The 141319-nt window shown below is 50.2% G+C and overlaps 2 protein-coding genes across 6 annotated transcripts in view; both read left to right on the top strand.

Annotated features, from left to right (window-relative positions):
• The first annotated feature begins 20191 nt into the window (after positions 1 to 20191).
• IGSF9B (immunoglobulin superfamily member 9B) lies at positions 20192 to 126798 on the top strand. 5 transcript variants are annotated; one of them, XR_010593022.1, is made up of 21 exons: positions 20192 to 20502; positions 47692 to 47889; positions 51089 to 51235; positions 58915 to 59066; positions 62449 to 62566; positions 66513 to 66654; positions 67006 to 67151; positions 72383 to 72525; positions 79691 to 79831; positions 81178 to 81294; positions 84158 to 84308; positions 85836 to 85959; positions 97162 to 97337; positions 98780 to 99006; positions 99360 to 99444; positions 101137 to 101298; positions 102610 to 102655; positions 104847 to 106484; positions 108175 to 108220; positions 117415 to 117536; positions 118365 to 118379. XR_010593022.1 is itself a non-coding variant. In XM_005309982.4 (20 exons), the coding sequence occupies exons 1-20, from the start codon at positions 20424 to 20426 to the stop codon at positions 118586 to 118588; spliced, it is 4326 nt and encodes a 1441-aa protein (XP_005310039.2). In that variant the 5' UTR covers positions 20192 to 20423; the 3' UTR covers positions 118589 to 126798. The 5 variants fall into 5 exon arrangements, 4 of the variants coding, with proteins under 4 accessions (XP_005310039.2, XP_008162792.2, XP_042707866.2 ...); XM_005309982.4 differs by lacking the exon at positions 108175 to 108220 and having other exon boundaries at positions 85836 to 85947; positions 118365 to 126798; XM_008164570.4 differs by lacking the exon at positions 108175 to 108220 and having other exon boundaries at positions 118365 to 126798.
• A 14074-nt stretch (positions 126799 to 140872) lies between these two features.
• The window catches only part of SPATA19 (spermatogenesis associated 19), a 4973-nt gene continuing 4526 nt past the window's right edge, over positions 140873 to 141319 (top strand). Inside the window, exons 1-2 of the mRNA XM_042851998.2 lie at positions 140873 to 140950; positions 141061 to 141117. Of these exons, the coding sequence (XP_042707932.2) occupies positions 140873 to 140950; positions 141061 to 141117 (135 nt within the window). The remainder of the gene's footprint in view (positions 140951 to 141060; positions 141118 to 141319) is intronic.

Genomic DNA, 141319 nt, shown 5'->3' with positions numbered 1-141319 from the left:
GGTCTGAAGAGGATTAGAGACATGCAGAGAGTGCTGATTGCTCACTGGGTTAGAGCTGTCACCAGGTTCGGGTTTTAGAGAGATTTTTTCCCCCCCATATGGGCAGGGACTGGGGGCTTTATGCAGCTTCTGGAGCACTGGATGGGGAATTGGCTAGGTGGGGATATCCCAAAGGATCAATACCAATCCATCCCCTTTTCTACACGTCTGACCCACAGAATTCCAGCCTGGCAAGGAGAAACTGCAGCTATTGCAATGTTCTTCCTCCTTCTCCCAAGCCAAAAAATACCAGGAAGGGTGGGTGGTTGTATGTTTCCTTTTGTGGGCTGGAGGAGAACCATAGAACTGATTAGTAGGGTGTCTCCTGCAGCCCCTGAGCTGGAGATGCAGCCAAAGCCTGGCGTGCCTGAGCTCTGAGTGCAAGGAGTGCTCTGGAACGACAGCCCACTCAGTCCTTGACCTCGCCTATCCTAGTGAATGTCTGGGCTCTGTCCACCTGGGCTGAGACCCACCCAACTCATCTCACCCCCAGAGCCAGGTCCTTTGTTTGGGCGATGTTCACCAAGAAATCTGTTGCTTGGAGGCATTTGCAGGGTGAATTTGCCAACCTTTATTTCTCTTTATATTAAGAGCATCAGGTCCCAGCCCAAGGGGGGCGGAGCAGGGCACAGAGTGAGGGGGCAGCCATGGAAAAACAAGAGACTGGAACATGAAAGAAAAATCTTTGGGCGGTGAGAGAGCTGGCCCTACCTTCACAAGGCCCTTCGCTTCCTACCCTCCCCCATGCACCTGTCTTGCAGCATCTGGCAGGCGATGGATAAGCAAAGGTTCATGTTCCGCTATGCACGTGTAGACCAGGGGAGGGGTGCTCTGGGACTCTGAGCCTGGCTATTTTCCCCCTCCTTCCTCTGTTTTTCATTTGACTTTCTTCCTGAGTCACCGAGCCCGTCTGGTCTGAAGACAAGGCCACACCCGCTACAGGAGGGCTTCCCAGCAGGCCAGACAAAACCACTCCCATGCCCGACACGGACTAGCTGTGCCAGCAGACGTGCCAGGACCGGACAGCTCCCAACAGCCCTTGGGGCTTCAGGTGCGTCCCCTGCAATATAAAACAGGGGCTCTCAACCTTTCCAGATGACTGGACCCCTTTCAGGAGTCTGATTTGTCTTGTGTACCCCCAAGGTTCACCTCACTTAAAAACAAGTTGCTTATAAAAGCAGACACAGAAATACAGAAGTGTCACAACACACTATTACTGAAAAATTGTTGGCTTTCTCATCTTTACCCTATAATTACAAAATCAATCAATTGGAATATAAATATTGTTCTAACATTTCGGTGTATAGTATACAGAGCAGTATAAAGTCATTCTGCATGAAATTGTAGTTTGTACTGACATTGCTAGAGCTTTTTATGTAGCTTTTTATGTAAAACTAGGCAAATATCTACCCCCTGGAAGACCTCTGCGTACCCCAGGGGTACACGTACCCAGTGGCGCTGGAGCAGTTTTCAGAGTGGGGGGCTGAGCTGCACCCCCCTTACCTCTGTCCGTGCCCCTCACTGCCCCCTAGAGCTGGGGCCAGGAGCAGGGCCGTGGCTCCGGAAGGGAGGAACGCTGACGGGGTAAGGTGGCTGAGCCCAGAGTCCCCGGGCGTGGGGCTGGCAGCCGAGTCCCTGCACAAAACCTGGTGGTGCTGCAGCACCTCCCACACCCCTAGTTCGGTGCCTATGCATGTACCCCTCGCTGAGAACCACTGATACAGAAGAGTGAATGTCTGCCAGAGGCCAGGTCCTGCCTGGTTTCCCAGCCAGAGGGAAAGGCGAGATGCACACTCCCAGGCAGAAGCAGTCTGGCTCCATGCTCTTTGTTCCAGTATCACCGTCCTTGCCCATGCTGGGATGCCTCTGTGCAGGTACTAAGGTGAGGGAGATCTGCAGGGGTCACGTGTCTCTCTCTCTCTGCCCTGCAGCAGAATCTCTGTCGGACTCCAGGGCTTTTCATCTCCCCACGAGGACACGTGCTTGTCCTGCTGCTGAGACCTGCAGAGGGAACAAACCCCTTGCTTGTTCCTACCAATCCAAGGAACAGGCTGAGTGACGTAGAGTAGGCCTGCCCCATCCCCTTCCCGCTCACTCCGTCTGCAGAAGCCAGCCTGGCTGAATCTATCCAGAACCGCTTGCTTCAGTCCCCTTCCCCACCAGCTGCATTGCTCTGGCATGAGGGGTTTCTGCTTCGGTTCACTTCCTCCTGGATCCTCTCTGCCAAGAGTCCCAGCCTGCCCATGGTTCTTGTGTCCCAGAAATGCATCCTGGCTGAGTGATGGTGGGTACATGGCCCGGCTGCTTGAGAAGTGCGACCACGGGACAATCCCGAAGTGGGAGGGGTGGATAAAGGCCAGCGTCACAGAATCCCTGTGCATGATTTATGGATTTGTTTTTATCATTATTGCTGCTATTAGCTAGATATGATTCCCCCTGGCGCCACCTGCTGGCCACTGACCTTTGGTGCCGGCAAAGTGCTACACGAGTCCCTGGTGAAAACGGGTGGAAGTTCATAGACTACACAGCCAGAGTGACTTTGGGTCAAGGTGCTGGGTGAAAGTTTGGCATTAAGAAAACCAAGATCTTGAAGGAACATTGGGTATCTGTTGAGTCCCTTAGCAGTATAGCAATCCTGGAAGATTGGGCTGTGTCTAATCTTCCATCTAGACCCCCTAAACATACACACAGTCTACGCTCTTTCTATCTGCACATTTTGATGTCGACTATAATAGAGGGTTTTTTAAAATTTTGTCTAAAAAAAAATGACTCCGCTAATTAGAGAGATGAGACATCTTTTGGAGATGCTGTGTGGCAGATAGATTTGGGGTTGGAAGACAAACCTGTGGCCAATGACACTTTAAAACATGGATTTTTAGAGAGAAGAAAATGTGATTCAGTGGCTGGTGCACGTAACTGCTGCTGGGAGTTCTATTTCCCACTCTGCCACAGATTCGCTGGGGAATACTTCACTCTGTGCCTCAGTTTCCCCATATGTGAAATGGGAATAAGCATAGGGTTAGGATTCAATGTTTGCAAAAAATTTTGAAGCTGATCAGGGCTGAGCATTATTTCATTTGTAGGGGGGAAAGATGAATATCATCTAAACACTCTCCATTTAGAGAAGATTAGAAAAATCAACTGGTTTTTCTGTCTTCCATGAGCAGATTTTTTTTTTTCTCTTGGGAGCTCTGTTAGCTGATTCAATTTGATTCTAGTTCTTGTATTGCCCCACTTGTTGTGGCATCTGAGCATCAGCTACGATCAAGAATAGACTGTCACTTGAGGTTTCCTCTCCATTCACCCCCCCCTCCCCCAAAGAGGGAGATGTTTGTATGTGATTTTTCTTTTCCTCTTTTTGGTGTAAGTCTATCTTCTCTCTATCGTGGCAAATAGGCTGAGGCTCGTGTAGTGCAGACAGCTTGGGCATGCTGTGTGCTCAGAGTAATCCCGTTACAGGTGGATTTCCCGATCGTCAGACAATCATTTAAAAGGGGGAAGATATTGTAATGGAACATTGCAGTGGGGAGCTGGTTGGCATGTCTTGGTATTGCATCACAGAGGACAGGGCTGGGGTTGAGCAGAGAAGGGACAGTGGGCAAGTGAGGGTCTTTCAAGAGCCCTTTTCTTTAAAAGAAAGAAATGGTGAGGGAGGGTGCAGGATGCTGGTGAAAGGCCCTTAGAGACGGATGTCCTGTTTGCCTACAGCCTAGATGCAGTGCGGGGAAGGGGCGCACAGCGAGCTGTCCCGCCAACGGGCCTCAGCCCTGTCCTAGGTGATCAATTCCAGCAGTAACAAGGGAGATCAGTCTCTATGGCCCAGGCACAGCTTGGCATCTCTACCGCAGCGGCCACGGAGTTAGTGCCCATTGCACTGGGGATTTGTGAAACTTCGTACCATGAGACTGAGACCCAGCAAACTCAGCCCACCCAGCCTCGCAGCAGCCATGCAGGAGACCCAGCAAACTCAGCCCACCCAGCCTCGCAGCAGCCATGCAGGAGACCCAGCAAACTCAGCCCACCCAGCCTCGCAGCAGCCATGCAGGAGACCCAGCAAACTCAGCCCACCCAGCAGCCACGTCGGGCTGTTTTCATGTGCTGACTTGAGTGCAATCTGCAGGCATGGCCCAGATGGGGAGAGGGCCATCATAGCACCCAGTGTGGATAGGGAGAGGCAGGAATATGTGCCCCTGGGCCCTCATCAGCGGCTGTCCCTGAACACCTTAACAAAGGCTGCTTTGAGCTTCCCGAAGTCTCTTGGCCAGTCTCCAGAGAGCCCTTCTGTGCGGCAGCATGACTTCTTTCCCAGCTCTAGCAGAGCAAAGAACTGGGTTGTTGGTTTGGTAGCTGACCCCAACATCCCCCAGTAAAATCTGGGTCCCCTTGAACCAAAACACGGCGTTTGGGGAGTTTCTTACCAAAATGACACAAATCCAGCAATGGTGTTTGGGTTGAAATGAGCGTCTCTCTGCATTGATCCCAGCCCCTCCCTGGGGAATGCGTCTTGAACCATCCCTGTCCCCTGAGTAACCTTGGGTGCTGGCCAGAAAAGGGGGTGGGGGGACTGTTCCCAGCCAGACCCATCCCCCGCTCTGCCAGCTCCCTCCCCTAGTTCCGCTGCCACAGGCCGGCCTTGCTGCACCTCAGTGTCTTGCTCTCTGAAGCTCCTGGCCGGGACCCCAGAAATCGCTTCGTCATGGGCAGTGTCTGGCCCAGACCTCGCGTGGCCATCTCTGGCGCAGGCCAAATGGGATACCTCGTTTGCGGGGCATTGGTACCAGCAGCCCCAAACAGCTTGTCCCTGCTTGCCTGCCCTGTCTCTTCCTCTCGTGGTGGGAGGAAACCCTTCTCTCAGCTCCCCCATGGGCAGAGGGCACCTCTGGTTCCCAAACATGCCCTGGAATCTGCAGGGACGCTCGGTGCAAAGGTCTCGGGGTGAGGTGGAGAGACGGTGGCACACGCTGCATAGCAGAGTGGGTGCAGGTTGGGCTGCCCACTTGGCTAACTGTCAGGAGGGAGCCAATGGGGAACAGCTACCCCCTTCCAGGGGGTTTATCATTAGCCCCATTTAACAGAGGGGGAGAGTGACCTGCAGGTTGGGAAGTTACTTGCCCAAGGTCGCAGAGCCAGGAGTAGGGCCCAGAAGTCCTGGCTCCCAGCCCCTTCCCCTGCACTAACCACTAGCCTTCCCTTCCTTTGTATGTGCTTTATAGTCCCTGGAAAGGCCTAACGGCCGCCAAAGGAAGGAAAGATGAAGGAAGAGTGAGGCAAAAATGTGGCTGCATTGATCCAGAGCCTGCTGTTTGTCCCATTCCCCAGACCAGGGTGATTCTATCTGTCTGGCTTCCGTCCCCCTGGACTCGTTGTCTGCCCCATTTCCTGCCCTGTGGGAGGTGCCCTGAGAGGCTGGGGAGCCCCTTGAATAACGATCAGTTTGGCTGCCTACTTGTCTTTCAACGACACCCTTGTGCTCCTTGTCTGCAGGATGGAGCTGGAGATGCCAAGCGGAGGGTGAACTGGAGGCCAAGCACAGGCCATAAATAACCCCTTCTACAGCCAGCCCATCTCCAGTCATGGAGCCCTGGCCTTGTGCATGGGCTGCTCCCAGCTCTATCACACTCGGAGGGGTCTGGATGGAGACGCATGCACTCTCTCCTTGCTTGCTTGCTTGCCAGGTTCTCTCCATTCCCTCACCTCGCTTCCCCTACCTTCTCCTTGTTTCTCTCTTCCTCTCCCTCTCCCTCCATCTCTTCCTCAGTTTTTCCCATATCTTCTGCCGCTTCACACTTCCCCTGGGCTTCTCCTTCTCACTCTCCATCCTTCTCAGTCTCTCTCCCCTGTCTCTTTTACCTTTCCCTCCCCACCCCTTTCTCTTCACTCCATTCACCTGCCCAACCCACGTGTCTTGTTCCTTTAAACCCTTTGATGGCTTCCTCCCTGATGTCATTGGGAATGCAAGAGACGGGGTAGGCTTGGTTAGATACACCAGCTCTCACTTCCCCACGGGAACGCCTGGGACACCAGCCCCACTAGACAGGCTCTTTGAGCAATGCTCTGCGTCTCTCCTCCCTGCAGCTGGGGCATCGGCATCAGCTGGAGAGCACATGAGGTCCTTAGGCTGTTTCCCTGCAGTCTGTCTATTGGCCTGAGAGTGACACAGCAGTGGGAGCTGTGCCTTTGCTTCCTCCGAGCTGAACTCTCTTTGATGAAGCCGCCTGGCCCCGCGGAAGTGGCATTGGATCTGGGAGAGACAGCTGTCAAGAGGATCTGCGTCGGGTGCTGTCCGTTCCTCCAGCCCATGCGGCATGAAGGCCCGGGAGGGAAGCAGCCGTGTTTACAGCTCAGCAGGGCTGCTTTGGTCAGCAAAGGAGAGAAATGATTGCAGAGTGAATCTCGGCCTGTTTTCCCTGAGTTTGATGTGGCGGGAAGTGGAGAATCAGCCCAGGAGAGATCAAGGAGCCAGCCTCCAGGAAAGTGGGCATGAATGAAAGGAAGAGAAGTTGGCTCATGGCCTTTCGCTCCCCAGGATTTATCTGCTCAAGATGCAGGTGAAAGGTCTACCCGTGAGTGGGATTGGGGCGAGTCCATTTGACTCTCGTTTGCGGGGCTGGGGCTGCCGGGTTAAAAATAGCCATGCAGACATTCGGGTTCGGGCTGGGGCTTGGGCTCCGAGACTCTGCAGGCCAAGCCCAAGTCAGCCAACCTGGGCCAGCTGCGGATCTTCCATTGCAGTGTAGACATTCCCTAGAGGCCCCACTCACGCTTGGGATGATGCTTCCTGCACCTTTGGCCCGATACGCCTGCTTTGTCTCTCTCCAAGCATGGTGACTTGCAAAGAGTCAGAATTCTGTGTCTGGGTCTGCTTGCCTCTCACACTGCCATACCTGGCCTGCCCTTACACAGCTCTGAGGGACCGGAGAGAATTGCCTGAGGGAGTGGAGAGGGTTAATTCAGTCCCTCCCCTGCCTCTTGTTGTTAGATGGAATAAATGGGCCCAGAGAGTCAAACGTGTTACAGTACCTACCTGACCCTGTCACACTCCAGCATGAAACAGTTTTAAACCAGGTTCAGGGCTTGGTAGAGAGACCTGAGCCTGCTCCGTCCCATGGCAAACACACCACTAACAATCCTTTTAACCTTTTATTAAAGCTACTGAAAAGAAGTGAAAGTAGCTAAAACATTTGAAATGTAAATCAGTAAAGAAGCCTTTCCTTTTAACAATTCCCCTTTAGCCGGAGCGAGCTTTTTAGAAGGGAGAATCCCCTTGTTTCTTAGCTGGTATCAAAGATGATGGTAACTGTCTGGGGGACAGCGACATTGTGACTTGAAATGGGCTGGAGCTATTACTGCCGCTGTTCAAATCTGATCCCGTTTCCTAGCAGGCAAAGCCAGACAAATGCAGGCAAAAGCGGGAGAGAAACAAACAGCAGAGAAAGAAAATGCAGGTTCTGCCTCTGAGGTTGCCTTTGACTTGTAACCTCACTGTTGAAAAACACAGGCCCAGCACATGGTCTTGTCTGCCGTGCTGAGACCTGGCCCATTTGTACTAGCATAGGCTGTTTGGGGCACTGCATTTAGCGGCTTACAGCAGCGTTGAGAAATACACATTCTTGGCCAGCTAAGCCAGACTTGTTAGGCAAAAGGGGAGAGGTAGGAAAGAGAAGACATAGAAGGAAAAGGACACACTGGGCAGGTGTGTGTGGGCAGGGCCGGCTCCAGGGTTTTGGCCGCCCCAAGCAAAAAACAAAAAAAGTCGTGATCGCCATCTGCGGCCGCAATTCAGCGGGAGGTCCTTCACTCCCAGGCGGACTGAGGGACCATCCGCCGAATTGCCGCCGAATACCTGGACGTACCGCCCCTCTCCGGAGCAGCCGCCCCAAGCACCTGCTTTAGAAGCTGGTGGCTGGAGCCGGCCCTGTGTGTGAGGAAGTGACAGTCTCACATCCCCTGTGGTGGTTGGGATTAGCTGGAGGCAGTAGAGGTGGCGATGACATCTGGCTCCCTCCCTCTGGTCTGGTCAGGACCTCTCTCTGGGTTAGGATGAAGGTTTAGGGTCCCAGGAGGCAGTGGGGGTGGCAGTTGTGACGCTGAAGCTTGTTCCTTCCACTTCCTCTAGTCAGCCAGTGTAGCAGAAGCCGCTGTCTGTTGATCCATATTTTTCCTCCCAAAATCTTATTTTTAAGAAACCCAAAAGGGAGTGATGGGAAGAAAAGGCTCCTCCTCTTGTTGTTTTGTCTACCAATTAGGCTTAATTTCTGAGACACCAATTTTGGTTCATTGATTTTCAGGCTTATTCTGTTCTTGTTTACCAGGCATGATCTTAGCACAGTCCTTGAATCAGTGAGCTTTTTCGTTTGGACTAATTCAGTCTCTGTCTCTCTTTTGCACGTTATCCCACCAACACTTGTAGGTTATAGTGACGTCTTAGGAACATACACTCGTGCTCACAATCAAGGTATGTTTGTAGGTTCAATTATCATAAGACTCCTCAGCTGGACCCCGCTGCTCCCAGCTTTGTCCACCGTGACTGTACAGTTCACACCCTCCGAGATCAGCTCTGCTCAGCCCCTGGCTTTCATTTCCTGTCAGAGGTGGGTGCACTCGCAACCTCCGTGGGTGGTCACTTCTTCAGTTGGCCTTTTCCTTGTTCAGATGACAGTGAAGAGCTAGCTAGGTAATCTAGCCTCAAATTATCAGTCAGAACTAATCTATATAGGAGAGGGTCTCACTCACTTTCCTCTGCTCTGCTACCTACTGGGCATTGAACCCAGACTTCTTGGTCACGGTCTGGGGGTTCTGCCAATTGAGGACTGAACCCACGGTCCTAGTTACTGTTCGGAGGTTCTGCCAACTGGAGATGGAACCTTCAGGAGCTGTGGGCCGTGGTGCAGGAATGTTTTGTTTTCCAGGTGTTTCTTGGTCTCTCCTGCTCTAGCGGCTGGAATTACAGAGCCCACATGAGTTGGGGAGCAAGACTCGCCATGCGTGTATCCTGCACATCACTGTGGCCCGGAGCCCTGGTGATTCATAGGCAGCAGCTCCAAAAGACAGTAGGGGTCTCTCCCTCTGGGCTCATCTGTTAGAAGCATGTCTCAGCTGGAAGCCTGACAGTCACAGCAGGGCTGGTCTCTTCACCCGTGGGCGCTGTGCATCCCTGTGAGGATGGGCCATGCAGGGAGCAGTCAAAGGGGGGAGGACTCTTGGTGCTAGAGGTCTCGTGATTCAGGAACAGCAGTAGTTTGTGTTAAGGGATCAGGAACGGAAGTGGGGTCTAGAGATTAGAATGGGGAACTGGCTCTGAGGCCTGCTCCCTGTTCAGCCGCCGACTCCCTGGATGACTTGGACAAGTCACTTGCTCTCGCAGTCGCTGGACAAGGTTTTCTAAAATGCTCTAGGGCCAGGTTTTCAAGTGCTCAACCCCCCAAATTGGGGCCAGATTCTCCAAACAGCTCAGCTCCCATTATGCTGAGCACTAGGGGAAATCTGGCCATCTTATTTTGGTGCCTAAATGGGATCAGAGCACTTCTGAAAATCTGCACCTTGGTGCCTCAGATTCCCCACGTGGAAAACAAATGGAAATAATGCTACTTACCTGACAGCCAGGGCTGTTGTGAGGCCTAATTCATACGTCTTTAAAAACGTCTTTGAGATCCTCCGATGAGAAGTGCTGGAGATGCGCAAAGTATCTTTGTCGTCGTCATCATGAATGAAGTCAACGCAGTCTCCGTGCGGTCTGGAAGCCGTCGAAGAGCGCTGTACTCACCCTCTGGCTCTCCTGTTTGATTACATATCGTCCCAGCGCATCATTATGTAGGTGGCAAATGTAGCTGTGCTGGGATTGCTGCATGAGCCCATGATCTAGATAATATTACACCACAGTTACATCCGAGACAGAAAGCAGTTACAGTGCAATTAATGTCACTGAACAGAACATGCTTCAGCTCCACCCCTCTGGTTTTCAATGGAGCCCCTGGGTTTACTCATCCAATCAGAGATGCTGTACGCGTGGGTTAGAAACGTCCCGGCATGACTGTGCTGTGCTGTTGCAAGCTGTAGAGGAAGGGGAGTAGCTTTGGGGCCAGATCCTCGGCTGCTGTAGGTGTAGCCATGTTGTGCCCGATTCTCCCCGGCCCTCCTCCTTGTGTAATCATTTCACACCAGTGCGGATTGGCATGGTAGAGCGTTAAACTCACTTAGCTGTCTGCCCCACTGCAACCCAGGATGGAGGGTAACGGAGAAAGTGGCCCGCCGACTTCAACAGAGCGACTCCCATTTACACCCATTGCCGTGCAGAGAATGTAGGACCCACGTGAGCCACAGAATCTCTCACCTCCCCATTTCCTTTTACAAAAACCCATCTGCTCTGAGGTTGAGCTCTGTGCTGCTTTTCTGAAAGGGACATCGAGTGGATACAAATCAGGGCACCTGATTCTCCACCCTGTGAGCCCAGGGCCAACAAGGAGTCACTTCCGTGAAGAAAGACGAGCTAGAGCAGTGCAAACCACTCTAAGTGACAGGAGAGTCGGGCTCTGTATGGGATATCTTGTTCAGCATCTTTCCCTGTGTTGCTGATAATACCCTATGGGGCAAATTCTAGCTGCCCTGAATGTATATGCTGTGTGGGCCAGGGGGAGAGCCAGACGCAGGGCCTAACATCCTAGTGCACTTGTGCACAATGCAGCTGATGGCATGGACTGAATGCAAGTGGGGCGGCTGCTGCGCCTTCCCAAGCATGCACTGAGGGTATCGGCTAGTGGTGGGAGTGCAGCGCTGTGGGGAAGCGCATGTTCTCCCTTTGCTACTGGTGCAGCAAGTGCCAATGCTCTATGTGCTGTCCCCAGTGCCCTATACAGACACGGTCCTCCTTTGCCACTACTGCAGGGCTCCCCGGCTCAGCCTTTCCCTGCCCCTGATGTCAGAGCTGTGCCTCAGCCCTAAGTTATTAACATGGCAAGGACATTAAAGCTGAATTCCCCTTTCCCTGTGGAGGCTGTTTGTTTTCTTTCCAGCCCTTCCCTTAGCTCAGTTAGGGAGCAATTCATTCCTGGCCTGCACGGGGGTGAATCTCAGCCCAGTGATGCTAAACCAGTCGGCTTCACTTCCTGGCAAGGCTGTTGGGGTTTGAGCTTCCTTCACAGTGGAAGGAAGGTTAACGACTCTTTTGATTTTTAAATTTATTTTTGTTTTTTTACAGATGCAGGGGAAAAAACAGCCAAAAGGAACCGAGATTACAGGAGAGTTTATATATAAAAAAAAAAAAAAAGACTTTGATTGAGTAAAGGGCCTGAGGCTGTTTTCTAACTGTGGCTGAAACTGAACGAAGCGCTTAAGCGTGGTTACCCGCGTCAAGGAGCGTTAAGCATATGCGTAAAGTCAAACACCCGCTCAAGTGCTTTGCTCGATCGGGGCCAGTCTCCTAGGCCCCGATCCTGCATTGGGCCCTTGTCCCAGCATAGACCCCACAGATGCCAATGGGTCTCGGGAGGGGGTGGGGGACTTGCATGGGGCAGTGAAGGCAAGTCCGGGGTTAGACCCGGGGAAAGATCCAACGGGCAGCGATTTATTTTTTTCAGGGATTTATTTATTTTCTGTAATGTTCTGATATTTTCTCTGACGATGAGAGGTTTGGGTGACCTCACTAAAGAACTAGAACTGTAAGGTCTGACCCTCCCAGTCGTCTCCATGGGTAATGCAGCCTGTGACCCAGGTGCCAGCTGAGTGGGAAAATTTGGGGCCTGATCTTCACCTTCAGTTTCTTTTGAAGTCAGTGGGGCTGAGCACCCCACAGTCAGGGCTCAGCACCCAGCAGGAACAAACCCATTTTTGTATGGCTTCAATGGGCTTTGGGTCAGGCCTGTGGTATTTTATGCACAATGGGCTGGATCCTGCACCCACTGCAGTTAGCGGGAGTTTTTTGCTATTGACTTCAATGCAGCGAGATCAGGTTAAAGGAGTCCAACCTTGCACCCTTTACTCACCTGAGGAGGAGTCCCACTGAAGTGAATGTGACTGCTCATGTGAGGAAGGATTTATCCTAATGGGACCTTTTTTGCGTGAGTAAATATCACACACGTGACCAAAGCTTGCAGGATCGGGCCCAATGACTGCTTGAATCCTGCTTTTCCTCCTCCCTGAAGTGTTAGGAATTTGCCTCCACTCCACCAGAAGGCATTTTCTCCACTTCACTCGGGCCAGGTGGAAATGCAGAGGAGAGGGGAGACTAAGAGATGGTTTTGTTACAAAATTGACAAGATAAGACTGGGGTTTATATTACCAAAGCTGAATCCTTAGATGAGGTTATGAAGACATGACACACGATTCCTACAGTCTGATACGGTGACTGTTTTACAAGTCAGTCTACTGGTGGGATTGATGACTAACACCATACGTTGGAAACTGGCTGATGAGAGGGAGAGTTGCAAATCTGATTCAATTGACCCTCCCTGCATGAATTACCACGTCTCTCTTTAAATACCACAGGTGGATTGTTCCGAGACTTGGTGCCAGAGGAGGAGAGGAACGTCAGACGAGTCGCCTGTATGAGCCAGCTGCTACTATGAGCCAGGAACGAACAGCTGATCACCCAGGGAAAGCGAAAGGAGAAATGCGCCTAATAGAAAAGGCCCAGCGCAAGCCACATGCAAACTTGAGCCCGTTTGACCGTTTGTCCTTCGAAAGCTCAGTCAAGGGGCTGTTTTGTTTTTCAGATCACAGCTCTGCAGTATTCACAGCGACACTTAGGGCTGGCTCAGCATTTCCATTGTAAGCTCTTGTTTTCAGGGGGCTTGCGTATGCTAGGGGGGAAAAAAAGCACCCAGCCCTGACCCCATTGCTCTCAGGGATACAGCATGGATGGGGAGGCCCCCCTCTCCCTGCTCTGAGAACTGGGCTGTGGGCAGGACAGCTGTGAGATGATCACATCTGATGCATGGGATAGGGAACCCCCTGAAATGTGGGATGCTATGGGACGCTGTGCCCCTCCCCCAAACATGGGACTCAGATTCCTGACATGTAGGATCCAGGTCTCCTTGTGGATCAAGCCCTAAGACATTCACGTCCTGAACTTGCAAACACTTACACATGGGTAATTTTATGCAAATACAGTGAAATCTCCGCGTTGGCACAGGGCCAGCACATTAAGCCCCCGTTGAAGGCTTAAGTGACATACAGGCCTCACGCAGGCCCTCTGTGCAGGGGGGGATTTCACCCATTGAGTTGTCCCACTAGTTCTGTGCCTAAGGTGCTAGCAGGATCAGGCCCTCAGCTTGTTCTTTTGTGATGGAGGCCTGGGGTCCTGCCGGTCCACCATTACCAGGAGATTGGCCCATGCAAGGCCCAGCATGCCTCTTCCACAGCCCCACCAAAGCAGGTGATTGGGGGGACTCCAGATGGAACCCATGAATGAATGGGATCGCACGACTGCCTCTGCGGATTGCATGAGGCAGAGCTCTGAGCGCCCTCTGGAAGAAGTCAGGTGTGGTGGGGGTTTTAGACAGACAGCCCTCAGGAGCAGGCTTGTGTTGAGCGGAACTTTGTTAATCAACCAAACCCCAGAAGGGAAAATATAATTTGGAAGCCCTAGGTTGGCCAGACCAATGATGGGGAAGGGAGTAAGCTGACCCCGTTGCATCTCTCTCCGCGTGTGAGAGGCCAGAATCCGAGCCCAGGTTTTTTCTAAGGATCCCGGCCAGTCCTCTGCTCTGTGGAATGCAGAGAGGCAGCTTATCAGCTGGCGTGAATCAGTGCAGCTCTATTGATGCACATGCAGCTACGTGCGTTTGCACCGCTGAGTCGGCTGCTGAATCTATTCTAAGTGTTTTGGTTGTAATCTTAAAAAAAGTGAGGATTTTTTTTTATAGTCCTTGTTATTTAAAGATGGTTTAAATTTAACAGTGGCCAGTAGTCAACTGACTCATCCATAATTAGCATGACATGGTGGTGGTGTATTTTTGGTCGTGGGATAGAAGCAGCAGGGAAAGGCCACGTTATTGAAGTTTCAATCCTGATGTTTGGTAACTTTTTCTTTTCTCCCAATGACTTTGAATATACGGATTTTACGGCTCCTCGGCGGCAGCCGGCGCAACAGATTAGTGGGTAGTGGTTCCAAAGGAGATGGGCTCCACAGGTCAGCGAGGGGAAAAAGGGGTGGGGGAGAGAGAAAGAGAGAGAGATGAGGGCTGGGGGATGTCCTCATTTTGCTGCTGAAAATTCAGTTCTTTAAAAAGTGCCTCGATGGAGATTTACACCCTGGAGTTGCCCCAGCTCGCTGGGCAGGGACATCTCTAGCTTCAGGAATGAGTGCGTGTCCCCCATCAAAGCCATGATACCTTTGTCCCAAGTGGTCATCTGTCTCCAGAGGGGATGGGGTCTAAGGTTCTATCTTGTGGGACCAGCTGATGGGGCTGCCTTGCAGGGGGTGGAGTTAAAGGACGTGGCATGGGTGTGTTTTGGCAGTCTTGGCATGGTGGCTGCCATGGCGTGAGGTTTGTGGGGGTGGCAGGTAGGGGGTCGCAGGGCTAGTGTCCTAGACTACTTGTTCTTGTGATGGGATGGACACGGACACACACACACACACACACTCTCTGTGCCATATGTGAGCTTTGATCAAAGTTAGGGGCTAAGCCAGAGGCTTAGCTAAGCACCAAAGCCCCCCAGCTGGCTTTAGTGACACTATCACAGGCTTCAGTAATAACTGGAATCAGGTCTGCGACCCAACCTGCCACGTGCCTGGAAATTCAGAGTTGTGCCTGAAACTCCATTTGCAAGGGGTAGGATTCAACCCTATGCTGAGGATCTGCACGAGGCACCACTGTATGGTCTTTGTCAAAAGAGCATTTTAGGGTGCGTTTGTACAACGCCTAGCATGATAGAGGTCCTGGTCTGTGGTAATATAAATAATGGATGCACCACTGAAGCCCTAGGAAATAGAAATCAGGTCTCTTGGTTCCTAGTCTGAGCCCTATGGGATGTAATTAGTGCAAAAGCCTCAAACTGGCCTTCTGGACAGGCAAGAACACCCCCCCCCCCCAACCCCAGTGAAGTAAGTTTGTGCCATCCTGAGGTGCTGAACACTTGTCTCCCATTGACTCCAGTGACAGCTGCAAGTGCTGCTCAGCTGGTCTCTGGAACGTGCGTGGGAATTACTTCCGGTCCAGTTAACTACTGGACTGGCTCTTCGACCTAGACCTGGGGCTCAGGGCCATCACGCCTTTCTTGTGTGGCTAAATGGGAGGGGTCTCCTGGCTCGATCCCAGCAGGTTGTGCAGGAGCTCTGAGGGGTCCTGGTATAGTCAAGATTGAGACCCACTTACCTAGAGAATGCCATGTGCCCTATTGTCCTCATTTGATCCTAGCTTGATCCCAAAACCAGACCAAGTGAAGGGACTCTCCTATCTCTATTTAAATAAATGCAGCTACAAATAGAGATGAAGTGTGAAAACAGCAGGGAAAGAATCTCATATAATTAACAAATTAGACTGGAAAAACAAGGGTGTGAACCGACCCCCGTTCTCCAAACTGACGAACATATTTTCAGTCTCTCGATGAATGATGATGGCTCCTTCTTTCTGCTGTTCGGCTCTGAAAGCCATGTACCAGGAGCAAGGTTGGTCTGGCTCCATCTATCACAGGCTAATTATACTTCTGATGCCTCCCAGCTCTGGCTGCGTTAGTATATGTGTAATTGGTGTTTTTATTTTTCTTAGAATGGGGGTAAAATCCCAGCTAAAAACACCAGGAGTAGCTGTGTCTGGACAGGAAGAATTTTTTCATTGCTTAAATCTGGAACCTACTATGTTGACTCTAACACAGGGGTCGGCAACCTTTCAGAAGTGGTGTGCCGAGTCTTCATTTATTCACTCTGATTTAAGGTTTCGCGTGCCAGTCATACATTCTAATGTTTTTAGAAGGTCTCTATAAGTCTATACTATAGAACTAAACTATTGTTGTATGTAAAGTAAATAAGGTTTTTAAAATGTTTAAGATGCTTCATTTAAAATTAAATTAAAATGCAGAGCCCCCTGGACCGGTGGCCAGGACCCGGACAGTGCAAGTGCCACTGAAAATCAGCTCCCATGCCGCCTTTGGCACGCGTGCCATAGGTTGCCTAGCCCTGCTCTAACAACTTGTGTAAGTATAAATAAAGCACCAAAGCTCCTCTTCTCCCTGCTCTTCAAAACTTCTCCCTTCCTGCTCTTTGCTGTTGGTTTTCCCTTTAGAAGTGTATCTTTTAACTCTGTAGCAGGACTGGCTACAGTTGGTTCAAAAGATGCTCGATAAGATAGTTATGTCCTATCTGCTATTGTAATGTGTGGTCCTGTCCAGTGTTCCGTGTATGTAACTGAAAACCCATGTGCATTCTGGGCTCTGCTCTGGTGGCTAGAGGGATAATGGGGGATGTAGGTATTAAGCCTTAGGAAAATGAGGCTCTTGGCTTACAAAGTGCAGAGCATTCATGTTGCTGAGTGACTATCACTTGCACTTCTTGAAAATCAGGATCATGGTTGCTGGGGGCACTGTGCCCACCCAGGGCAATTACTGCCCCTGTAAAGCAGTCGTACCAGCCACTCCTGTCCCCACAGCCACTGAGCTGACGTTAACAGAGGTGGGAGTTGGGGAAAAGACATCTGGCTGAGGGAGAGTCATGGGAGGCCTGATCCAAAGCCCGTTGAAGTCGCTGCAGAGAGTTCCATTTATCTCACTGGGTTTTGGATCAGCCCCTGATACCAGAGGCGAGCGGATCTGCAAGCTTTCACTTCCTACCTCAGGATTAAGAGCTGAGTCAGAATTTTAAAAGGTCTCGGGTTTTGCTAGCAAAGCAAACTGCTTCGAGCTTGGGCTCGGGTTGGTGGGAACCGCTGCAAGGTCTCTGCCTCGGAGTCCCTCTCCCCATAACTGTCTTCATCAGCCCATCTAAAAGCCTGATGCTTAATGAGCATAATTAAGGAAGCTACCGAAACAGGGTGTGTGTGCGTGTGTGTTTTTTTTTTTTTTTTTTACTCCCCAGTCTTGCCCTATCCCCTGTGGCTCTCAAAACTGCAATAACAATCTGCTTTAAGGAACTTTTCTGTCTATCTCCAGGGCCCACAAGAGGGAAGAAAATTAAGCTGAAAGGAAGAACATCAGTAATGCAAAACCACATCCCCAAGTAACACACAACCAACATGGCCATTGCAAACACAGCTTGGGTGGGAAGCCAGGTCTCGGGTCAATTTGTAGGTATATTCACAAAGTCACATGCTTCTCCCAATCCATGCCTGGGCTCCCCACTCCCAGCCATGGCCCAGATCCTCTGTCTCCTCACAGCTCTCTGCTCCCAAGACCCTCAAACTGCCTCCTAGCTGGGGTTGTCATCTTGCCAGGAAGCTGAGTGGCCTGCTTAGCCCTGTGATGTGTTTCAGGAGAGGTGAGTCTCTTCAGGAGGGTACAGGGGGCAAGTCTATCTCCCCCATGGGGCATCTTAAGGGAAAAGGGGGGGGGGGGCGCGGCTTTTCTCCTGTCTCAAAAAGTCCCTCTCATCTACCCATTAAGATCCCCTCCTCCATCCACCACCTCCTCTGCTGCTCCCTTTATGTCCAGTTAGTGATTTACTGGTATTATGGTAGTGCTTGGAGGGCCCTACAGTGCTAGGTGCTGTACATCTCAATAGTGAGAGATGGTTCCTGCCTGGCAGATCCTACAATCTAAACAGACAGGGCAGACGAAGGTTAGGAGAAAGAAAGGATGGCTGTCTCCCTTTTCTAGATAGGCTTGTGAGGGAGAGAGAAGGGTCAGATTTTTCCAAAGGTCTCAGCTCCCTTCTGTGCGTCCAAGTGAGTGGTCAGTTGTTCCCAAGAGCTCAGCGCATTGGGTGCTATGGAGCCCCCATGGGAGCTGCTGCGTGCTGAGCACTCCTTTAAACCTGGCTGTGATGCACCCAAGGTCAAGCAGGGAGTCTGTGGCAGAGGTAGAAACTGAAGCCCTGGGTCTCAGTCCAGTACCTTAGCTACAAGACCGTCCTCCCTCTTGAATCTGACTGTCCTCTCCTCCCCCAGCCCGGTCTTAGTTTCTTCTCCAGAGGTATTTCTGCCTCTTCTCTAGCTACCCCTGAGGTGACAAATACCCCCACCATGTCTCTACTGCACAACATCTCCTCAGTTACTACAGCCCATGTATTACGAGCAGGGAGGCCTTTAATAGTAGGTAGCTCTCTCCAGATCTGGCTGCTCTAGAAGCTGGATCCTACCAGCCAGGGAGGAGGTCCCTCAATATTTCCCTATGGGTCTGAGAGGGATGGGGGTGGGATGGGTCTCCTCCCACTCTCAAGAGAGCAGATGGGATGCAGGCTCCTTGGTTACGCCATAGAGGGGTGTGTGTGTGAGAATGTTAGTCAACTATGCCCCCTCGTCTATCTGTAAGAGCACAGGAGAGGGGACCATCTCCAGATGACATGGAGAAAGCTGGGGGCTGATGAGGGAGGAGGAGTGTGGGGCATGTGGCTTTGTGGTCAGGTTGTCGTCTCTGTTCTCCAGGCCTGGGCCTGATGTGGGGTGGGCAGTCAAGCTGAGATCCACCTGTTCCATTGGCTCCTTGGGCAGGGCGGTTTTGTTATGGGGAGACATTTCCCTTGGGGAGTGATTGGGTCTATGGGAAAAGGTTTTTAGAATGAGTGCAGATTCCCGGAGGGAGGGATTACACCGAGGGTGGGGTTGTGGGCTGGGGGACATAGGGGCCCTTGGTGGGAAGAGGAAGGAGAGGGGCTGGCTGGTTGCTGAGAGGGGGTGGCCACATATCCCTCTTTGAAGGCAGATAAGGAGAGGGAGAGGCAAAGAAGAGAACACCGAGTGGTGATACACAAAGCAGAGGGCACAGAGGACAGGGCACCACCTCTTTGTGCAGAGTGGGGGAGGCAGATGGTGAGGGACGCAGAGAGGAGTGCAGGGCTGGGTGTGGCACAGTGGGAAGTGGGCACTGGGTGGGGGTGGCACAGTGGGGTGGGGGTGGAGGGGAGTAGGTGGCACGGGGGGAATGGGTGGCACAGTGGGAAGAGGGTACTGGGGGCACAGTGTGGCCAAAGGGGAGAGGGTGGCATGATGGGATATTGGGGTAGGGGTGGTATAGGGGATGGGGGTAGTACAGAGGGAGTGCAGGGGAGAGGGTGGGATGTGGTACCGGGGTGGTGGTGGCAGTACACGGGGATGGGGGGTGGCACAGTGAGGGAGCAGGGGAGAGGGTAGCACGGGGAGGGGGGTAGGAACTGTGGGGGTACATGGGAGAGGGTGGCCCTGGGTTGGGGGTGGCACAGGGGGATGGGGTGACAGTGGGGGTGCAGGGAAGAAGGTGGCAGAGGGGGATGGAGTACCAGGGATGGGGAACACGGGAATGTGGTACTGGGGTGGCACAGGGGTATGGGGGGGGGAACAAAGGGATGGGGGGTTCAGGGGAGAGAGGGAAACAAGGGGATGGGGTACCAGGGATGGAGGGGGAAATAGGCTGGGGTACTGGGGTGGCTGCAGGGGAGAGGGTGGCAGGCGGATGGGGTACTGGGGTGGCACAGGAGAATGGGGGTGTCAGTGGGGGTGCAGGGGAGAGGGTGGCATGGGGATGGGGTACCAAGGATGTAGGGAGGAACAAAGGGATGGGGGGTTCAGGGGAGAGAGGGGAACAAGGGGATGGGGTACCAGGGATGGAGGGGGAAATAGGCTGGAGTACCGGGGTGGCACAGGGGGATGGGGGGTGACAGTGTTGCAGGGGAGAGGGTGGCCCAAGGAGGAGCGGTGCAGGCTGGGGGTGGCCTTTCCCCGCCCAGGACTATCAGCAAGCGGGGGAGAAGCGGGCGAAGTTGCCGGGCCCGTGAGGGCCCTGGCCGCCCCTCTGCAGCCCGGGAGCCCCCGCCTGTCCTGCCGGCCCTTGCCATGCAGTGTGAGCAGGCGGGGGGGAAGAGGCGATCCCGACGCCTTCTCCCTGGCAATGCGCATGATTCTGCGGCTCTGTGCACTGCGCGCTCCAACCCACCTTGAAACGGGGCCTGCCTCCCTCCCTCTGCCCACCGCCCCGGCACTGGCAGCGCCCCAAGCCAATCAACGCCCACTCTCTTTCCCTCCGGCCAATAGACGCCAGGCGGGGGCGGACCAGAGGAGCTAAAGAGCCCAGGCTAGGCTACGCCCTGAGACTTTGGGTGAGCTGTGCCCTAGCTACTAGTGCAGGTGCTTGGTGCATGTCAGGAGAGAGGGAGAGGGGGCTGCAATAGGAAAGGAGGGATGGGGAGAGTGGAGGGAAGGCAGCAAGATCCAGGGATGAGGGCATGAAAAGGGCACCAGGAGGATCCTTTGCACCAGCCAGGGGCTCTGCAATGAATGGTCTCCAGCAAGAAGGGCACTTTTGAGATAGGATGATGCTCCTTATTGATGGTCGGTAGTACTATGATTTGGTATGTGGCCACTTTGATAGCAAGTGTAATCACCACCAGAGGACTTGCAGCTCAAGGTGAGTTGAAGTGCAGCATCTCGCTGCTGTTTCCCCCCGTCTCCCAGTCCTTCTGCCTCTAGCAAATAGCTTTTCGATCTGCCTGCCCCCCTGCCTCTTTATTTTATCTTTATTTTTTGCCAGCCTCCCCTGAGTTGCAAGCATCTGAGCCTTTCTGTTGTTGTTGCAAGTTTCACTCCGGGAAGGAGGAACTGTCAGGGGGATTGTATAAACTTGCAAATCTAAAGCAGCTGATTTGGGTGCCGGGAAGCTAGTTGTGAGAGTATTTCAAGAGTCTGCCTGCAGGGAAACCTTTTGGTCTGACCAGTAGAAGATGCTTACAAGAAAGAGCAGGCTAGAGAGAGAGAATTTTTCTTTCTCATACTTTTCTGAAGCATCAGAAGAAGCATGAGTTGGTATTTTATTTGTAGCCTGTCTATTATATTCTTTGCTTCAGCTTTTAAGAGCGGTGGTTTCTTTCTTTCGTTTTTTCTCCCCCCCCCCCCCCCGCCCCCGTTTTTTAAGGTGTGGGGAAAGCTTTCAGAGTCTGTAGAGAAATTCCAGGTAGACAAATGTAGAGTTGGCCAATACATTTTATTTTTGATTAAAACGTTTATTGTATTAGCCAACAATTTTTTTTAAAGTGAGCACTCAATGTTGCTATTTTAACAATGCTACTAGAGAGCCATTGAGGGGCTGTTCACTTTTTTTTATCCTGAAGAAAAATATCAAAAGGGGGGGAACCCAATTTAGCAGAGAAGGAATTTGTTTCTGCTGGTCACCAGTTAACAGCTCACCTTTTGTGTTAGAAAGATGTGACTTTAGAGACCTCTTTTGAAGCCCTAGAATTAATAGGGGGAAAAACCCTGGGTCCTTTTCCATGTATTTTTTTTTAACTTAAAGCTGAGCAAACTTAATTATGTGGCAAATGCCAGGTAGGAAACATTTTTTTTCCAATCTGTTGTGGACTTGTAGGTGCTTGTGATCAAATGACAGGTGCAAACTTCTAACAGGAGGTGTTGAAATCGATGCAGTGCGCTTGTTTGGGAGGCAGTGGAGAGGTGGGGGGAATGTGAAATCTTATTCAGAGATGTGACTTCAGAGCAAACGTCCTTGCCTTGAGCAACGCGCTGGTAAAATGGGCTGGCCGTACTGCTATACGGCTACCGGTTACAGCATGAGATGCGACTCGTTTCATGTGCATTGCTTATGTATGATGGTTAAGTACTTTAAATGATTCCTAATAGTGCCTGGCAAAACAGGGTTTTTTATTCCTTTTAAGGAATCGGCAGAAAAAGAGCTAGAAGCGCCTCAAGCATCTTATGAAAATGCTAATCATGTTAAAATGACCTCCCTGAGGGCAGTCAACCAAAACTCATGAAGTTTATGAAACATTAGCTTGCACACAGCACTGTGCATTGTGTTCTTGGGTTTGGAGTCATTTGAATGCTGCAAAAATACTCTCCGGGGCTTTGGAATTTTCTCTTTCAAGAAGTGAACCAGATGAGCCGTGGCTGGGAAGGCGAGGAGGCTGTGAGTGACTGATCCCTGTGTGAGGGAAGGAGAGGAAGCCAGGATATCTCTCGCCCACGCCGACAGGAGGCACGCTTCCTATAGGTTTTTCTTCAGCTACTTTTCACTGGGCCAAAGTGGCCTCCCCAGACCTGCCACTCAAGGGGGATGGAGCAGGATGAAGTTTCTCCTGGTTAAAAGCCCTTCCCTGCTTTAGTGAAGGTACAGTAGGATGTGGTCAATGCAAAGTGTGTCTAGTATTGTTTTTAGAGAGCGTATCTCATCCCCTCTTTTTCTCTAGGCATAGGGGTTTTGGAGCAATGTCAGCCCTGCCCCGCTGGTCGTTAATGGCATTTCTCCAGTGGCTTTCATGCTTGGATCCCCAGGAGCATCACACTTACTCAATAAGCCTCAAACGCTCCCTTTGTGAGGTGGGTGGTATCCTCTCCATTTTACAGATCAGTAAACTGAGATGGAGATTTGCTCAAGGTCACTAAGGCAGAGCTGGGAATAGAACCCAGGAGTCCTGATTTCCCATCTCCTGCTTCAGCCACTTGATAGCATTCCTTCTCATCAGTGGCATTGCCTCATTCATCTGGCTGTCACCAGCAAACCCCTTCAACTTCAATGTGGATCCACAGAGGTGTTTCTTTAGCCAGCTGACCCTATTACGCCTTCCAGCCAGTGGTGACCAACAGGTTATATAGCTGAAGAGGTCAGATGACTACTTCAGTTCCAGCAAATGCCTTAATCAAGGGAGCCCGATGGAAAATTAAATTTCGACTTCTTGGCGAGAACTTAATGCTTGGAAGTGAGATTGGCATCTCCACGAATGAATCATAGCAGTCCAGTGGGCTACTGAAAGAACATCTATAGCAGCCCTTTTTCACCAGCCCTCCATATAATTGTCCAATTGCCTGTATGCTTATTGGATAGAAAGGACATTTATCAAGAGTGGTAATTGACCAGGTGTCCCCTCTCAACTGCCTGAGCCCAAGGCTGTAGCCCTGCAGGTAGACAGTGGTTGCCATTCAAAGTGACCCTTTCCTGATAGCCACCACCATTATTTCTTCTTCGCAGTATAGGGGAAAGCTGGCATCTCAGTCCCATATTACTGTTTATTCTGGGTACTGTGGTAGTGCCTAGGAGCCCCAGTCAAGGATGGTGCTAGGTGCTGCACAAAAACTGAACAAAAAGACCAGACACTACCTGCTCCAAGGAGCTTACAATCTAAGACACAAACCGGTGGAGACAGGCAGACAGATGGGTGCACAAGGAAGAATGGTAGCCTCTGTTAGGCCGATGTACTCTGAGGCCAAATACTGTAATGGCCCTCAGATACGGGCCCCCTGATAGGCAACTCCACTCTCCAAGTTCTCCATCGTTGCAGGGTCTGTTGCGCCCTACCCTGATGGCAGGTATATGCTGAGTTAGGGATGTGATGTGATGTCCTCCGCCGTGGTGACTCCCTGTAAGTTGCTGCTTCTCCCTTGCTGCTGATGGGCTACGCTTGGCATCTGTAGCTGGTTCAAAGAGTTGGCCAAGCCCTTTCCACCAGCTGAAATGCTGGGGTCTGCCGAGCAGGAGGATAATTTGCAGGGGCAAGTCCAGAATGATCCTCTGTCTCATGGAGAGATAAAGAGGGGAAGTTCTTGTTGCTTAAAAATACTATGAATAGAATCTCTTCTTTGCTGGAGGGTCGGGGTGGGGGTGGGGAGAAGCACTCTGCCCTCTTCCTGAGTGGAAGGGGATGCTTAACTCTGCGAGTGCCGTAGGGAGACAGAGAGCTCCCAGCTGGGGCAGTGCCTGCATGTTAAACATGGAGAAACAGGAATTCTGGGGCAGAGCATGTGCATTGATGGGGGTCAAGGGACTTGGTGTCATGCGTGTGTGCGGGTATGCGTGCACGTGTGCGTTGGGGGTGTGTGTGATGAGTGAGTAGAGTAGACGTGCTGAGTGAGTGTACTATGAATAATGCGTGGGAGCAGACTGAGTAGACTGTGCGTGGGGCGGGCGAGCTGTGTAGTGAGTCTGCATGTCGATGAGGCTGGAGTGCCATTGTGTGTATCATGAGTGAGGCTATTGTGGATGGTAGGGGAGTGCGTGCGTGTGCTGTGTATTGTGAACCTGTGTGATATGAGTGAGTGCACTATGCATAGTAGGTGTCCTGTGTGTTGTCAGTCGGCTTGTGTGTGTTCTTTCCGTGTGCTGTCCCAGCTTTGCACAGGTAGCTGACTAAGTAGACCTTGATATTACTACAAAGGGTTAAGGCAAAGGACCCCAGCATTATAACAAAAACAAACTGGAATAAACAATTTACATCCTACTTTACAACATTTGTTTTATAACATTTGTTTATCATTTTTGTTTCTAATTGTTTTAAACAAAACATCCCTATTTATTTCCTTAAGCCACCTTCTCTTGTACTAAATTAAAATGCATTTGTACCAGCTGAAATATATTTACGTAAATATTTACTGCCTAGAATGCTAGCAAGAGCTTTGCCAAGTTTGTGTACTGAACAGTGAACTTGTCAGCATTTGCTTTAATACCTGGCCCATCTTTAGTTCTCATCCTCTGCTTTAGGCCTCAAATCTTGCATCAGGCCCGGTGCTCCAAGCTCTCTCTCATGCACATTGAGGACCGTGGGGGTGTGTCCCCTGTGCATAATTGTCCTGTGCACGAGGGGGCTCGTGAGCGTGTATGTGTTGTGTGTCACAAGTGAGCATGATAGAGGTCAGTGCACAGCAAGGGCCCTGAGTAGATGTGTACTATGCAGTGTGTGGAGGGGTCATGTGAGCACGGGAGGTCCGTAAGGACTTTCTCCTTGGGCTTTCAGGCAGGGCAGGCTAATGGGGAGAGCTGTCTGTGGAGGGCTGCTCTGTGTGATTCCTTAGAGCAGTGGTTTTCAACCTATGCTCCGCGAACCTCTGGGGGTCCACAGACTATGTCTAAGATTTCCAAACGGGTCCACACCTCCACTGGAAAATTTGTAGGGGTCTGAAAATGAAAAAAGGTTGAAAAGCACGGTCTTAGAGGGATGACTAGCCTGGCCTCAGTGTCCTGGCTCTGGAGAGCTGTTCTGTCTCCTCTTGGGATGCCTCCATGTGCATCATCTCTGTGGGTGCAGCCCAGCAAGGTCTTACCCTTAACCTGTGGGTCTGAGGCAGGACAGAACTGGGCAGCTATCTGCATGAGCCTGACCTGCTAGCTTGCGTTTCTGCAGCTCTTCAGCCAATAAATGAACTGCGAGGAGTCTTCTAGGCCAATAGAATTTGGAAACCAGAAGTTGTCCCCACCAGGCTGGTAATAGGTGGGAGGAGACGGCCCAGGGTTCTCCTCTGTCCTTTCGCTGCAGCTACATGCCCCAAAAAACCTTCAGCGCACGAGACAAGCTGGCCAAAGCCAAGGAATTCAGAGTGAAGGCTGTAACTCCGTATCGCCTGCGCGTGACCCTGGAGGCAGCTAGGCAGTGGCAGCCTTCGCTCCCGATGACTTGGCTTTGCAAAGTTAGTGCTGAAATCTGCAGTGTGTTTATTCTAGGCCCTGTGTGCTCTGGTGGTGGCACTGCACCAGCGTGGGTGGTCTGTCAGATTCCCCCTGTGTTCTACCACCGTGCTCTACAGCACCCCCTGCTGGGAGAAGTGGGCACTACAGCGGTGTGTGCCTCAAGCAGTCTTTCACTGGTCCCTGTAGTAGTTCCAGCTGGGAGATGCTGGTACTGCAGCAACGGCGGGTCTGCTCGCAGCTAGCACCCCGTTCCCTGCAGCCTCTCCTGGCAGGTGAAGCTGAGATTGGACTAATTGTGAGCTGTCCCATAGCCACAACCTCCCATCGTTCCCTGCAGTGCTGCTGGAACTGTGGGCAGGCGCGTACGCCCCTTGTTGCTAAAGTGCTGATGTCTCATCACAGCATGCAGTAGATACGGTTCTGGAGTCTCCTTCGCATCCCCTTTGATAAGTGTCAGTCCTCCTAAGTCACTGATTGGAGTTCGTAAGGGCAGCACTACGTCGCCTTGGCTGCTGTCTTTGCCTCTTCTCTTCCCCCTTTCTGCCTGCTTCTGGCTTCTGCAGCCATCCCTAGTATCTTGAGGGGTGGGCAGTCTCAGCCTTCTGCTCACCCCTCCGTGCCCCGGCTGAGGAAATAGGTGCTGAGGCGTCACATGGTGATGGCAGGATGCTGTATTGTGATTGCCTTGGCTCTGTGGTCCTGGCCTTGGCCCGGTCCTTCTGGTGAGCGCTAGCTGGGAATCTGCACTTTGGCTACTTGGGGATCTGCCCTTCCTGTCCATCTGTCTTGCTGCAGGGCGGAGGTGGGTGTGTAGATGTCTCCCTTGTGTTCTCTGTTGTCTCCTGCCCACAGGAAGAAGGAGAGAATCAGGCTACAGGAGACGGATGGTGGGCTGGGCTCTCTGAAGCCTAACGGCTAATAGCACTTTTGCCTGTTACAGTGCCTTCTGTCTGAGGCTCTCAAAGACCTGACAAGCATGAATGAGGGGAGAAAGCATTGTTATTCCCTTGTTTCCGTTGGGGAAACTGAGGCACGGAGCGGGGATGTGCCTTCCATGAAGTCCTCTTGTGAGCCAGTCGCAGAGCTGGGATCAGCACTGATTGACCCTGACTCCTGATCCTGTGCCTTAATTAATTACAAGACTTGGTGATTATCCCTGCCCTGTAAGGTGACCCTCCCCCACCTTCCCAGGGAATTCCCTCCCTTATCCTCAGCTCAATAAGGAGTTCCACCCTCTTCATGTAAATGAGAATCACTGTAGCTGAGGACCTGTGGCAGTCGTGGCATGAACCTGAGGCAGACCGTCACGCCATACGCACTCAGGAGCTCCCTCCAGCTGGAGAAGTGGCCCTTTGCAGTGCAGTCTCTCAAGACCAGGCTGGTAACATTGGGTAACTCCATGCTGCTCCCCTTCCAGTGTGGAGCCCCGTGACTTGGCATAGCAGATCTCCCCCTGAGAGCTCTCCATCCCTTGTCCTGGATCAGAAGCTCTGATTGCAGGGCTTAACCAGCAGGGACCAGAAGGACCATTTAAGGCCTTTGCTAAAAGCTCTGGGTTCCTGCCTCCTGCCCCACTGAAAGTGTCTCCTAGTGCCACGCTGCTCCTTCCTTCCTACAACTTGGGGACTCCAGGGGAAGGGAGGGCAGCAAGGACCTCTCTGGCCTGGTGACCCCGCCACCCCAGCCCAGCTTTCAGAGATGGCTAGGAGGCCCACACCATTACTTTAGTAACAGGATAGACCCCCCAGAATGGGAGAAGGAATAATACAAGGAGTTGTGAACTCAGTGGGCTTCTGATCTCACACCAGTTTCACAGAGGTGAGATTCTACTGGGTTCAGTGGCGTTATTGTAGCTGTCATTGGAATAAGGCCGTATCTGTCAGGGAGCGGCAAGGGGAGGGCATCTGTAAGGATAAAGTTGTGGGTGGTTTCTTCATCCTTGAGGGTTTGGAGTGAAACACCAAGGTTTCTCTAAACAGTCTGCAGGAGCTACTCTGGCTTTGTCCCCAGGTTGCTCCTCTGGTGCTACAGGGATCATCGCCGGTGGGACTGCTTAACTCAACCGAAAGGGGCTGCAGAAGGTGATGCTGAACTCAGAGCCCCGGGGTCTCTGTAGGTCCTGGCTGTCCCTGCTGGAGCAGCGTTTCTTGCCTTGTCTTGCATGACTTAGAGCACAGGGGGCTGGGAAATGGCATGCCAAGGACTCGGTGTGGTGTTCCATGCCTTGGATATCAACACCCTGCTGGGTGTTCATGGGAGCGTTTGGACTGGCATCTGGCCCCGTGCACCTGGCAGGGTGTTCAGTGGGAGGGCTTGGCAATGGGATTTGCACGGAGTATAAATGGGGGAGCTCTGGAGTCAGCACATCCTAGGTCATATGCTTTGTGAACATGGCTTTCTCCCTTCCCCTAGTGTGTCCCCAGGGCCTGGGGACTCAGAAAGAGAGGGAGGCACATGGGTGGCTTTCAGACTGGGAATAAGGGCAGATTGTGGTGGTGATGATTTGGTTTAGTTGCATGTTATAGGAAAAACCCACCCGGTGAGGTCTGGGACCTGGGACACCCCTGTTCCTCTTCTGGGCTGCAGCCACAAAGAGGAAACCTCTGGATGGAACGTGGGGCTTGGGAGAACTGGGGCAGACTGGGCTATTTCCCCATCTATCTTCTAATCTTTGCTCAGTGGCTGAGACTTGGGGGATCTTTTCCTCCCCCTCCCCGATGTCTAGCAGAGGGACAGTGGGGACCAGTAATTCCCCAACCTCCACGGGGGAGCAAAGACTAATCTGATTTATCTTGATTACTTCCGAGCCTCTAATCAAAGAGCAATGTAATCGCCCAATCCCAGTGGCAGTGAATGTCTCTGCTGGAGTCCCAGCCTGGTAGCATCTCGCTGATTGGGGAGAGGCAGCTTGTGCCTCGTGCTGGCTGTGGCATGCCCCTTGTGATGCCTCTTTCACGGAGGATCACAGATAGGAAGGCCCCATCTCCCTCCATGGCCCCAGTGCTCTGTCTAGCGAGAGGCCTTGCTGCTCTTCACTTCCGTGCGTGGGGGCATCCCTCCGGCGAGAGACCAGAGGAGGCAGGGCTCTGAGAACTGCCCCCTCTGGAGCTGTGGCAGTGGCTTGGTGCTCTGAATAGGGGATTGAGGAGGTGGGTGCGTGGCTGGGTCTGCTGCTCGGCCTGGAGTGCCCGTGCTGGCAGAGGTCGGGGGCTGCTGGCAGGTGTCTAAGCTGGCAGAGTACAAAGTGTTTGTGTCGGAGTTATTAGTTTTGGGGTTGTAAAATCGCTGTGTCCGGAGTCGCTGTAAACATGAGCTGGTTTCATATGTACTGGCAATAGAAACCACCAGTATCTGGTTACCGGCGTTTGCAGGAGGCAGACAGGCGCTGGCTCGGCAATAGGTTTTTGTCACACCCCGCTTGCACCCACTGGCCCGGGCCTGCTCGTGCCCGCTGCTCTCCTGTTTCCTTGAGGGTGTTGGGGGTTCATTTCCATAGGGTCCTGATGCGCCAGACGCTAGGTTGACCCATTCTCCCTGTGGGATGGGGTCTGCTCTAGTGGGGAGAAGGGTTTGTGTGAGTGTAGCATGCAAACAGCTGGATTCGCTGGGGATGGTTGGGTCTGAAGCAGGTCTCTGACCCTGGGGGTTGTTTCCACTTGACTTTCCTGCCGCAGCTGATCAGTGCTGAGTTTAGGGGTGGGGGGGAGCCGGTGAGTGAGCACGTGCGAGCTGCTCTAGGGGCAGCCATGTAGGCAAGCGTGTGCGCGCTTCCTTTGTGCCCTGCAGGGAATCCCAGGGGATGCTTGTTCCGTACGGGCTTCTCTTTCGTGGCTGTCTCCTGCTCTGTATGCATGCCAGGACTGGCTACCAGTCTCCCTGGCAATCCCCTGGCACTCCTGATTGTAGGGCTGACCTGCATGTGCCCAACTAACTGCTTGGCAGCTGGCACGGTCTCACCAGCAGGGCAGAGCACTGCCTCCCTTAAAGGCACCGTGCTCCTATTCAGAGGGAAGAATGATCATCTCGTGCATGCGTGTTGGAATGTCGGTGCTGCGAGGGGATTGGGACACATGCTTCAGAACAGGCAGCTTTGTGCTGTTGTGTTGTGCCTAGGTCAGTGTTGTACTATTCTGAGCAGGTGGGAGTGTGCTGTGGCTTGGGTCAGACAGGAGAGGGCCAGGGTGTGGGTAGCCTGTGGCAGAATACTAAGGCCCTCGTCTGCTGCCCTTGTGAGAGGCAGCGGTACGTGGGGATGGTCCTTTGCCATGTGCATCTGGAACTAGGAGAGTGGTGCCACAGGTTGTGGCTGGTGGCAAGTTATCTCCTAAGGGGAGAGTTGGGTCTGGGACTAATGTATGAGATAGGGCTGGAGTTCTGGGTTCTACTGTGGCTCTGCCACTGATCTGCTTCGTGGCCTATGGCAAGTCACCACCCGTCTCTTCCTCAGTTTCCCCATCAGTGATGTGTGGATAATGCCAACCTCACCAGGATGCTGTGGCTTAATTCCCAGCTGCAAAGCACTTGAGGACCCTAGCACACACCAAACCTCAAAGCTAATCCATCGATATCTTTGTGAGCATGCTCACTTTCTGTGCCTTTTGAAGGGGAAAGGAGCGTCCCGCATGGAATAGGCAGAGCAGTCCCACAGTAAGCAGTGGGTCTCTGACCACGTTCTCTGGGCCAGAAGGTATGGGGCATGAATCCTGCAGCGGGGCTTGCTGAGGATGTGGAGTCTGTGTTTTGGAGGTGTGATGGAGTTTCCTCCCCACACAGGACTGACAGGCCTTAAGGTGGTCAAGTAGGTCAGTTAACTCTGCAGACTGCACCTGGTGGAGGAGGAGCCAGGGAGCTAATTGAAAGCTGGCTCAGCTGTGCAGGAACTGGTGGGGACCATGCAGCCAGGTAACAGACAGGGGCTGCTACTGGGACAGGGCAGTCGCTCCCTGGGAGGAGGGTTTGGAGCTGGTACACCCAGAGAGAGAAGGGGAACCAGAGTGGAGGGATGCAGTCTATGGAAGGAGCCGTGAGGGCTGGGAGAGGAAAGCCTGGAAATGCTGGGTTGAGAGTCCCTGGAGTGGAACCCAGAGCAGAGGTTGGGCCCAGGTTCCCCTACCAGCCACCGTAGGTGTGGCATAGACCTGAAGCAGTGAATGGGAAGATTGCCTAGGACGGCTGACGGAAAAACTTTGATATACCCCAGAAGGGGGGAAAACACTGAGTGACCTGGCCTGAGTCACAAAGACGCTGCAGTTCCTGGAACAAGAGGGAGACTTGGAGCAATGGCATGCAAACCATGGAAGGGGGCGTTGGCCTCCAGAGCTAATCCCCAGAGTGACCAGGAGGTGCCAGCCCAGTGGTGAGTGGAGCACCCCGTGGCAGGAGGGGAGCGGTTAGAGGCTTTGTCCTTCAGGTGCTAGGTAACCATGGTCTGTTTTTTGGAGGTTGCTGCAGGAAGAAGCAAGATACCATGGCTGCTGCTTGAAATGAATAAAGGACATGAACATTGGTGTCCGGATGGGCATTCGGCGTCCAGTAGTTTCTGATCTCAAGGCTGTGTGTGTTTTAAGCTATAGGTGAACACCTTAAAACTGCAGCATTTGGCCACGTGGCTTCTGGGGGAATTTTATTTTTAACAACTTCCGCATTTAACTCAGCAGAGGCAGCATAGTCTAGAGCAGTGGCTCTCAAACTTATTTACTGGTGACCCCTTTCACACAGCAAACCTCTGAGTGCGACCCCCCGAACCCCTTTATAAATTAACACTTTTAAATATATTTAACACCATTCTAAATGCTGGAGGCAAAGCAGGGTTTGGGGTGGAGGCTGACAGCTCGTGACCCCCCATGTAATAATCTTGTGACCCCCAGTTTGAGAACCCCTGGTCTAGTGGGCAGGGCACTGTACTGGGAGTCAGGAAACCTGGGGTCTGGGCTGGCTCTGCTACTGACCAGCTGTGTAGCCTCGGGCAAGTCTCCTCTCATTCCACTCTTTGTCTTGCCTAGATTACAAGTTCTTGTTAGTGTGTGTGTGTGTGTGTGTGTGTACTGCGCCTAGTGCAAAGGGTCCCTGATTTCAGCTTGCACCTCTATGTCCTACTGCAATGACTCCCCCTTCCCCCAAATTGATGGTTACAATCTTACTACAGCTTACCAAAGTTATTTCTCTAGGAATTGTCTTGATTGTATAATCCCCTTCTCTCATTCGTGTGGCCTGGAGGGTGGTGGTGGGGACTCTCAAAACAGCATTTTGGAAAGAGATGGTGGGTGGAAGATGAATGCTGTCCAGCATACTGGATGGGAAGGTCTATGGACACTGCCATTATCTTGTGCTCTCCCGATGGTGCCAGGGGAACTTAAATGCAACCATAGAGGAGACATGATCTTACTTAGAGGGTCACCAGTGAAATCCCTGTCCCCTCTGCTGCATAGTTCTCTGCTTCTGAAGGAGGAAAGAGGGGTTTGAACTTGAGGCTTCAGGGAGCCCGGTTCCTCTGAACCTGATGCATAGACCATTAAGCTGTCCCCTCTGGTTATTCCAGGTCTTCCCCTCCCTCCTTCTCCCATTTCTGCTGTGTGACCTTGAGGCAAGTCACTTGACCTGTGTGTGTCTCAGCCAATCCATCTGGAAAATCAGGTTAAAAAAGCAGGAATCTTGCTGCAAACCCAGATGCTGCTTCTGAGCTGAGGCAGAGAAGTGAGGCGGGAGGGGGAAGGTCCCTGATTATGGCACCAGTGGGGCTGTTATCCTGGGTGATGGATTCAGCCAAAGGGGGTTGGGTCAGGGAGGCGGGTCCCATCAGAGCGACACAGATACCCCACCAGCAGTACAGCCAGCCAGTGTTCTGGTCGGGAAGGGCAGGCAGCCTGCAGAGTCAGACGGCCTTCCTCAGTAGTTCTTTAGATGACTGAGCAACTAATTGCAGCTTTCTGTCATGTGCAGTTTCTAACTGGCTGAGCAAACCCCCACCGCTCCAGCCGAGCCACTCGTTCCTGTCATGTTCCGCTGGTGATGTGATCTGGGAGGGAGGCGGATGGACTCCAGCTCTCTGCTACCCTCCTGGTTAGCAAGGGCGGGGTCCTCGCCATCTTAGTCTCTCCCTAGAGCAGATCCTCCTGCTTCCCTCCTTGCATTCTAGTGCCCCCCCCGATGAAATGCCAGTGGCTTGTCGTCCTCGATCCCCGCAATATTCTGCCTTCGATGCTGTGAATGGGATGTGTCAAAGCAGATTTCATCTCTGCACCGCGGGTTCTCGCACTGCTCTGAGGGGTGAGAATAGGCTCTTTGTTACTGGTCTCTGAGAGCTTTGGGTTGGGCTGATCCTGCAACCTCGGGGTATGTCTGGTGGATACATCATCACCGCCCTGGGGTTGGGTATGTCTGGTGGATACATCATCACCGCCCTGGGGTTGGGTAGCAGGGCGCAGCTGGGCTTTGCGGCTTGTGCATCTTTTCTTTCTACTCTCCAGAAACTGGGCTATGATTGGTGGGGGGTGGAGGGGAGGGTCGGGTCCAAATGGGGCAGCGGTACCTCTGTATGCTGATTGGTGGAGGTGCACGCAGGGTCAAGGCTTCCAGGCCTCTGATTGGTGGTGGAGTGGGGAGGGGGGACACACATCTGTCACTGGTCTCTTGGCCCCTGATTGGTAGGGAGGCACATCTCTCAGGCTTGTTGTCCGAGTCCCAGCTGGCCCTGTGGAGTGGCAGAGTTGGTCAGTGAGCCCGTTAATTACTTGTTGATGGCAGGGGGCCCTGCACACATCACGCTCCAGCGGGATGGTGCTTTCGCATCCTCTGAGCTTTCCCGCGACCTCAAGTGAACCTTGCGATTGTGCTGGCTGAGCGCGAAGAGATTGCTCCAGCGTGCTGGACGCGCCGGGAGCCTCCTGCTGCACGGCGTCCCGGGGCACCAGTGGAGCATTAAGGGCGCAGGCAGCTCTGCGGGCACTGGCACTGTGGGGATGGAGGGAGGGCTCATGTCGCCATTCAGGCAGCACTGACTAGGGTAGGATATTTGTCTGCTGCTCCTCTCTGGCTTCTGTGGACTGGTGTCTCATCCATTATCTGCCATATGGGGCTTTCAGGGAGAAGGCTTGGCTGCCCCAGGGCAGGGCCGGGGTTCATTTTACCCGATTGCGTGCCTGTGCTGTGCTGGTCCACAGGCAGCGTGTATAATGAGTGTACCAGTTGCCTGGTATGGATGTGAAGAGTCTCCCACCCAAGCCCCTCTGCCTCGCCTTCTCCCTGGGAGGTTGGGGTTATCCCCGTTTTCATGAGGGACGTTGAGCACAGAGAGGGGCAGGCCAGAGATCTGTGCACCCAGAACCAGGAATGAGACTTGGGGATCTAGACTCTGAACCCTGCCCTGCCGGAGTCAGGCACAGAACCCAGGCGCCCTGACTCCCAGCTCGCCTGCTTTAAACATGGGACCCCACTGCCCTGCCAACCGTGCACTGTTTCAGAGGCCCAGACTGCGCTCTCGTATGGGATTTGGTACTGAGAGGATGGCAGGATTGAACCTTTGGGGTTAGCGGCAACCTGCCCAGTGAACTGTCCTTCCTTTTCTTCCCCACTTGTAGTGGAGCTTTGAGGGATTCTCTGTCATTTGATGGGTCCCATGTGCCCAGCTGGCTGAGAGAGGGTCTTTCCGCTGGGCTTGATGCACCTTTCTCAAGCCCTTTCTGCCTCTCTCCTCCCCCTGTATAGCAACTCTGCACCAAAGTGAGAACAGCTGCAAGGCAGAGCTGGTGACAGAGCGTTAACACTCCTGTTATTGGACACTCTCTGTCTGAAGTGGGGCCTGGATTCATCCCACAAGCGGAGTCCCATGTGCTTCAGTCAGAGTCTGGCCCCCTAGAAAGATCTGGGGCTTGGAGAGTCGGTTGGAAATGTCCGTCGAACTGCTGCTGTTGCCCCTGGTGGAGGGGGAGGGAGCCATGGTGGCTCTGACCCATTGGGATAACCCTGGGAACAAGATGGCCAAGTGGAGCAGTGGAACCCAGTTCTGAATATTTGAAGCCTATAGGCATCCAGATGAGCTGACAGCCCTGTCTTCTACTTGTCATGGGCTGGGTGGCTCTGCTGGGATAGGCAGAGCAGCTCTGAGTGCACGCCCCTTCCCCTCTCCCTCTGTCAGCTGAAGGGAGTTTATGGGGAGGAGTAGGCTGGCTAGGTGGAGGGACTGCAGGAGCTCTGAATGCCCAACATGTTTCTACCGGACCAGGGTGACGGGACATGGGCCCATATGCTAGGGAGCCTATGGAAATATGGTAGTAGGGTGTCTCCTCCCTGATCTCGCTAGTGAAGCCTTGCTCATGGACTCCTACTTGTGAGGCAGGTGTTGTCTCCACTTTAGAGATAGGGGAGACTGAGGCACAGAAGTTGGGTGTGTTGGCCAAAGGAGCAGAATGAGTCTGTGGCAGAGGTAGAAATGGAACCCAGGCGTCCTGACTCCGTCCCCCCTCACCAGTTACCGCAAAACTGTGCTTCCCTCGGAGCTTGAAGTAGCCCCCAAGAATCCTGATGTCCAGGTTCTCCAGGAAGGAGCTTGCAGCGGAATCCAAGGGACCTGACTACTTGGGCTGCTGGATGCCGCATGTTCTCTCTCGGGACTCGTAAAAGGCCCTGCCACAATTGAGTGTGCGTGGTTGTGTTGTGTTGTGTTCTAAAGCTTGTTAGAAGGACCTAGACAGAGCATGGGATGGGCACGCCTCACATATGGACTGAAATAACTCCCTAGTTCTGCCTTTCCTGTCATCGCTGATTGATGGACACAGCCACAAATGCAGTACCTGTCACCGCACATTCGCTTTGCTCCACTATTCCATCTGTCATGCCCCAGCTCAGGGTCGGACATGCTGCAGTCCACAGCTATGGCTCTGTGTTGATCCAGAGTGTTGGACATCCCTCATGGCCACTCTGTGTCCTGGGGGTGATGGGGGTGTTCGGAGTACTCATGATGGAGCAGCAGAGCCATGAAGTTATGTCCACCAAGATGGTGGGGTCCAAGCTGTCAGAGCTGTAACAAACAAGAGGCCCTTTCTCTCCCCGCCATGCCCCAGAGAAGTGAGAAAATCCACAATGCAGGTGTGAAATCAGCTATCAGAACACCTCTGAGACCTGAATGGATCCTACAACAGACAGTGTTCGCTTAGAAAGATACTGCCTCATATGTGATGTGCCCGCCTCCTGGTGCTGGCTTGTATTTCAACCAAATGGGCTGCAGAGTGCAGAGGACATACTCATTTGACTGGGGGGTGGAGAGGGGAGGGAAGAGAAATGGAAGATGTGGGGGGAAGAGAAAGAGGAGTGGAGTTACTTCTGTTGCGTACGCACTGACCTGCCCAGGAGCAGCGGGGCCTGTTTGTGTGTGGAAGTTCCATCAGGGCCATGTTTGAAATGTGAGCACCCATGCCGCTCCCGCAGAGTTGGCATACATGCCAGCCCTGCATTTCTCTGCCCACCGTGCAAAGTGGCGCTTGCAGTGTGATACTTGTGCACATGATTCGCAGAGTTGCGTGGGGCCTTTTAATACCCATAACTCTTCTGCATCTCTCCGTATGGCCAATCGCAAGCATTCAAAAAATCACGTGTCAGACCACAGAAATCCATGATATGTTTAAATAATACCTTTGGGATTCTTTTCATTTGCCCTCTGGCTTTTTAATCTTTAGGTCCCATATGGGTCATGCTCTCAAGCTTTTCTTCACAAACACAAGGGCCGGAAACTTACTTTGTAAATGAAAGCTGAAATTCTCACCTGATCACATGCCTTCAGGAGCTGGGGCTTTTAAGAAGAACACCCAATATTGTGAGACTCGTAAAACTCTAGGAGCTGGTGATGCTGATCTCTCCAGCACCAGTCACTGTAGTATTTATAGTGCTGTGCTGTAAATGGCAAGTTTTTTGGAGTGCACCATGGGTGTGCGTGCATATTTTGTAGACTCAACAGGTACTTGTGACCCCACAATCTGGCAGAGTTACTGAAGAACCCTCTGCTGTTGTGGATGCTGTCCCATTTCCATCATTTCTTTTGCCAGATCACAGGTGTGGTTAAATGCCTGAAGGTATCCTAAATGTGTGTAACTGCGTGGGACTGTCCCCAAATGTACTGCTTGGGTTGGAGGTGCAGTTAGCTTTCCCCCTTGTCCCTTTTCCCTGCCGCAAGGGCATGGGATGCTGGCATCCCTTGCGAGATTTTTGAGCCCAGTGCTCCTCGCCCTCCCTAGGAGAGGGGAAGTTACTAGACTGGAACGGTAATTCTGGGCCGAGGCCACTAATGTGCAGACAGAGTGAAACTTGCTAGCGAGACGGGGGCATCTAGCCAGGTATGTGAACCAAGCAAGAGAGGGAATCCAGAGCGAAGAGCAGGGCTGGGGGGTGAGAGCAGGGATCCCCACAAGAACTGGGTGCTTGTAATTCTAATGGATGGCAGACAGCTTTCCTCACGTGGAGGTGAAGCCTAGCCATGCATGTGGTTACTCCACTGGCTTTTTGATTAGATACCGGCACTGCAAGCGGCCAGAAACTGACCTATTTTCCTTCACTCACATCTCAGCACTTCCATTCCAGAGGCTACTGCAAGGCGTATGCATGCTGCCCACTCCCTCTGTGCCAAGCCTGTTTGTTTGGGCAGCAGTGGGCAGGAAGCACTTGGCCACCTGTGAGGGCAAAGTTGCAGGTGTGTGTCGTGGATCCTGCTGGTGGGAGAGGACCAGGCCCATCAGTGTGTACAGGCGGCTCTGACATGCCTGGACTTTCCTCTCCCCTCTTGGAAAGAGGGAATGGGATTTCAAACCTGGCTTGTGTTCATTCGGCTCCGAATGGTCTTAGCCCAGGCAACGGCTTAGAGCTGGGCCCCTAGTCGCTTGGTCCTGGCTCCGTTTGAAATGAGGATGTTTTTGAAACACCCGTGTGCACCCATGCACGCCTTTCGCTTGCTCAGGCTCCCTTGTGCGTTCCTTTTCTTGTTCATTTGTTTGCTCTTCCCACGCTCATCTGTTCTTTCCCACTCGTTCCTTCCTTCTCTCTCCCATGCTCATCCATTCTCTCTCCGTTTCTCCATTCATTCTTTCTCTCCATTTGCCTTGTTGGTTCTCCCATTCCTGTGCGTTCACTCATCCATTCTCAGCTTCGCTCTTTCTCCATTCACACACGCTCCCATTCCCATCTTGTTAGTTAATGAGCTGCTTCTTGGAGCTGAAGTTAACCGCCTCTACTGCTTGTGGGTGGGCTGTGAATCTTCATGCCCAGCTGACATTGGCTTCCCCTGGGCTCTCTCCTGATTGGCGGGGGGTGGAAATCCCTTGCTTTGGCCATGCTGCCTGGAAAGGGCTTATTGCCAGGCCAGTTAGAAGGGAGGGAGGAAAAGGGAGCATTTACCTCTGCATGGGACAGTTCTTGTCTGTTCTGATCATCTTTCCAACAGAAAAGGGGATGGTGCAGTCCGTCCCCTCCAACTTAGCTGCTGCCGCCTCATGGAAGGATTCCAGGTCCCAGAATCTTCTGCAGTGATTTGTTCCATCACTTCTTAGCTGTCCGCCTGCCTTGTTATGTGGATGACTCTGATTATACCCCTTGGTCTTAGCCCCCTCATGGCCTGATTTCGAGATGCAGAGCACCTGCAGCTCCTGGTGAAGCCGTGTTTCTTCAGCAACTTGGAAAATCAGGTTGAGTCTTTGCTCGGGGCTGAAGGATGGGACGGTGATCTTGAGAGATGGATTGCCGTGTGGAGGTGGACGGCAGGGACGTCTGTCGAAGAGAACTCATCCCCTTAGCTTCTGGGCACAGGATAATAGCTGATGCTCATGAATCCTCTTTCATCTGCTGATCCCAAAACACTTTCCAAATGCCATCACCGATCAATCTAGTGCCCTGGCTCTGCCTAGCCTGTCAGAGACACGCATCCTGTCTCTGAGTTTGCAGGCTCAGGCAGCGCGAGGTGATGAAGACGGGCCAAGAAAGGGGGTTCAAGCAGCGCAGCGTAACGGACCGCATCTTATGGAGAGAGCAAAGCCTGTTGAATGCTGGTGGCTTTGAGAAGGGGCTGAGGCAGGAGGGGGAATCCAAGGAGTGGGATGGGATGCGGGGAGAGGGCTTTGGAGGAGGTGCATGAGGAAGACAGATCCTTCCAGGCACAGGGAGGTGAGAATGGGAGGAGGGAGTGAGGTGAGGAGCATTGGGGGCTGGACTCAAACCCTTCCTCCTCACTTCATTCTCAGTGACGGGGAGCCAGTGGAGAGATGTGTGGAGCTGGGTGGGAGAGATGTTGTCAGAGCAATGCATTACTTGCTGGGTAGATGGGAAGGTCTAGAGAGAGAGGTTGGAGATGGCATGGCATCTTGCCCTTGGCACCGGGCTGCGAAACACATGTTGGCTCTGGGAGTGGGGGGTGGGTGGAGGTGGGTGTGGGAGGATCCTGGCTGTGAGGGGTGAGGAAAGGGAGGGGTCCCAGACAGCCCTGAGCTCAGGTGCCAGGGAGGATGGTGGCAGGGGAAGGGGTGAGGTGAGCAGAGGGGATCTGCGCTTGCCGTGCATGGTTTGCGGAAGCATCGAGGCACCCCCGAGGAGACATTGGTGAGATGGCCACAGGCTGGAGAGGGAGCTGCAGAGCTGCGCGTGTTGCCAGGATAACGCCAACAGCCAGAGCATGGGAGGTCACTGGCACAAGGGGGGCAATGAGGGAAGAGTGCGAACAGCTGGCTTACGAGCACCTCTTCCCGCAGCACCCTGGGTCTTCCCCAGATAGCCAGGGAGTCCCTTCCTGAGCTGTGCACTATGTTCCCTTCCTTCCCTCCCTCCCTCCCCTCCCCACACCTGCTCAGAGGCCTGCGTGCTGCGATGTGCTAGGGAGGATGGTGTTAAACTGGTGCAGGCTGTGCATTAAATGGCTCGTTAGTCTGCTTGCCATCCTCTGTGCCGAGAAGGGGTGCCTGCGGGGCCGAGGGCTCAATGACTTCCTTCCAGACGTCACTGGACCCTTTGTATCGGGCCTCAAAGATACACGCCTTGTGCTATTTTTTTGTCTCTCGTCTGTAAAAGCCTCTTTGAAGCTGCCTTGGAGAATGGGCTGTCCTGTCCCAGCGATTCAGCAGTCCCTGAACAGAAAGATTTGACGCGTCAGGGCTGGTGTCATACTGAACACGAGACTGTTCCTCGCAGGTTGTGCATGCCAGCGGAGAGCGCTTCCAGCTCCTGCAGTCCCAACCTCACTCAGCAGGAGGCACTGTAAGGCATAATGTTAGGGATCACGTAGCTGCTCCAGCACGTGGCCCCCGTCCTCTCTTGACCGATACCTTAGGCAGGGCAGTGGGGAAAAGGTGGCTCCGCGGCGTTAGGCATCCGTCCTGTGGATAGCTGTTGCTTGTTCTTTCCTCTCCACCAGGCCGTGCACAAACTGCTGCTGCTATTTTTTTCACCTTTTGTGCCGAGAAGCTTGAAGATTGAATTACCGACTTCCTGCGAGGAAAGGCCGTGAAATACAATCCAGTCGAGAGCAAATTAAAGTTGCTAATCGTGCCGAGAAACCCAGAGGCTGGCTGTGAATGGCCACGGTGGGGATCAATCGGCTGTCTGGCCTGACATAGCACTAGGGGATCTGCTTCCAGTCGAAACTCACTTATTCCCAGCTGGAGCCAGGGGGTCGGCTGGAAGCTCCTCCCTCCTCTTCCCTTGGTCCCTTGCCATCAGAGCAGCGTGGGCTGTGCTCTCATCAGATCTAGGCTAAGCAGCATCCGGCCTGGACAGCAGTCAGATGGGAGCCCACTGGGCAGGAAGTAGCACTGGTCGTGCTTTATGCGACTCACCTCTGAACCCAGCACCCCAGCGTTATGAGGGTGGTGGTGCAGGGGGTTGTCTGCTGTGCTCCCGCAGGAGGATAAGTAGCTGATGCAACGTGCTGTGGTCTGCGCTGACCACAAAAGGGGCCTTGTTGGCTAGCTCAGTTCTTCACAGCCACATTCAAATGCGATTGAGTCCTTCAAGAGAGTCCCTTCTGGGTCTGGACTGGTGGCGCAGCGTGCCTCAATGTGGATGAAGCTTGCGCTGCTGCTGCATGAATGAAGAGGACTTCAGCCAGTGGAGGGCCTTATCGGAAGGGGTCTGAGGGCACGTCAACCTGCTTGAGCTAGCTTGAATTCAGCGAGAGCAGGTAACAGTAGAGGTGAAGACAGTGCAGCGGGGTCCCAGAGGGGGCTAGTGCGCCGAGCACCTTCCCAGGGTCCGTGCCGGGCTTGCGTTCCCCATGCTGAAGCCTGTGCACCGTTTGCTGTGTGGACGTACCCTTGGCTGGGGGTCTTGCAGTAGCTTATGACGGAGGTTGCGGCCTTTCTTGGGATCGGCTAACCCTGTGGCTCTCCGTGTGAGCGCCGTAGCTGGCGCCTTCCTGTCACTCCCCTTGAGCGCTGTAGCCCTGCACAAACAGCATCTGCTGGCGTGAGGTAAGGTACAGTTTGCGGCTGGTTGGTGCTGGTCCCTTCCACTGCAGCTGGCCAACCTGCACTGAAATCATAGGGGTGTGAGCTGGTTGGAATCTGGCTCTGAAATCGGTTCAGCAGCTGTGGGGAGAGGCTTGTTTTGAATGGGGCCTGCGCACATGCGCCCTGATCCCGAAAAGCGGGAGCGGAGTCCTCAGACCTGGAGTGCAGCAGGCGACGTTGGGACATCAGAGCTAGCAAGGGGCTGCTCTACAGTGAAGCTGGGAGCACTGGCTCAGCAGGGCTCTCCTGGCCAACACCCAGCATCAGGCAGCCCCCTTGCCTGGTGATGCCAATGACCAAGCTTCCTAGGATGCGCACCGTCGTTGGGTCTGCCTGGCCTTAGCTGAGGAAGGACTGGGTCCTGTGCTACTCTACAGGGCTGCCTCTCTAACTGCATTGCTCTTCCTTCCCCACCACCCGTCATGGCTTTCCTGGTGTCTCTTCCAGGTCAGGCCAGCCCAGCTCCTGCGTGTAGCCGGTGGGGTTCAAGGCACTTTCTAGTCTCACAGCCTCCTCTTGCTGTGGGGGCAGCACTCCAGTGTCCCCACACTGGGTTGGGAGCAGGGGCCTGCTGTCGGCGAAGCCCCCTGAGCCAGGTTTAGCTTCCCCAGTCGTGTGCTCCTGGAGGCAGGTGCTGAGAACCGTCGCTGCTCCTAGCACACGGCGTCCCTGGCTGAGGGGGCTGTTTGCTTGACAATGTGTGTGGGGGCAGGAAACGAGCGTTATTGGACCAGACGGAGATTAAAATTCAGGACGAGACGCCGGAGCTGGCGGAGGGAGCTGCTGGAATGTGGGGAGAAGGGAGCTGGTTCTGCGTCAGTACCAAGAGCTGCTAGTGCTGGGTATCTGGGGCTGGGCAAGAGCAGGTAGCTGACACTTTCTCCCTCCGGCGAGGCAGCCTCTGGGTCTCCTAGCCCAATCCTGTGAGGTGCTGAGCACCATCCGCTCCTACTGACGGCAGGGGGCTCTTGCACTGAGGCTGTGTCTTAGGTGTGTAGGCAAATATCAAAGCCCTCTTTAGCTCATCTTTCACACACGCTGCCCAGACCCTTTGGGATAGCATGGCTGAGGCCTGGCAGACTCATCCCACCAGTGTTCCTGGGTTGGGTGGCATAGGCGGCAGTATGAGACCACTGGTGCTGCCAGTGCATATGGTGGTATGCCTCTCCCTCCTCTCCAGCCAGCCCCTCCCCTTGCCCTTCTGCTGCTCTTGCTGGCCGTGTGGAAATCTGAATGCTCCTCAGGTGAATGGAGGGCCTGGTGCTGACTGGAGATAAGAGAGCTGGGGACTGTGCCAAGGTGCATCAAGTCCTACACGCGCTGGCAGGACTCCAGCTGCGCGTTAGGGAGACACTGCAGCTGCTGCGTACCGGCGAATGCTTGGATGGGCTCCGAGCTTCTGCACTGCACAAGCTGCTAGCCGGGGAACACTGGGCTGGCGAGGACGTGGGAACCTGCTCATTCCCTGTTGGATGGGGGGCAGGATGAATGCAAGTCCTCGGTACCCTGAGACTTTGGGGCATGGTAAAGAGGTCTTGCAGATTCTCCTGTGGGGCAGAAGGGTTAACACCCTCTGCCCCCAGACTGGGGTGGCTGTGAAGTTTTGGGAAACTGAAATCCTGCGGCCCTTGCTCAGCCAGTCGTCCCCTGGATTGGACCCTCATACAGGAGGGCTGCTGTGCCTAGCAGGGGAGCCTGCCCCTCCTTCCTTTGTCCCAGCAGGGCTCACACAAGGTGCTCTCACCAGCATCAGTTTGAATGTGGTAGCTGTTGTCCCATTTAGATGAGGGGGAGATGGTCATACTGTGGAGCCAGGCAGGTGGTTGGGGGAATCTCTGGGCAAACCCCAATGATTTCTCCTGCTGGAAGGAAGGCTGGCTTGGACCAGGCTCCTGGACAGTTGGGTATCAGATGCCGGCTGAGGCCCAAGGAACGGTTTGGCCTTCAAATGCCCTGTGCAGACCCCGGCCCCTCCCTCTTGCTGCTGCAGCGGCTGTGCGGACCCTGCTGCGGCATCTGAAACAGGAGCCACTCCAGAGCTGTGGGGGTGCATCTGGAGCCGGCCTGTGGCTAGTAAGCCATGACTTTGGTTCCCCGCAGCGTGGGGTGGTTGCATTGTGGAGGAGAGGGTAGTAGCACAGAAGGAAACGTCCCCGGGACACTGGAGTGGGAGAGGATGGATGCCAGTCCCAGGACCCCCTCAAAGCATTGCAGATTTCAGGGGTGGGGATGGCAGCTGAAGTCACCCCATCAGCAGACAAGGTGCAAAAGCCTTGGCCTCATTAGAAATGCAGCGATAATGAGGCCCAGCGAGGTGCAAAGAAATCCTGCACAGGTGGTGTGAAGCCCGGGGATGGGATGATGATGATTGGTGGAGAAGGCTGCAGCTACTTGCTGTGTGGCTCCCCTCTGCTTTTAGACATGTCCCCACTCCCTGGTGGTGGTCTGCAGCCATGCACCTGCGGTGTGTGCCTGACCCGAGTGAGCAGTTACCCTCCCAGGCAAGAGACATGGCCCCTCCGTGCCCACATGCCAGGCAGCCTATCTACCACTCAGCGTGCACGCGCACACACAGCATAAACCCTTCTATTGTCCCCAGGTCCCTCCTACTACACCTGCACCCCAACCACCCCTTTGCCATGCTTCTGCCCGTTATACGTCACCCCAGGTACACTCCTCCTCCTGGCTACAGACCCCATAGCCTTCGCCTGTCCCCGTGCCTGTGCTGGGGAGCTGTAGAGGTGCTACACTCATGGCTGGTGGCCTTGTGCGATCAGACTGGTGCATGTTTTTCCCTGCACTGGTGCAGCTTGCAGAGGAGCGAGTCTTTGCTGCCTACGCTATCCCAGCAAGCAGCGACTTGCCGCGGTGCCAAATCCACCTGGCTCCTGCGTCCCCAAAGGGACTTTGATTATCAGCCTGCACAGGGGCCCCGAGGGGCCTGTGGGGGCCGTTTGCTGGTTTACGTTTGTGTCTGAGCCAAAAATAACCAGTGATCTTACTCTCCTGTTGTGGAAAAACAGTGATGTCACTATTGGCCAATCAAAGCTGGCTCTGAAGAGCAGAGCGAAGGATCTGGGAACATGCCTCCCTGAAGAATGAAGATTCTTCGCTGGCGGGGGCAGCAGCAGCGTGAGCAGCTTCCCGGCTGCATGCGGAAAGGAGCCTTTTCACGCTAGAAGAGCTCCGCTACCCGAAGCCGCAGTACCACGGAGCCGCTTCCCTGATTCCCCAGGCTCTGGCTTCTGCAGGATCCAGGCAGGAGCGGACTGAAAGGAGCTTTTAAAAACCGCTGCTCTCCTGCCCCTGGGAGAATGGCGCGGGCTATAGGGGAGCTCCCAAGCAACTCCAACCCCAGCCTCTTCCAGCAGGCATCTCTGCAGGGAATGGGGCAGGGCACTGGTTGCGATGTGGCAGACGGCTTCGTAAGCCCCAGCCTTGCTTTGCAGACATCTTTTGTAGGGGTGCTAGTTTTGGGGGAGCTCACGGTTATTGTAGTCCCAGCACTTCACTGTAACAGATACCCTGGGGAGCGGCGCTGGCTGTGGCAAGGGGCTCAGAGGAACAGCAAAGCTAGCCTCTCCCAGCAGGCGGTGATGTGGGGCATGGTGTGGGAGCAGCAGGGGGCTGCGAACAGCTGCTCCGGCCCTGACTTGGGTTGGTAAGATTGTGCGGAGGCTGGTGGGGGTGAAGACTGTGGAATTTCTGGGTTGCAAAGGGTTTTAAAGCTCTCTCTCCTTGCCTCTGTCATGCTGAGCCTGGCTGGCTGGCAGAGGAGACCGGCCCTGTGTGCCATGAATATGGTACCCCCAGGCCTTACCGCACAGCTCCTGCTGTGGAGAGAGCCCTTGAATGGGCCTGTGCAGGGTAGGACTGTGTGGGCTCCCACCCACCTCCCAGCCCTTATAGGAGAGCAGCTGGTTCTCCTCTTTTCTGAAGCTGGTTCAGAAGATGGAGAAGGGGAGGAGTGGGTGTGCCACAGCGAGCTGCTGTGAGCCCTGCACCTTTCTCGCAAATCCTGTACCTGCTAATAGCTTGCTATATATACCTCAAGGGGAAACCACAAACCACTGCACTACCCCTGCGATTGTGCGAAGCCTGGAGGAACCATGTAGGGGAGGCAATGTGGCCTGGTGGATAAAGCATTGGACTTGGACTCTGGAGATGTGGGTTCTGTTTCTGGCTCTGCCACTGGCCTGCTGGGTGACCGCGAGGAAGTTCCTGTGTCGCTTTGTGCCTCAGTTTCCCCATCTGGAAATTGGAGCGGAGGATGCTGATCTTTGTAACACACTTTGAACTCTATGGATGAAGAGTGCCAGGGCTTGCTTTTACCTGGCCTTGAAATACAGCCTGCCCTGGGGTGAACCTAGCTGTTCCGCATTGAAATTGCAGAGGGGTGAGTTATCCCTAGTAGAAGTTGGCCAGAACATCTGTGGCGCAATGGGCCTTTGGTCGGAGGATTTATCTGAAAGGTTGCGCCGTCCGCAAACTAGCACCCCCTAGGCGCAGCCCTGTAGGGCAACCAGACAGCAAGTGTGAAAAATCGGGACGGGGGTGGGGGGTAATAGGAGCCTATATAAGAAAAAGACCTCAAAATCGGGACTGTCCCTATAAAATCGGGACATCTGGTCACCCTACAGCCCTGGGACTTTTGGGACAGAGCTGACGCAAAGGAAAGAGCGCCACCTGCTGCAGCACCGTTCTCTGCAACACGTGGGTCTTTTTCTCTCCTGCGGTGACCTGACCTGAGTCAATCCTGCTAAGCCTGGGGGAGTCCTGTGTTCGCAAGGGGAAATGGGCTAGCTGCAGGCTCCCGATAACGTGTGGGGAGGGGCCGGCAGCAGGCTTGGGGAGAGGTGGAAAATGCCTGTGTTTGGACTGTGGGGGCTAGCTCTGGTCTTTGGGAGGGGTGATGTGGCTGGTGCAGGTTAGTGGGGTATGGACATTGCAGGGGGATGTGGAGCTAGGGGATAGGTCTCCTGGCTCTGGGGAGATGCAGGTGGGGTGGCCATGAGGGTAGGGCAGGGCTGGCTCAGGGTCTGGGGGTGGATGTGTCAGGCGGGTTCCCGGGGCGTCCAGAGCAGCTGTTTTAATGCTGTCACCGCTCGCTGGGCTGAGCCTGGGTGGCGTCAGCACTTTCCCTGTTGAAAGGCCCGTTCCAGGGGCTTGTAGCTCCTTGCGGTAATTGGCTGGCGAGGCGAGTGGGTTTATGAATGGATGTCTCCCCTGCTGAAGGGAGGAGAGGCGTCCCTGAAGATATTATTAAGCAATTCAGAGCTGATAGAAGAGCTGTGCATTTCCTGCCTGCACCACCACCTCCTCCTCCAGAACGGGAGGCATGGGCACCTGCATGTGAGGGTGGGGAGCGTGGGAGGAAGGTCACCTTGGAGGGAGTCTCCACGTGCTGAGGGGGCAGAGGGAGCTGGGGGGCTGGCTGGGTAGTCGGTGAGAGGCCTATGTGCTCAGGGGGAGCAGGCCTCAGGGTGGGCAGCCTTGGGGGCCGCCCCCTCCCCTGCCGTGCTTTGCTGGGCTAGACCAGAGCATTGTCTGCTCTCTGCGCCCACGGCCTGGTCTTTCGCACTCGCAGGCAGAACTTCGAGAAGGGGCCATCAGTAGGCAACATCTATCCATCACGTTCGCCCTCGCTCTTTTTACACTCCCAGCCACTTCCCTTCGGTCTCTTGCCCCCAGTGTCCCCACTCTGCTCCCCTTCCTTTCGGAGTTGAGTGGCCAGCCCTGGGCATAGCAGCGTGGAGATGCTCTGCAGCAGCCTTTGGGCATGCTCAGTAGCTTGTTGTGGCTCCCCAAAAAGGGGGGGAACACACGTAACGGATCCTCCCAGCTAGCAACCCCAGCGATCCAATGAACCAACCAAACAAACCAGTGGCTGCAGGGTGAGCTGTCTCCTCGGCCCACCTCTGGCTCTGGCGAGGTGGGGAGGGGCGGCTTAGGTGCCCCTGGAGCAGGTGAGGGACCCAGCCCCCTTGGCCTGGCGGGAAGTGGATTGTTCTCTGGCCGGTCGCTGGGAGGACAGCGAGCAGCTGGAGCAAGGGGTGCCTCTGGCAGGTCTTGAAATCACACTAATAACCCGGTTGCACTGGCACCATGTGCGGTGTTGGCAGACTTTGTGTGTCTCAGTTGTGGAAGCCGCTGTTTCCCAGCGGGGTGGAGGGGCTTACTGGGAACACGTTGCCCTTTGGATGCCGTGACTCTCTAGGTTTGGACGCAGTTTCCTGTTCTCAAACTGCTGATGGGGAGGCTAGCACGATCCATCCCTGGCACCATGGCAAGCGGCAACAGAGGCTTGTGGAGTGGGATATCCTTAGTCTGCTGGCTTTCCTCCACATGGCCCTGCTGCCCTGGTCTGCTCCCAGCCTTCGGCTAGCATCGGGGCACTATGCTGCCGGCTTGCTGCCCTGTAGAGCCTGGCCATGTGTCCCTCGTTAGCGTGGTGCTGTGGGTGACCTGCTGCTGCACAGTTGGGGCGCGCGCCTTTACTCAACGCCCCAGCGTGGCAGTAGGGAGCTCAGCTGCTAGAGGGAGTGTCTCCATTTCCTAACCAGGTCCAACTACTGGTACCCAAGCCCTAGTGTGCCCTGTGAAAGAGTCGCCACGTGTACCTGCAGGAATGAGGGGAGAGGCTGCTGGCAATAAAAGCCACCGACTCTGCCCGGCTGATTTTTTGTTTTTTGTTTTGTTTTGTTTTTTCTCCCAGGTGTCTACGGCTCAAGGGAGGAACCCGAGTTTGTGACAGCTCGTGCTGGTGAGAGCGTGATCCTGGGATGCGACGTGATCCATCCGCTGACCGGGCAGCCCCCTCCCTATGTGGTGGAGTGGTTCAAATTCGGAGTCCCCATTCCCATCTTCATCAAGTTTGGGTTTTACCCTCCCCACGTGGACCCAGGGTATGCAGGTGAGTTGCCGAGCCATGGGCTCCTGTGCTGAGAGGGGATGGGGCAGCCGTGGCCCTTCCACTGGGTTTGGTGTTTCAGCATCTTCACCTGGAGCGACTAACCTGCCGTAGGCTGAGGCGGATGCAACACTGTGTCCTCCAGCCGTGAAGCACCTTCCGAGGGCAGGGGCATTCCTATGCACCGTTCCCCAGCATGCTGACTGTGTGTGAGGAGCTGCCCCTGGAGTGCACTGAGAGCTGGCGGCTCGGCACAGGACTGTCTCCAGTCTGCCCCCTTCCAGGAAAGTCTCTCTCCCCCTCTCCCTTTCATTCCATTCTTTCCACCCGGCTGGTTTTAATTAAGCGGCAGCATCGGGAAGCCAGCTGGGCTGTGTGGGACGAAAGGAGCCAAGGAAGTAAAACCAAAGGCAAGCCTTGCTGCTCCCTGGGAACAGCGGAGAGCCTGGGCTGCTGCTTTTGGGGACAGGAGCCTTGCTTGGTGTCCTCTCTGCCGCAAGGGGAACTAGTCCTCCCACTGCGTCTTCCCCTGTCCCCCTGGATGTTCAGTTCCAGGGGACACCCCTGGGAGGGGGAGATGAAACTGAATTGGGTGAGTGGGGCAGGACTGAGCTAGGAGGTGCTGGATCCAGAGGTCCCCCGGGTATAAGGCCAGCGTCCGAGCTGTTGAGAGAGCCCGAGGTTTTCGGACACCAGGCCCCTGCTGCTTCCATTGAGGTCATTGGGGTGTTTGCTGGGGTATCTGGGGGCTGCGGGAGCTCAGCACCTCTAGAAAGCGGGTGGGCGGGGGAGAAACCGAGTCAGTGAGGAGACTGGCCTGACCTGGTGGAGCGACTTGCCTGAGGGGAAGGGGAAAGGGAGAGCGGGCAGTGAGCTGTCCATGTGGGTGGCTCCATAGGCCTGCTTCCCATGGGGACCTCTGCCCTGCGCAGCCCTGTTTGCCTATTGCTGGCTTCCTAGGGGCTTGTGCTGCAGCCCTTCGCCACCCCATAGTCCCCTGCAGCCTCCCGTGGTTGCTGGGACCCGAGGAGGGTTAGGATCAGGACAGGGAGGCAGCTTGCAGGTGTAGCAGCAGCTGGCCATCCTCGTGGGGGGAGGGGACAGGGTGCAGAAAGGGTCGTCCCAGGCTATGACCTGGTCTCCGGTGACTGTAGCAGGTGTGCAAAGCCCTGGGGTGAGACGCTATTGCATCTCCTTAGATGCCCTACCAATCCCTTCCAGCCGCTGCCAGTCGGCCCCTTGCAGCAGTAGGAAGCTGGAGGTGCAGTGACTATTTCTTGCATGTGGTGCATGGAGCTGCACGGTGGTGGTAGGGGAGGAGGGAATCATGCGGATGGAGAATTGATGCAGCACAATCCATGCCCGGAAGCATCGGTGGGGGAGGGAGAGAGGGCAGGGATCCTGTTACCAGGCGGGCTTTGATCCCAGCCCTGTGTGGACACAATGTATACATGGGTGGGGGAACGGCCCTAAACTGAAACCGTGCAGATGCACAGCTGCCCCTGAATGATCTCCCAGTGAGATAGGGAGAATAACAGGACCTGGGAGAGCAGTCACTTGGCCAGGAGGCAGGGAGGCACCCCACAGCTGTTTGGTTGGCTTGAGCATGGGACTTGGCAGACGATAAAGGGGTTACTGCCAAGGAGGTATTAGCGGGGGGTGCGGGGAGGGAATGGTTTCCTCCGCAGGTAGGTACATCAGTTCCCTGCTGTGCTGTCCAGGAAGGGGAGAGATAAGGTGTGAGTGTGCACCCTAGGAGCAAGGGAGAGACTCAAATATCCCATCCGTGCCTCTGCTTCCAGCCAGCGCCATCACTCCAAGGTGGGAGTTGGCCAGGAGCCCTAATTCCCAGCAAACAGCGTGGTTGGGGAGCTGGCAGTCCCTGGAGGGTGTCCAGCAGGGAAACTAGCTAGCAGCTTGCTGTGTGGTTCTCTTTTCTGGCCAGAAAGAAAATGATTCTATCATGAGTGGCTGGGGTTTTCGTCCTCTCGCTCTGGCCTGCGAGTGTGTCCTTGCCTGTCCTATTCCACCAACCCTGCGCACCAGCCGCAGGTCGTACCTGGTTTGCATTTTGCTCTGCTGCGAGTCAGTTTTCAACGTCTGTCTCCTTGGCACATGCCTCAAGGCTGCCCCGGAGCCATCACCTTGAGGGGGGCTTGGCTCTCTCCGCTCTATCCAGTCCTTGGTCAATGGGGGGCAGGTTAGTGCCAGTGGGGCTGGTGGTTTCTGTGGTGGGAGCACTTACCCACTGGAAGCTGAGTTGTGAGGCTCCCCTGGCACGCGGCTGCCCCACGGCCGCAGGGGGTAGCTCTGAGTCACTGCACACATGGAATAGACTCTGAACTAGAAGTGAAGGGCTCCTGTCTCGTGGCCTGTCCCCTGGATGCAGTGATGTGCGCTAGCCCGGAACGGGGGCATGTTGGAGCTTCCTCCTTGGGGAGGGCTGGGCTGCCTTTGAGAGGGAGCAATTCTGTGGCAGCAGTGGCTGGTGAAAGAGCTCCAGGACACATCTTGGCTTGAACACGGAGCTGGAGTCAACCCCGACGTGTGTCTGTGCAGGGCCCCTCTGCTGGCAGTAGAGTGGGTGCTGTTAATCCTCATTGCAGAAGGTTGTCTTCTCTTCTGAGATGTGGGGAAAGCCCTGTGTCCCAGATGAGCTCCAAATCCATGGGGCCCTGACCTTCTGGTCTCTCTCATGGTCTGTTGGCCCTACCCGTGTCCCCAGGGCACTGATCTCAGATTCGCAGTGTGCATCGCCCCCACCTTCTTTAACATGGGGCTGATCGTCAGCGGGGATATCCTGGCAGACTGGATGGGCAAGCGAGAATTTTCTAATTCCAGGGGCCTCAGTTCTTGGGTGCCCAGCCTGAGACCCCTGTGGAGGTGAGCGTTGGCTGCTGTCTTTGAAGTCAGCAGGCCTTGCGGTGCCTGGAAAATTGGGCCTGTGGTGCGTTGTGTTGGGCCCCCCAAAATAGAGAAATCAGTGGCCCCTTTTGAAAAAGCCCGGCCTCAATGTTCAGTGGTGGAGAGAGAGCCTGGGCTGGGGGCAGGGTGGACTCTCCGCAGCCTCTGTAAGTGCCATTCGAGAGGCTGGGTGTCAAGTGGTGAGTTGAGGGGTGAGGCTGATGCTGCATTGCGGCTTCAGGGCCCCCTTTCCCGGCTGAGAGCTGAGTCCCTCTGACTCTGTCCATGTCTCTTCCAGGCCGCGCCAGCCTTCATGACAAGGCATCCCTGCGCATCGAGCAGATTCGCTCTGAGGACCAGGGCTGGTACGAGTGCAAAGTGCTTATGTTGGATCAGCAGTACGACACCTTCCACAACGGCAGCTGGGTGCACCTCACGGTCAATGGTGAGTAGGAGGTGGGGGGGCTTCCCCGCTGCATGAGTCTCTCTGGGCAAACCTGCTCCTGGCATGTGACTGACCAGAACCCCAGGAAGTCCCAGAGCTCAGCTGCTCTCTTGTCTGGTCTGCACTGTCCACTAATGAAGCCCTTTCCCTTCACCCAGGCATCTCCCTTCTCCTTTGTATCTCTGTTGAAACTGCCAGCTAGGGCCTTCCATCATCTCCGGCTTCCCCTGTCCTGTGTTACGGGGAGAGCAGCCATCTGTCATGAACAGGCCTCAAGGCCCCATCTGTTGCCATTTCTCAGACCGTGCTCGCAGCAACCAATACTGCAGTGCCAGGAATATCCTAGATTGAGACTTTAGGATGGGGAGAGAGGAGTGGATCAGAGGGAGGAGGGGAGATGGTGGGAGAGAAGGGATGGAGGAGTAATACCAGGAGGGTCTCCAAGCCCTTCACTGGTTGTTTAAAGCCTCAAAAGACACCTGTGGAACAGGTGAAGGATATAAAGTGAAAGGATCCCTGTGTGCCGCAATGAAATGCAGCCACCTCTGGAGTGGAACATGGCAGCTGTTTAACAGTAATAGTTGTACAACTATCTGGGAAATGAGGCAGTTTTATACCCCCATCAAAACTGCAATGGGAGTTGGGGTAATGGGATGTAACACTCCTACAGCTCCCCAAATTTACCACAGGTCTTTAATGACCACAGCTGGTCAGGACTTAACTTCTACATGGCCAGCAGTGCTGGCATCAGTACAAGGGAAGAGCCCCATTTAGTCAGCAGTACCACTTCCTGTGTGTCCTTCCATGTAGCTATTCCTTGGAGGGCTCCCATCCAAGTTCTGGCCCAGCACATCTCTGATCAGCTCGATACAGGCTGTTACCAGCCTGTTTTGCTGCCCCTCCTCTAGTTGCTGTTTCAGGGCTGTTTCTCCAGGTTTTCTTAGCAGCACTTTTCAGAGTGTCCTGTGCTCGTTGTGTGGTGCCTGTGGATCTCTCTGGGAGGAGAAGGGGCCAGAGCTGCCCTCCTTCTCCTCATGAGAGGTGATGGGGGGGAGAGATGGGCATGTAGTGCTGTCCATTTCTCGTGCTTATCTAGCCCCCACCACTGTGGTATCTGAGAACCAGCCTTCAATATCTTCACAACACCCCCCCGTGAGGTAAGGAAGCACAATGCTCCCCACTTGACAGCTGGGGAATGGGGGCCCAGAGAGACGAAGTGACTTGACCCGGATTACCTAGGATGTGTGTGTTGCTGCAGGAGTTGAACCCAGGCCTCCAGCAACCCAGGCTTGTGCTCTATTCACTGGGCCACCTCTTGTGGGTCATTGTGAGGTAGAAGGCAGATGAGCTGCGCTGGGACAGAGGTAGGCAGCTGCTCAGACTAGGGTAAATCCACGGACATTTTAGCTAGTGAGCAGTCAGGGACCAATCAGCCAAGTCCAGGAATAACCCAGGTGGGGGCAGGTCTGGCGCGCATTAGCATAAGGAATGTGGTTCAGGGCTTACTGTGCATTTGATACACCTGAAAGGTGCAGGGCAGACTGGGATTGCAGGAGGGTCTGTGGGCGTGGGTGGGATGGGAGAGTAGCGTATATATGGTCTGTGTTAGCAAGAGGAAAACCAATGAAGGTAAGAAACACTGGTACATGGTAGCTCCCCTCTCTGCCTTTGTCACCTTTCTTTATAGCTTGCCCTTGGCTGAAACATCTCTTGGATGGGTTTGCTTTGTCCCCACAGAGCAGCTGGGGGAACAGTGGGCTGGTTGCCTGCATTCTGCTAGCGAGTTGTTGTTTTTTTTGTCACGGCTTTTGAATGAGCTGATCAGATGAGCAGGTGGCAATGGCTCGGCGAGACGAGACTGAATCCCACCCTGGATGGGGGGGAATCTGGATGCCTGGCTACTGACCCTGCAAGCACTCCACCGGCAATACTCCTGTTGGGTTCTGTGGGAATATTGCTCATGGACTGTTGCAAGGTTGAGCCAGTAGTTGGTCCAGGGGAAGGAGAGAGGAACTGCCTGCTGGGAGATTGCACTTGGACCTTGCCAACATGCAAGTGGCCCCACTTGTACTAAAATCAGTTTTTAAATCAGTTGAGTTGCACCTGTGCCAACGTGTGTGGGCGCACGTAAAGCTGTTCACACTGGTTGATATTGACGTAGCTTACTTTGATCCGTTGCAAAGAGAGTTAAGTGTGTCCACACAGGAGTTGCACCCATGTAACTGAATGTAACTTAAAAATTGATTGATTTTTTTGTTTTTGTTTTTTGTTTAACTGGACCCATTTTTGTAGAGCAGCTCTGAACCTGAGAATTGTCTACACTTAATTACGAGTTTGAAACGCTTTCTCTTTGGGCCGTGTCTGGGTGCTTGGTTTGTTTGCGGACAGCAGCATTGGCAGCCTGCAAGTTTAAGCGCACGATACATATTGCATAGGCCCTCCCTTGGGCTCTATGCTTTCAACTGGAATAATAAGCTAGCCGTTGAGACTGAGAATCTGACTGAAAAGAAAAGAATTCGATAAGGAATGCGCTTCCATTCATTATTGTATTTAATCAGAGCCAAAAGGGTGCCTGGGGAAAGAGGTAAAGAGAAGTGGGAGGATGAGGGTTACAGATTTTGATCCTCATACTTATGCCAGTTAGCATTCACTCTGTGAGTAGTCTCATTGGCTTTCATGGAACGTTTGAAGGAGTAAAATCCAGCCTGTGTCAGAATCTGGCCCTTTTTTTGCCTTGGCTTGTTATATATTCATTCGTCTAGTTCCTATTTAAAAATCTCTCTCTCTGTTTTGTGGTCTCTGAACTCGTGGGTAATGCTGTGAGCAGGATTTTTGAGAACACAATGTGCCTTCTGATGCTGCGAGTGGAGATGGCTCCACCAGACTGTATTCTAGCCTGATGCACCAGCACAGACTGCTGCTGTGCGCTTTTGCGGGTGGATTTCGGGTTGGGTTAAGTAACACACATAAATGAAACCCATCTCGAGTTGGCAGCTTTTGCCCACAGGCTGCTGCAGGTCAGGACTAGTCGAGCGGTGTGTGGAGGAGCCCCGTCCTGGAATAGCGGGGACAGGATCAAGGTACATGCCAAGTCCTGTGTGGGAGGCCTTGGCCTGGAATAGCAGGGAGTTCTATAGGTCAGGATTTACAGGAACGAGCCGATCTGGTGATAAGAGAGGGATAATAGCTAGGGATGCTGCCGACCAGGATAGCTGTGTACCAGCAGGAGCAAAGGACAAGCTTACACATCATCTGCCTATTCAGTGACACTCTGCCCTTCTGTAGCACTTCCTGTCCCAGAATTACAAATGCTTTAGACGTGTTAACTAGTTAAGCTTTGCAACCCCTTTGTGATTTGGCCAGCGGCTGTGTGTGGATTGCTTTTCCTACCGCTGGAGTGGAGCAGGGCAGCTGTTTAACTGCACAGCGGCACTGCGCAACAATATGAAGGGCAGGAAATAGACGCCTGAGATCAGTTGAAACTGCAGGTTGCCAAGATGCTATTAGCTAGCAAGGGGCTGGTGTTAACCCCTCCCCTTACACACAATGTCCCCAAGGACCTTAAAGGGACACACGTGGTGGGGATTTCAGTTTTACATCTCCTCTAGAAGCTGGCACCTCAAGCAGCAATGGATAGGTGTAGGTGGGTAGCTTAGAATAAGTAACATTGGGGATCGTTTCTGTCTGTGTAAAAGCAGACATAATGATTAGAGCAAAGGACTGGGAGTCAGGGCTGCTGGATTCTATTCTCTCTGCAACTGACTTGCTGCGTAACATTGAGCAAATGACTTAACCTTGCAAAGCCTCAGCCTCCATGGCTGTAAAATGGGGCTAATAATATTTCCTTACCTTCCAAGGCGAGGCTGAATTTCTTGATAGGTTGTAAAGAGCTTTCAGATCTTTGAGTGGACGGTTCTGGGGAAAGGCAAAGCAGTAGTTTCAATAAACTAAAAGACACACAGGAAAGTCAGTGGCCTCTTAAAATAGCTCTTGCCACCCAAGTTAGGCATAGGGAGAAGGCATGAGGAGAGCGGTATGAGAAAGTGCCACTTGCCCTATTTTAATGAGTCCTTTGCACTTGTATAACACCTTTCATCCAAATGCCTTAAAATAGTTTGCTCAGACAGAGTCCGATTGTCCTCCCAGAGGCACCTGTGCAACCCTTTGGACATGAAGTCCGTGGGGCTGCATGGGCATAGCGAAGGGTTGCATTTGGCTGTATTTAAGCTTCTCAAGATCCCTAGGAAAAAGGTACCGTTCTTCTTCTTCCCATTTTACAGCTGAGGAAACTGAGGCAGGGAGAAGTTAAAGTTAGCATTTCCCAACATGGTCTCTGATTTTCTGATGGCTCAAGTTGTGGGTGCAGGACTTGAGATGACTAGGGCTTGCACTTGATTTTCAGAACCAGTGTGAGACGGCTCCAGCTGAGGTCAATGAGAACTGCAGGTGTTCAAGTGTCTCAAACTGAGCACCTAAAAATGGAGGCAGCCAAAGTCAGACGTCACGCTTAGAAAATTCTGGGTAATCTGACTTGTCCAGGATCACACAAGTGAGTCAAAGGCAGAATCAGGAATAGATCCCCTGGGCCTGGACTCCCTTTGCTGCACCTTAACCGCTACATCATTTGTCTCCATTCATTTGAAAGCAAATATTTTGACCTAATTGCCTTGGTTCTTTTCCATTCCCAGTGTATTTGAACTTGGGAGTTGCTGGTAGGAAGTGGCAACCCGCTTACAGGGATGTTGGCAGCTTTGTGGAGACCCCAGTCTAAATTCTGTGCTTTGTTTTTTTTTAAATAATAAAACACAAGTTTTCATGACTTTCAGTGAGAAGAGAATTTGTTTCATTGAACACTTCCCTGCATTGTTCACAGCTTAAACGCAGCAGCATTGTGGCTGGTGCACTGCAGCATTGTGGCCGGAGAACCAGGAAGTGAAACCAATCAGTCTAGTTTAATTGTCTGAAGTTAATGAAATGCAAGAAGTAAACTAACTTGTGGGCTGGCTCACTTGCCCCAGGGGGTTAGGTTTCCGTCTTGTCCTATTCAAGAACTAAAGAAATGAGACCTTAGCTTGGCGGAGTGCAGATCCAAGAGCATGGATGTAAGGTCCTTTTTGCTCAACCCAGGATGTTAGGAAAATTCCAGCCATAGTCCAGTCTCCTTTAGGCCCCCAGTCTAAATTGCCTGTACCTCGGCAAAGAGTAATGCCTCCCTCCAGATCAGGGTTACGTGCCGTGTGTGTAAGTGCCCATGACTGAGCCTAGAGAACGGTTCTCCCCTTTTGTCTGGAGGGCTGGGAGGTCCCTTTGGATCTTGGCTAGTCACTGGCACACTTCGTAGATAAGATCATGCTGTCCTGGGCTGATGCAGGGTCGCTCCCTCCAATCCATTCTCTAGTGCTTTGTCCAATCTGCTTCCCTTGAGGCGTCTGTTCCACAGCCCGATAGATCAGGAAGATCAGATGAAACTTAAGCCTATGTTTTCCTTTTCTTCGAGCTATTCCCCCCCCAACCCCAGTGTCTTGTGGAGCAGCTCTCCTCCCTCTGCACATCTACAGTCTGACTGCTTGGGTTGGGTCAGGAAGTGGAGCAAGTTAGGCAGGGATGTGTCCCGAGCCTAATTAGAGAGCAGCCCAGGATCCTAGTGGGTTTGAGATTGACTCCGTTATTAACTTGAGCAAGTCAGACTGAGTCACCAGGAAGCAGATAATCCAAACAGGATGGAGCTTTAATCAAAACAGAGTCTCCTCCCTCCCCTGCCCCCAATACTTAATAATCAGGAGAGTCTTTGGAAGGGCCCATGAGGAGTGGAGATTGAAAAGCGCATGTGTCAATGCAGGGGGAGTTGTAGCTTTTGGGGAGGGGAAGGGGGTTTACCTCCTGCACCCGCAGCTTTAGAGACTCTCCCTCCTCCCCCTGTGCCCCACTGGAGGGCAAGGTGGGGGAGTGGAACACAGGTGGTGTGTGTTGGGGCGGGAGTATGTCTTTGGATGCTGGCGTGCCTCTCTGTGGAGACCTGTGTGGGGCAGGGCAGGTGGTAAGTGCTTCCCTGAAGGCTTCTGTGTGTGTCCATATGTGCTGAGACAGGCGGGGGATGCTCCTGAGTGGGGCCCATACTTCACCTCAGCTGCGCATAGCTCTTGGAAGCTGCATAGACGGGAGAAGGTGCTGCGGTACCTTCCCGCAGCACCTGCCATGGGACCAGCTCAGCCGCTGCTTCCTCTCCCTTGTGACAGGTGCCCATGGTGGCCCAGCATGGAGTGGAGGCTGGTTGGGAGGAATACCTGCCCCTTTCTCATGGCACGGGCCAATTCTTTCTTTCCCCTGGTATGGCTAGTTCCTATGGCACCCTCCCCATTCAGGGGTGAAGTGTGGTGAGCCCTGGAAAGCGGCAGGTGAAGGTGACCCCCTTCCTCTCCCTTGCTGTCTGTTTCCAAGAGACCCTGTGCCATTATTCCTGCAAGCTTTCCTCCAAGATAGCCCGTCTGAGTGCCCCATAGCCTTGTGTTGGCTGCATGTGCCCTGTCCCACGGAACTTGTTTCTCTGTATTTCATACAGTGCTGAGCACGCAGGGGTTTAATAACCGAAATAATCATCTTAATCCTCTAGGCCCAGCCGTACAGTATAAGCAGAATTGCTTTTAGAGGGAGGGCTTTAGTGCTTCTGGAGCGCATTAGCTCACTTAGTTTTCTTAGGAAAAAATAATCATTTGGGGGAAAACCACATATACTTCTTTTCAGTGTAGATTAAATTGCCAACATGTCTTCCTAGAAAGTGGGATTTAACTGCGCCTGATAATTAGGGGCGTGCTGTAATTCTGCCAGCCTCCCGAATCGGAAGGAGACTCTCTCTCTCTCTCTCTCTCTCTCTCTGCAGTGCAGTGTTTTCATGTGTTGTGACAATAACAAGTTAATGCATAATGGTGGGGAAAGTAACTTGGAACTGTAAATGGGGAAGCGCCTGGAGTGGGAGGAGGGAGCTGGGGCTCTGGCACGAACCATGGCTGTGACACCTGGAGCCGGTCGCTTTACCTCGCTGTGCCTCAGTTGTGTACTTCACAAGAGGATTGTGAGGCTTCATGGGTTAGGCCAGCGCTTTCAAGAGTGGCCTCAGTTTCTGGGTGTTCAGTGTCCCACCCCTGGGGTGACGCCCAGAAGGGCTGAGCTTCCCTCCCCCGACATCCTGCAGAAGTCAGCGGGAGGGAGCTGCAGGTGTTCAGCACCTTCGAACACCAGCCTTGACTATAAACAGAGGCATCTGAAATTGGTGGGCATTTTTTCTTTTTTTATTAAGTGTTGGCCTTGCTGTTTGCGACTTGTGCTGCTATCCTCTGATGGAGGGAGCTAGGGACCTGCTCAGGGTGCCTGTTGTTTAATGAGGACAGGTGACTCAGGGTTGGCTTTTGGCTTTTATTCTGAACTTACTTCCAGCTGGAGTAAATGACTAAAGACAGTGCATGCAACTGTATCGCTTACTGCTCTCTTTGGCTTCAGTCGAATGACTCATTCCAAGTGTTCAGTACATGGCTGTTGGCCGCTGCCTGTCTGCACTGCAGGAAGGGTGTGTGCAGGTAGACCATCCCATGCGGCCCGGTGTGTAGCAAGCGGCCAGGATGGATTGATGGTGTGTTGGTTTTTTTTGCTGAATGCAGCATTGCCTCTCTGTGTCTCCTCTGCAGCTCCCCCCACCTTCACGGAAACGCCCCCCCAGTACGTAGAAGCGAAGGAGGGCAGCAGCGTCACCCTGACCTGCATGGCTTTCGGGAACCCCAAACCTATTGTCACCTGGCTGAGAGAAGGGGACCTCGTAGGTGCCAGTGGGAAATACCAGGTAAGTGCTTGGCCTGGTCAGCTGCTGTAAATACTTAACCTTGACCCCTGTGGCGGGAGAGCCTGGTGTGTCACCACTGCAGTGAGTTGCTGGGTCTCAGCCTCGATGTAGAGGAAGCTCCTTCATATATCCGATTTCTGGCTAGTATCAAACAATAGCCCATGGGACTGAGATAGCAGCTGCCCCTGCTCTCGCCAGAGGTCCTCTCAAGGTCGGATTGGGCACCAGGTGTACAGAAGACCACAGGAGGTGGCACAATCAGGGTTTCTTAAGGAGGGGTATGGATGTTGCTGAAGCAGCTGGTGTTTCTGGAGCTTTTCCTGCTGCCTCAGCACTCCCCCTCCCTCCACAGTCTGTTTCCTGGCTGCCTTTTGAGATTCAGTTTCTCCTGTCTGTGAACTGCAGGTAGCATCAACAGGCCTTGACCTTCCTCCTTCCGGCCTGCCATGGCCATGAAGGTTGGGGAGCAGCGCTTGTGCCTGGAGCTTGCTAGGCCTGGTTTCCATACGGGCAACTGCTTTTCTGATCTTGTTTTCTCACCCCCCACTCCCATCTCTGTTCTATTCCATCTTCCTTCCGGCTACACTTAACCCACATGAAGGTGCCAGGCCCCCAGAGAGAGCTTCCCGTGCCTCTCAGAGAAGGTTTTCTCTGCTGATGAGATGCCTTCCTGAATGCAGCCTGTGGGAGCTGCTCAGGTTTCCTTCCCCCAGGATGGGATCACGGGAGGTTCTGAGAAGCGGCTTTGGAAGTCCTCAGTTACTAGAAACTCCCAGCCTGATTCTTCACTTGCTTTCCCCTGATGTGAACGAGGAGTAACTCCCTGGAATTGCAGCCTGGTATGGGAGGGAGGAGAGCCAAGCCCTTCGCCCTTACTTTATCTGGAATGGAGGAGCTGGCTGGGACCAGGCAAATGCTTGATCCAGCCATCTATTTGTGCATCTCCACACGTCCATCTGTTCAGTTTGCTCAGTCTCCCTCCTCCCCTTTTTGTCTTCCAGTTCTCTATAAAATGTGGGTTTAAAATCCAGAGTGTTTTGAAATGTAGAGTAACAGTCAGTGAGTCCTCCGCTTGCCTCCCCTTGCTCATCCGCCCCATGCTGGGGGCACTATTCCTGCCCCGCAGTCTTGACTATGTTGTTGCTTCATCTTGTCCCCTCTGGACCCATCGGTGCTGCTCGGTGGCTTTTCCTTCCTGGGCTTGTAGTGGTTCTTACCTACATGTAGGGATGCAAGGGCCTTGCAGGCAGGAGCTCCGGGTCCCATCTGAACCTGCACCGAGGGAAGGGCTGGGCCATCCTGAACTGCAGCTGTGGATGCCACAGCCTCGGTCTGAAACCCAGGCGCTGAGGCACTGCTAGGCCTATCCCAGCCCTGGACGCTGTTGCCGTGTATGAGAGGCACAGGCCAAGCCCATTGGGTTCAGAGGGAGCAGATCTGGCTCATAGAGTCTGGATTTGACATGAGTTTTCTTGCTCTCATTGCCAGTGCTGGAAATCTCTCTGATAGGGAGGGATGTGTGTGTGTGTGGGGGGTGTTGTGGGGAGGGGAGTGCCGGCAGGCAAACGTGGGGGGCATTCACTTGGGGAGTGCTGCACTGGGGTTCCCGTGACTGAACAGGGTCAACTAGGAAGATTTGTTCCCTCCTGTGTCAGTCCCAGCCCCTAAGAGATCCTCCGGGTGCCTTTGAGCCTCAGTCCAGCCAGGGATTCCATACAGCTGTAATTGGCAAATCAAGCATTGGAATCGGCGCAGGCACTAATGAGAGTCATTAGGAATAATTTGTTACTAATTGAAATAGAAGGATGAGGCAGAGTGAGTGTCGGGGAGGGGGGGCAGATGGAAGTGGGGTGAGGCTCTGGCTGTGGGGGAGGGGGTGCATTACCTCTGGGTTGCTTCCCTCCCATCCTTCTGCATAGCGGAAGCTGTATCCTTTCTCTGCCGCTTGCCCAGTGCCTGGAGGGAGGAGCTGTGCCCTTCCCCCCACCTCTCCAGCCCTTGCTGCCATCAGAGGCAGGAGCCCAGCCATGCTAAGCAGAGGATGGGGAAATTGAGCAGGTTTGATAATGGCTCAGTACAACACTGTCGATTGCACCACAGCCCCTGTGGGACAGGTTTCTGCTAATGTGCCTGCCTAGAGGAAGAAGGGAGGGGGGAAGTTGAAATGGGGATGCTAGGGGATGACCATTACACATCTCCTCCCCTGCTGAGCGCTGGCAGTTCCTCGCTAGGCAATCTCTCACCTGCCAGCAATAATGGACGTGAATCGCTGGAGGGCTTGAGCAGCCCCCACTCCTGCCATGGAGGGGAGGAGGAGGAGGAAAGGCAGGGAAGGAAGCTGCTGCGCAAACCGGGGAGCATGCAGTTGGTGGTAGTGAGCGCCAAGCCGCAGCCGCAGATGATGATGATGATGTCTTGGTCTCGTGTCTCGGCCCTGCAAGGGAAGGAGGCTGGGACTGGCTCACAGCAACTTGAGTCCCTGTGTAAAAGTAAGGCATGGACTTGTTGGGCCAGATTCTCTGCAATGGAGTCGGTGGAGTTACACCTGCGGAGAACTTGGCCCCTTAAGGACTAGTGAAAGGTACCACACTGTTAATCCACAGCACGGGCAGGGCTATGCATGCTCCTCCTCATCACCCGCCTGCCAATGCACCCAAGCCTTGCCTTAAGGAGATCACCTCTGGGAATGAGAGACCGGCATGGTCCCCTGGTTGGGGAAAAGGGGCTGGGAGTCGGGCTGTGTTCCCAGTTCAGTCTGCATCACTGTGTGACCTTGAGCGAGTCACTGGCCCTCAGTTTCCCTAGCAGTGACAAGGGGGTAATGAGAGTAGCCCCCCTTTGTGAAGAGCTTTCCGGGTATCTGGATGGAAAGGCCGACAGAAGTGTTCTAGCTGACGTCATCCCTTGGCCAGGGGCAGCAGGGCAGCGGCAGGCCTCTAACTCGTCACTGTGACGGCGTGACGTTGGTTTGGCGGCTGGGAAGGGCTCAGTACCATGGGGTCAGAAAACCTGCTCTGAACATGTGCAAGGCAATGGTGAGATCAGCTCTTCTAATGGCCTGGGGAGAGGGGAGCCTGCCATGCAGATACCTTTGGTCCCTCCCTACTGCTTTATCAATGGACATTAGCCCAGTCCTTATTCAGTCCTGGCCTCCCGCAACCTCTCCTCACCCGTGCATTGCTGCAGGCAGGGAAATTCAAAAGAGAAAATTCTGAACAGCCAACAGAGTGTGTGTGCAGGGGCATGCACGCCAGCCTGGGGATGGGTGACCGTGTGGATTAGTGCACCGTTGGGAGGCTCTAGGATGGGGGTGTGAGGTGGGTGCTGGGCGTTAGCATGAGTGCTCATGTGTGCTGAAGCGTCTCCCTTGTTCTTGGTCCAGGTGAGCGATGGGAGTCTGACTGTCGTGTCGGTCAGTCGGGAAGACAGAGGCGCTTACACCTGCCGGGCTTACAGCATCCAAGGGGAGGCTGTGCACACCACTCGCCTGCTCGTACAAGGTAATTCCTCTCATGGGAAGCTCCTTGTGGGATTCCTAGCCCTGTGCTTCAACCACGCTTAGCCTTGCAATGAGGGCATCTCCAGAAAGGTGGGCAGAGAACGGCGCGCCCTCAGAATTGGCACTCGAGAGCCTTGTCAGTTACTGACTGGCTACAGGAATGATGGGAGTTTAAACCAGCCAGTCACATGCTGCCAGGGAAAGCCCATCCATCAGCATTGCTCGTATATGCTGTGGGGAAAAATGATTGCGTTCAGCTGTCTGTTGCTGATACAGATAGAGATTCTGGTGGCAGCACACAACGTTTTTTTTTTTTTCTAGAGGCTGAAGACGAATATAGCAGCCAGTAGGAAAGCAGGGTTTTGTTCTTGGCTTTGTGTCAGTCTTCTAGGGGTATTCCATGTGATCCAATGTACAGCGGCATGAGCTAGTGGTTAGAGCAGGGGATTGGGAGTCAGGACTGCTGGGTTTATTCCAGGTTCTGTTGCTGACTCACTAACAAGTGCGAATCGCTCTCTCAGCTTCGCTATCTATGAAACGGGGAGTTTTTGCCTCACATTGGGGTTGTGAAGCTTAATGAGTTAATGTTTGTAAAGCGCTTAGAGATCCTAAGTTTAAAGCTCCATGGAAATGCCAAATGTTTTGAGTTCTACTGGGGAAAAGTGCTATAGAAGAGCTTAGGTGGTATTATTATTTATTTTATTTATTATCATCGTCCTATGTAGTCCAGTACATTATTAAACATTTGTATTCCTCAGACAGCTTGGGCCTCATTGCGCTAGGTGCGGTACATACATATGATGAATGATAGCCCCTTCTCTGCTGTCTAGGCCTGTATAAAATAAGGCATGTGTTGTACAGCCTGGTGTATTCAGTGAGTAGCATATGCAGCATCTCCCGCTAAAGGGCTGTGAGGGGAATATGCAGCTCTGGTGTAGGGACTGACCTGGCCCGTTCTCCGGCCTGTGCAGCCTCTTGCAAGAGAGACGTGGCCTCCTCCCAGCCATCCATTAAACATGCCATCAATAAATAAACAAGGAAATTAAGCCTAAACCCGAGATGTTTAAATAACATTACAGGCTGCCAGCTCAACTGACCAAAGCCAGGAATGCAAAGTGAGGGCTGATGCGGCATCCTACAATATACACAAGAGTCTAGTGGTAGCAGGACCTGTCCTGGGCCTTGAGGGACATATCTCATGCTGATTTGTCTTCCCTCCCTTTGCTCAGCAGACGTCCTCCGAACTATACTGTGCTTAGAGAGGGCTGTTCCGTGGTACAACGTGACATTGCATCCCCGCCCCCAAACTCGTTTTGGGAGGTGGTGTGTTGAAATGCATAAGGTGCCAGGCTGAACACCAGGAGACTGTGGTTCTGGTTCTATCACTGACACCCTGTGTGATCTTGGGGAAAGTCACAGTCCCTCCCCGTGCCTCGGTTTCCCTGCTTATTAAATGGGGATAACAATACTTGCCTGCTTTTCTAAACTGCTTTCAGGCCTGTGGCTGAGAAATACTATGTGGTGGAGGAGGTGATGATAGGAATGTCCTAAGAACCGTAGTCAACACGATACAAAACTGACTCTACCAGGTTTGATGGTGTCTAAGTCAGGACTGTCCCACAAATACTCGTTTTGGTGGCAACCCGCAACCTGTCCAGAAATTGCACGACACACCTGCAGCTCTTCATCATCCTGTCATTTGGTTTTATTTATGGGGGGAGTTATTTTTTTTTGAGGGGAAGTGTGAAATAGCTCTAATTGTACCCTAAAGCATCTAAAACCCCATTGTTTATGGGGAAGCAGGCAGTGTCCCCCACTTTCCCTTTAAAACTTCGTGTAACATGCAGAGCCTTATGTTAGGGCAGTCAGGCTTCCAAGTGTTGACAGTGGCTTCATGCTGCCGTCTGGATTAGTTCTGCTGATACTGTGGTCTATGGAGCACTTGCTGGGGGTCTGTGCCGAGCTAGCTGGGTCACGTGCTGGCTTCTCATTCGCAGCTGTTAAAATTGCATTAGAAGAAGCTAAAGATACATAGATACTTTGTTTCCAGAAGCAATTGCCACAGGGATGCCACGTGATCGCCAGGGAGGGAGATGAGCCACTCCCACGTAAAGTCACGGCTCAGACATCCACTAGACAATCTCTCTTAAGCTGTGATCCACAGGATGAAAACCTTTGCGAGCCCCTGTTTCAGTCTGCGAATCCCTGGTCTGTGGGGGATGTGGCATTGTGGGACTCCACAGTAATTGTTTCTCTGATGGGTCCACATCCCTTTTTATTAATAACAGAGTCGGGCTGTCACCCCAGAGGAGCCCAGAGCCTCTTTCAGACTTTGTGGGTGTGAACGCGTGCGCATGCGGGGTATACATCTGCTGTGTTAGCACCTAATGGTTCTGCATCCCATTTATACTACAGCAAAATCTGCTTAATTGGGGCACCCCAGTGGAGGGCCTGTCTCTTTGATTAAGCAGCTGTCCTGATTAACAGAGGGGCTCTGATGATTATTTTTTTTTAAAGAAGTGTGGGAAGACTTGCAAAACACCAGAAAATGCTGTGCAGAATAAAAATGACACCTGCTGGGTCTCGTCCTCGTTGCAGGCCTGCTTCCTCTCTCTGTATAAATCTTTTATTTGGTCAATTTCTGCCGCAAGATAAGGGAGCTTAGCATTTCACACCTATTGAAGCACTTAATAATGCTCTGTACTTGTACGCTGTTTCCCATCTTCAAAGCGCTTTGTAGACATTAGCGAACTAATTCACATAGCGTTCCTGGTAGGTTGCGGCTGCCCTCCTGGTTTTTTTTACCCCTGGGCCATGTCTACGCTGGGCAAATGCCTCCTGTTAGGAAATGTGTTCGCTGTCAGAGACAGGGACAAGCTGTATATCTGGTTATGTTTTGTTTTCTTCTACCATAGACGGGGTGGAGGAAGGAATCTGAGATGAAGTGACTTGCCCAAGATCAACTAGGAAGCCAGTGGCAAAGCTGGAAATGAACTTAGGAAACTTAACTCCCAGTCCTCCTTGCTTTAACCACTAGACAGCATGTGCTACCATAGCTGCGAATAAAACCCAGGAGCCCTGATTCCTGGACCTCGCTACTGAGTAACCATCTCTCATCACAGGTGGTGTTAAAAACCACTGTGCTGGTTCCTGGAAAGAGGGTGAAGGAGAGGAGGTAGCTTGGGGGTGAGCTCAGTGAATGGAGAGGTTAACAGAGGGTGCAGTGCGTGTTGTGTTAGTGTGGTTGGCCTGATGACAGCAGCAGGATGGGTGCCAGCCTGGATGACATTGGCAGAGCGTGCTTTGTTAAGCTGTCTGTATTCCCTGCTGCCTCCCCCCGCATCCCCTCTCCACTTCCGTTCCTTCCCCTCTTCCCTGCCTAGGGGGATCTCAGAGACTGAATATTGAGCGTCTGTTTCATGCGCTGAGCTCTCCCTGCGGAACTGATTAAAACTGCCCTTTTGGGGGGGGGGGGGGTTTAGGGGGAGACACCGTAGACTAGCTAGCTGGAAGCTCTGTCCTCTCATCTAGACCAAGGTCAGAGCTTCTGCTGCTCTGGAGTCTAACCCTGTTCCGGTCCCCACTACCCCCCTTTTTTGCTGCATCTGCATGATCCTCTTACAGCCCTCCCTGCGTGCCTTAAAGGGACAGAGCCCTCTCCTAGGGTAGTGCTGGGCACCCATTAATCCCTCTCTCCCAGAGGGCCTTGGCTCATCAGAATTGCCCCAGTGCGAAGAGCTTTATCCCTAATCTAGTTATGTTTTGGCAGAGGCTCTGGGTTGAAGGCCCGTCTTGTGGGAGCCAGGCCAGTTGAATACATAGCGGTACTTGCAGGTGTCTGGACCCTGTGTGCTAGGGAGAGAGATGCTGCCTTTTCCCTGAGAGGCTGTTTATGGCCGGAGCTTTTTGGCGGCTGAGGTAACTGGTTTTCTCGTGCTCTCCCTCAGGACCCCCCTTCATCGTTTCCCCTCCAGAGAACATCACCGTCAACATCTCCCAGGATGCCCTGTTCACCTGCCAGGCCGAGGCGTATCCGGGGAACATGACCTACACCTGGTACTGGGAGGAGGAGAATGTCTACTTCAAGAAGTAAGCTGGGCTCTCGGCCTCTCGGTCTGTGCTGGGAGGAGCGCCTCTCGTCGCAGAGCCGTTCTCTCTGTCTCTCAGTAAAGGAAGGGGTCTGCTGTTCCAGAGATCCCCGCATCTCCCCCAGGGAATCAGGATACCCTCCCAGGAATGCGCCTCTGCCCCCATCCTGGGCCAATGCACCCGTCCAGGCATTGCTCTGCTGCCCTTGGGGTTGCCCTGACAGCTCCCTGCGGCCGGCTCTGAGAGCCGCTCCCTTCCCTGTATGAGGGGAACTCGGTACTGACTCCTCATTCCAGTTCTCTCCCCGCCCTTTTGCCCACCTTTTCCCTTCTATTCTCTCACCCCCTGCAGTGACCTGAAACTGAGGGTCCGGATCCTGATTGACGGGACGCTGATCATCTTCCGTGTCAAATCAGACGATGCTGGGAAATACACTTGCATTCCTAGCAACAGCCTTGGCCGCTCACCGTCAGCCTCTGCCTACCTGACAGTGCAGTGTGAGTGGAGATGGTGGGGCAGGGAGGCCTGAGGGATCTACAGGCGAAACCTGCCATGCAGAAGCGGCGCCAGGGTTTTTGCCGCCCTAGGTGGCCGCGCTCCTCCTCTGAGTATTTGGCGGCGGGGGTCCTTCCGCTCCGCGTCTTCGGAGCACTTCGGCAGCGGGTCCCGGAGCGAGTGAAGGACCCGCTGCCAAAGACCCAGAGTGGAAGGACCCCCCGCCGCCGAATTTCCGCCGAGGGCAGCTAAATGCCGCCCCCCAAATCCTGCCGCCGTAGGGTCGCCTAGTGGAAGCGCCGGCCCTGCTGGCATGGGAAGAAGATGATTTAGATAATGTCATTGTCGCAATCCTGCCTAGAGGCATTCCTTGTGCTATCCCAGTGTAACTTTTAGGGTTCCAGTGACATGACAGCAACATACGGGGTGAGGTGGAGGGGAATAAAATCACACTAGATTATTGGGTCTGATAAGGCTGGCTGGCGGAGTGTGTGGGTTCATTACTTTGTTTAATGCAACGGTACCTGGCATTTGCCATAATGAATCAGACATTTGCTGCATCAAGGACAGCATGCTGTCAGTAGCTGATATTTCAGAGGAAGATGAATACCCTACTCCCAGCTAACAGCTTGATGCCGTGCAGCATGGGTAGGATTCCTTCCTTGCCCAGGTACCCATCACCTGTATTGGCACCCACAACGTGTAAGAGATTTTCCAAACACCCTGCCCCTGCCTGACCTGAAGCATAACGTTTGACCCATCTTTATTCCAGAGTTTTTCCACCATAACCCAAGGCAAGGAAATGCTAGCATACGCTCACCTACAAAATACCCCAAACCATCCATGCAGCGTCCTCGGACCCTGATTCACCACTGCCTTGCATCTTGTCCCGGCACTTACCCCACTGCAAAGTGGGGATAAAATACTACTAGATCAGAAAGTTAGAGATTGCACCCACTGTGTGCTGGCATAAATGACTGCCCCTTGTGCAGTCTAGCTGTGATCCGGGACGTTGCTATATGGGGGAAGAGAGTGTGTAGAACCACTGTGACTGTCTGTCCTGGGCAATGCTATGTAGATCTAATTTACTGGGGTCAGATATGACGGTGAAGGGCATTACTGAAATGCCTAAGGCTGATGGATGGGATTGCGCTCCTTTTTAACGTGTCTAGGTGCAAAGATTACTATTAGATCCAAACTCTCCAGCCTTTCAAATGCCAGCCAGAGTATCGGACTCGACTGCTGATGGCTGTGAACGCTAATAATAGTGTGTCTTGATTATCAGTTGTATTCCGTCTACTTCTGTGTGGGAAGTAGGGCCGTGACACATCATATTAAGTGTGTGGTTATATTTTTATGCATAATTATAAAAACCTGTTAATGCTGCCTTGTCTTCCGGGTGTGTTGGCATCCTGGAAACATTAAATACAAAGCAGTAACTAATCTAAATAAATTGGAGACAGACGGACTCTGAAAGGAATGTTTCTCCCAGTGTCTTCACATTTAACATACCTCCCCTCCTACAGTGTTCTGTGGTAAAGGGCCAAATGACTGTTGCTTACAAGAGTCATGTTGGAGGCCGTGTGGCCTAGTGGATGGAGCATTGGCCTGGCACTCAGGTGACCTGGGTGGTATTCACAGTTTGGCCCTAGCATGCTGGGTGTCCTTGGGCAAGTCAGTTTATCTCTCTGTGCCTCAGTTTCCTTGTCAGTAAAATGGGGCTAGTGATACTGACTTCCTGTGTGAACTGTTTTCAGATGCTCTGATGAAAAGTGCTACAGAAGAGCTAGGTTCTGTTGTTGTGTTGATTTGGCCTGTTACTATAGGAGACTGTGTAGCATTTGATTTTGTAAGGGGAGGCAAAAGTCTGAAGAAACCAGTGGGCCTTAGGCTTTCTCTTGAAGGCCAATAGACTCAGGCTATGGCTAGATCATTAATAAATGTACCTTAAGGAGCTGGGAGACCTAAGAAGCCAGTTCCTTCTCTTATATGAACTCACAGAGAAGCAAAGTCCAGAGCCAGGGAACTGTCCCCAGGAAGTGCCCTATTCAAAAGGATGCAAGTTTAAGGACTGCTTATAGAGTCATCTGGGCGGACCTCAGATCCAAACCTCACTGCAAGGCTCATAACCATCAGAAACCGCCCTGGAGAGCAGGCATACAAAGATGGGGTTTGCACACATTTTTCTTTCACCTGAGTTCTGGAGATGCGGAGAGGGCTTCTTATATTTTGTCATTTAAAGCTACAAGGCGTGCTCGGTGTCCCTTCGCAATAATCAAGTTCCTTGGTTGGAATAAACACCTCTGCTTTTATCTTGTTCTGGGATCTTTGCTAATGCTCTGTGAGCTAGAGTGCCTCGTTTTCACACTGGTCAACTTTCTTCCATTAAAAGAGAACTACTTTTTGGAAGTAAATTTAGCACTGGTGAAAGGTGCCAGATTGGCAGCCTTGGCGAATGCAGTCCTCTCTCCCGCCTTACCTAGCAGTGCTGGGGCAGTGTCAGCACAAACTTCCCATATGCTGTTGAGTCAGGGAGCTTCATCTCTCATCTGGAAGGATCAGCTTTAAGATTGGTGGGAAGAGTAGCTGGGGAATTTGGTCTCCAGGGCCCATTAAGTCCTTGGCCTCTCTGCTAAGATTCCTCAACAAGAGGAGTGGGTGGGCAATTATTGTGGTGGTCACTTCTCTGTTAGATTCTGGGCTGAAACCACAAACTTGTTTCACATAAGCCACCATTGCAGCTGTCAGATGGTAACAGCTTTTGGTAGTTACTGAACCAGGCTGGATTTCAGCCAGTGACCTAGAAGTGAAAGGCTCTGTAGGCCATTACTGATCCCTTGAGCTATCCAGTCTCGTTGATTACATTTCTTAAGACATGATGTTAAACTAAGGGGGAATAAAGCAAGTTGCATACGATAAACTACTTTCCAATCTGGGTTACGATGCCACTACCACAATCACGTGACCTTGGTAACTCCTGGCTGGATATTAGCAGTTTGGAGAGAGTGATTAGGGTTAAAAATGTCAGTGAGCCTGTGGAATAAAAACACCTTCAGCAGTCCCATATTCCCCTGCTCCATGTATGTGCACCCAGATTCCTGCAAATATCAGTGCTGAATGGCCCCAGGACACAGCCAAAAAGCAATAATGTAAGATTCTTGTATGGGTTTTAATAATTCAGTTTCCAGCCTTTAATATCGCTACAGTTTTCTTGTTTTTTTTTGTTTTTTCCCCTCTGGCCGGCCATCAAATCTGGAGATGGGGAAGGAAGGAAACAAACAACCCCCACCCCAAAACCCAACTAACAAGGATTCATTCTTTCCTGTTGACTGGTTCATGTTCCCATCAGTCTTAGAATGAAACCTTCCTTCCTGACAATGGCAGGGTCGTCCCATCACTCTGTACTTGTCTTGGGGAATTACTGACACCTTCTAACATTTTTCCTCTCTATATAATGTTTGGGGAACTGGAAATTAAGCAGGTGATTGGATAGCAAAAGGAGAAGTGGGGGGGAAATAACTTCATATGCAGATACGGTGGATGGGAGTTAGCTACATATAAGTAGCACCTGAGGATTGTAATTTGACATTGGGGAATGGCATGTGTGCCCTTTGCTATATCATCTTTTCAACAGGAACACCTTTTCCTTCCAGGTGCTTTCAGTTTAGAAGCTCTCCGATCTTCCCCCTCTCTTTCCCCCCTCAAATAGGGGCTTCCTGTCTGCTCGTTTTCTCTTCCTTCCCCAGTGGTTCACAACAATGGGCTCTCTTTACTCTCTCTTTCAACCCTTGTGTATTTCCTTCACTAGCTATTTTCAAGTAGCATGTATTTTGTGGATCTGTGGAATGAATGGTGTAAATACCTATCCCTTCAGTATGGTGGGCAGAGATGGGGGGTCTGACAACCTGTGGCTCCCAGCTTGGCTCACCACCTCTGTTAAAACACTGGAGTCACTAGTTAGCTGTTGGCTTTGAATTAATTGTTGCTGTGATTTGATACGAAGAAGCAAAACAGGGCATAACCCTGGGTTGTCTTTGCTTTGTTTTGTTTCCTTTGCATGCCACCTCTAGCTGGATTATCCACGTTGCTACTACGTCCTGTGTGTGTTTAGCTCCCTGTGTGCTCAGGGGAGTACCCTAATGCTAGGGCTTACTCCGCTTCCTCGATCAAACAGTGTACTGAGTTGCAGAGCCTGGGTGGTTGAGGTTGAGTGAGAAGGAGCTTAGATTTTTGCGGGAGAGGGAGTGTTTTAATGGTGCCGTGCAGACACTTGTAATTATGTTGCACGTGTATTTTTCTTTGAACGGTAATTGTACATGGGCCTGCAGCTTAGGGTAGGGAGGTCGAAGTGAAATGCTTTGAGTACGTAAAGCTTGATAGACATTCTAAATATTTTTAATGGATTCGAAGAGGCTAATGGGACTATAAGGATAATGGCCTTCCAGGGCCAGGGGGTAATGGATGCGGCAGAGTTAGCATTTAGGCTTTGCACTCCATTATAACGATGACGTTGACCCTTCCAAACCAGGGTACAGTGACCAGAGCATATAGCGGGGTGGCCAAAATTACTGACCCTATGAAGCTGAAGCCCCGAGACCTCCCTCTCTGCTGGGTAGAAGCCAGAGATGACATGGTGGGGGGGCACATGCCGCCCCAGATTTTTGCCAAGGTTTGCTGGCCCTGCTTGGTCACGTGGTGCCACTGGGTACTCTCCCTGCATGGGAGCTGCTGGGAGCCACGGCCCTGGGGAGAAGCAGTGGCCGACAGCTGGGAGCTGCAGGGAGAGCCTCTGCTTTTGCTGCTGCGTCTCCCTGCAGCGATAAAGCAGCAGCCCCTCCCAGCTGTTCGCTGCTGCCTCTCTGCGGGGAGCTAGCACCTGGGAGTTGCAGGGAGGGGCCGTTAAGGGTAAGAAGGGGGCATGACTCAAGCTGTTGGGGTGGGCTGAACCTTTAAATTGTGTGCCCCACCACTCTCAGCAGGCACTAGTAGTCTCTGGCAGAAGCCCCTAGCCCCACCACCCTGCCACAGGGCAGAAGCCCTGAGCTCCGCCCCCCCCAGTCTGGTAGGCGGAGAATGGGGGGATCGTGGGGGTTCTGCAAGCTGCACTTTAACTGTAAAAGAGCTGCATGCAGCTAGTGAGCAGCGGTTAGGCCACCCCAGCATATAGTTTTGTTCATGTGGAGGGAAAAGAAGGCTAAGATGATTCAAAATAACTTCCTACTACTCCCCCCAGATCCCGCCCGTGTGGTGAACATGCCACCCATCCTATATGTTCCCATTGGGATACATGGCTACATCCGCTGTCCGGTGGAGGCAGAACCGCCGGTCACCTTCGTCAAGTGGAACAAAGATGGACGCCCCCTGCGAGTCGAAAAGGTAAAGTTGTGTCTGGGCAAAGACAAACGGCTATTTTGGAAAGAAAAGTGGGGGACGCTTCGAACGTGGTGGGGAAGTGTCAAATGGTGACGCCATAGGGTGCTACGGGGAAGGGTCTGGCAGCATGCAGCCGTTGGTCCGGAGTTAACGGGGCGGGCAGGCATGTCACTGGGAGCTGTGAGGGAAGGTTCAGCCACCGTAGTGGGGCAGACAAGTCCCCAGTTCGGTCTTCGCTCACCAACCTGACCGGTCCCCTAGAGGACAGGCAAATTTATAACCGCCTGTCTGCCCATGAAATACTCCCTCCACTGCTGCCAGCCTCCCCTTGAACCCCCCCCCATGCATACATGGGGGCAGCCATTCTCTGTGTCTCCTTTCCCTTTCTCCTCCCCCAAGCTGCTGCTATGGTTGCCTCTGCTGTGCTTCAGGGGCCGGAGACCAGAGACCGTTTCCTCCACCTGCCCCTGTAGGGGGCTTTGAGGGCTGCCCGTGGCGGCACTGAGCTACCCCTCTCAGCAGCAGGCTCCCCATGTTGAGGGAGCACAGGAAGGAGGGAAGCAGCAGGGGATCTAGAGGACTGAGGGGGACACAGCCTGGGCTGGTCTTCAACCTTGTTCCCCTTCTCTCAGCTGTGTGTGGTGGTTGGTTGGTAGACAAGGAGCTGGTCAGGCCAGGGACCCAGTGGGAGAGGTTGTGGCAGTTGGTTCAGAGTGGGCCAGTCAGGTGGGGATGCTGGTGGGATCTGGGGCCAAGGTGCCAAAAGCGTGTGGCAGTGGAAGTCTGTTAGTGGGAGGAGCTGCCTGTTCGCTCTTGCCCCAGGTGGCCCTGAGATAGGGACCGTCATACAAACGTGCTTAGAGTACAACTGTGTTGCGCAAAAAAACAACAAAAAACATGGCAGCGAGTCTCAGGGCCTGGGTCAACTGGCTCAGGTTCGCGGGGGGTTATGCTATGGAGCTAAAAATAAGTGTCAATATTTTTGCTTGGGCTCTGTAACGTGTGGAGGGGGTGATGTCTCGGACCCTGAGGTCCAGCCTGAGCGGGAGCATCTACACTGCTATTTTTACCCCTGTAGGTTAGCCGAACTCATTTAACCCAGGCTCTGGGGTTTGCTGCCTCTGCAGGTGTTTTTTTGCAGTGTAGACGTACCCTTTGTGTGTCCTTAATGTTATGGATTCCTGCGGTGGAAAACTTTCTCTTGAGTTGGAAATGGCCAGATTGCCTATTCCCCTTGTTTGTGGTGATTGTAAAATAAAGTTGAGAATGAAGGGCTCAATCCAGAAAAGCGCTTAAGAATCCTAGAATATCAGGGTTGGAAGGGACCTCAGGAGGTCATCCTGTCCAACCCCCTGCTCAAAGCAGGACCAATTCCCAACTAAATAATCCTAGCCAGGGCTTTGTCAAGCCAGGCCTTAAAAACCTTTAAGGAAGGAGATTCCACCACCTCCCTAGGTAACCCATTCCAGTGCTTCACCACCCTCCTAGTGAAAAAGTTTTTCCTAATATCCAACCTAAACCTCCCCTACTGCAATTTGAGACCATTACTCCTTGTTCTGTCATCTGCTACCACTGAGATCAGTCTAGATCCATCCTTTTTGGAACCCCCTTTCAGGTAGTTGAAAGCAGCCATCAAATCCCCCCATATTCTTCTCTTCTGAAGATGAAATTCCAGTTCTCTCAACCTCTCCTCATAAGTCATGTGCTCCAGCCCCCTATTGCTCCAGCCCCCAATTTTTCCACATCCTTCTTGTTGTGTGGGGCCCAAAACTGGACACAGTACTCCAGATGAGGCCTCACCAATGCCGAATAGAGGGGAACAATCATGTCCCTCGATCTGCTGGCAGTGCTCCTACTTATACAGCCCAAATTGCCATTAGCCTTCTTGTTGACAAGGGCACAGTGTTGACTCATATCCAGCTTGTCGTCCACTGTAACCCCTAGGTCCTTTTCTGCAGAACTGCTGCCTAGCCACTCGGTCCCTAGTCTGTAGCAGTGCATGGGATTCTTCTGTCCTAAGTGCAGGACTCTGCATTTGTCCTTGTTGAACCTAATCAGATTTCTTTTGGTCCAATCCTCTAATTTGTCTAGGTCCCTCTGTATCCTATCCCTACCCTCCAGCGTATCTACCACTCCTCGCGGTTTAGTGTCATCTGCAAACTTGCTGAGGGTGCAGTCCACGCCATCCTCCAGATCATTAATGAAGATATTGAACAAAACTGACCTTTAGGGCACTCCGCTTGATAGCGGCTGCCAACTAGACATGGAGCCATTGATCGCTACCCATTGAGCCCGATGATCTAGCCAGCTTTCTGTCCACCTTATAGTCCATTCATCCATTTTTAACTTGCTGTCAAGAATACTGTGGGAGTATCAAAAGCTTTGCTAAAGTCAAGGTATATCACATCCACTGCTTTCCCCATATCCACAGAGCCAGTTAATGCATCGTAGAAGGCAATTAGGTTAGTCAGGCATGACTTGCCCTTGGTGAATCCATGCTGACTGTTCCTGATCACCTTCCTCTCCTCGAAGTGCTTCAAAATTGATTTCTTGAGGCCCTGCTCCATGATTTTTCCAGGGACTGAGATGAGGCTGACTGGTCTGTAGTTCCCCGGATCCTCCTCCTTCCCTTTTTTAAGAAGGGCACTACATTAGCCTTTTTCTAGTCATCCGGGACCTCCCCCGATCGCCATGAGATTTCAAAGATAATGGCCAATGGCTCTGCAATTGCATCTGCCAACTCCTTTAACACCCTCGGATGCAGCACATCCGGCCCCTTGGACTTGTGCTCGTCCAGCTTTTCTAAATAGTCCTGAACCACTTCTTTCTCCAGAGAGGGCTGGTCACCTCCTCCCCTTACTGTGCTGCCCAGTGCAGTAGTCTGGGAGCTGATCTTGTTTGTGAAGACAGAGGCAAAAAAAGCATTGAGTGCATTAGTTTTTTCTACATCCTCTGTCACTCGGTTGCCTCCCCCATTCAATTCTGCTTCACTGGGCTGCTTGTGGGGCTTTAGAAGTAAGCAGGTGCTCAAGTGCTTTGCTGGATTGGGGGCACAGTGCTCAGCACCTTTCAGGATTGAGCTGCTGGCATTTAGCACCTCCTAGAGGCAATACTCACTTCTATGTAGATGTCCCAACCTCCTCCCACTGTTTTATTCCCTTCTCAGTTAAACAGAAGGTGCCAGCCTCCTGCCCCAGAACAAATCTCAGTAGTACGCACTGCAAAAGGGAGACGCGTGCTATTTTTGAGAGAGAACCTGAAGGAGAACTCTGCCATTTGTGCTGAGTGCCAGAGCTCTCACCTCTCCCACACGTACAGAGTCATTCTGCCACTTGCCCTCCTTCACCTGGGGGATGATCAGGGCCCATGTTCCCTAGAGCTTCCATCCCTAGAAGACAGGGCACGGTGTAGAGTAGGAGGGAGAAGTGAGGGTGGGAGAGAGGAAATGGAAGGGGGAATAAACTTGGCCAGAGAGAGGGAAGAAATGCTGAGTTGAGATGTGGGGAGGAGGTGTGGTCTGTCTCAAAGGCTGCAGAGGAAAACCCTTTTTAACAATTACGAAGAAACCCCAGCAAGCTGGAGAAGGAGAAGCAGAATGAAGGAAAGGAGTGGGGGGAAAGGAACTTGTGTCTGGCTTTCTAGAAGGCATGTGAATTAGGAATCTGACTTAATGGTTTGGCTCTTTCTAGCAGTAACCCCTCTTCCACTAAAAAAATATGCCCTCCTGTGGATGCAGGGATGGATAATCTCCCTCCGTCTCAGACTCGCCCCCTGTGAGTGTTTATAGCCACCCCCAGCTTTCTATTGCAAATATTGACAGGCTCAGGGACAGCTCTTTGTAAATCCACCTTTCCCATCAAGGGAGGGGGAAAAACCCTGGACTTCATGTGCCAGTTAAACTTATCCTACCATGGAGTCTTTGGCCTAGGTTTTCATATGGCTCCTATCAGTGCAGTATCTAAATCTCACAAACCTAATGCCAGTGTTGCTGTTAAAGTGACCACCTTGGCGACTCGGCATTTTATGGGAGGCTGATGTTAAAAGCCGTTTTAAAGAGTCTCCATCCTGCTATAATCCTGGTATAACAATCCGAGCAAGGACTTCAGGCTTTTAATATTTAAACTAAACATTCAATATTTACAGTTTTGGTTAAATATTAAAGGTTTAAAGTTTTTTTATATTCTGACTGTTCAAACCAGGGATCGCAGCGGATCTAGAACATGGCCTGTCATCTCCGGTATCAGCCTTGTATGGCATGGGCATCTCAGATGATGTGATTTCCATAAGATGGCTGCTGTCAGCTGGAGGAAATTCAGAAATTCCAGTTGTGAATATAAACTCTTGCCCCAATTATTCTTCGGGGAAAGGTCTCCTTTCACTTTGTTTGGCTGAGTGAGCTAGCTATGGTCTAGATCAGTGGTCCCCAACCTTTTTCATCTGGCGGGCGCCAGCCGACGAGTCACGGAGGACCGTGGCGGCGGACAAGCATCCACTGAAATGCCGCCGACAAGCGGCAACATCAGTAGGTGTCACCGCCGATTTTCCTCTGGATGATGCCGCTTGTCGGCGGGTGCTCATCCGCCAGCCAGTACATGGGCGCATTTAGATGCCCTGGCGGGCGCCATGGTGCCCGCGGGCACCGCGTTGGGGACCCTTGGTCTAGATAATACTTAATCCTGCTTGAGTGCAGGGGACTGGGCTAGATGACTTCTTGAGGTCCCTTTCGGTTCTATGATTCTATGATAACTTCTTTCACCGTCCTTGGCCCCTTTAACCTGGGCACTGCACTCATTTTAATACCAGAAAAAAGGAGTGGTGGCAGTTGCTGGATCAGTAGCCCTGGAGACAAGCATCCGTTGTCTGCAGCACAGGAACTGACAATGCCAATGCCTGCCTCCCCCATGTTGCCTCAACCCTGCCCTGTTGTTGGGTCCACTGCTAGGACTCAGAGAGGAGTTCAGTGTCTCTTGAACATTGAGTCCTTGACCTCTCTGAGGAGAATAACAAAGGCCCAGTTGTGCTGATGACTTTTTTTTTCTCTCTAATGGGGATACAAAAGAGAATGGACTGGGACCCCCACCAATTCATCTGCTGATAGTAATGACTTCTGAACACTACTGATCTGGGTAGTGTATTTAAATTAGTGCCCACGGCAAAGTATTCCATACCCCATTACCAGGGCCCTGTGCCAACGACTTTCCCTAAAGCAATAGATTTATACCATTCAGATAGATCCATTATAACTAGCCATCACAGCTGGTAGCCGCAAAATGATTACAAACATTTTTAAAGCAGTATTTAAACCCCACTGCATTCAGAAGAGACTTTTTTTGTTTTGTTTATGAAATCACAAGGAAAGTAACCCTGGTTCTGTGTGTGATTCTAAGTGTCTCTTTAGATTGTAAATTCCTGGAGGTAGTGACATTGCCACGCTGTTTTCCTTTTAAACCCGTTGTTGTTACAGATAGCATCTTAAGTGCTTTACAAACATTGGATATGTTACCTTAGGAGATTTTTTTTCAAAACAGTTTAGGGGATTTAGACACACACCTTCCATTATATTTAAGGTAACGTATCAAAATCTCAGCCATAGCCTGTATGCAGCAAATAGGCAGAAGCAAAATGATGGGATTCACCATTTCAGTGCCACTTGACACCAAGCACCTGGCACAAGCCTGGTGATGGTCCGGAGAAATGTTAGCTTAGTGAAAAACACATCTGCTTTTGGCTGCAGCACTGTTGACGAAATTGGTTTCAGCAGCTGTCATGTTAAGTTCAAACTCTGTGTCTCTTCCCCACTGCTGAGGAGCTGAATCAGAATGATGTGGAGCGTTGGAAGAATTTCAGAGAAGCAGCAGCAGCAACATGACTTCTCTCAGGAAGGATTAAAAGAATTTGTTCAAATGGCGTTTTGAGTGGGTTTCGTGACTCGGTACAAATCTTTAAATGGCAGGAATGTTGTTTAGGGCGGTCCAGGAGCAAGGACTGGGAGTAAAGTATCAGAGGGGTAGCCGTGTTAGTCTGAATCTGTAAAAAGCAACAGAGGGTCCTGTGGCACCTTTAAGACTAACAGAAGTATTGGGAGCATAAGCTTTCGTGGGTAAGAACCTCACTTCTTCAGATGCAAGGCCAAGAGAGATGGGAGTTACCCTGAGGCCAATAGAAGTTATTGCTGGACTGAGAGTAATGGCATGAAATTGAGCGAAAGAAAACTCAAGCTGAACATCAGGAGGAAGTAACTTCCCGAGATCAAGATTGGTTCAGTTTTGGAGTGTCCGCCCGAAAGAAGTGCTGGCACCTCCATTGCTTGGAACAATAGAAACTAGATTGAATAAAATCTATTCACCAGCGAATTAGACAGCAATCCTTCATTAATGCCTGGGATGATGGCCTTGGTGGGCCTGATACAGTACAGGTATTTTCCATCTCTGAAGAGAGGATGTCACATTGCAAATAAAATTAAACATCTTAATGAGACCATTTTTGCCCCTGCTCCCTGGAGGTAGGAAACTATAGAGGTTAAGGAGCTCTGGAATGCTTTGAAGAACATTTGCACCATCTGGATGTTCCATTGCTGTATATTGGCTCCTAAAGGTGGTTTTTATGCTCTTTGAGTAGCCTGGCTTTGTGGCAGACTCGAGGAGAAATGTATGTTTTGTTTTTTGTTTTTTTAAGTCCAGAAGAGAGACCATTATGCTAATCAAGTTCAAATGGTCCAGAAGAAACTATTCTAATCATCTGGTTGGCATCTTAGTGGGTTTTTCATAATCTAGAGAGAAATTCAAGGAGCTGAAAAAGAAAAGTCCTAGAGTGGTAGAAACTCTGCAACCAGGGAGCAGAGGTTCTAACGCCTGACCATGAAATTTCCATTTGTCTGATCTGCAAAGGGGATCCCATTTATGATACGAAGCTATCGTTAGCAGCTGTGCTGTAGTTGAAGGTGTTGCAAGGTGGGAGCAGAAAAAGGACTAAAGGGTCTCAGACAACACACAGGATCTCCAGTCCAGAAATGACAGGGACTCGTTAATCCATTCTTAAGTTTATTTGTAATAAGATTTGGACAGCTTGCAGAAGCATTGCAGGCAACATTGAGGGGATGTTTTGGGATCATGGATAGCAATAACGTCTATTGGCCTCAGGGTAACTCTCATCTCTCTTGGCCTTGCAGTATTCTGGCTGGAACCTGCTGGAAGACGGGTCAATCCGAATAGAGGAGGTAACAGAGGAAGCTCTCGGCACTTATACCTGTGTGCCTTATAACGCCCTGGGTACGATGGGCCAGTCCCCCCCTGCCCGACTGGTACTGAAGGTAACATACCTGTTCGATTCCTTGCAATCAGAAAACTTTCAGTAGTTTCTTAAATGATGGAATTATCATGCCAAAGAAGAGTTCTCTGGGGTGGTGTTGGGGATTGATGCACATGCATGTGTTTTATAAAAATCAGGATGGATAAAATGAAGTTTTTATATTGAAATGATTTTAAAAAAATTACATGTCGCTAGTTCTTTCCATTGTACAGTCTTTAATTGCTGCAATGGATGGTTTGTACTTGTTTCTTTAGCTAGCTTTCGAATAGTTAGTAGTTTCAGATTTTTAAGCACTTTTTTTCTATGAAGTTTCATACTTCAAGTGCTCATGTATGCTGTAAAAAATAAGTGTGTGCCCTCAGTAATGGTTGCACTGTGTGGAAAAACACAAGCTCAAACACAAAATTGATTAGCAAATAGCCTGTGCTAGATTTGTGACCAACAATACCTTCATATATATTGAAGTTTTGCAAGTTAAGAAAGCTGCAGTGTTTGAAGTGGGTTATAAGTCTCCATCAGGGTTTATAGTTTAAAGTCAATGGGACTTGTGCTCCTAAGTCACTTGGATGCTTTTGAAAATCTCACATTAGGTGCATAAATATGGGCATAGGCTCCTATTTTTGAAAATTTTGGTTTGTGGGTTTTTTGTTTTTTGTTTACATCACTAGAACTTTGCGAAGACATTGAGTCAAAATAAGTTACCATCAAAGCAAAGATTTTTGCCACTAAAAGATTTTATAAAAAATATACAATTTTAGCCCTCAATGCTGCAAACACTTATGCACATGCTTAACTTGAAGCACATTCGTACTCCCAATGACGTCCACGAGACTGTTCTTGGGAGTAAAGTTCCTGCATAATCTTTTTTTAAACAAAAAGACAAGCTCAGTGTTGTGTTGGTTAACATTTTATTTTGAAGTTTACTTGGCAATGATTTGTAAACCTGTTAAAGCTTTCAACATAAAGAAAAAAGTTAGTTACATAGCTGCTTAAGTGTTCGTAAGTTCAGGGCCTTAATTTCCAATATTTTTGCCCCCCCCCCACATTTTGTTATGTTCAGTTCAGAGATGATACCCAGCTGAGTGGTCCTCTAGAAATTTTCCCAGCATTTATAACTTGCTGTAAGCTTAAGTTGCTAAAGCAATTCGTTTTACAAAGCCCCAACCTAATTTTAAATCAATGAATTAAAAAAACCCCCCAAAACAGGTGATTGTTAAATCATTCTGCCTTGATGAAAACCCACTAGTTTTTAACTTGATTTGTGAGTAGATCTTCAAGGAGCGATTGTGTGTGTACGCAGGCCAATTGTGTTTGGTGATGGTTACTTGAGTTTTCCCTCCGCTGCAGGACCCACCCTATTTCACGGTGCTACCAGGCTGGGAGTACAGACAAGAGGCAGGGAGGGAGCTGTTGATCCCTTGTGCTGCTGCAGGAGACCCCTTTCCTGTCATCGCCTGGAGAAAGGTACCCGGCCTGCCAGACAAATCTGCAGTGCCTTTGGCTTTTGATGAATATTGCAGACAGAGAAGCCACACTCTCTGTCCCGGTAAGAACAAACTGCAGGTACAGCTGCTTCGCTTCGGGCTGCACCACTGCCGTCCTGTCCCGCAGGTGGGTGGGGGAAACCCAGCTCCTGACAACAGTGTTTAATACCATGAAACCTTCACAGCAGCATCTGCAAAGCTAGCAAGCCCTCCCGCCCTTCCTCTGGCTGCTCCGCACTGGTATCCACTTCAGGAACGCTCACCAAAGCTTCCCCATCCTTTCTGCAGGGGTCGCCACCTGCAGGATGGAATAACCCTCCCGGGGTGCTAGATTGGGACGGTGCTGCATTGGCTGCATCAGCCGATGGAGCATTGGCAATGGTAGGGCAGGGCTTCCCTGTGACTGGACGTGGCTGCACTTTTGAAAGTGTCCCTCGCTCGGTGGAAGCTATCAGGCTTTTTTTAGTGCAATCCCGCAGCTGCTTTGGTTTCCTCATAGAATGTATATTCTGCAGCCTTGGGCATTTGCCCGCACGTGTGGTGTTCTTTGTGAAGAATCAGCCTGTTACTTTAACACCTCCGGAGGGCACATAAATATTGCTTTCCATTCCAATTCTTAGTTTTGTCTCAACTGTGTCCCCAAGTGCCCCTGTGATGTGGCCTGCGTTGGCATAATGATGATGTCTCCATATCCTGCTTTAATTCAGGGCTCTTGAACTGGCAAGTCATGGGATGGCTCTATGACCATGGCTATGATAGCCCGGTGGATTTTGGCCTGAAGGGCAGCCTTTTCCCCCTTTTTCTGTACAGTCTGGCAGCTAGGGTTGGAGAGTTCCATCCTTTGGATTGGTTCTTCTGCCCAAATACACAAACTTCTTGTTTACCAGTAGCACCAATAGTCATTCCTCAGCGGCCAATATAGTCACTCGTTGTGGGATTCCCAGGGCCCCCTCCATGCTACCCAGCGTGCCCCTTCCCTCAAGTCTCCATTCTCCTTATAGAAAAACAGTCAAACCAGTGGGACCTGCTTAGGCCTTTGTCCCTACTGCAGGACCTTCTCCCCAGGCCTTTCATCCTTTTACTGCTCGTTCGTCTCTATTTGCTGCTGTTTTGTGGAGCTCTCCAACCCTGCATACAGGGCTGGGATTTCCCAAGCACTACGCCACACCTAGCTTGGGAGATGGAAGGGCTCCCACCAGGACAATCAAGTAGTCATGTTGGGGGAGTCAGTGCAAGGGTACGCCGGCTCACGGTGGAAGACCATGCACAGCTGGCATTGCCCTTGATTTTTCTGGGTTCGAGGCAGAAGATAATAAAGTAGCCCAAGTGCAAACCTCAATGGACATGGGTAAGAAAATGAGAAATTGAAGTGATTTGCTCACTGCTCTACAACGTGTGCATCTTTCGGTCCATCTTATTTCCATTCTCCTTCATTTCTTTTAATCCTCTTCTTTATTTTTCCTGCTTTTCAACACCTCCCCTTCAGCCCCATGTTTTTTTCTGTTTCTTCTGCCTTGATTATCCCTGGGTATGTCATCCTCCGGTGTTTTAAGTCAGGACTAGTCTGGACTTATCCGAGTTCCAGCAGAAAACATAAAACCAAAGGCCCTCACACACACTACAGGCTCATGAAAACTCCTGCCACCTCAAACCTGGCTTCTGTGTCGAAGCCACTGAAGGCCTTGGATTCAGCATTGGTAGCCACTTGGGGCGGTTGATCGCCCTGCTCCCACCCAAAAAAAAAAAAAAATCTAGCCCTTTACAGGTGTTCCAGGTGTTGAAAGAGAACATTGCAAAGTAGGCCAGTAAATCCCAACAAAGCTATACACAAGAAATCCACAGAAAAGCTATGCACACACTATGGAGAATGAGGACTTCGAAGCGATTTAGGATTTGTACAACTTCAGTTTATGGGTGTGAATGTCACTGGTTATGTAACCCAGCGTCTCAGCCATCAAAAGAGAGAGGGTCCACCTTTTTTTTCATTTAAAACAAAACACCTAGGCTTTTCTTCTGAAATGGTTCCAGCTTTGGTAGCCCTGTTTGTGAAATGTCCTTTTTGAACCTTTACTGAAGAACACTATGGGGTGGATACAATTTACTTTCTAAGAGTAAATCAGAGTATTATTTAATTATTCGTATATTCTCTACTCAGTTGTACCATTGCAGCTGAGACAAATTTGACCTCTAGTCTGGAAACGTAGAACCAGGTAAAAGGTGGAGATCACATTTTTAAAACGGGGCAGGTTTGTTCTTAATGGTGCATTTGCAGGCTCCAGTGGGCACTAAGTGGTTACTCATTTTAGGTTCTGAAAGTGTCAACTGGAGCAATCAAAGATCCATATCATTCACCCTAACTGACATAAAACTCTGGCTTCGTGCGTGTGATCATATCTCCTTCTAGTGGCTGGCACCAGAGACTACAATAGCCTGCTACTTGCAGCTAAAGGAGTTCTCTTTTATCTCAAGTGCTAGAGAGACTTGTGCTTTGGATGCTCAACGTCCCAGGTTGAATCTCCTCTGAGGTCCGTGGTGTCCGTATGTCTGTGTGTTTATGCTTGTGTAGCCAAGTTGTGTAAACACGGCTCTGTTCTGCATGCGTTATGTCTCATTATCCTGCCATTTTAATTGGCATGTTTAACTGAAAATCCGTAAACGTGCTGCCATCTGCCGATCTTGGTAGCCAGCCCCAGTGCTGGAGCCTCTTGACCCCCGGCTGGTATTCTGTGGGTCTCACCATAGAACCTAGCTAACAGTGTGTTACCTCATGCTGCTGCCTTGCACTGTGCTTCTGAGTTGTTGTTTTTTTTCTTCCCCTCTGCTCTCTCTGTTCTTTGCTCAAGGTAGGGAAGCCCAGTAGAAGCAAGCACAACACCCTTCCAGGTGGCAGCCTGCAGTTCCGATCCCTCAGCAAGGACGACCATGGGGAGTGGGAGTGCATCGCTACCAATGTGGTCACAAGCATTACTGCCAGCACTCACCTTACAGTCATAGGTAGGAGAAGGCCCAGGGCTGGTGGGCCAGAGAGAGGGGGCTTGGGAGGCCATGGCGGGAGGGGATAACTGAAGGGGAATAGGGAAGGGTGGAGGTTGGGGAAATGGAAGGGAAGGAGCAAGTGTGGTCGAGAAGGTGGGACAGCAAAGGCCATGCAAGGGGATAAGCAGGCAAAGGGATCATGGAGGAAAGGACTGAGCTGGAATAAAGGAGGTTGGGGATGGATGGGGAAACAGAGGAGCAGCTGAGGGGTGGGAAAAGGTGCTGAGTGGGAGGGATGAGGTTAGAGAGGGAAGGACAGCACTAGTCCCTTCAGGTGCCCTCCATATAGGACACTGGCTGTGACTGTGTGTGTGTGTGTGTGTGTGTGTGGGGAGGGAGGGTGGGGAAAACATCTTTGGATTCCTCTCCTAGCCTTCCCTACCCTCCTTTGTGTTCTGAATTGATCTGAGCCCTGCATCTCCAGCGGCTGGCTCCCTGATGGCGTTGGGTGCATCGACACTGCAATTTAAGGTGTAATTGTAGCGTGGGTAGGCATATCGGTGCTAGCTTTAATCTAGCTACCGCAGGTAACATCATTGAAGGTGCAGCAGCATGGACTTGAGTGCAGGTTAGTAACCCAAGCACATACTCAGGGTCCCTGGTGGGCTACAGTCACACCTTAATATGTAGTGTAGACGTACCCTTTGTTTGCTCCTGGAGTCGATTACCTGGGCTTTCAGCTTGTGAATGGATTGGCTGTTGGATAATTTGGAGGCTGGGGTGTGCTTCTCTGTGTCAGGAGAGAGGTTCATGTTTCCTGTCTGATTGCTCCAAGCTGTGTGTCTGAAAAGCATTACTCAGGGACGCTTCCCATGAAAAGAAGAGCAACGTTTTCCTTTAATTTCACGCTCCAGTGGTGCTGTCTTTAAATCTCTGTCCTCTTTATTACGGCCACGTCCTGAGGCAGATCGAAGGGCTCCCCTCCTCGCTGGCCAAGTGTGTCCTCCCCTGCTGTGTCACAGTTAGAAGACAATTTGGTTAAATCTTGAGGGTTTCTTAATCCTGTGAGCTCCTAGATACTAAAGTACGTTCCTCTGTGGTTACTCTAATTAATGGACTTGCCTGCTGAGAAGGCTAGGTGTGCAGTAGCTCTGTGTGTCCAGCACACCTGCATGTTTCCCAATAATGCTTTCTGCTGGGAGAAGCTGGTGCTTGGAATGGGCCCCTTCTCTGCATTATCCCCACCAGTACAGACCGAAGTGGTCGGCACCACTGACCTATCTGGATGCATTCTCCAATGGGACACATCTTGCCTCCTGAAAGTAAAGTTTTAAAAGCCCTCTGAGCGCACAGAGGCAGGGGAAAATGTACTTCCACTCTTAAGAATAAGCTCCCATTTCTCTAGGCTCCTGTTGTGTCTTTAAACAACCATAAATTCCACAATCCAAGGGCTACCATTCTTCTGGGTGCGCTGGTGACTGGCCCCACGTATGTGTATGTATTTTTCTGTTTTGCCTCTTACACTGAGTTTCTCTCTACCTTCAGGCACAAGCCCTCATGCCCCGGGTAGTGTGCATGTGATGGTCTCCATGACCTCTGCCAACGTCTCCTGGGAGCCTGGCTATGACGGTGGATACGAGCAGACATTCTCAGTTTGGTACGGCCCTCTGTGAGTCATCCCAGCATGCTTTGCTCTCTGCTTCGTTTCCTTTCTCCTCAGCCAGAACTTGGAGCCAGGTGTAGGCATTGCCATTTCTAAGCAGGGGTGGGTGAGGAGGTGATGGGAGCTTCCCGTGGCCAGGGCAGCTGTGAAAAGCATGAGGTCAGATTCCGAGCCAGTGTAAATCCTCATAGCTCCATTGACTTGAATGGGGCTACACCCGCTTACATCCTCTGACATTTTTTGCTGTATGGAGCCCTGGTGACCCAGAACAGTTGAAGTGTGGGCAGCTGGGAGGAGTGGGGTCGGGGGGGGGTGTTGATAATTTTTTGCTGAATGCTCTGCTGCTGCTTAGTTGAGGGTTCGTCCTGGTGGACTCTCTCTCTCTCTTCCCCCTCTTCCTATCACCGCTGCCAATGGATCTGAGAGACTGATATACAAGTCTCGACACGTACAGTTGTCAACCCCCTTGCCCTTGCATGTGTTTCTTTGTAGAAGGCTCTAGGTCCGCCATTCTTTGGTCCTTCTGTCAGCCCTGAAAACATACTCTGCTTATGTTAGAGGGGAAATACATTTTTATATTAATTCCCACCTGCATTTTTCATGTTATTCCCACCTGAACCTAGTTAAAGATGAACTGAAAATCCTGTTTTGAATGCTTAACAGCCACATCACTGACAGAAAATATAGAGACTTTAAAGTATACTCTCAAGAAAGAGACTACGTCAAAAGGCCACTTCTTTACTCCACAATTACCTGTGGGTATTCAGAGTCCTAGAACAAAAGAATGGCCATACGGGGTCAGACCAAAGGTCCATCTAGCCCAGTGTCCTGTTTTCTGACAGTGGCCAATGGCAGGTGACTCAGAAGGAATGAACAGAATAGGTAATCACCAGTGATCCACCCCCTGTTTCCCATTCCCAGCTTTCTAATACCACCACTCAGGACTTACACAGAATACGTCTCCTATTTGCAGACTTCAGCGAGGCAAGTGAGTTTTTGTTCCATTTTTAGTCCTCTTAGCCCTGCTGAGCCACCACAGCTGTAAGAAAGCGGGCTGTGTCCTACTCCCACTGGCACATCCACAACATACGATCCTGCTCCCATTGAAGTCAAAGATGGAATTCCAGCTGGCCTCAATGGAGCAGGATCGGACCCTACATTCTGAGATGAAAAGCACTTCTACCTGTTGAGATGCACTAAGGGCGAAGGCCATTTCCTGCTCCCACTGGCTCTGTGAAGAATCAAAGACCTCTAAGGAAGAAGACAGTTGCTTAATGGAAACAAATGATGCAACAAAAGGGACTCTGATTTTTCTACCTGAATTGTCAGTAGTGTTCTGTTTTACAATAATAATTGGCCATAACAGTTGACGGTTGCTAGATTTAAAAAGCTGTTTAACACCTGTCCAGAGTAAACACCAAATTCTGATAGCTTTTGAGTGTTTTTGGATCCACACGTTACGCAGTAGTGGTAAGATTCACACATCCAGCATCCCAGCACAAGGAGGCCCACAGCACAGGGATTAGTGCCGGCATTCAGTCTACAGCTTCCTGGCGTGGAAGGACCTGCATGATAGCACCAGGATTCGTGCACCTGGCTGCCAGTGGTGGTGTGACTCACGCATAAGTGTCAGAGATTCACACTTGTGAATGAAGTGCCCCCCCCCCCCCCAGTAGTGCTGCTCTTTAAGCCAGCCTTCCTTTTCCCCACGGGTAGTGGACTGTGGAGATGCTCTTGCAGTCTACCCTTGTCATGGGAACCGTGGTGGGCCGCAGCACAGGCCAGTGTCTCATTTGGATGCTGAGCTTATTCGCCTTCTGTTCCTTCTCAGGATCTCTGTCAACTGAAATCTGAAACGTAAAGGTGACGACGACCTTCTGTGTTTCAGCCATGGTTTTCTTCTTCCCCCTCCCTTCCCCCCCCACTTCGTTCATTCGTTCTTTCTTTTCTTAATGTGGCCAGATGGAGTCTTCTGATAGCGTGGAGATTGGATACATGCTTCCCATGATAAATTCTGCTCTGCTTGAGACAGAGCAACGTACCAGAGCTCGGAAAGTGGGGGCTGGGCAGTAGCATGGAGAGACAAAAGAAAGCAGATAGAAAGAGGGAGAAAATGAGAGAGAGAGAGAGAGATCTGAACAAGCAAGAGAATGAGCTTAGAGTGCAGAATTCACACAACTGCCTCTGATTAAAATGTCCTTGAGAAGGAATGATTAAACCTCCTTCCTTTTGAAACATGTCTCACCTTGGAGGAGGATGTCGGCTGCTGCTGTTCGCTGCCAGCGTCTCTTACTGATTCTTTGTCTACTTCCTGAGAAGCTAGGATCCCCCATTTGCTTTGAGATCCCAAACAAAATGAGACTAAAGTTAAAAAAAAAAAAAAAAAAAGGGGGGGGGGGGGAAGTGTATGTGACGGGTTGGATCACAGAAACCCCCTTGGAAGCTGCCACCTGACGTACCAAGACTACCCCTGTTCCTGTTTTCCCTGCCAGCCCAGGACTCCAGCATCCTGTCTTGCTGAGCCAGACACTCCCATCTGGCTCCAACACAGACCAGGGTCTGAATCACTTGTCCCAAAGCTGCAAGTTTACCTGAAAACAGCTCACGGAAGTGTGCTTGTTTTTAGCACTCAGATGCCCAACTCCCAATGGGGTCTAAACCCAAATAAATCCATTTTACCCTGCATAAAGCTTATGCAGGGCAAACTCATAAATTGTTCGCCCTCTATAACACTGATAGAGAGAGATGCACAGTTGTTTGCTCCCCCAAGTATTAATACATACCCTGAGTAAATTACTAAATAAAAAGTGATTTTATTAAATACAGAAAATAGGATTTAAGTGGTTCCAAGTAGTAACAGACAGAACAAAGTAAGTCACCAAGCAAAACAAAATAAAATGCGCAAATCTATGTCTAATCAAACTAGAGACAGATAAGTTCCTCACCAGTTCCAGAATGCTCCCTTTTACAGGCTGATCTCCTTTTAGTCTGGGTCCAGCTATCACTCACAACCCCTGTAGTTACTGTCCTTTGTTTCAGTTTCCTTCAAGTATCCTGGGTGGGTGGGTGGAGAGGCTCCTTCTTTAGCCAGCTGAAGACAAAATGGAGGGGTCTCCCACAGGTTTAAATAGACTCTCTCTTGTGGGTGGAGACCCTCCTCCTCCCTCCTATGCAAAGTCCAGCTCCAAGATGGAGTTCTGGAGTCACCTGGGGAAGTCACATGTCCCTGCATGACTCAGCCTTTACAGGCCGAAGCCATTGCCCACATGGTATCTTGCATGTCTCCAGGAAGACTTCTTATGTGGATTGGAGCATTCCAAGATGCATTGTTCTCCAAGTGTTTCCTGATCAGGTACTTAACCTGGCGAATTCCTTCCTAAAGAAGCTGACTAAATGCCTCACAAAGCTTACTTAGAAACCAAGCCAGCATTCAGCCCATATTCTTAACCTCAAGTAGAAAATGATATACATGTACAGATAGGATGAGTAGATATAGTAAACCATAACCTTTATGGAGATATATTACATGGCACAGGCAGCACAAAACATTATTCCAGTTGTCATACATACATTTATAAGCACCCCCTCCCATAAAGCCTTATGGGGTACACCGTCACAGTATAAATGGGGGAATATTAGCCCAAACCTTGTGTAAGGACAGTACAGTGGTGTTGGACCATAGGTCCGGTGTGGTGTGGGAACCACTGCTGGGTAGAGGAGGAGGAGCCTACTTTCCTTGTAGAAAGTCATCCCTCTGAGTATTAGCTGCTCATGGGACGTGTCCGCCAGGGAGACCCTGTGGGATATGGTGCCAGATGGATTGGCGAGAGAAAGCCAAAGCAGGCTTGTCTGCTGCAGAGCTCCTGCTTGTTATTAGTGTCCACTTATCAATGCCAGCCCTCCTCTCCTTCACAGACTGGAAATCCGGGCAAAGGTTATGCATTCTTCTCCCTGTTGTATTTATATGACCCTCCTCAAAGAGAGACTTCCTGCAGGTCAAGCCCTTCGGAGTCTGCTCTTTCTTGCCTTTGTCCTTATTGGCAGCTGCTGCCATCCTTCTAACTCAACGTTTTCTCCTGTTGTGCTGAGCTCCCCGTGTTGACAGTGTTATTCCATATCCCACCCTTTTGGCTGTGCTGGGACGCTTTGATTATAAATTTCACCCACTCTGTCAAAAATGGCAATTTCTCTTCCAACGAACAAACCAGACTAAAGCTCCAGGGAGCGGAAAAGTTACTTCCATCCTGCCAAGCACGCCGTTTTTGGAACTAGGTTTCAGTGAGACTTTGTGGTCTGTTGTGCTGCTTTAGGATAGTATTATGTGGGTTTGAACAGCACCTTCCATGGGCGTGAGACCTGGCCTGGGGCTGGGGCTTTGTAGGCTAATGCAGAGGCCAGGAGCTCACCTATAGCCATGGATGTTACAATCTGTGTGGGTAAGAGGAAAATTGGCCATGACTCTGAGGCTGCTGCTCGTTATAAAAAAGATCTAAGCGTCATTTACTTCTGCCTTTATTAGCTGTCCAGGTGGGTCTGAGACAGGAGAATGGCATTTTTAAAAAAAGCACCGTTTATTAACAACTTTTTCCTTCCCAGAGTGCATTTCATCCAAGGATCTTAAAGCGCTTGTAAATATATCAGCACCTTCCAAATATATCTCTAGTAGGGGGATCACACACTGGTGGGGACCAACAAGTCCATTTGTAGCCCAGACTCCATTTCAGCTCTTCCCCCCCCTTCTTCTCTAGTTGTCAGTGAGTGCTGTGAATGCTAGTCCAGCTCCACAGAGACATTTGGAGAGAGTCCACGGGGACAGCAGCTGGGTAGCTCAAGCGTGCTGCTTGTGTCTGTGCAGTATCTTTAGGGAAGAGCTTTCCCCATGCTTTGATGGTGATCAGTGCTGGATTTATAACCAACACCCCTCCTGTGTCATGCCGTTCCAGTTACTTAGCTGCCTTACTGAGATTGACAGCTTAGAGGCCTGGGCCAGGCATCAATAAGGAGCCAGAAGGAGGGAATGCGTGAAGGCAGCAGGGTTAAATGCTGCAGGGAGACCTGAATGAGGCAAACATTTTTGACAGCAGCTTCTTCCCTGCCCCCATACCAACTGCTGGTGTGACAGAGGATTCTGGGAGCTGTAGTTTTTTTTAAGGTAGTTATGTTAAACAGGAAAGACTTTCTATCCACTCTCATTTCTCTGCAGCACTTTTTGGTTCTGGTGTATGATGAATACCTTCCCTCCCTATTCTGGTCCAGAACTCTCTGCAAATGGTTCGGATAGGTGATGTTTTCCTTTGTGTAATTGTGTATGTATATGTTCCACTGTAGGTGTGCATGCACCTACTGTAGGTGTGCATGCACCCAATGCACTTGAGACCAAGACTTGCAATACCCATTGGTGGCGCATGCATCCCACTCTCCATGTGCCAAGTGATGTCATAAAAGGGGCATGGGCACCACTTCCCTCAATTCCTTCTCACCACCCCGGCAAGAGTTGGAGCTCCCTGTCGTTCTCTGAGCTTCAGTTAGCCAGCCATAGAGAGGAAAAAAAATCGTGTGTGTGTATAGTTGTAGCTTAGTGTTAGTTTTAGTGTAGTCAGAGTGTAGTGGGTTTAATATGTGGAAATCCTCAGGTTTTGAACAATTTGTCACATTCAGGGCTGTGATTCCTATTAATGACAGACAAAAGCGTTGCTGAATCTGCTTAAGTGAGGGGCATGTGGGGACAAATGTCTTATTTGTACCTCCTTCCCAATGAGAATAAAAAACCAGGGATTTCTGCCTCAAAGTACATCTTCTTGAGAAGGCGATATGTCACCATTCAGAGCCCAGCCCCAGTCGCAAGGCAATGGAGTGTTCATCCATAAGGAGTACCATTCCAGCTGCCCCAGTTTCTAAACCCAAGACAGGTGAGAAACATCATTCATCTTTGTCTCCAGAGGCCTCCTTGAAGTGCTCAAAACCCTTCTCGGTCTCTGAGATGTTAAGTCTCATTCTTCGCTTCACAAAAGGGTTCTGAAAAGTCCTCCAGGGCCAAGTCAAAGGCTGGTTGGAAGCATTGACACTCAGTTACCATCAGAGGTGACGCCATTATCTCCGGCACCAGAGGGGCTGTTGAGACTGGGGCCTTCACCCCTACCAGCGAGACAGCTGTTTTGGGCACCACCACCTTTAGCAGCCGAGCACTTACTTCTGCTATTCGTACCTTCGCTGCCACAGGCATTCTTCGCAGTAAAAGACCTTTCATGTGTCCCTTTCCTGGTCTCTCCTTTGTTGCATCATCCAGTCCCAATCTCAGTGGCCTCTACTTCAGCAGCACTACTGGCACCATTGACTACAGTTGCCATGGTACTGCCAATTCTGTCCACTTCATGGGTGTATGTACTGCATCAGCTCTGCGGGAACTGTCAATGTTCACTCGTTTATTTGCATTCCGACCACCTCGTCCACCAGCACTGTCAAATTCATCATCAACCTCAGTTCCTCTGGGATAACACCAGGTGCCGGGACTTCCTCCTGCGGCTGCTGCTCCTTTTACTGAAGAGAGTTACATCTCCTCTTCTTTGGACTTTGAACATGATAGACAGTCGCCTGGACCCGTATCTCTGTCATGATCATTCAGGTGTACAGACCATCAGTGTTCTAAAGATTTCCCAAACTCTAGAGCAAGATCTTTATTATAAGGCTGCTCCAGTTTGGAATTCTCCATTGTGGGCTGTTAAGATTGGACTGTCCACCCTGGCTTTTTTGGGCCCCTTGGCCTGCTCTTAAAATATCTAGACACCTTGTTGGTTACTCAATCCAGAAGAAAGTCACCTTCTCCAGTTCCTATAGTGCCTAGGGTTGACGCTTCTCTAAGCCTACAACCTCTCTTTAACGGAACCCACAGACGAAGAAGAGACCGGGAAGGAGCTTTTAGCTGTGGCCTACCTATATCTCTTCCTCTTCTCCAGATGAGGCCATTGCTCCAAAGTCAGCATCACCTTCTCCTGAGGACTTCAAAGTTTTTCAAGATCTAGTTAGGAGAGTGGCCGTGTCTTTGGGAACACAAGCGGAGCTTATGCAAGACAATCCTCATGCACTATTTAGACGTTTTGCAAACTCCCACTCCCGAAAAGGTTGCCCTTTCCAATAATGAAGCTTTACTGGAACCTACAAAGGCCCTTTGGCAGACACCTGTCTCTGTCCCATCCATTGTGAAATCGGCGGACAGATACGCCTAGGTTCCTCAGCAAGAATTTGATTATTTCTTTACTGATTCCATTCTAGACTCATTAGTGCTCACAGTGGCTAATGAGCATTCCAGGCAGCCTCACACTAAGGCCTGGTCCCCACTTAGTCCGGACTTCGGACTAAGGTACGCAAATTCAGCTACGTTAATAACGTAGCTGAATTCGAAGTACCTTAGTCCGGACTTACCGCGGTCCAGACGCGGCAGGAAGTCTCCCCCCGTCGACGCCGCGTACTCCTCTCGGCGAGCTGGAGTACCGGCGCTGACTGTGAGCACTTCCGGGATCGATCCGGGATCGATTTATCGCGTCTTAACCAGACGCGATAAATCGATCACAGAACATCGATGGCGTGCCGCCGGACCAGCCGGTAAGTGAAGACTAGGCCTAAGGCTACCTCGAAGATTATAAAAAGCTGGATCTGTGTGGCAGAAAGGCATAGACCATTGTGAACCTTCAGATAAGGGTCTCAGATTGTCTGGTATTGTTGTCCAAATGTACTTTTATTAACTGGACAGCAGTTTTCCAAATCCATGGACAAACTGCCTGAGGAATACTGGGATCGGTTCTTGGCCATCGTTTTTGGAGGGCATGTCGCTGCTCATACTTCCCTCCAAGCAGCAATCGACGTGTCAGATACTGCATTAAGTTTGATGGCTACAGCAGGCCTCTGGCATTCCAAGATTCCAAGAGAGATGCAAAATGCAATAGAAGTTGTACCGTTTGAAGGGGCTCAACTGTTCTCTCAGACCGGTGATGCAACGTGCACGGTAAGACTCTTTTTTGTGTGAGCCTTAGGGCTGGTCTACATTGGGTGGGGGGGGAGATTGATCTAAGATACGCAACTTCAGCTACGCTATTCGTGTAGCTGAAGTCGAAGTATCTTAGTTCGACTTACCTGGCCGTCCTCACAGTGGCAAGTCGACCGCTGCGGCTCCCCTGTCGACTCTGCTTACTCCTTCTGCCGAGGTGGAGTACGGGTGTTGATTCGGGGATCGATTTATCGCGTCTAGACGAGACGCGATATATCAATCCCCGATAGCTCGATTACTACCCGCCGATCCGGCGGGTAGTGTAGACGTGGCCTTAGTTTGTTGCATACACCTCGGTAACAAAAGAGGAAGCAGGTTAAGCCCCAAACAAAGTACAGGCCCTAATATCAGCAGAGACCTCTAGGAGGTCTAAAACTTACAGACGATGTTGGTGGGTGATGCCTAGAACAGGCACTTCTCACCAGACTTCAGTGACTTTGAAATAGGCGTTTTGATGCACTGTCTAGGACAACGTACGAATTGTGACTCATCTCATGCATTCAGACCCCCTGTTTGGGAGGAACAAGTGGGTGCTCGGCATTGTAAAGTAGGGATGTGTTACCCAATTTACCACCCTCCCCTTCCCCAACTCATCCTCTCTGCTCTTGTTCAGGGACCAATCTCATGAGATTGTTTTTTAGACCAAGTAGTACATTGATGAACATTGGGAACAATAGAGGAAGTTCCTTATCACAGAGGGAAAGGTTTCTATTCCTGCCACCTCCTGATTGCCTAGAAAAAGAGGCGGTCTTTGGCCATTCTGGACTTAAGAAAGCCAAACAAATTAATCAAGACAACCAAGTTCTTTCCAAAGCTTTATTCTTCCAAAACTGAAGAGAAGCTTCTTGGGTATTGTGGCATTTTACCTGGACCACACACTCTTTCAGATCCTCTCCCAGACTATTGGTAGTCTATGCTGAGATGATGACAGGGCAATCTGTTACAGCCCAGCGTATTTCACGCTGGATTTCGCACTGTATCAAGCTTTTCTATGATCTGGCAAAAGTCTCTCCTCAAATTTGAGGAAACAGCCCACTCCCACAGGGCTCATTCCACTTTGTCAGCCTTCTTGAGCTACACCCCTATAGCAGGCATTTGTAAAGCTGGAACATGGTCCCCTATGTGTGCCTTCTCCGGGCACTAAGCTATTACTCAAGCCTCTCAGAATGGCGCCAGATTCGCCAAGTCGATGTTGTGGTTTCTCTTCAAGTAGTCTGAAGTCCCTCCACCTGTGTAGCAATTGTTGGTGAGTCTCCTACCGTGAAATGTATATGTGCACAATCACTTGAAGGAGAAAAAATGGTTACTCACTTGTACAGTAACTGTTGCTCTTCAAGATGTGTTGCTCACATATACTCCACAACCCCCTCCCCCCCCCATATTCCGTTACTTCATTTTTCAACTTACTGGTGGTTTGAAGAAACAAAGGGAGGCAGCAACCACACGCCTTTTATGCCCTGGGCTTGGTGCTAGGGGTGAACGGGGTGCATGTGCCACCTATGGCTTCGGCTGGCAAAAGCCTCTGATTCAGATGCATTGCTTGTACATACACCCACACTGGAATGTATACATGCACCGTACATCTCAAGGAACAATAGTTACTGTACAGGTAAGTTCCTATTTTTGGGGGGGGGGGGGACGGGGGACGGTACCATGCACTGGCAGAAGCTTTCCTTTGTGGAGACATGCTAGGATGCCTGCTACCAGTTAACTGTGGGGAAAGCAGAGCTGGAGCAGTAGTGGTTGGAAGAGGTAGGTGCAGGCTGAGAACCAAGAGGCCCCTATCTTCCCAGACTGAATGAGCTTTGTCATTCTTGCCATCTCCCTAGATACATTAAAATCACCCCTTTTCTGTGCTCTTCTGGCTGGATTCCTGGATCTTATATGATGTGGGTATGGCAGTCAGGTGTTCACAGTTTGAAAAGCCATGTGTTTTGAGTCACAGGAAGTCTCCGTGAGGATTGCAACTGCAATCTCTGTCCTCCGGGAGGCCAGGGTAGCCACCATCAGAGGGTAAAAAAAAGGAGATCAAGGGAAAGAAATATGGGACATAGATATGTGTGCCCAAATCCTCCGCTGATGCAACTCCATTTACTTCAGAGAATTTGGCCTCTATGTTCTTAAAGTGCAGCTATTCTTATTAAGTGACATGGCACCGAAAGTGTGCCGTTCGGTCTGAAAAATGCCTCTAAAAATTGCATCCAGGTGTTCCTTCTTTGTCTCGAACATTTTTACTCATTTCCAAGTGAAAAGGTGTAGGGTTTTGTTTTCGTTTTCGCAGGGGAGAGTGACGGGTTCCCACTAATTACCATTGCCAGCCCTGTAATCCTGGTATCAGATCCCAGCTTGACTGATTCCCCAGACCCCAAACTGGCATGTGCTTAATCACCAGTTCTGAAGATTATCGAGGACCGTTTCTGTCCTCATAACGCCTGCGTAAACCCATTAGGATTGATTCTAATTTGTGCTAAGGCTCTTTACACTGCTCAGAAATGTAAATAAAATTCACTCTCACTTTTAAACCCTTTTACATTGCTCCGGCGGCATAAAGGGGCCTTCGTTTAAGCGAGAATCTGGCCAATTGTCTGTAAAATTCTGCTCTTCTTTGCCCCAGCATAAATCCGGAGTGTCACTATTGGTTTCTTTGGAGTGGTTACTGGTTTGTTCCTGGCAGTGACAACAGGAATAAAAAGTAACAAAATGTCCTTTTGTCATGACCAGTAATCAGGATGTGACTCTGAATACCCACAGAGAGCAGGGAGAGAAGGTGCTATTTGTGGCCATCATCCGACTGTAAGGGCTTTTCGTTAAGGGCCTGATGTAATGAGGGAGGGCTGGCTGGAATGTCACTGTAAATAAGTGGGTTTCTGACTGGGTGTACCGTGGGACTGAGTAGAGAGCCCCTTGGCCCAGCAAATGTCTTTAGTCCCAGTCTCTGTCTTTCTTCTGACCCAATTTCAAGGCAACTCACTTCTGTAGGTGTCAGAATCTTGGCACCTTGTCCACACATATTGCTGGTATGTGAAACCCAGCCCCTCATTCAGGGTAGTTCCATTATTGCTTAAGGGATTGGCTCTCTCTCTCTCTCTCTGTCCTCTTTCTTTCATTCATTCACATTTTCCCTCAAAAGCACCTCCACTTGAGTTGTTTGTCTTCTCTCTTGCCAGGATGAAGAGAGCACAGTTCGGACCCCATGACTGGCTGTCTCTTCCGGTACCAACTGGTCCTAGTTGGTTGCTGGTGGACACCCTGGAACCAGAGACCGCCTACCAGTTCAGTGTCTTGGCTCAAAACAAACTGGGTACGAGCGCCTTCAGTGAGGTGGTCACTGTGAACACGCTAGGTGAGTTGAGACCGCATGGGGATAATAAAGTTGCTCAGAGTGTCCCTGGATATGAAGAGAATGGAGATGGGTGGTGAGATGAGGCAGGGTCCTTTGGTCACATTCAGTAGGCCCACTCTCGTGTTAATGGTGCCAGTGACATTGCCCATGCAAGTACCAGTATGCCCTATGTCTTAGTCATCAAGCACCACAGGATTCACCAGATTGCAGAGATAAATGTTGAAATCTTGTCTTGAGTGGTGATTTGTTGGCTCAGGAGTTTCAGGAGAAATTGGAGAGGGTCCAGAGAAGAGCAACAAGAATGATTAAAGGTCTTGAGAACATGACCTATTAAGGAAGGCTGAAAGAATTGGGTTTTCTTAGTTTGGAAAAGAGAAGACTGGGGACAAGATAGCAGTTTTCAGGTATCTAAAAGGGTGTCATAAGGAGGAGGAGAAAACTTGTTCACTTTAGCCTCTAAGGATAGAACAAGAAGCAATGGGCTTAAACTGCAGCAAGGGAGGTTTAGGTAGGACATTAGGAAAAAGTTCCTAATGGTCAGGGTGGTTAAACACTGGAATAAACTGCCTAGGGAGGTTGTGAAATCTCCATCTCTGGAGATATTTAAGAGTAGGTTAGATAAATGTCTATCAGGGATGGTCTAGACAGTATTTGGTCCTGCCATGAGGGCAGGGGACTGGTCTCGATGACCTCTCGAGATCCCTTCCAGTCCTAGAATCTATGAATATCTCAATATCGTTTACCTCCAGGTCTCTATTTCACATGCAGCCCAGGCTGGTAGTAACCAAAACTCATTGGCACTAACCGGTTGTAATGTACACCCTATCTCAGACCAGGTCACAGCACGAAATCACCATTCCCTCTGGTTCTCTTGTGGGTGGTCTTAAAAAGGTCCAGGAATGAGTGGACTTTGAGACTGTATCCCTCTTTCTTCTTGGCCTCCTTGTATCTGTGGCTGTTCCTTTTCTCATAAAGACTTCTTGGCATCTTTCAGAGAAGAGACCTTGCTGATGCTACCCCTGTGTGGCTGCATGTCTTAAACCTACAGTTGCAGAGCAGTAGGAACTACCATAGTGGATCAAACCAGAGTCCCTCTAGTCCGTTATCCAGTCTCAGACAGCAGCCAATGGCCAGTGCTTATGAGAAAATATTAAAATGCCCTTAGTGCTCCTCCATTGTGCGGTCCTTTCCCATGAATCTTGCAGGTGGTTGGTGTATGCCTTGAGGCCTGTGGAGTCACAGCTCTAGAGGCTTAAATCCTGACCAGCACAGCTGCAGGTGGTGTTGGATCTGTAGAGGAAGGATGACAGAAGAGAAGGGAGCATGTGCACACTGAAGTGAACAGGAGAAAGTAGCCAGTTGTAGACCTTATTGCTCTTTTTTTCTGGACTCCACTAAATGCTTTCCCTGCCCCATTCCCTCCCTGTCCTGTGTGTCTTCAGCATTCCCTGTAACAACTCCAGAACCACTGGTGCTGGTTACCCCACCGAGATGCCTAACCGCCAATCGGACGCAGCAAGGAGTCCTGTTGTCGTGGCTTCCTCCAGCCAATCACAGCTTTCCAATTGACCATTACATCATGGAGTTCCGCATAGGGGAGAGGTGGGAGATATTGGACGATGCCATCTTGGGGAGTGACAATGACTTTTTTGCCAAGGATTTGTCTCAGGTAAGAGGTGGTCTGACTGAGCGCCCTTTGGTTTTTATAATGGATTGGCCCTTTGCCTGGGTTATTGATTGTGCACCATATGTATTGCAACACTGGGAGAGCATTCGGGGAATACTTTTAGGATGTCTGTCACTTATTTCCACAGTAGGGGCTAATTTGGTGTCCCAAAGTCTAGACCCAGTGAAGAACAAATTCCCTTATCAGCCCAAGGGAAGAGCAGTCCCTCTAGAACAATGTTGAGGATTCCCATTATCTGGTCTGGAGAAGGCATCCTGGTGCCTGATTTGCTTTGGTGTGTTAAATTGTTGAAGGAAGCTTCTGACTAGTGGCTCATGTTGTGTTTGATGTTGTAGGACACCTGGTATGAGTTCCGAGTTCTGGCTGTCATGCAGGACCTCATCAGTGAGCCTAGTAACATTGCAGGTGTCTCCAGTACAGGTAAGTGTCCTTCCGTCCTTCCAGCCCCAAACAACTTAAGCCCAGAGCCCAGATGGGAAGGCAGTATTGCAGTGTGGTGAGATGCAGGGTCTGATCTTGCCAGGTACTTCGGGAATTGAGGTCCCTCTGACTTCACCAGAAACGGAGTATTCTGCAACTCCCATGCAAAACTCGGTGTTATATACTGTAACAGAGCACAATATGGTACCAAATAACAGTCATAGCCCAAACCAGGGAGTCGCAGCGCACCACAGTTGTGCCACATGCACTGAGAACAGTGCTCCAACCCAGGAAATATGCAGCATTGACGTGAAAATGAAAGCTGCATACGTGGCAGCGTGATACTGCACCAGGGAGTAAAAACAAAAGCATTGTAGCTCTACAAAAGGGACTGCAACACACAGCAGCACAAGAAAGCACAATGCAGCCCTGCATACACCACAGCACAGAGGAATATTTCCCAGTCTGCAGGAGAACCTCCCATATAAAAAATAGCAAGTTGTGATGGAAGGAAATATAATCCAGGGAAGGAGAGACGGAAATAAGAACTATGGGAACCTAAATTACACCAGCTCACGATATGAGACCAATGATATCTCAATTATGCTGTGTACAGGACAAATCCAGACTAGCACTGCCCTCAGGTGGTGTTATGCAGAAGCACTTTGTTGGATGCAAGTTGCATACTTGACTTTCATTTTTTTGGTTTTTTTAAAGATTAGATTCCTCTTTTGTCTGCCTGAATTTGCTAGCTCTTGGGTGTGTAGCTGACCTCAGCTTATGGCCAGATGTAATTACACGATGTCAGTTACTACGGTCTCAGCCCAAAAAGTTCTACAAGCTGGTGCTAGTGACAGGTTTACAAGCACTGATATGAACAACTAAGTGGATAGATTTAGTTAGCATAAATCATGTAAAATCACTTCCCAGTAATTGTGTACACACACTTATAAATAAGCTAATGTTAAGTTTGCTGATTCAAATCCTGCCAGATCAGCAAACACTGAATGTTGTTGGATAACTGTTCAGTGGCCTGTGAGTACTGATAGTGTGGGTCTCGGTGCATATCCAGTAGGCAGGTGTGCACATTAACTCTGGGGCGCTTACATACCACAGTGATATGTATGATGTAAGAACATGGGGTGGGGGGATTACCGGCACATTTGGTCTCCTTGTTGGTAGTCTCCTCAGAAAGACAAAGGACTGAATGGGGACACAAGGACTGAATTCCCCTTTCACTCCTAGAACGATCCCTGCAGAGCTTCCACCACTACTGCCAGTGCTATGACTGCGCTCCTGTTAAGTGGATTGCCAATAGTGATGATACTCTTTTGTGATGTGGATCTGTCTTTGTTAGGCTCTGGGCTGAGACCCAAAAGTATCTCCTAGGCCACCTCCCAGGCATCTGAGAGTAACAGTGTTCACTCACTACCACTCTGGGCTGGATTTAAACCAGTAACCTAGTTGGGAAAAAGAACAGGAGTACTTGTGGCAACGGATACAGATTAACACGACTGCTACTCTGAAACTAGTTGGGAAAGGCTCTGAACCTGAGCATCAATCCCCTGAACCGTCCAGTTCTGCAACTCGTTTACATACCCTGTGCAAACCTCACTTTCCAAACAGTGATGAGGACCCTGGTGGTGGTGAACAGTTTCTTTTAGAACTCAAAGGATTCCCCTTTTTCTGCAGACATATTCCCCCCGCCTGACCTGACGGACGATGGTTTGGCCCGACCTGTGCTGGCGGGCATTGTTGCCACCATCTGCTTTCTGGCTGCTGCCATCCTCTTCAGCACGCTAACTGCCTGCTTTGTCAACAAACAACGCAAACGCAAGCTCAAGCGCAAGAAAGGTGAGCCCTGCTACTTCGTATTTTCCCCCTGTGGCATTTTGTGGTCATCTTCCTTGTCTGTCTTTCTCTTGAGCGTCTTCGGGTGAAGCTTGCCCGAACTTTATCCTTCAGCTGTGACTGTTTGGATCCTGGCCCTTCCTCTCCCACTTATTCCTCACCTCTAATCTGAACAGATGGGTTAAATAAGTAACAAGTGCCAGATATGTGTGCTGAGGTCTGGAGGCTCGCTTTGAGAAAACCCCAACATCTCAGCGTTGCGAGAGAAGAAGGAAGTGCTTACATGCTAGAGCAGCGGGAGGGAAGAGATGCGTTCTGGCTATACGGGAGCCTTTGCCACGGTCTGAAACATCTTGTGATCAGAAATGGTAGAGGCAAGGTGGGGATGAAGATGAAATTGAGACAGGTACCTAGGTTGACGTGGCAGGGGGACCTTCCTAATGGTGATATCTGTTAGGCCAGTGGGTTTTAGGTTTGGGGATTTTTCATTCTTGGGGAGAGAACCTCCTTGCAGACACTTTCCCTTCCCACAGCCCTCCATGCTTGGTTCTCAAGTCACTTCCTTCTGAGGGCCGCCAAGAACAGCTGCTCATATCACTGGTGTTTCATGGATCCTATAGCATGAGAACTGTTGCATTTTAGACTATAGAGCGGGAGTGGCCAAGTCATGGCTCTTTTACAGTTAAAGTGCAGCTTGCAGAGCTCCCTGTGCTCCCCCCACATTCTCCGCCAACCAGACTGGGGAAGAGAGCTCGGGGCTTCTGCCGTGCAGGGGAGGGGCGGGGGGGTCTTGTGGCTTTAGCCCCCACGGGGGGGAGGGGCGCCAGGGCTCAGGGCTCAGCCAGGTGCGCCTCCCTGGCAGGTGCCACCCCACGGGGCAAGTTGTGAGTGTTTTGCAGCTCTCAAATGTCTGAAGATTTATTGTATGCGGCTCCGAGGGTCAGTAAGTTTGGTCACCCCTGCTGTAGAGAATCACCCAAAAGAAGTGGTGGAAGCCTCATCACTTAAGTTGTATAAACTGGGACAGTCATGCCCCGCAGGGAAATTCACATGGGCTGGGGATGCGGAGTGTGGACTCTTTTATCTCTAGTGTGTATGATTTGGTGATAACAGAAAGGATAGGAAACTGTCTGGAGGAGTTTGTTGTCTGTGACTATTAAAGCACTAGATCAACCAAAATTTGGCCTCTTGTTGAGTGTCTTTTTTTTGTTTTGTTTGTTCTTGCTGTTGATTTTGTAAGATTTTTGTTGCCTCTTTCTGCCTATTGCGCCTCTTTAGCGCTCTCTCTTCTCTCCCTCTTTTATTCTTTTCCAGACCCTCCTCTCTCGATAACCCACTGCAGGAAGAGTCTGGAGTCTCCGTAAGTATCTCCGCCTTAGAGGTGCCACTCAGGCTGTGTTCTGTCTGGTAGTTTTGGAGACACCTCTTCGTAGGGATGCTGCTCGCAGGAAATGGAAATATCTAATGTTGAGTGTCTCAAATCTGCTGATCCTGGGGTCTGATGCTTTTGGTGTTCCTTAAGTCTTTGGAACAAAATAGGCTGCAAGAGACTGCCTGGCTTTAGAGCAGGAGCAGAGGAAGTAGTTACCAATGAAGTCTGTCACAGGAGATTTCCCAAGGGAGTAGTGCTGGACTTTTTGTTTTCAGGTGGAATTCATAGAATCATAAAAGATTGGGGTTGGAGGAGACCTCAGGAGGTCATCTAGTCCAACCCCCTGCTCAAAGTAGGACCAACACCAACTAAATCATCCCAGCCAGGCCTTTGTCAGGCCGGGCCTTAAATACCCCTCCAAGGATGGGATTCCACCACCACCCTAGGTAAGCCATTCCAGTGCTTCACCGCCCTCCTAGTGAAATAGTGTTTCCTAATATCCAACCTAGACCTCCCCTACTGCAACTTGAGACCATTGCTCCTTGTTCTGTCATCTGCCACCACTGAGAACAGCCGAGCTCCATCCTCTTTGGAACCCCCCTTCAGGTAGTTGAAGGCTGCTATCAAATCCCCCCTCACTCTTCTCTCCTGCAGACTAAACAAGCTCAGTTCCCTCAGCCTCTCCTCGTAAGTCATGTGCCCCAGCCCCCTGATCATTTTCGTTGCCCTCTGCCGGAGACTCTTCAATTTGTTCACCTCCTTTCTGTAGTGGAGGGGCCCAAAACTGGACGCAATACTCCAGATGTGGCCTCACCAGTGCCGAATAGAGGCGAATAATCACTTCCATCAATCTGCTGGCAATGCTCCTACTAATGCAGCCCAATGTGCCGTTAGCCTTATACTGGCAATTTTTAAGTGGCTGCTTGAAAGAAGTGGTGGATCCTTAATGCAAGTTTCACTGTATCTAAGAATATTTCACCTTTTTGTTTTTTCTTTAACTGGGAAATTTAGAGTTCTACGAGCAACTCTTTTTTTGCCTTGAAGATTCCCCCATTTTATCTTCCTCCTCACACTCCACTAAAGACTGGATCACTGTGTCCCACTGGTCTCAACTCCTTCCAGAGACCATCAGCAGTACTCAGTGAATCTGCCAGCGAGGGTAGATAGAAACAGGGGGTGTCTTTGGTGTGAGAGTAATAGTCTGGCCTCTGATCACCTCATGTAGTAGCTTCAGGAGCATCATGCAGGAGACCTGTGCTGACCCTGATATTTGGTTTTTTTTGTTTTTTTTTTTTTAAATCTTGTTCGGCTGATGTCGTTCTCCCCTCCCCTCCTGTGGGCTCGTCCATTTCACTGAGAAGACCACACTTTTCAATTTCCTTGCCCCCATTATCTCAATTGGATCTGCTGAGTCTGTGTGTCTAATCCTGTTTGTCCCAAGACTTGTGTGTGTGTGGTGGTGGCGGGGGCAGGGCAGTGAACTCTTAGGAGCTGCCTCCTTCCCTTTTCAAGCCTTAATCCTTACACTCCAGGGTTGGGGGAAAATCATAAGTATTTTTTCTTCTCATTTTGTGAGCTGGGATCAGAAGTTGCCAAATTCCGCCAGAGGGGATGTTCTTGTGCTGTTTTTCCCCAACAGCAATCTGAAGCACTAGAAATGAAATCACATGAGGGAGAACATCTTACTGAGAGGTTTCCCAGCCTAGTTTTGCAAGAGGCTCAGATAATTCAAATGAACATACAAACCTTTGGGTACTTAGCCAAACTGAAGCTAAGCTCTGGACTTGTTTTCATTCAGACTTATGGGTCTGTCGAGCTAATTTCAAGACCTTGCAGTGGATTGCCTGCTTGAGGGGGGATGAGAGAGGAAATGTTTCATATTCTGTTTGGCAGTCGGGAGGGAGAAGTAGTGGCCACCTGTTTTTTGTCTTCCTTCTTACTCATGCCTCTGCCCAGCACGCTGCTGGGGCCTATGTTAGAACCACGTGAGCTTCTGCCATCATAATAATGCCCACACTAAATTCTTCCAGGCCTCCCTCTTCCGGGAACAATTAAGGCTTTTTCTTTTTGTGCCCAACTGGCCCGTGATCCTGCTGCGCAAGCCCCAGATTTTTCTCCTTTCCCCATGACCATCCTCCCCCTTTTTTTTTTTTTTTGGTTTCTCTCCTCTGTGGTCCAGGTTGTCTTCCGGTAAAGTGAGTCCCGAGAGCATCCGCACCCTCCGTCCCCCCTCGGAGTCCTCTGATGACCAAGGCCAGCAGGGCAAGCGTATGCTGAGCCCCAGCAAGGAAAAGGAGTTGTCCCTTTACAAGAAGACCAAGAGGGCCATTAGCAGCAAGAAGTACAGTGTCTCCAAGGCTGAGGCTGAAGCCGAGGCTACTACCCCCATTGAGCTCATCAGCCGTGGGCCCGATGGCCGCTTTGTCATGGACCCCTCAGAGATGGAGCCCTCACTCAAGACCCGCCGGATAGAGGGCTTCCCCTTTGTGGAGGAGACAGACATGTACCCTGAGTTTCGCCAGTCAGACGAAGAGAATGACGACCCCATTGTGCCCTCATCTGTGGCAGCCCTCAAATCTCAGCTGACCCCTCTTTCTTCCAGCCAGGAATCCTACCTTCAGCCACCAGCATACAGCCCCAGATTCCACAGGGGCTTGGAGGGCACAGGTGCTCTGGAGAGCCACCTGCAGGCCACTGGTCAGGCCAGACCGCCAGCCCCGAGGCCTTTCCACCACAGCCAATTTTATGGTTACCTCAGCAGCAGCAGTCCTGGGGAAATGGACCCTCCGCCCTTCTACATGCCAGAGGTCAGCCCTCTCAGTTCTGTCATGTCCTCCCCTCCTCTGCACCCCGAGGGCCCCTTTGGACACCCCACCATCCCTGAGGAGAATGGAGAAAATACTTCCAACAGCACGTTGCCCCTGACTCAGACGCCAACAGGGGGCCGGTCTCCTGAGCCATGGGGCAGGACTGAGTTCCCTTTCAGCAGCCTAGAGGCTTCTCCCATGATATTCCCTCAACAGCTCCACCAGTGCGAGGTGGCAGAGTGTGTGCAGCTGACGGCCTGTCTTCCTAGGGGCCTGCCCCCTTCCTCCCTCCAGGTCCCTGCATCCTATCCTGGCATTCTGCCCCTGGAGGCACCAAAGAGTTGGACTGGCAAGCCACCTGGCAGAAGCCAACCCTCTGTGCCCACCACCACCAAATGGCAGGACAAACCTATGCAACCTATGGGGAGTCAAGGGCAGCTAAGACATACCAGTCAAGGTATGGGCATACCCGTGTTGCCTTACCATGAACCGTCCGAGTCAGTCAGCCACAGTGGCACAAGCACATTTGGCCTGGACACCAGGTGGTATGAGCCCCAACCCAGACCTCGGCCTAGCCCTCGGCAAGTCAGGAGGGCTGAACCCAGTTTACATCAGGTGGTGCTACAACCTTCGAGGCTTTCCCCTCTGACCCAAAGCCCCCTCAGCTCCCGCAACAGCTCCCCGGAGCTGACTGCACGTGCCAGACCGCGACCGGGTCTCATCCAGCAAGCGGAGATGTCGGAGATCACCCTGCAGCCCCCCGCGGCAGTCAGCTTCTCCCGCAAGTCCACCCCATCGACCGGCTCCCCGGCTCAAAGCAGCAGGGGAGAAAGCCCCAGCTACCGACCTGCCATGGCCTTCACCTCTTTGGCCACTGGCTACCCCTCCTCTCAGTGCCCCTCCCTTCCCGGGGACAGTATGGATGTTTTTGGACAAATTCCCTCTCCGAGGAGGGCTGGGGAGGAGATTCTCAGACCTGAGCCTACACCGACAACATTATCCACTTCGGGGTAAGTGTATGAATCCTTTAGCTGCCCTTTATCTGCCTTTCCTTCCCCACCCAACCTCACCCATTGCCTCCAACTCCCTCCCCCCATCATCATCATGATCATCATCATCTGAAATCATAGGGGTTGTCTGGACACGCTGCAGCATCCCTTTTGGAGGTGACTTCCAGTTGTCATTGTAGGACCCTGCTCTGAAGAGGCTCTCGCTACTGGCACCGTTAGGACACTGCTCATGTTAGTGGGTTAAATAGGCAGAGGAACAGTCGGTCGTTCATGGTGCATTATCTCCAACAGCTGCTCTTCCCCTCGCAAGTCTCTTTGGGATTGGGAGTGTGTGTTTTCGGATGTGTGGAGAAGGGCCTGTCCATGTAAGGAACTAGATTAGGGGTCTCGTTACCTGTGCTTGTTGGGTAAGTGACCAAGGGTCACCGGCAGTTTCCTTTCTTATTTCCTGGCTCTTGACTTTCCTGGAACAGTAGTGTGTGCCTGGCTCTCTGGCTTCTTTCTGCCCTTCCCCACAAAGTCTAGTGACCATAGCGAACCACAGAGATGGCCACAAAGGTCACCGTGCCGCTCCATCTCCAAAAGCGATGCTGCAGCCCCAAGACTCGGGCGGGGAGAGGGTGCAAGGACTTAGTCCCATGAACAGCATGTCAGGAGAAGAAATTCACCCGAACGGAAATCAGGAAGCTGCCGGTATTCTCAGATCCTGCCCCAAAGAACGAGGCTGCTGCACTAAACTCCAGCGGCTGGTTTTCCAGGTACCAGGGTTGCGCCAGGCAAAGCGTCTTTCTGTTTTTCTTCTCTTTCGCTCCGTCTCTGCCTCTTTTTCTTCTTTCCCTCATCTCCTTCGCAGCACCTTAGATCCTGTAGATGTTCTTTCCTTCCATCCTTTTGTCTTTTGTTTTAAATTCTATTTTTTCAAGTAGTGGGGTTTAACCTCTTGATCCCTCAACTCGTGGAGCTCGGGAATTAATGGCTTGAAGTAAACTATTAAGCGCAGTGCAGTTAAACTCAGTGGAGAGAGGAGCCTTGGGGCAGGCAAGGAGGAAGGACGATGTTCAAACTTGTGTAGCCAGCATTGGCTGAGGTGTAGGGAGGTTAGTGTCACATCAGGAAAACAGCAAGGTTTGGGGGTGGGAGCCTGGCTTTTCACCCTGCGGTGCCCCTTGCATTTCACTTATTCTCTCTGGTACCTGGAAGCTTTAAGTCCTTAGAAACCCAATTAGCCCATTCAGCACTGTTGTTTATTGCCGGTTTCAGGAGACCGGGTGAATGGGTCAGAGAGGGGTGCTTATACTGGAGGGGGGTCTGTAGTAACAAAATCAACCTCAAATCAATTCTGTTGTGGCTTTAAAAATATATATAATCATCTCGCGTGTGAATATATATACAACCAATCTAATATAGCCAGGACACCTTGATGAGGCCCAGCAGGTATAGGGAAGTCACAGGACAATTCTGTGTTAGAGCACTGTCGTCTGCGCTTTTATGCAGTGTTTTCATCCGCTTTGTTGATTTTTCTTTTCTGTTTCTTCCCCCTTTTGTTTCCAGCCTCGTTTGGTTTTGGGGTTTTTTTTCGTTTGTTTCTTTCCCCCACTACTTCTCCTTTGGCGTTTTTGACGTGCTGATGTGTTGCGGAGCTCGGCTCCTTGCGGGTGTTGTTAACTGCTTTGTTTTTGATTGATCTCAGCTATCTGGGCAGTGTTGTCGAGACAAGCTTCTCCTCAGCTCAATAGGTAAGGGTGATCCAAGTCCGAAAGGATGGCGTGGGGGCTGTCGGAGGGTGGCGGGGAGTGGGGCATGGAAGGGGCTTTTCCAATCCCATCTCTTCCTTTAAAGGGGAATAAGGAATTGTAAACTACTAGGACAAAACCTTTGCACATGAGGTCTCTGTGGCTTTTGGGTTTTCCCACTCAGCAGTGCCTCAGCGCTCTCACAGGTTCAGTGAGGCCTATCCACAGTCGGGATACAAGTAGAAAGACTTGGTATGGCTGTGACTTTTGTGGGGGCAAGCCTGGTAGGGTGACCAGATGTCCCGATTTAGGGGGCTTTTTCTTATATAGGCTCCTATTACCCCTTACCTCCTGTCCCAATTATTCACACTTGCTATCTGGTCATCCTAAAGCCTGGTGAGGAGGGGAGACAGCTCCTCATTCTGTATTCTGTAGGGAGGTGCATGGTCTAGTGGATTGAACAGGGTTGGGAGCCAGGAACATGTAGGTTCTAATTGCAGCTCTGCCACTGACTCGCATGACCTTGGGCAAGTCACTTCACCTGTCTATGCCTCCACTTTCCTCCTCTGGCAGTGGGGATAGTAATACCTACCCGGATGAGTGGTGAGAAATGGTCTGTGAAAGGGTTATATAAATGTTCAGTGCTATTGGAGAATTAAATCTTAAAATACCGGGTTTATCATGTGGATACAAATAAGGGACTAACAATACAAAACGGGCACGTGCTCAGCAACACCTAATCGTAGCTCTCAGTTTGATATCTGCTAGCAAACAGTTAGTTATTTAGGACTATGATCTCATTCCATGAATTCAGTAAAGGGAACCCAATTTCAAAATACTTCTCCAATTTTATTTTAACAGCTGAGGGTTCCCCCCCTCCCCTTCATTCCCAAGATTTCTAAATTGTATTAAACTGGAGGAGTTCTGTGTTTTTCCCCCTTTTTCTTTTGCCGTTTGCAGCGGTACAGTGCATAGCTTCAGCTCATCTGTGTTAAATCTTTGTTTTGAACTGTAGTAATTCAATTACAATAGAAGCCTCACCCCTCTGAAATTTTTTTTCAATGAAACTTGGCATGGTGGCTTCAAACCCAACAATGATTACAGTGACGTAAGCAAATCTTGCAAGATTGCTCCAGGAAAATACCTCTTGGAGACTTTCTGGGGGCAGTTTCACAGATCTAGCAAGGTCCGGGCACAGAAATGGAAGAGCGAAATAGGAACTTGCTTCCAGATTCGTTTGTAGTGGTTGAGCTTCCTCCTCGTCTTCCTTTCACTGAGTCCTTTTGTGGAGCTAAATGTTACCAAGTACTAGCTCTGAAGACCAGAAGTGAAGGTCAGCTGAAGTGACACGCAGGCCAATACCAACGGCATTGGCTGCCAGCGATGCAGTGTCCCAGGCCTACTTTTATTTCCACTATCAGAGAGCCTGCATGCACCCATAGAGCAGCAGATTCCCAGAAATTTACAGCAGCTGTCCTGTGCTGCTTATCAAAGGGTGAGATCCAGCTCCTAGCCCAGGCGTGAGCCTGTGTGATTGGATAAGACACTAGACCCAGCAGGTCTAACAGCTTAGCGAAAGCTGGAAGTGATACCCAAAGGGATACAATCCTCCTAGCTCTCTCCGAGGATTGTGATCAGGGAGACAGATGGGGATGTCTGGAGGGTGTGTTGCGGGGGGGATGGGAGGGCAATACAGAGCTGGATATTCAACCAGGGCAGAGAATGAGGTGTCGGACTGGTGGGTCTATCGCACCGAGGCCCATCTGGGTGGGGGGAGAGTGCAGAGTGTGCGACTGATAGAGGGAGCAGTGACGTCTTTACTACTGTCTCCTTTTGGAGCATTACCCTCATAGCTGCCAACCAGACAGCTTCAGTCCTTTCCAGAGAGCTTCAGAAGCCACCGAGAGAGAGGTCCTCCTTTTGGGATGTTCTGTTTAGCCCTGGAAACTTTCTGCCCCACACCCCACTCCAGGTATCCATGGCAGACCTGAAGCCTTTTCAATCCTCTTCTCACGCCGATTCCAGGCTGAGATGTTCATGCATGCCTATAAAAGATCTCAGCAGCAGCTAAGCCGCAAAAATGTCTGCCAGCAAAGGCCTGATGACCAGGGACTGAAATGCATTTTACTCTGGGACTTGGGCGCAGAACCCATTGTAGTCAAACCTGGGTTCACTGTCAGGTTCCCCCTCAGCTAGAGGAGGGAGAGAGCCATTATCTCGAATGGGGAAGGCAGAGGGATAATAAATCCTGCACGCTAATAAGAAAAGAATCCCATAAACAGCGCAGCCAAGTAATTTCTTTATGATTTAGGGTCGTAAAATTGTCAGTGGATCAGGGGCACCGGAGTTTTATACCAGACCAGCCAGGTTTTATGCTGCAGTAGTAAAAGCAGAGAGGGGGAGGGGAGATGTGGTTTATGAGCTCTGGTTTATGAGCTCTGTGGTGGCTTACCCATCAGCAGCCGGGCACTGCTAGCAGTGTGAATGGGATCTCCGCTGTGGGGATGCATGCAGATCAGGCTGGCCTGGATGGGACAGGCAGATGGGGGCAAATAGAGAGATACAAGAGACACTCTGCATGCAGTGTTCGTTTATATTTCCCTGGCATGGCTGGAGTGGGAAGGCTTTTGCAATATCTCTTGCTGTGCGAAGGGCAGGCAAGTTTTATTTAAGGGTGTGGGTAATTTATGCCGTGATCAAATTAGCGCTAGTAACTTTCCCTTTTCTTTTTAATTGAACCCAATGTGCCATGAACGTCTCCTAACTGGGAAGAGTTGGTTCTGTCATCTCACTGCCGTAGGAAACCCAAAAACCACAGGGAAGGCAGGCGAGCGCCTGTGCTACCTCTGCATCCTAGGCTGTCGTGTGCTGGCAACCCCAGCTCCTCTCCTCCCTTTGGACAGTGCAGTCAGTACGTGGTACGCAAAGCCTCTGCTGCCTTCTAGGTGCAAGTGGCAAAGCCATGTCCATTCCATGGGTGAGGAAGCTGCCCCACCCCCAGTGTGGGGGAGGACGATGACTCCTCTCGTTGAGTTTGAAACAAGTAGGTTCCCCTTTAAAGACTGTCCATGTGCTGATCCTCTGCATGTGTTTCACACCCACTCTCGCTTGGAGAAGTTGAGTCCGCTTGTCTGAGTGATTTTCTTCTTTTTCTTTTCTTTTCTTTTTTTCTTTCTTTTTTTTTTTTTAAATTTTCTCACTCCTGGTTTCATTTATCTTCTTTTTTCCCCCTTGATCTTTTTTCTTCCTGTCCTCTCCTCTCCCACCCTTCTTTTCCTCTCCTTTCTTCCTTGTTCCTCTCCTGTCAGCATGGTGAAGTCTGTTGTATAGATGAGTTGTGTTGTCTGCAGACCTGTAGACGGGATGCCATCTTCCAGTGTGCGCCCTGCTGTTATCCGCTCCTTTTTATCTCATTGCGGTGGTCGTGGCTGTGGCTTGGCAGCAGCTCTGTGGAAAGGGAGTGTTGACTTCTGTGTTTCTCTAGCATCTTTTGATTTTGAAGGATCCTAAGCTGATCCCAAGTGATGCACCCACAGCATCCTCTGGGGGTGGAGGCAGCAGTCAATCCCGCACAAGACTGGAGGGGAAAAGGAAACTCCTACTCCTAAGAAAAATCTCATGGGATCTTTAGTGTCCATGCAACGCACACAACCGCTCTTGGCTTGTAATATTTCCTTGCATGAAAGAACCCCATGTTGATCAATGGAGTTTATAATCTTGGAAGGGTGTAGGATGGAATAAACCTGGGCAGGATTTGAACCTGTGGGATATAGGCTGTCTAGATGGTTTCAGACTGGACCTTTAGTCGCCAAGCTGTTGCTGAAGTTCTCTGCCCGTTTGTTCAAGGGAAGAGAGTCAGGGAAGACGTGTGTGGTGAGGGAAAACTTTTATATTGCACCCTGGGATCTTCCTGCCTCTTCTTATGACTTTTCTTCCCATTCTGGCGGAGATGGGTTGCCGTTCTTCCCTAGGCTTCGTCTGCTACTCTTCTAACCTCCTACATGCAAAGGCATTTGAAGAAGAGCAACAGAGATTCTTTGCTGGGTTGGACAAGTGGAGCTGCTCTTTTAGCCTAGGGATAAAGCCCTTCTTGCTATGGATACCGGAGACTCTTGTTTCAGCTCTGCTAAGGAGGAGTGGTGAAGCGTGCAAGCTTTGTAACTCGCTCCTCTCTTCTAGATACTGCCCTTCGCACACTCAGAAGCTGGCTGTTTTGTGCACTCCCTCAATAACTGTGAGGCGCCTTCAGTAACTTTCTGACCATATGGTTCTGACTCACGCTCATCTGGAAGTGTGGTAAATTGAAGACCGAGAACTTCTCCATTAGTTCTTCTGACCCAAACCTGATGCTTTGTAGACTCTGGGATCTGAGTTCACTTCAGAACCTTGTAGAAAATACCTGCTACATTTTTAAAGCTACCTTGCCCTATTATGACTCAGTGCTCCAGAGTGAATGAGTGCAGTGATAGGTTCCTCTGCATCACACATGGTGTATTCTGGATGGTCTTTGTGCATAGGCTGCTGCCCAAAACACTACAAAAGGGGCAGGAGGAATGAGAGGTCTTTTTTGCTGGTCTTAGAAACAATCACAACAGGAGAGTCGGAGTTGACTGCAGAAATAAAGGGTGGTAGCGAGGCTATAAATCTGTCGCAGCGTACCTGTCCTTTCCTTTGCCATTGTCCACTCTTTACATCTACGACACCTGAGGTCAAACTCTATTTATGGTGAAACATGGGTTTAGTGCACTTGCTCTGTGTGTGGCTGGAAATGTGGGAGTGGGGAGTCCTATTTTAGAGAACAAATGGAAATTAGTTTGATCGAGTTTCATCCTAATCTCTAGTGGGCATTTTTCTAGCATCATAAATGTCACAATTGCGAATATCTTCTTAAAGGCTTGTGGCAGGGGCTGCTACAGCTCAGGGCTGAGCGCTATTGGTATAGTTGTGTGGCAGTGGGGACCAGCAGTGGAATAGGTGCTGCAGGTTAGAACTACTTCTCGGTTCAGGATTTAAAGAGCAGAAGCTGTTTCACCTTGTGATGGAAGACCAGGACTGGAATAATTGGTCACTCTTGGTCAGGAGTGAGTTACATTGTCAGAACCGTTTGGAGAAGTTCACTCAGTACCTGCCCGCATATAGCAGCCACACACTTGCTTGTATCCCATTGACCTAAAACTGAAAACTCAGTAAAATCAGGCATGGAGTAATGTGTGTGTAAGCTGGGTGCAGAGGAGGGCAGCCATTAGCATTGCCTGTATCGGTGGTTGTTCAGCGGCACAAAATAACGTGTGGCTCATCAGAGAACACCAAATAGATGTTACGGGGACACTAGCTTCTAAAATTAAGCTATAACCCTTGTATTCACCATTGGAGGCAAACATTGTCTTCCTGAGAGGAATTTAACTGTAGTCCCATTGCTCTTACACATCCTAAATCTAGCCCATCCTAGGAGGGTGAAAGTCTCACTTGGTTCCAACAGGAGGGAATTGTGGCTTGTCTAAAAAGGTGTTTTGTCCTCTGCTGAAGTTAATGCCGCCTGCTTTGTGGGGAGTTCCAGCTGTTCCATCAGAGATGGTCCTGAGAATCTGTATCTTTGCACGTTCGTCAAATCTTGATGTCTATGCTTGAGCGGTGAATATGAAAGGAGCTGATTTATACCCTAAACCTTACACTTTCAGTTGCATCTGCTGGTCCCCAGCTGCTCAATCAAATTGCTCATTATGTTCCATATGCTTCTCAGTGCTGTTAGCAAAATCAAGAAACTTTGCCAGTCATATCAGTGTCTTTAAAAACCTTGGAAGTCACCAGCCTGCAGTATTCTAGCTAAGCACCTACTGCTACAAAAGCCACTTCCCATGTCAGCTCGTCTTGTCCCAGCGTACAGTCTCACCATGCCACTGTGGCCTTAGCCCCAAAATGCAATGAGGGACGTAGCATCGAGTAATGGGAAGCCCGGTTCTGTAAATATGAAACACTCGGAGTTCCCTCCTAGAACAAATGTCGACTACAATGAGATGCTACCAGCTGAACAGGATGAGAATAAAGAATAATCTCCGCATCCAGATTTTCACAGCTAGATGGATGAAATGCCCTGAATTTGGCCCACAGATACTTAACTCCTCTGTGATGTCTTTTATCAGGGTATGTTGCAACACTTTAAGCCTCACAAAACCCCATGTGCGGTAGGTATTCTCTTTATTTTGCAGATGGGGAAATGGAGACACATTGAGGGATAAGTTACTTGGCCAAGCTCTTGCAGTGACTGAGCAGAGAATAAAATCCAAGTATCTACTCCAACCCGCCCTTCGTTCAGTCCTCCCCAGACCTATTCAGAACCAGACTGGTCTGATTACAACAAGGGATTGGGATTCGTGTCTTGCAAGTTCTTGTGCTTTGCAAGGACAAATCCTTCTCTTCCTGACCTGCTGTTGAATCAGGGGCTGGTTTCTTGATTCATACTCTACATTGAACAGGAAGAGTCTTCTGTGTATTCGATTGATCTCAGGGAGGGCTCCAAATAACCAGATGGCTGATAGAGGAGAGTTCACACTGGCATCCGAAAGTGAAAGAGAGCTGCTTCGGTTTAGGGCCATTAACAGTGCAGATTCCTCACAGACTGTCAGGCAAACCGGACCGGCTTTAGGTCCTTTCATATTTTCTCCATAGATGGCACTTTTATCTGTGGGAAATGCACTGGCTAATGTAATCATTGTCTTTGTCCAAATCTTTTTTTGCGTCTGCTGCTCCAGCCTGCCCTATTTACTTTCTCCATCTCTTTGTATGGAAAACTAGAATTCCCCCACTTTTTTACCGTAGGCTGCCATGCAGCAGGCAAGTAAAAGTGAGTTTTGCCTCTCTGAACAGGTCGTCTTCCATCAACCCCACGCTTATCGGTTTCATCTCAGTTTCTTCTGCTGTCTTGACGATGAGCACGGGGGAGTCGATGGGAGCGAATGAGAGTCCCAGAGTGCTGGACTACTCTTGGTTAATCTCAAATGCAATGAAGTGTGAACAGAGGACCAGCTCCTATTTGGGTTCAGATTAACCCTTTCAGGGGAGTGTTACTGAAGTGTACATGATCTGACACAGGCACCCCATTCTTGCTCCCATTGCCCAGTCTCTCTTTCTTTGAACCCTCCAGTTGATGGGCGGAAGGTGTAAGTGCAATATTCCTTGCTGCTGCTAACTCTTTGAAACTGCCATCCAGGAAAGAATTGTTGCCTTTATTTTCCTCTTCCTCTCAGAAATTTCTGTGAAGCGTGGTCAACCTTTGTGCATCCCCAGGAGATGCAGAACAGACTTTTTTGTCTGACCATAGCATTTACCTGGCGTATAGCAGGAGATGGGGGATAGGCTGACATTTGATAACACTACCAGGATGAGGAGAGCCTGGGAATTCAGGAAATGTTACAAGCTACCCCTCTCTTAGCAGGTACAATATTTTTGAGACTGTTTGATCAGTGGTCTCCAGTGAGTCAGTAACGATACCAAAAGAACGTCTCCTCCTAGTTGGAAAGGTGTGACAGAGGGAGGGGGAATGTATTGGAGGCCTGGTGGATTAAATCTCTGCCCTTTCATCTCAGGAGAGCTGGATTTGAATATTGGCTTGGTCTCACAGTGAAAACTACTTTGTGGACCTGGCCTATTCACTTACGGGCACGTGCTCATATCTCAAAACCCCCACACTCTTTGGCACTCTGCCTGGTAGTCAGGAATGTAGCACTCCGCTAGAACAAAGGGCTCCAAGGCTTGAGAGAACCGCAGGTCACAGCTGAGCTGTCTGAAGGCTCCAGTACAGGCCTTGTCTGTAGTCTATCTGGCCCTAACTGTCAAGACTCTGACGCTTTCTTTTGTGGATAGCAAACTCTCAGTTTTGGCGGAGAGGTGCCTCAAGATAGAACTGGCTGGGGAAAGGTATGGGAAACCAGGAAAAGAATGGGAAAGTCAATAAAGACTTTGTGAAAACTGGAAAATGTATAGTTGGACAGACTTCGTCCAGAGGGAAGGGTTTTCCTATACTCACCTGGCCCCAGTGTCCTGTCTTCCAATATCTAGTCAGGGAAGGACTAGCAGACTGGAAAGAACTGCACAAAAAAACCTTGTACAAAGAGCCCGTTTCTCATGCACCAAACTCTAGAGAAAACATTTACCTTGTAACAGGCTTTGGTGGAAGAATAAACCAGCCATACAATAAGTCAGTGAAATGGGCTGGGGAAACTCATGAATGAAACCACTGAATGAAAATCCCGATGTAGGAAATAGAGATCTGCTCCCCCTCTCCTCATGATAATATCTTGTAAGTACTTTAATTTCAAAGTCATGGTATGTCTTATCCTACTGGGGAAGAAAATCAGAAGCCTGGCATCGAAGGATTAAGCAACCTGTCAGCTCTTATTTTATTGTGTGTGTTGTGGCTCTGAGCCGTGATCCTGAAAGGGGGTACCAACTTGCCAGCCCCAGCAATGCTGGCTTGTAAACTCTTCGTGTTTCTGTTTGCCATTTGGTCCCTGTTTTTGCTGTGGGGTTGGGAAAGGGAAGGGTCACTGCTTGCGTTCTGTCTGTCTGGGCCACTGTTGCCATAGCTGGCGATGTGCATAGTGGTAACATGGGTGCCGCTGTCCTGTTTCCATACGCCTTTTGCTTTCTCTTTCTTTAAAGGGGCTTGATGCGGGTTCCCAGAAGTGCCTTGTCGGACATAGGATCTGCCCCTTTCTACCTACTTTAATGGTTTTGAAATTACAGAAACAAATGCATTTTTAAGACGTGAGCCTCGGTACCGGTTGTCTTGCAGTGTGGCTCTTCCAATTCCTCCACAGCTTAGCCATCGGCAGGCATTTGATTCTGTCCACAGGAACAACCAGGGCTGGAGCCTAACACCTCTCTCTAAACTTTGCCTGTTTCTGCGTGACCTACACTCATCCATGGTTTGAGAGGGAGGGAAACAGTGGACAGGGAAGTGTGTATGTGTTGGGGGGGAAACTACAGCTGTCCCAAAGGCAGTGAGTAGATGGTGTCATGTTTCCACCAGCATCGTATTTAGCTCCAGTGCAGCTGGCTGACCTTACTCCATCGGTCCCGGATTCCTCACATTTTCCTTTCCATGGCAGAGGATGACCGGTCCCTCCCCACCCGAGAACTCTTCTGGCCGGAGTGTGACAGGGGGCCACTGATGGCACGTGTCTGCTTTTCCTTTCTAGAGAACATCCATCTCCATCCGGGAACGCTGCTGCACCTGAGAGGCTCGAAGCTCTGAAATACCAGCGGATAAAGAAGCCCAAAAAGTCATCCAAGGGCTCCTCAAAATCCAGAAAACAATCCAGTGAGTGTGAGGATCACAAGACTCCCCACTAGTCTCCCTGTCCATCCTCCATTTGAGGCCTGATCCAACGCTCATTAAAGTCTCTGACTCTAATGGGAGTTGATTCAGGCCCGTGGTCTGAAGGTCTCTGTTTGAGCTACTATAAAACCTATGTTTTATTCTCTTGCTCAACAATTCCTTACAAAGGAAGCAGGCTCTTTTTCCATGAGGCCACAAGGGCTTCCCTGCTCCTTTCAGCTGTAAAACGGAAGGCCCCATCTCCTGTTCGTTTTTTTGTTTTTCCTTGGGATGTTAGTCCAGATCTTAGTCCAGAAGAGGAAGGGGATAACTTCCCTTTGTAGTCCTGAAATTAGCTGGAGAGCCCTGGAATGACCCTTCTTCCAATGCCTTTAGTGGCTTTCTGTCCATTTAAATTCAAGATCCTCCTACATCTCTCCACCTACATCTCTGCTGTCATTTCCTCCTGCTCCTTCTCCAGCCCTTTATCTTCTCCTCAGGTCCTCTGTCCTGACTCTTCCCTTTGTCTCCTACTCCCCCGCTGAGCTATGTGCCTTCCCTCGCACTGTCCCCTACACTTAAAACAACCTTCCTCTTCCTATCCTCCATCAAATCCCTCCAAAAATCCTCCTCCGTCAGCTGAGCATCCTATGTTAACCTTCTCCCCAGCCAAACCACGGAGGTTGGTACATTATCCTGACTTAGACTGTGAGCTTCTCAGGGCCGGGCCCAGGCATTTGTTTTACACGCTCTGTAAAGCACCACATCGACTCATGGAATTGTTATAGATAACTAATCCTCTTGTCCTTCTCCTTCCCTCTTCCTCTTCAGATGGTTCTGCCTCCCAGGTTCAGCAACTTCCCAACTCTCAGGTACTGTGGCCTGACGAAGCGGTCTCCCTCCGCAAGAAGAAGAGACACTCTCGTCAGGATCCCTTCGCTCGCCTCTCCGCATTGAAGGATGACCTTTGCCACCGGCAGCTCCCTGAGGACCAGACAGCTATTCTCAACAGCGTGGACCACGATGATTCTGGCGGGCATGCCACCTTACTTTAGCATAGCACCAGCCAGAGAAGGTTCAAAGGGAGGGGGGAGGAGGGAGAGGAGATTTCATGAGCTACAGACACATGTGGGGAGAGATGGGGTGTGAGCTTCAGCCTAGGTTCTCATACCAACAAGCTGAATGTTTTTGGTATCACATCCAGGGAACCCAGCATCCAGTCTTTGCCCACTGGGAGAGGCTCTCCCCTTCATAGGACACCTTCCATTTAGTGCAGATCATAGGGGGGTGGGGGTGGGAGGGAGGAATATCCTAAATTAGAGGGATGGAGGGGAAAATACCCCAGCCTCACCCACCCCCTGCCATTTGGAACAGGAAAAGGTGAGGTTGGGGCTTGCAGGGCTCAGCGTGAGAGGGATTCAAACTCAGTGTTGTCATAAGAATCTGTTGCCCCTCGAATCCCCTCTCTCTGCTACGGCTTCAGTTTTATGAGTGCTGGAAGAGGGATGAGATTTTACATCCTGGTTTCCAAAAGTATGTATAGATTTAAAAAAAAAATCGGTGCAGATGACAATGTATATTTATACAGTGTGTATTTAGGTAGGAACATGGAAGTAAACAAATGGCCTGAATTCACAGGAATCATTTCGATTCCAGAGAAAACAATGAAGTGACACAGAACAATCCAGATTGGAACTGATGATCCAGTTAATCTGATAATTTTGTAATGCATTATTCTAAAATTATCCCAGAAAACGTTACCAGTGCAAAATCTCATGGCCTCTCCACCTTTTTGCCTGAGGATGATGGGTAACAAAAACACAAATGATCTTTTACTTCTGTCCAACCCCTCCTCCCCCCGCCCCCCAAAAAACCCTCCAGAATAAGTAGATGTGTGGAATTGTGCAAGGTCCCGTACATGCACACTCTCGAAACTTGTTAACTTATGGTAACCTCTCTTTGCAAACCTGCAAAAATGGGGGTGGAGGGCGGAATTTAAATCCAAGGATCTTCTATCTCAAACTAGACTTTGTCAAATTTGAGGAGGGGGTTTAGGTTGACAATTTATTATTATTCTTAGTAACATTCTGTAGTTCACTTTGTAAAATTAATGAAGTCTTAGAATACAAGATCTCACTACAGGAGTGTTTGCATTCTTTAACCTTGCTGCAAAGTGAAGGGAGAGAACTGATTTTTTTTTTCCTGTGTAGTGTGTGAATGGAAATGGTTCAACTGGTGTACCCCCCCCCCCCTCCCCAAAATTGTGAACTTCAGTCTGCATCTTCCAATCCATTGCCCCACTGATTAATGTAAACAGGGCAAACACAACAACGCCTGAGAGCTTTTGGAAGGTAACTTTTGGTCCCCGTAGCTGAATAATTGCTTCTAGCTGCAAGCAGTAGAAACAAATTCTGTCACCTTGCATCAGTTCTAAATGTGTTGCTGATATGTCCCCTCCCCTGTTCCAACTCCACCCCAGTTTTAGAATGAATGTGATAGATGCATTGGGTTTTAACACTCCCAGGATTCAGTCTGAGGAGTTATGTTCTCCTCCTTTTACCAGTGCCATTCCAATTCTTCACCAGAGTGTATTTTCTACTCAGATTAGTTTGACGGATTCACATGTCCATCAGTTTCTCTCTGGATTGCATAAGTCTATATACAAGGGGCAACTCTGGTGTAGTGAATGGAATGTGAGGCTAGGAGTCAGGATCCCTGGTTTCTATTCCTGGTTCTGCCACTGGCTCATTGTATGGCCTTGGGCAAGTCACTTAATCACTCTGTGCCTCAGGTTCCTCATCTGTAAAATGGAGATAATGATACTTAAGCTCCTTTGTAAAGCACCTAGAAGTCTACAGATGAAAAGTGCTATATAAATGCGAAGTATTATTATATTCCTATATTCAAAAATATTTTAGGTATTTTCTAAGTGGCAAGATCAAACAGTGCATCCAGGTCTTTGTGTATTTGTTCCCTTGTGCTGGAGTGCTAAGATCGTAGCCTGCCTGGGAATAAACCGGTTATACTTAAAGTATTTCATGTGGGTGTCTCAGGTGAATTGTGGGAGGACCTAGGTACTTCTTTGCACAGAATCTCCAAGGCACAGGATTTTCACTTGTATACTTCCCAAGGTTGATTTTTTTTTCAAGTGGGATGGCCACAACATTTTTACCAGTCTTGCTATGGTTAACACGTGCTTTGACTATTATTCTTGCTAATGGTTGAACCTCAAAGGGCTCAGTGGTTTGGAAATGCATCTAAGAGTTTCAGATGCTTTGTAAAAATGAACAGTTTAGATCAAGCAATATCAGTGAGTCAAGCTGTTAGGTGAATTTAAAAATTTCACCTAGAAATATCCCAAGAAGACTTTTTTTTTTATTAAGGTTTTTGTTTCCAGTCTCATCAGATGTTCAGAAACAACAATAAAAATTACTGAACACTTTCAAACCTCAAAATCCTGATGAGGTTCAAACCACAGCGGAGAGAACTCTGTGATAAACAGTGGTATTTTTTTTCCAACTTAAAAAATTCCATCCAAAATGAGACAAATTTGCTCACAAGAGAGAGGAGGATACTCGGATAACAATCTGAATCTTGAGCACGGATTGAGGCATTTTGGCAAGTATACAGTTGGTGGCTCTGGCTAGGTGGGAAACCAACCCTGCCTGTGGCCTGAATGCGTATTTCTTTGGTTACTGTGTGTTTAAAGGGTTGCCCTAGACTTCACTAGGACCTGGATTGGATTTCATGTCACTTGCACACAAGGTGTAAACACTGAGCCCATATTCGCACCAGAGAGAAAAACAGAAACTAATTTCTAGCCGCAGTCCAACAGGACAGCTGTCTTTTTAGAAAGACTTTTTGTCAATGGGGAAGGAAGCAGTTGGCAGTAGGTACCACCACAAAGTTTTCCAGGAACCTCCGTCTGCAAGGTTCCCAATCTGTGGATCTGTACCCAAATATGCTAATGTCACAAGACTCTGGACGCCCTCCAGTTGGTGGCACTGCACAGAGGTAGGCTGTTTACTACTGCTTCCCATCTATAGGTGAAACTAGTCCCTGTGCAGAGGGGTAGCACAATGTCTACGCACCACTCAAGTCTCCCGGAAGCTCTATTTTGATGAGGTGCATAGGCCTTCTGCTGACTCTCTGTACAGGGCAAACTTCACTTCACTTGCAAAGACCCTTCTTTCTTCTGCTCTTGCTTTGTAACCGTCCATGCAGGATGTTTACTTTTCGAGCACTTTCTGGGTTAATCGTGGTAGCTCTTCATATTAACAGGGCAGTATCTTGGGTCTCTTGGGATGACTGTCTCCAAGACCCTCTCACTGTCCTGACTTATGTAGCCCTAGAGGACTTAGATGCAGGGACGATTGGCAGAATATGCCAGCTCACGTGGTCAGTTTTCTACGGGTTTGTTTCTTGTGCAGACACTTTGAGCAGACAGCCCCCTGCTTTCCATGGCCTTCAACCATTAGAGACCTGGAGCTGCTGCCTTCTCCATCTCTTTCAGTTCTGTGAGCCATATAGGACCCTGGAAAGGGAAATCCAGCCAGTGAGCCACATGGAAGCATCTTTCCTTTTTCAAACTATTCTTTAGCCTTTACAGCTGCCTCCTCCCCATCTCCTTGACTTTAGCTACTATTGTGGTTAATGTTTGGGGAAGGGGGAGGTGATGGGCATGAAGGGAAAAAATATCGGCCCCTTCAACCATAGCAAATGTTGCCAGTGCTATGGCAAATGGCCTCTCCTTTCATTCTGGAAACTACTTTCACAACCATCTGGCTTCAATGGTCTACATGGGTGGGTGGGGGTGGGGTTCTTTTCACCTTGGCAACCTGGGATGGTTGAGCTGTGCCAAAGGATGCCAACTGTTCTCCCGTTTCTACCCTGTTGAAAATGTTTTGCCTTTTTCTTGCTCAGCTGCAAACACAGCTTTTTATTTAACATGGCAGAAAAATTCCTGGGCCAAACTCCTTTTTTGTAAACCTGTCCTAGTAGGAAATTTTTGCTGTTTCATCAGTAAAATTATGGCCATCCCCCATGGAAATACCTCCCTTTTTATTGGTTTGCCTGAAAATCCCAGGCAACATCCAAAAAAACAAAGTTTCACGGGAACCGTGAGGCACCACCGACAGCAGGAATGTTTTTCATCTGGCTCTACAGAGCACTCCTGCTTTGTCAAGAATGTAAATACTACAAGATCATAACATCAAATCCATAGATTTTTGCACCTTTGGGGAAGTTGGTTTTCCTGCTGTGTAGAATATTTCTGTGTAAGAATTCTCCCCATCACAATCCTTCAGCTCCATTTCCACATAATCTCAGTGGCCAGATTTTTTTACATGACAACTTTTCCTATTGCAGCTAGGTGTTGGTGATTGAGGCCATGGGCAACAATATGTGGGGGATGGGAGTGCAGGTGCACTGCTACCATTTCTGCAAATCAACAGTGAAGTTGTACCGCAGATATAGACCATGAGTGTCAGCCGTGTAAGTACAGCCAACTGACTGAAGCAGGAAAAGTTTGATTATGACTTTAATATTGTTAGTAGTAGTAGTATTTGAATCTGACTATATCTTAGACTTCCTTTTAAAACTGGGGGAGGGAGGAGCCAAGCAGAACTTCCTCCCTCACTTTATTTTGTTAAGCAAATGTATATTATCTCCCAGGATTGCACCTGGATGCCCTGATGTAACAGTTTTCTCTGCAAAGGGCTAGTTGTCCCTCTCTGAGAAAAGAGGAGAACTGACTAAACTGCTCTGTAAAAGTTGGGGGGTGGTGGGGTCCTCCTGACCTCCTCCGAGCGCAGGCTTCGTATGGCATTCCAGCCAGCCCTGCAGGTTTCTTTTGAAAAATTTAGGCCCAACTCTTTGAAACTCAAATTTGCCTTGCAAATCTGTTCTTTGTTGAGAACGTCTTATGTTTATAAGCAAAGTGTACTGGTGTGCGGAGAGAGACTTAGTAAGTGGATTTGGGGGTTTATACCTGCATGTAAAGTAGGCACTTGGAGAAAAATGACTTTGCAGTTAAGCTACCGGACTGGAATTCTAGAGACCTGGCTTCTGTTCCCAGCTCTGCCATAGACTGTGAGTGACTTAATGTCTTCGTGCCTCAGTTTCCCTGCCTGTAAAATAAAATAGGATTTGTATCCCAATCTCAAGGAGGAGCTATGAGGCTTAGTCATTAATGTTTGTTATATGATTTGAGATCTTCAGATGGAAAATGCTATGACCTGTATAGTCATCATATGTATAGATAGTCTCCAGATACCATGGTGCTGGATGCATTATAAATTCACAGGTTAGCAGTGCAATGTATTTATCAGATGTCTAAATATCCTTTGTGAGTGCTGACATACCAGTCAGACGCTGCCCCCAGATGCAGAATCGAGCACCTTGTCTTTTACTCCCAGATTTCTTGGATCTTCTTTTCACTAATACAGGAAGTCCTGGTTATGGGAATCCATGATAATTTTCCAGTGTCTGGAGCTTGCTACCTGAACAGCAACTGGAATACCTCCTTGGTCACTTACTTCCATTCTCCTGTTGTGAGTTTTGGAGGCAGTTCTCAGTATGTTGAAGGCGCTATGTCTGTTTGTGATGTCTCAGTTTATCTCCGTGGCACTGGACTGTGATTCAGCCATACTTTCAGGGAGAATTGGAGACGATGATCCTGTTTCTAGTTAAGTGTGGAGGAAAAGCAGAGTCAGACACGCATGCAGATCGCAGGAAATTGTGTTGTGATGGCTACTGAACTTCATATGTAATGTAGGCTTGGTAAGTGAAGTTATCCCTTATGAAATGGAACTGAAAGGCGTGGTTTGAGCATAGTACTGGGAGTCAGGATTTCTATTCCCATCTCTGCCACTGGCTCCCTCTATGGGCCTTGGGCAAGTAACTTCACCTCTCTGCTTCAGTTTCTCCATCTGTAAAATGGGGACAATAATATTAATTTAACTACCTCACAGGACTGTCGTGAGGATTCATTAGTTACTATTAGTAAAGTCCTTTGAGGATAAGATGCACTAAAAATGCATATTTGATGGGGCTGTTGTGATGTACATTTGATGGGGCTGGCCAGGGAGGGCTGAAGGACAGAGCCCACTAGTACCACTCCTAAGTCTGCAGGGGGTCATTCGCTCCTCCTTCTCCTGTTCCAGCCCCTATCGGCTTGGCAGAGAGCCTGACCTGTAGTCCCAAATTCATTATAGAGGTGAAGCAGGATTTTTCCAACTTAGTACAACATATCAGGAAGTTGCAAGATTGTCTGGGCAATAAGCAAAAATCATGGCATTTGTTCAGGGACACTCGTGTGGATGCAAAATTCTTGAAGAAATTGGATTTCAGAGGCCTAAACGGTGAGATTCTGGTCCCCAATGCACTGGTGTAAATTTGGAGTCCCTCCATTAACTTCAGTAAACAATATAACTAAAAAGAAATGTATCCTAAAAAATGTACATTTGGGAAACTGACCCTGTTTGTTGAGGTCTAATGACAGTCTCATACAAGCAGAAGCTTGATTTTAATAAATAGCCATCAATTAACTCTCTGAAACTATCTAATGAATATGTAATGCACAGCTTAATGTATTATTTGAGGTGTGCTGAGCTGTACCACTGCAGCGGCTGTGGTGTTAGTTTGAGGGATTAGTAAGCACACCTATATGGGGATTTGGCATCTCCTAAAGAGGTTTACATCGTTTCCCCCTCAGTGAATATATGTGGGTACATCCATCTCTTCTGTAAGTCCACTGCAGTCAGTGCTGTTACCCCAGGGGTACATATGGCCTGTTCTCCAGACTTGGGTGTATTTTATGCCCGGTGACTTTGCTTTCATTCTGAATTTGCTCTTTATTTGAGACACAAACCATTTTTAGAATTCCTTCTTATTGTTGGGAAAGGAGGAGAAAGAAAAGTGCCCCCCCCCCCGGGTTTTAAGGGGTCAGAGAGATTAAGGAGGGCGGTGGATTAAGAGAGAGCATGGACATGGTTAGTTTTCTCCAGCACAGGTTTGTCTTTGTCCAATGGCTTCTGGACAAGGTGACTGCATTCGAGTCTCATGCTGCTGCTGTTTTAGAATTGCTCCCTGGACAGCATCAGTCTGAGTGGATTGGTTGGGGTTTTAGAATTTGTATTTCTTCAACTTTTTTGTCCTATGTCCCCATGAGGCAGCTGAGATCACCCTGGATCATCCTCACTGGCTGTCCCGACGTTCAGGGACAGGACCTCCAGTGGCAGGGCTGTGTCTTCCCTCCTCATGAATGGTTATTGGAGTCCCTCCATAATGAGTTTTCAGACATTACTATGTTAGCTGGGTCTGTTTATTGGTGACCGTTTCATTTTGTTTTTCCATTTGCCCTTCCATTTGGGTGGTGGAAGCTTTCACTGAGCAAGTCGGGGGGTGGGTGGGAGGGAGCCAGGCCGATGATCCCAATTTAGGATGATTAAATTTGGAATTAATTTTTTCCTGGCGATCACTAGGGCAGAAATCCTACACTTCTGGCCCAACAGTCCAGATAGGAGAGACAAAAACTAGTAAAACTTTCTGGCTCATAATTAACAGATGCTCTCTGTAGCAGCTTAGGTGGCTCCCTCTTATCTGCCCTTTTTAGCTGAATGGTGAGGGCTCATAAGCACTAGTGATATAAATAATAATACACTCTTTGATTTGGCAGCTGCTGTTGGTGCAGTGGATTTTAATGCTCAATGTTAGCTGCTGGGAAACGTAACTAACCCCAGCCCAGGTCAACAGCTGTCCATTGCTTTTGGATAGGAGACACCAGCAAAAGGAGGCAGTATCGCCGTCTGCCAGTACACCGTGCACAGGCAAAGGAGGAAGATGCACATGGGTGACTTGTCCCTTTTGTTTTAGTGGTAGGCTAGAACCAAATCCTTGGATCCAAACACGTCTGGACTTTGAGACGTTCGGATCCAAGGCCAAACTCGATGGCTCAGGCCCGTCTCTACTGGGATGTGGAGGCTGCAGAAGTGGTTTCCCAGTGAGGATGGGCCAGTCAACTCCAACTTCCTCTATTTCCTCACTTCCTGTGAACCTCTTGGGGTTCACCAGTCACTCCAGCCCGGAGCTGGCAGTTGATCCTTGTATAGAAAGGAACATTTCTGAAGAACTGAAATAGAGATGTACATAAGCGCTGTATAAATAGGTAGAGAAACGTAGGAAAAGAGGTAGATGTAGATGCACAGGATTCTGATATATTTGCATGTAAAGGGGATGTTGAGGGTGACGGGGAGGATGTTAGATGTTTGGTATGGGGTGGGGTGGGGGATAAGGAGAGGGCGGGAGGGAGGGAAGCAGTAAGACTCGGGGCAAGGGATAGGAACAGAGACAAGGCATGGAGAACCCCTCTTAGCTACTCCATATTACAAGGGCCTGACCTTCATTTTGTTCCTCTATCCCCAAATCAGGACCGGCTGTTTTTCTTTCTCTAGCCATTGCAAATGATTTAAATCACCGAATCCTGGAACCAAGATGGTAGCAGTGGGATGCATTCAAGCTAGCTGGCCCAAGGAGCGGGGAGGGGAGCTGCTTGAAAAAGGTGTTTAGCCCAGGCCCCAGCTGGACTGGGAAGGAACCAAGGCTAAGCAGCCACTTGTACTGGAGCTAAAAGTCAGTGGGCACCAGGTTCTATTGAGTCTACAGAGACCTACACCTTCACTCACTGTTTTGGGTCTTTGCCTTGCATATGGTCTCAGCCAGGGGGAGAGGGCCATTGAACCGTGAGACAGGGAGTGAGCAGGGCAAGTCAGTGGCTGCTCAGGCAGAGTCTTTGTTTCCTCACAGACGTGTGATAGTTTTGAGGTGCATTAAGTGATCCCAGCAGGACAGTGTCCGAGGGACGCTGGGCTGAGAGGGTTCTCACTTGTTTGCTACCTAGCATCTGAACTGAGGGCGATTTGAAGCACGGAACACCCACAGCATTTACTGTGCAATCCTCCGAGACCTCATAACTGTCTCAGCGTGACCAGGACCAGTATGTGCCAGGAACTGATTACTTGTGCCACCCGTCTCTCCGCGTGGCTGTGCTGGAAAGTGGACTGTCAGCGCAGTTTCTCACTTGGCAATACAAAATGGCAGCTTATTTCAGTTTCTGCTCTTGGCACAGGAGTCAGGAGTGGCTTTGCTTCCTGTAGGCCGGCAAGGGCTACACTCTTCCAGCAGGGCTGCGCGCTGCCACTGGTGCCCAAGCCAATGCCGCAGGAGGCCTCAAGATATCTTTAAAGCAGCCTGTGATGGATGTATGCAGATGCACATGTTGCACACTGTCAGGATCTGTGTGTGTGTGTGTGTGTGTGTGTGCGCGTGCAGGTGTGTGATGTGAAAACAAATCCGTGTCTGTATAACTAACCCCAGCGTGTGCACGCGTGGGGGTGATGTTTGTGGTGTTAGACAGATATCCTTACAATACCTGGAGAATCGAGAATATCTTGCTGCCAGCCGCATGTTAAGATCTGAGTGTGCTCCCCGTGATGTGCATTGGAGTCATTTGTCAGGAAGTGTGTTGTGTTGCGGGAGGGGTAGTGAATAATAGTGCTGTTGTTCACCGTTTTGATGTCCATTTAACGGAGAACAAGAGCTGAATTCTGATCTCACTCTGTGTTTACACTAGTGTATCTCCATTGACTTGACTGGAGTTACTCCAGGCTTATACCAGTCTGTGTGAGAACAGGTTTCCAGGGGTTCAGTAACCAGGTGCAACACCCATTGATTTCGGTGAACTTACACTTGCTTATACCAGGTCTGTGTTGCCGCATCTCTGCTTACGTGGTCTCCTGACAATCTTACATTCTTGGGTAGAGGGCCTGTGTCTGAGCATCTCTCAAACTGGACTGCCAAAATTGCTGGGCACAGGGAGTGCTGTAGGCAGAAAGCATGTAGATGCATGGGGAGGATCAGGAAAGGCATGTATATAAAAATCTTCTCTACAACAAATGCTTTGCTGTGTAGTATTTAATGGCACCTCATTTGTTCTGACTTTTTTAGTGTTTTTAAAAACAAACGCACAAAAGCCCTCTAATGTAAAATCAATATGGATTTTACTCTCTGGTCACTTATGAGAAGTGAAACCTGCTCTTTTCAGAAACATTTGCTTCTGAGGGAACAGATGAAAACCTATTTCTTTTATTCCTTGATTTGCGAAATGTAGCATTTTCCATGCCCGATTGCACCAATGCTCAGTTGAAACTAGTTCCCTCCCATAGTGACTTATGCCAGAAATTTCAGGGAAAGATAAAACCCCTATAAAATGCCCTGTCGTGCAGGGTCCTTATTTGGGGTGGGGGGGGCGGGGGGAGAGTTTGTGTGGTTTTAGAGTCTCAGATGCTGAGCACAAGGCTCCCACAGCTAACACCACCCAAGACTGTCACTTGCAAGCTGTGGCGTTATAGTTGAGAAACTTGTCCTTGCTGTAACATTTGCACTATTGCAGCAAAAAGCTGAACTGTTGCAATGCACCGTGCCAGAGTGCTGTGATGCCCTCACAACGTGGTGGTGGTGGTGTATTTCTGCAAGTTTTTGAATGGCCTGTCATCCTAGCTTGTGGACTTGTTCACCCCTTACCTCTCCAAAAAGGCAGCAGTAAGCGTCATGCTCACTGGTCCATCCAAAAGTAGCATATACTGTATTCGTAAAGGAGGAAGCATTAATTGCTTCATGAAAAGTGAAGTTTGCATTGTGTGTGTATAAACTAGAGATTTGCAAGTCTTTTTTTGCATTAAAAAATTAGCTAAATTCTGTTCTCGCTTAAAGCTGTATAAATTCAGAATGCCTCAGCTGACTTCATTACTGCGGATTTACACCTGCATAATCTAGAGCAGAGTTTAGAACTGTGTATGTGTGCTCTCCAAGACTCTTGAAAATCAGTGTATTTAAAGGGACACTATAAACTTCAAAATCACATTGTCATCTGGAAATGTACTTACTACTGTTATAGGTCACCATGAAGGTGACGAGTAACTGACAAGTGATTTGTCAGCACTTCGTGTGCAGTCGGTTTCGCTGTTTTGTGAGTGGTCAGTTGTCACATGCAGGGTTTTGGAGGGAATTCACTGTGCGTGTTTTTCTCGGTGCTCTGCAAGAGGGTGAGTGCACGGTGAAGCAGAGGAGGGGTGGTCTTCACAGGAAGACTGGGAGTCAGGATTGAGTTCCCATTTCCACTGTTGACTTGCTTTTTATTATCTTGAATCACTTCCCTGTTCGGTGACTCTATTTACCCATCTCTCAGACTGGTATAGTGCCTCACAGGGAAGGTTGTGAAGTTTAAATTCACTAATGTTTCAAAAGTGCTGATGGTAAATACAAAGCATTGAAGACTCATTACAGCTGAGAAAGCAGTGATGGCCTTGGTGTGTAAGGCAATGTGCACCCAAACTAAACTGTGGTTTGGCAAGGTAGATACACACACTCACTCACTCACTCTCTGTTTCACTTTTGTGGTAGGAAAACAGATCCCTGTATGGAAGTATTAGTGTCCAGGGAATGTTCATAAAGCCTTATTCTGCTCTCCGAGAAAGGGGCAGTTAGATTTGGATGAGAGCTGGGGAAGCTAGGAAGTGAGTTCAGTTTTTCCTTGCCCTCTCCGCAGGATACACTCCATGCGGAGAACATTCTTCATCGGTTTGTTCTTCTGTCCCTATCAGTGATCCTTTCAGAGATGGATTTTTCCCCCTCTTGTGTTTTAACCTAGTAGACTCCTCAATGCCGGAGTCTCTGTTCCTTGTCCTTTTGTATGGCAATACGTATCTCACCCAGTTTTGTTGGGTAACCTCAGGACACGTGCAATTGAGAGGTCATCCCCAACCCAAATCCTAAGGGCTCTGGGAGTTTGCTAAATGCATGGCTTAGAACTTTAAGGAGGGAGGGGGGAGAAAGGGGAGCAGGATGTGGGTTGGTCTGAGTCTTGGGGATTCAGATGTTGCAAGCATGCTTTTGGTGATAAGTTTAAAAAAAAATTTTAAAATCCTTAAAGTAGAGTGTTCTTATAACTCCCAAGTAATGAGGGGCTGGTTGCCAGCTGTTTGCTTCGGGACCGAGTCTAAGAGCTGATGAACACTGGCAACTTCTACGGAGGTCAGGTGGCCTTCAGCTCTCAGGATTTGGTCCTTTAGCTGCCAGTGCGTTGCACAATGCAGTGAAATATCTCCCAAATGGTTGGAAATTATGGGGAGGTGTGGAATGAGGGATGGGATGTCGCATGGCTGCCCCGGTGTCTAGACGAGCCTGTTTGTGTGAAGGAGCTGGGAAACCACGCCCCTTTCGCTTCCTGGTGCGCCCAGGAATCTCCTTGATCCTCCTTTCATTCCAGACAGAGCAAGACTTGGAGCTGAAATCTGAAAAGTGCCGCCATGCAACCCAATTTACCTCTGGGTGTAAACAAGAGGAGGAGAGTTTGGCCCAAGATTTTGAGTGACCAAAACCAAGGTCTCTCTCAACAAAGCAGGAGGGCTTTTTTCCCATTCCTCTTGAGGTCACAGGATAAAACTCCCTTGAGGAGTAAACAGACCTGTAGGGGCTATACATCTCCCTTGGAGAAGTTGATCCTGGGGCCTGAAACTGCAAGTATGTCCCCTGTTGTTTCCGTCTTGACACTGTATGACCCCATAAATACGTGATCTTTGTGTATTGAATATGGCATTGTATATACAACTATATAAATATATATTTACTTTCTATTTTAAAGGGGGAGGGAAAGAAATAAAAAGTATTTAAAAAAAAGTACTTTATTAATATGCATCCAAAATGTCCAGGAGGCTAGAGAGAGAGGCTGTCGGAGGTGGAGAGAATCTAACCACAGGAGCAGAGCTAGTATTTTTGAATTGTGTTGCATTTAGAGTTCTCCACTTCTTCATCCATATATAAATATAGACAAATATATATAGTAAATCACATAGTTTGCTTTATTTTTGTACCTATGCTTAGCTCCATTTTGAGCAACACCGTATCTTAGGGTGATCGTGGGCTTTGTGATATAACAGATCTTCTGCGTGGCCCAAACAAAATGTCCCAGCTAAAGATGTCCTCTGGATCAGGTGGGTCCATTAGGAATTCATGTGATCTTTTACCCCTGGCTGGAAGCTCGGGGTTTTGGGCAACACAGCTGGTTTGGATTGCTTACTGTATGAGCTTCAAATCTATCTGCTCCACAATAGTTATTGTGATTTGTGCCTGTGGTGCAGCTTATCTGTTCTGTGAAGTGCATTTAAGTTGTCGCTATTGTATACTATCACTTCGGAGTAAAAGGAAAAATAACAGGGGGGAGGGGTGAATGGAAAGTGGGGGACGGGAGTGTTTAAAAAAATAAACCAGCGGCAGCAGAATGGCTGATGTAAAGACTCACCAGATCACTATAAGTTGGGTGTGCAGACCTCGCAGAGTATTACAGCATGCGTTTTTGCCACGTGTGCCTCCTGAACGGAGATGCAGGCTTGTGGATGCCTGTTCTAGGAGGCGTCTTGTGAGAGGAAAGAGGGAATCTGCTGCTAATGTGAATTAGGACTGACTGACTGCAATGAGGAGAAGGTGCCTGTAGCTGTAGTTCTGCTTTAGGCGGTGTTTGAAGTTTGTTTTTCAGAGAAGGGAATTTGTACTTTATTTTTAAAGCCATTTATTGGAAAACAAATGAGCCTTTTTGTTTTAGATTAAGAAATCCAAGTCCTTAACACCACCTGCAAATTACCATCCGAAGGGGATGGCTGTGTTTTCACCACCCAGCCGGGCAGCCTCTGCATTGGATGAGCTGGATCCGGAATGACCTGAGAGGAAGGTTGGATTTGGTAATGTTGAAGCTGATACTGTTCTGCGGATCTGTTCTGGGCCCCTTCTGAGGCTTGGTCTACACTAAACCCCCAAATCGAACTAAGGTACACAACTTCAGCTACGTGAATAACGTAGCTGAAGTTCGAAGTACCTTAGTTCGAACTTACCTCGGTCCACACGCGGCAGGCAGGCTCCCCCGTCGACTCCGCGGTACTCCTCTCGCCGAGCTGGAGTACCGCAGTCGATGGCGAGCACTTCCGGGTTCGACTTATCGCGTCCAGACAAGACGCGATAAGTCGAACCCAGAAGTTCGATTGCCAGCCGCCGAACTAGCGGCTGGGTATAAACATACCCTGAGTTTCTCCAGTGTTAGTAGGTTCTAGAAGGGGCACGCCATTACCTCATTATGGTTTCCATTGATTACCAAGCCTTATAGGCCCTCTGTCTTTTAAGAATGTGTGTTGCCTTTACAAAACCTGCAGAGAACTCAGCATCTAATAACAGGACAGATTGGGGCTGAGGGCAGCTCACACAGATATTTTGTTCAGCACGTTGGAATGGAGCAGCTCTCAGCAGCTATAGACTTTGTCCACTGGAGGCCTCCCGTTTTCAGGGGATCCTCAGTGGAAGCAAGGCTTTAATTTTTGTAAGCTTGGGAAGGCCCTGGAGTCGTCTGATGTTTGCAGAGAGTCCCCCATGAGACCTCTAGACAGGCTCAGTTGGGGGCATGTTGTCTGTAGGTTTCACCCGTATCATGGAATTCAGTTGCCCACTGTAGCAGGGCATCCTCTGTCTAGGTACTTGTATACCTGTTCTAAAAGGATCGTAGACTTTGAAGCCTCAGTGGGTGTCCTCTGGGACTGTCTTTTCCTGTCCCTCTCACCAGGCAGTCCAAAGCCAAGGTGTCCTGTCTGTGGTACAAGCAGAGAGAGTTTTAGAGGTGTAGTTTTAGCTCACCACAATTCCTCTTGGCCTGCAGGGTGAATTCCATGAAATAACATGCAATTCCTGAACGAAAACAAAACCCCACTCACTTCCCATTGAAGTTTTAAAGGGGCAGGACTGATAACTGCGCTGCAGGTGCAGTGGAGTCTACTACTGAAGTTCTTTTCAATTTTTCTTCAAAGCAATATTGAACCAAACAAAAAAACATGACTCAGAATTTGGGCGAGAAAGAGAGGGGGCGGATCAAGCCTGAAGGTAATTTCTGAATGACGTGAAAGACTCTCTTTTTAAACTTAAGGCAAGGATCCTCACTCTGGGTTTCCACTGCAAGTTCCCGTTGCTGCCCCACCCTCATGGCATGGACATAGATTGCACAGGCAGAGAAGAGCAGAAGATGGAACTGAAATCTGCAGTGTAGTTCAGAAAGAAGTTTTCACAATCCCGAGGGATTATCTGTTTGACAGGTGAGCCAAACCAATGGTGGCTCCGTTGAGGCTAGCAGCAACACGCCTGTGGTCTTCGCTAAGACCAGGGATTGGCTCAAGACCTTGAGACATGTGTGGCCTGCCTGCAGGAATGAGCAGTAGGAAGTCCTGAGTTCTAATCCTGACTCTGACACTAGTTTCCCAGAGTGCCTTTGGGCTTGTACGGCGGGAACCAACCTTACCTGCTTACCTTGTAAGGTTGAGGATTAATGAGTTAATGTTTGTGCAGAGCTTTGAAGCTGGAATCTTGACCTTGAGTAAGTTCTAAGTATTATTATTATTATTGTGGACTTGAGGCTTCCAGCTTTTGGCTTACTCTACCTCTTATTCTCTTCCTCTCTTTGGGCATCTGACTCTGCACCACTGGAGTCAGTGGGAGCAGGAGCCGGCCCTAAATGAATAACGGGGAGGCATTTGCTACTGTTCCCATTATGCTCTGAGGTCGGCGGCTTGGTGAGAACCCCCAGCCGGTCCAGTCTGCATTTTCTTTGGAATTGTTGTCTGACTTTGACAAAGGGAGGCTGAGCTGGTGGCCAGATACTAGGCAAAGGGCCTTGCCCTTCTCTTGGAAAAAGCAAAAGTGTGGCTCCGAGATGTGGTAGCATGGACAGGATTTCTGGGCCTACCTAACATGGGCTCTGGCTGTGCTCCTCCCCTCGTGGGCCCTGTAGCCTGACGCTCTCTCGCTGAAAGGTGTTCTGACTTCCTTTGTGGCCACGTAATTCCCACAGCTGAGTCCATGTAGAACTGTAAATGTTTGGTCTCTTTCTATTGGATTTTGGTCAGTGTGTTTTCTTAGTGGGTGACTTTCTCCCCACTCCGCAGAGAAACCAGGCCAGCCATGAGTTCACGAGTATGATCTAAAATGTGAAAGAGGCGATGAAAACTCCCATCCTCTTGCCTCTCTCAGGATGGGTCTCTTCACAGAAACTGCTCTGCCAGTGGGACAGGCGAGTTGCCTAGGGCAGTGGAATTCTTATGTATTTTTTGTGATGTTGACCATGTGGCTATGAGGGGCATGCAAGCTCCAGATGTCACACTGATACGTGCTCACGCAGGTTAGAGAGCCTTTTCTGCCCACACTGCTTCAGTTACTTGTCATGAGGCATTCTGGGCTCCAGCTTTGAGAGCCCAGCCAGCAATAGTTTGGCTGACCTGAAAAGCAATGGATTGTGGTTAGAGACGCAATTTGTGTCCTCCCCAAATCCTGCTTGGCTTCAGAGGAACAGCCACTGGTGGTGGGGCAGGGAGGGATGCATGCTTGAGGGAAACATAATCACCCTTCTCCTCCATACTAAAAACTCCTAGCAGTCTTCTCTTTTACATATGGCTTCCCAGCTAGGGGAAGGGAAAGATAAGGAGGAAAGAGCAATGATGTGAAAAACCGCGAAATAGACCTCAAATCTCTTCCATCCCCTTCCTTACTCCAAAGGGGCTGTACATCAAGCAAGTAAGTAACCGGGCAAAGAGTAAAATATCCACTGGAGGTGGCCTAAGGGAAATCTCCATATAGAGCAGGCTCCAGTCCCTTTCTCAAGATCTTATCTTGGAAAATCTCTTTAGACCCCAAGAAGGCACTGCAACATGGTGGGGCAGTATCATGAACCAGCCCAGTAAGCTCTACTGCGCTGCAATCACCAACTCTTCCAAAATGAGCGCAGCACACCAAGCTGTGTATCAGGGTGACCCCAACCAGCAAAAGCATGAATGTAACCCGTTCAGGAGGGATAGGGACACTAGGAGCTCAAGTCCTTCGAAACCGTGCAATTTCTTTCTTCATTGTCACCTGTTACGTTTCTTGATCTTTATATATATATATATATAAAATAAAGAAGTGTTTCCAATTACAAGCCAAGATTTGTTCAGCACCAGTTGCTAAGAGAGCAAAGAAAAGCATGTTAGATGGCACTGCTAGGTTGCATTAATTAGCAGTAAATATGTGAAAAACTAAACAGTAAGAAGGACAAGGACTTCCCCAGTCACCTTGTTCTCTTGTATTCAGGATGGGTGGCTTAGCACGCACTTTGAGCTTGGGACACTCAAATTGTGGTGGTTTTTGTTGGGGGCAGGGGTGTTAGCAACTTTCTTGTTTCCCCCATCCCCCTCTGCCCTAGAAATCACTTACAGGAAAAAAAAAAAAAAAAAAAAAAGAGAGAGAGAAAAAATAATGGCAAAAAGACGTTTATAAAGCACACTTTCTACAGTAATATTATTAACCCTCTTGATGCCAAATGCAAACCAACGACGCCTCGTTTCCACCCCGATGCTCTAGGGTTTAGGGAGTCATCTCGGAGACGAGCATCTGTCCGCTTTCTTTTTTACACACGAGCCCCAGTGTCCGTCCGTCCACCTGTCGTACCCACTTCAGATGTTGTGCATGCTTTTGTCGCGCTTCTTGCAGGATGAAGCGTTTGGGGGATTTGCTTTAAATGGATGTTCTGGGAACTTGAGGATTTTTTTCAAACCTTAAAAGGACAAATAAGAGGGAGGGGGAGCGAACGCAGTCAAAAAGGCGTTTCAGTAAGGGCCTCGCTTCTGGTGCCCCCAGTGAGCCTACATGTAAGCCCCTATAGGATCAGAAGTAAGGGAGGGTGAGTTTACAGCTTTTCCTGAGCACTCCTTTGACTTCCATCTACCATGTGGCTGCTTATTTGGAGTGCTTCATCCATCCTCCTGCCCAGACGCACTTAAAGGGCCAATCTTACTTTTCAGGTCCCAGTCCCACTCCTGCTACTGCCCAGTGGTTTTCACAAAGGCCAGTGCAAGGCATGAGGGCTGCTGACTGCAGAATGGATCTGGACAGGCTAATGATCTTGGGGATGCCTTTTTTCCCCTTCAGTTTGTTCCCTCTATGGGCTTTGCATACATGTACTCCCTTCTCCGCCATGGTCAATAACTACATCGGCTTCTTTTTAGAACCATCCTGCTCTGGGGCAAGGATGGAGTGCCCAGCACTCTTAGTCTCAAAATTTAAAAAAAGACAACTTAAGACTTTCTGTACAACTGTGGACTTTCTGTTTGGATTTCTCTTGTGGGAAAGCCCTACAGAATTTTAATAACAAATGATCACCTTTCTATTGGTCTCTTGAGTCATCCTATGGAGTTTAATAGAAAATTATATCCCTATAGAATTCTGTAGGATAGTTTGAAACTCCTATATTCAGCTTATCATTTTCTATTCAATGTGATACGTTTTTTAGAGTCTGTGGAACCCTGTTAAATTTCCATAGACCCCTATTGGTTTAATTCCCTGTTAAACCGGTGGGATTTTCTTTAGAACGCCAAGTGATCTTCAGTTGTGTAGGGTCTTTTTTATTTCCTTTTTTTTTTTTTTTTTTTTTTTTAAAAACCTTGCCTATATTTAAAAATGACTTTAACCCTTGAAGAGACCATTCAACCTCGTTTCCATTTCTTGAATGTCGAGTATTACAATGTATAACACACATTAGGGTGCTCTTTGGTGCTGTTTAAATGGTAGCCAGTGGAACTGACTTTTTTAATAATAGTAATAAAAGAAACATTAGTCCCACTGGTTCCTTAATGTTCGTCGTTGTGGTTTTCTTTCTTTTTTTAATAACGGTTAGTGCTCTGAACTGTGATATTGGTTACTGACATGTGCACGTCAAACTCTTAGTCGCTCTGTCCGTGTAACGACAGTGCCGGCGGCTACTGCAAGTGGGAGTGGCTGTGTAATAATTTGACAATAGTTTGACTCTTTGTTTTCAGTGTGTTTTTAAATTGCACAGATGCACACAGCAAAAATATTCGACCTGAACCCGAATGGCAACTAGAGGGTTAATTTTTAACTTCAGGTATGTTATTCAAGAGAATAAAGTTAAAAAAAAAAAAAAAAAGAGGAGAAACAGAACACTATTTTTTCAGTAAGCTTTTTTTTCTGTAAACGATTTAGAAATAAATCCAAGACATGATGGTGCTGTACCAAAGCCTTATACAAAACTTAATTCTGCGCTCTATATAATCTCTCTCTAGCTGTATTGTTGCTCTCAGCCTCAGTTTTGTGAAGGTCTGTAAAATACCAGCAGGGGGCAGTAAGCGCTGGGACATAGTCCTCGAAGTTTAGCCAGCGATGGTGCTTTGTCACTTGGGAGCCAGGGCAGGGGGCCTTGTTTCTGCTGGGGGAGGACATTGGTCAAATTTTGTTCAGTCCCTGACTTTGTAATGAGGGAGGAAATGGGGATGCTCTCCCCAACTGGGTGCTAATCTGTTCTTGGCAGGTAAATGTAACCTCCTGGGGGATAGGGACAACTCCTTTTTTTTTTTTCTCCCCCCCTCCCTGACTGCCTCCCGGGAAGCTGACTATGCAGAGAACCCCCAGGAAGTTGAGTGTTTCCCTTTGAGTCTTTGGGGCCCAATTCATTTCTCTCACACTGATGCACCGTGCTTTTGACGTCAGTGGATGTGCCCAGGTGTTACGGAGAAGGGAATTTGGCACTAGTGGGAATACAACCAGCCGGTACTGAGAAATCTTCCAACTCAGCCATTCTGGCACTATACCTCATTTGGCCAAAGCAAACACAGACCTTGCCTGGTTTTCTCTGTCAAACAGTGTCTCTCCCCCCCCCCCCCCCAAAAAAAAAAACGCTCTTTCTTTCCCTATCCCAAATGAAGAGCTAACCTGCTTGGCATTCACTGGAGGCAACTCCTAGCTGCTTCTAGTTTGGTGGCTCTAAGCAATAAACCCGCTCTGTTTGCCAAGGATGTTGGCCCCTTAGGCACCTGGACTACTGCCAATTAAAAAACATAGTCTAATGAACATTGGAGGAAAATTAATTTGAAGCCCTGCCTTAATGTGACTGGCTTGTCCCCAGACCTTCCCTTGCTGGTATTTTAAGGCCTGCTGAGTACTAAACGACTCATCACCAGTAACATTGCATGTCCATAGATTGCTTTTTCTTTTTTTTTTTTAAATATACCCAATTAAGAAATTATGGCAGTGTTGCAATGTTAAGTAAAACTAGCCATTCTGTAGGAGAATGATGGATTTTGGAATCGATAAAGTTTAACATTTAATTGCTCCTCATGTAACATTACTTTGCTTCAGAAATGTTTTGTATTTTGATATAAATAAATATTTGCTTAAAAAATGCTGGCATGTGGCATTGATTCATTTTTTAGTTTCTTGCTGTTTTGGTTATAACTCCCGGCTCTGGGATCAAGCGCTCTTGTGAAATCCCTTCAGTTCTCTAGTGACATCTCCTCAGTCCATGTTCCAGCTGATGAGACTTTGAGAATATTCCATCAGTGTCCTGTAGGTAATGATGAGTGAAACTTCCCTGGTTCATGTGGTGTTGCTCCCATTGGGGTGAGTGACGGGAGAATCTGATTTGGCAGCATCTTGCAGTCGCGTTACCTTTGTGGAAGTAGAGCAAAAGTGTAAGTGATGAGATAGGGCTCAAGAGAAGAAACTGAACTGAAGTTCTGGGCCTGCCTAGAAAGCGCTGTCCCCTCCCTCTCCTTTGCTCCAGCTACTTCTCCACAGCCTTAAACAAAGAGAGAAGGTACTTGCTGTCCCAGGGGTTCACATAGCTTGGACACTGCTGGCTATTACCAAGTGCTGCCAGATCAGTCATGACCTTTCAGAGGAGCCCTGGGAAGTCTATGGGAATGGACACCCGGAACTGACCTAAACCATTGGTTCCAACCTTCCTTTTCTTGGAATCCCCCTTTCGATAGACCGGTGGGCATCCCCACCTTCTGCATCTCTTCAGGTCATGCCCTGGCACAGTTACTGTGTCCCCATGTCTTTTTTTCTTTTTGCCATCAACCACACAATCGTCCGCTCTAATGAGTTAATGGCAGCTTGATCACCTAACTTCCAACCATGCTGCTAAAAGCAGAGTTTCGTTTTTGTTCTTGCTCCAAATATGAGCAACATTTTGAAAACCCCAACATTTTGAGCAATTTTTCCTGTACAAGTACTTCTCCATCTAGGCATGTCAGAAAAGGGCTTGTGTGTTCTTTTATTGCGCACAGAGCTTAGGGAGCAAGGCCCTGTATCAAACAGCAATTATTTAGCAGCTTTCAACCTGGAAGATCCGCAAGTTCTTTCCAAAACCTGTACTGGAACCACTTTGCCCACTGCTGAAATGCAGTCGCCTCTAGTGTGGGATACGACAGCCGTTTCCACAGCGCACGGCGACGTGACACAGAAAGTGAAGAATGCCATAGAAGCTGCTGCAAGGATTTACGGGGGTGGACGGCAATACTTAACAATACCTAGCTAGCTAGAAACTGGAATGTCCTCCGGGGAATGGGGTTAATGCCTCATCTTTTATGAACAGTACCATGGGCTCTTTAATGGCCAGTGCCGCCGTTTTATCCATCTTGTGGAAAAGATGGCACCTCCAGTAGCACAGTGCCTCTGAGCAACGTGCTGGGGCATTGGCTCGATGATGAGTCAGTGGAAAGGAGATCACCACACCTTCCTGCAGCACCTGCGGGTTCCTTGGTACCCTCTACGAGGAGTAAAATATCTTCCAGTAAACACACTTGCCACAGAAAGTGTTGGATGGCCCCAGGGCTCTGGCCTGGGATGTGTAAGACCTGAGTTCAATTCCCAGCTCTGCAACGAACACCACGTGTGGCCCCGGGCAATCACCTTGTACCTCAGTTTCCCCATCTATAAAATGGGGAGAGCACTTCCCTCCCTGATGGGGGCTAGGAGGATAGAGCCCGGGGGCTGAAAGGAGTTAGGTGACCAAATGCCACTGAAATTCAGATAGGCACCTAACGCCTCCCTTAGGTGCTTTTGAAAAACAATGCAGTGCTTCAGCACCCCGGGTGAGGAGGGCCTAAATACCACAGAGGGGAGGAGCCCAGTGACTTCCAAGGAAGTGCTAGAGGCTTCAGAAGGGAAAATCCCTGCTTAGAAAACACAGGAGCCTCCGCCTGCCTCTTATGAGCGGCGGGGGTGGAGGGGGGGCAAGCACAGGGAGGCACACTGCTGCCGCCACCTACCATTGTGACAGCGTCAGCGGTTGCTGTGCCACGGAGCCTGGTGATGCAACAATGCTGCCCCTCAGCCAGGACTCTTACTGCAGAGATCAGTTCCTGCGGAAGAGGGGAACTGAGGCTGAAGGAGGGCTCGCCTCCCGGGGGAGAGGATCCCCTAGGATGATTATTTCCACGTGGGGCGTGTACATCTTGATCTGTAAATCGATTGGCCGTCGGTTCCCACCCAGCAAGACTCCGGTAAGGGGGCGATGGGGTTATTCTGTGGCTTAGCTGTGAGCTCCCCATCGGCGGGGCGGGGGGAAATGCACAGGGTTCATGCCAGCCTCACCCTGTCCGATTCCTTGCAGGAAATTAAAGTCGTGGAGACAGAGATGCTGTCCGTGCTAGAGCACTGGCTGAGGAAGGTGAGGATGAGAGCCAGAGAGTAGCAGCATGCCCGAGTTAGTGAGATCCTAGCCAATAAGACGCCAGCAAGGACGGTAACCAGGGAGTGGAGTACTGTGTTAGCACCCAGATGGTAAAGGGAGGCACTAAGCCCCGATTAAATCAATTCAGTGCCTGGACACTGAATCGGGGAGGATTTTAATACTTCGGTACCTTGCTAAG

This window comes from Chrysemys picta, chromosome 16 (genome assembly GCF_011386835.1).
Source record: "Chrysemys picta bellii isolate R12L10 chromosome 16, ASM1138683v2, whole genome shotgun sequence".
Lineage (NCBI taxonomy): Eukaryota > Metazoa > Chordata > Testudines > Emydidae > Chrysemys > Chrysemys picta.
The sequence above is the reverse complement of the archived record's forward strand: the minus strand, read 5'-3'. Positions and strand labels throughout refer to the sequence as shown.

Coding starts and splice junctions, on each gene's coding strand:
- IGSF9B (XM_008164570.4), top strand. CDS start 20,424: ATGGTCGGTAGTACTATGATTTGGTATGTGGCCACTTTGATAGCAAGT. Junction 51,236..58,914: donor GGTGCACCTCACGGTCAATG/GTGAGTAGGAGG, acceptor TCTCCTCTGCAG/CTCCCCCCACCTTCACGGAA. Junction 59,067..62,448: donor GTGCCAGTGGGAAATACCAG/GTAAGTGCTTGG, acceptor TTCTTGGTCCAG/GTGAGCGATGGGAGTCTGAC.